The 102,558-nt window shown below is 37.1% G+C and overlaps 7 protein-coding genes and 4 pseudogenes across 10 annotated transcripts; 5 read left to right on the top strand and 6 right to left on the bottom strand.

The window, feature by feature from the left end:
* Window positions 1–13,167: 13,167 nt before the first annotated feature.
* On the top strand, window positions 13,168–15,955 carry LOC125205208 (epi-neemfruitin B 7-O-acetyltransferse L7AT-like; annotated as a pseudogene).
* A 2,888-nt stretch (window positions 15,956–18,843) lies between these two features.
* LOC125207969 (casein kinase 1-like protein 2) lies at window positions 18,844–22,365 on the top strand. Its single transcript, XM_048107495.2, has 14 exons — window positions 18,844–18,997; window positions 19,084–19,124; window positions 19,697–19,766; window positions 19,860–20,008; window positions 20,086–20,181; window positions 20,274–20,341; window positions 20,443–20,504; window positions 20,620–20,683; window positions 20,767–20,851; window positions 20,943–21,069; window positions 21,156–21,238; window positions 21,310–21,361; window positions 21,531–21,628; window positions 21,710–22,365. The coding sequence occupies exons 1-14, from the start codon at window positions 18,922–18,924 to the stop codon at window positions 21,932–21,934; spliced, it is 1,296 nt and encodes a 431-aa protein (XP_047963452.1). The 5' UTR covers window positions 18,844–18,921; the 3' UTR covers window positions 21,935–22,365.
* Window positions 22,366–23,915: 1,550 nt separating this feature from the next.
* On the bottom strand, window positions 23,916–26,571 carry LOC125208360 (uncharacterized). The gene is made up of 4 exons (XM_048107953.2): window positions 26,095–26,571; window positions 25,521–25,670; window positions 24,954–25,274; window positions 23,916–24,453 (listed from the first exon to the last, which is right to left on the bottom strand). Exons 1-4 carry the CDS (start codon window positions 26,479–26,481, stop codon window positions 24,040–24,042), a joined length of 1,272 nt encoding a protein of 423 aa, XP_047963910.1. The 5' UTR covers window positions 26,482–26,571; the 3' UTR covers window positions 23,916–24,039.
* Window positions 26,572–29,942: 3,371 nt separating this feature from the next.
* LOC148923016 (PHD finger protein ALFIN-LIKE 4-like) lies at window positions 29,943–33,779 on the bottom strand. Of its 2 annotated transcripts, XM_089061197.1 has the most exons (6): window positions 33,441–33,779; window positions 33,328–33,360; window positions 33,013–33,172; window positions 31,866–32,094; window positions 31,325–31,457; window positions 29,943–30,533 (listed from the first exon to the last, which is right to left on the bottom strand). In XM_089061197.1, the coding sequence occupies exons 3-6, from the start codon at window positions 33,017–33,019 to the stop codon at window positions 30,285–30,287; spliced, it is 618 nt and encodes a 205-aa protein (XP_088917323.1). In that variant the 5' UTR covers window positions 33,020–33,172; window positions 33,328–33,360; window positions 33,441–33,779; the 3' UTR covers window positions 29,943–30,284. The 2 variants fall into 2 exon arrangements, with proteins under 2 accessions (XP_088917323.1, XP_088917322.1); XM_089061196.1 differs by lacking the exon at window positions 33,013–33,172 and having other exon boundaries at window positions 33,441–33,778.
* Window positions 33,780–34,728: 949 nt separating this feature from the next.
* On the bottom strand, window positions 34,729–40,089 carry LOC125189755 (developmentally-regulated G protein 1). Of its 2 annotated transcripts, none has more exons than XM_089061822.1 (12): window positions 39,949–40,089; window positions 39,622–39,709; window positions 39,434–39,501; window positions 39,207–39,283; window positions 38,885–39,065; window positions 38,691–38,747; window positions 37,902–37,976; window positions 37,476–37,595; window positions 36,004–36,174; window positions 35,739–35,852; window positions 35,478–35,648; window positions 34,729–35,181 (listed from the first exon to the last, which is right to left on the bottom strand). In XM_089061822.1, exons 2-12 carry the CDS (start codon window positions 39,689–39,691, stop codon window positions 35,086–35,088), a joined length of 1,200 nt encoding a protein of 399 aa, XP_088917948.1. In that variant the 5' UTR covers window positions 39,692–39,709; window positions 39,949–40,089; the 3' UTR covers window positions 34,729–35,085. The 2 variants fall into 2 exon arrangements, with proteins under 2 accessions (XP_088917948.1, XP_088917949.1); XM_089061823.1 differs by lacking the exon at window positions 39,949–40,089 and adding an exon at window positions 39,905–39,924.
* A 2,834-nt stretch (window positions 40,090–42,923) lies between these two features.
* LOC125187430 (NAD(P)-binding Rossmann-fold superfamily protein) lies at window positions 42,924–46,208 on the top strand. Of its 2 annotated transcripts, none has more exons than XM_048084023.2 (10): window positions 42,924–43,146; window positions 43,703–43,786; window positions 43,872–43,930; window positions 44,057–44,152; window positions 44,243–44,320; window positions 44,383–44,445; window positions 44,531–44,704; window positions 44,802–44,897; window positions 44,992–45,108; window positions 45,966–46,208. In XM_048084023.2, exons 1-9 carry the CDS (start codon window positions 42,981–42,983, stop codon window positions 45,061–45,063), a joined length of 888 nt encoding a protein of 295 aa, XP_047939980.1. In that variant the 5' UTR covers window positions 42,924–42,980; the 3' UTR covers window positions 45,064–45,108; window positions 45,966–46,208. The 2 variants fall into 2 exon arrangements, with proteins under 2 accessions (XP_047939980.1, XP_047939979.1); XM_048084022.2 differs by having other exon boundaries at window positions 42,925–43,146; window positions 46,007–46,208.
* Window positions 46,209–46,535: 327 nt separating this feature from the next.
* Window positions 46,536–48,167, bottom strand: LOC125190648 (limonoid 7-O-acetyltransferse-like). The gene has a single exon (XM_048087998.2). The coding sequence runs from the start codon at window positions 47,994–47,996 to the stop codon at window positions 46,683–46,685; it is 1,314 nt and encodes a 437-aa protein (XP_047943955.2). The 5' UTR covers window positions 47,997–48,167; the 3' UTR covers window positions 46,536–46,682.
* A 4,627-nt stretch (window positions 48,168–52,794) lies between these two features.
* On the top strand, window positions 52,795–53,724 carry LOC148923015 (uncharacterized). The gene is made up of 2 exons (XM_089060252.1): window positions 52,795–52,913; window positions 52,999–53,724. The coding sequence occupies exon 2, from the start codon at window positions 53,101–53,103 to the stop codon at window positions 53,590–53,592; it is 492 nt and encodes a 163-aa protein (XP_088916378.1). The 5' UTR covers window positions 52,795–52,913; window positions 52,999–53,100; the 3' UTR covers window positions 53,593–53,724.
* LOC148923014 (uncharacterized) lies at window positions 53,707–72,066 on the top strand (annotated as a pseudogene).
* Window positions 72,067–72,915: 849 nt separating this feature from the next.
* On the bottom strand, window positions 72,916–74,332 carry LOC125205207 (protein FAR1-RELATED SEQUENCE 5-like; annotated as a pseudogene).
* Window positions 74,333–83,549: 9,217 nt separating this feature from the next.
* Window positions 83,550–85,381, bottom strand: LOC125205206 (serpin-ZX pseudogene; annotated as a pseudogene).
* Between the last annotated feature and the right edge of the window lie 17,177 nt (window positions 85,382–102,558).

Below are 102,558 nucleotides of genomic sequence, written 5' to 3'. Positions count from 1 at the left end.
ACAGTTTAATCAACGTAAATCAGAACTCAATGCTACATCGAAAGTTTCAAAGAAAAGAAAAGAACCTTCAATTTCAATGAACGAAACGTACTTATGGCACCTTAGACTTGGTCATGCCAACGAAAGAAGGATTCATGCTATGGTTGATCAAGATCTTATCAAAGATCTTGAGAATGAGCCGTTTTCAAAATGTGAATCCTGTTTAGAAAGCAAGATGACTAAGAGACCTTTTAGGTCAAAGGATAATAGGGCCAAGGAAGTACTTGAGCTCGTTTATACTAATGTGTGTGGACCAATGTCAACCGAGGCAAGGGGCGGTTTTCGATACTTCATCACCTTCATTGATGACTTCTCGAAAATTGGATACGTCTATTTGATGCGCTAAAAGTCTGAAACTTTTGACAAGTTCAAGGAGTTTAAGGCTTGTGTAGAGACGCGTCATGACAAAAGTATCAAATGTATGCGATCTGATCGCGGAGGCGAGTACCTAAGTGCCGAGTTTTTGGACTACTTATCAGCGTCGGGAATTCAATCCCAAATGAATGCGCCGGGCACACCCCAGCAGAATGGCGTAGCTGAAAGAAGGAATAGGACCTTGTTAAATATGGTCCGATCGATGATGAGTTATGCACGGTTACCAATTTCGTTTTGGGGACATGGCTTGCTATCAGCAAGCCATATATTAGATAATTTACCTTCTAAATTAGTTCCTACTACCCCATATGGGTTGTGGACTGGGCGTAAGCCCAACTTAGAACATCTCAGAGTGTGGGGGTGTCCGGCTCATGTATTGGAAAAGGATCCAACTAAGCTGGAATCTAGGACGGAGGTATGTGTGTTTATAGGTTACCCAAGAGGATCGAAAGCTTATGAATTCTATAGTCTCTGTGATAAGAAAGTCATTGTGAGCACACATGCCACATTCTTAGAGGAAGACTTTGTAATGAATCATAAGTCCAACAGTGAGGTAGCTCTTGAAGAGCTAACTTCAGTCACAAGTTCCGTTAACGAAGAATAAGTACCTAGTGTAACAACAATTCCAGAAATTTCAACTACTGCTCCAAATGTTGTAGTGCCGCTTCGCAATGGGAGGGTCTCTCATGAGCCCGAAAGATACATTTGTTTGGGAGAGTGCATGGATCACTCCTCGGACAGTAATGTACTTGATCCTTGGAATCTTGCAGGGGCGCAGGCAGATGTCGATCATTGTGAATGGGTGAAAGCAATGGATTCGGAACTACAATCAATGGTAGAACAAGACGTCTATGATTTGTCCATCCTACCCGAAGGTTGTACTGCCATTGGGAGCAAGTGGATATACAAACGTAAACGTGGACCCGATGGACGAGTTAAAGTCTTTAAGGCAAGACTAGTGGCTAAGGGGTATACCCAAAGGGAAGGCATTGATTACGATGAGACCTTCTCCCCAGTAGCCATGCTCAAATCGATCCGTATCCTTTTGTCTATAGCAGCTTACATGGATAGGGAAGTATGGCAGATGGACGTTAAGACTGCGTTTTTAAACGGGAGTCTGGAGGAGACCATCTACATGGAACAACCCGAAGGCTATGTGGTAAAGGGCAAGGAACACATGGTTTGGAAGCTTAAGAAGGCCATTTATGGCCTCAAGCAAGCATCTAGATCATGGAACCAGTGTTTTGATCAAACTGTTCAAAAGTTTAGATTCGAAAAGTGCCCTAATGAAAGCTGCGTGTACAAGAAGGTTGAAACATGAAATGTTGTGTTCTTAGTTTTATATGTAGATGACATTCTTCTAATTGGAAACAATAAAAAGATGTTATCATCAGTACGAACTTGGTTATCCAGCCAGTTCGAGATGAAATATATGGGTGATGCGGGACACCTTCTCGTTATCCCAAGAATCTTACATCGATACAGTAGTTAGACGCTTTAGCATGCAAGATTCCAAGAAAGGTTTCTTACCTTTTGGACACGGCATCCATTTATCTCAAGAGATGTGTCCAAAGACAGCATCTGAGGTAGCAGAGATGAGAAGGATACCATATGCCTCGGCTGTTGGTAGTCTCATGTATGCTATGCTTTGTACTAGACCTGATATTTGCTTTGCTGTTGGCATGGTAGCAAGATATCAATCAAATCCGGGCCAAGGACATTGGACTGCGTAAAGAACATACTCAAGTATCTTAATCGGACTAAGGACTATGTTCTAGTTTACAATGCAGCCGAGCTCTGTCTTTTAGGATATACAGATTCAGACTTTCAAGCTGATGTAGATTCGAGAAAATCAAATTCCGGATATGTGTTTACCTTAGGAGGTGGAGCTGTAATTTGGAAGAGTGTAAAGCAGAAATGCATTGCAGACTCTACCATGAAAGCCGAATATGTGGCTGCTTCGGAGGCTGCAAAAGAGGTTGTATGGCTTAAGAACTTCCTTATGGACATAGGTGTGGCTACGAATAAGAGCATCACCATTTATTGTGACAATTCTGGTGCGATGGCGAATTCGAGGGAACCAAGGGCTCATAAAGCGAGCAAGCACATAGAGAGGAAGTATCATATCATTAGAGATATAGTGCAGAGAGGAGATATACAAATGGTCAAGATTGAGTCAGCAAACAACCTGGCAGATCCTTTCACGAATGCATTAGCGGTCAAACCGTTTGAGAGCCATGTTGAAGGAATGGGAGTTCGACTAATACAAGACCTCAATCCGCTTTCAGTATAAGTGGGAGAATTAGACGTTATCACAATTTTGTATACTCGAAAGTGTTTTGAGTATAAGTGGGAGATTGTTGGAGTTTGTATACTAGAAATCACGTTTCGATTGATTGAATACCTTAAAACTCTTATTTTATTTTCCAAGGTATAAAACAGATTATTTTTGTCATAATGTTGTTATGTTTTACATTTAATGAATGGTAATTGCATGTTTAAATATATAAGTTAACTTAACAAAGTCTAGATGAAATTAGACTATCCATCGTGAAAGGTTGCAATGTCAGTCTGCATATTTCTAAGTCTTACTGAAATAAGATGACATTGGTGTGGTAAAGCACTGAACGGATCTAACAGCAAGACTTGTCTTTATGCTGTCTATTGAAAGGCGAGGTCTTGATAAATATTTGTTTCTTAATCAATGTAGGTTAGCATTGAGCATACGGTATTGATTATGCATTACTTTGACTTATCAAATGGTACGGGTTTTTCGTAACCCAAAAATCCTGATATATTGGGTAGTGGTGATTAATATCTAGCGGTGCTAGGGTTGCTATTATATTCAATCGTGCACGAGGTGAGTCTCGTTTGATAATGTTCTCAAGAGGAGCGCGAAACTAGGTTTTATTATTCGAAACCTAGCTAGTAGGAGTTTGATCACTCTATGAATAATAAATAAGCGTTTCATGCTAAGTCCACTCTTGGAATTAATAAGAAATTAATTAATTAAGTCCATAGCAGACATTAATTAATTAATGGTCATTTTTATCTTAAGCGCGGGAAATGAAAGTTAAAACGGAAACCCGGATTACTTATAATTTCGGATTTGGATGGGGAGAGTTCAATATTACTTCTGTAGTGGCTGCTCGTAATATTCCAATTAAAGCTTATATTAAATTGTGGGTTCAATTTAATTAGTAAAAAGTAAATTGGATGAGCCCATATCCAAAACCTTCCATAGATCCTTGTCTGGGCCCAAAAGGAACTTAATATAAATAGGAGAATAAAGGAGACAGAAAAGAACAATTTATTTTTTACTAAAATTTTCATCCCTCCCCTCCCCCCCCCCCCCGTATTGGAGTTGGACGATTTTTCCAAACTGATATTGGAGTACAGTTCGGGAACCAGAGAGAAGATCTGTGGTCTAGTATTCAAAGCGTCACGTGGAGAAGTCGCTAGCCATCGTCAATTATTTGGAGAATTAATAAGGTTTCTGCTCCGTAGAAAAGCATGTTTTAGGTTTCATTATACTTAAAGCATGATCAATTCAAGTTATGAGCATGATACATGTGAGAATTACGCGAATAGATTTTGTCTAAATAATCTGCTAAATAGATCTGATTATTATGTGATTTATTTGTTCGATTAATTATTAAATTATGAATTCGAATTCGCTTCCGCTGCCAGTTCCTTCAGGAACTCCCTTATCTTCTTGTGTTGGACTCCTTTATACAGGGAGGCGTAGGGCTCTGATACCTAGGGTACCACCTTCCCGAAATGACAATGTTATCCTTCACACTCATAGGTGGGGTTTCTTGCTTTCTTTTCCACTGCAGAACTCTGGCTGGCTCCGGTAAAATTTTGACTCGATCAGCTTATTGTCGTCGTTTTCTCCTCATTTCCTTGATTCTTGCCTTCGCCCTTCTGATTTGTGCGATCTCCTGATTTTGGCGAATTTCACACACAACTGGCTCAAAAAGGTTTGTTAGTTTACGGATTTAGGTGCAGTTTTACTATGGAACACATGCATGAAACCAGTCTCATCAAAAAGTTAGTGGAATATGGATCTTATTTATATATACTCCCTCCGTCCACAAACAATATGCACTTTAGGTTCGGCACGAGTTTTAATGTAAAATTAGTAAAGTAAGAGAGAGGTAGAGGAGGAAAAGTAATTAAAGTATTGTTAGTAGAGAATGGTTCCCACCTTAATAGAGGAAAAAAGGTTTCTAAAATTGGAAAGTGCATACTTGTAGAACGGATTAAAAAAAAAAGAGTGCATATTCTTGTGGGACGGAGGGAGTATTAGTTTTAAATGAAATGTGAGTGGAATGAGTTAGTGGAATGTGAGACTCTATTATCATTTATTGTAAAAATGAACCGGGACTGCTATTCGTCGACAGACTAAAATAAAAAAACGGAACTCCTATTCGCAGACGGATGGGAGTAATAGATAAATCTTGCATTTATGTTATGAGTAACATTAATCTTGTTGTATATATTATGCATACATTAGATGCCAATACATCATACTAAATCTAATACAATGTGTCTATCATTCTTTATTGGCTTCTTCGATCACCATTGTGGCATGATCGACTGTCCAATGACGACTCGTTATGATATTACTCCCTCCGACCCTGAAAATTTGTCACCTATTTTCTTTTTTGTCCGTTCCTAAAAATTTGTCATCTTTCACTTTTATTATTTTTAGTAGTGGACCCTACATTTCATTAATTCATTAGCACTCACATTTTATTTTAAAACTAATATATAAAAGTAGGACCCACATGTCACTAACTTTTTCAACTCACCTTCTATTATATTTCTTAAAATCTGTGCCCGATTAAATGATGTTAAATTTTAAGGGACGGAGTATGATAGAAGTTTGTCATATGCAGTAGTTTACGCTCTCTCTCTCTCTACATTGATGAGAGCTCACAGCCTCACACTCGAACATCATCCCTCAAAGCATATATATTTGTTTAATTCGCCAAAACATGATCACTTTGTTTGATAGAAAGAAGGGCATGAGGGGTCCTTGGGAGTTGGGGCCCGGGCCTTTTGAGATATACCGATAGTACTAAGTATTCATAAAATACTTAACAAATATATATGTAGCGTAGTTGATTTCGAGTTAGGATTGCTAACCTGGAGAGAGTAGGTTCGAACCCTGTCGTGTGACATTTTCAATTCATTTATGTGTTTTTTATTTACTCACATTACTAAAATTTTCCATAACCAGGATTAATTCATTTTTCCAATTCTCATAGTTAATTCATTAGCTTGTAATTAATGTATTTAATTTGCAATTGATCGATTTGAATTTTGCGGATATCAATTTTGTGAATCGCAATTGATCGATTTCAATTTTACGAATTGCGAGTGATTGATTTCAATTTTGCGAATTGCACTAGAACTGGTTTGTTGAGTTAGAGCATCTCCAACAGTACTGCAAAACCTAAAATGCAGTAGGATAATCTCTCCAACAGTACTGCAAAACCAATCTCATTATAGGTTTTTGAAGAAAAAATACCTATTTTTAGGTTTGCACTAAAAGTATACCAAAAACACTTTTCATAGTTTGAGTAATTGCATTCAAGTCCAAATCAATTCATATTTAACAAAATAGAAGAAGAGAAGGATAGAAGAAGATAAGGAAGAGAAATTAAAATACAGAGAAAAAAAAAATTTACAGATTGCAGAAAGTGACGTGGTGAAGATGAAAATGTGAATTAACCTAATTTAATCTTATTAATATTTGATTTAGTTATTAAATGGGTTGGCTCATATTAATATTATATTATTCAATATATTGGAAAAAAACCATCTATTATTTATGTAAGAGCCGTCCCTTTTTTCCTACGGAACCCAATTTTATTATATAGTTTAATTACTAACGGTACATATAGTATGAAAATAATAATTTTATTAGTTAATTAAATACCATACGGACATTAATATATTCAAATAAAATATGCTATCAAATATAACAAAAATAGTTAAACATTAGTAATTAAAACAATACATAAAATAAAAATAGAAGACTAATAATTAAAATTGCAACAACTAATAAAAACATAATCTAATAATAACCCGGTAAATCTTATATTATACTATTATTTAATTTAATTTAAGATATTGACAAAGTGTCATGGGGTTAGTGTGTAATTTAGATAAAATATATAGCTATGATTGAAAAGTTTAAAAAGTTAGTGGGTGAAGAATATTTTTTTGGATTTGAGTTTAGTGTAAATGGTTGGAGCAAAATCAATATTTAGTGTGAGATTTACACTAAAATAGGTTTGCGTAGGAATGATTGGAGATGGTCTTAATTGAGTGGATTCGCGGTGAAATGCAGGCTTATCCTTCTAGGTATGACAGTTCCGACTATAGCTCGAGCTGTGTCAAGAAGCTCTGCCGCTGCCACCGCTCCCTGCGGCGGTGGATTGGGGGGTTAATGCGTCGATGCATTCATTTTGCAATGTGTTATGTGATCAGAAAGGGGCAGAAGCTTGAATATCATGGACCTCTCTTCCATCAAATTTACATCTCCAACCATCCCCAAAAACCCAAATTTGCAGTTCAAAACACCTCCAACCATGCTGCAAATCGCATCCCAAATCGTCCTTTTTTGCATTTTTTGAATAGTGATACGCCAAAGATGCAGTAGCACTGTAGCTACTGCATTTCACTTTTTGAAGTTCCTGGAAATTGCACTTGGCTCCTTCATCCTTTGTATTTTCGAATGGAAGTAACGACCATGGAGAATTGTAGATGGTTGAAGAAGTTAGAAGTTGTGAAGGAAATTTTGAGATGCAGAGAAGAGAAAACGAAAAATCAGAGAAGGGGAAGAAGATAGCGGCTCTCGGAGAGAGAAAAAATTAAGTTTAGAATATCTTTAATGGCATGGGCTAATTAAACCACCTCCAATTAAACATATGTGGAGTATTTATTTTTGGATTTGAGAATCGAAGATAGGCTAATTAATTATTAATTATATGTATAATGTAATGATGTATAATATTTATTTGTTTTAGGACGGTATTATTTTCAAAAAGTTAATTGATATTTAGTTTATTTTATATAAATTATTAGTATTAATTATTTATTTTGTGTGATTTGTGAAATTATATTAAATATAATTTGTTAAATAATTTATTGAGTATTAGTTATTATAATTTGAAGTTAGTGTATATTTTATTGAATGCATAATATATTTAATATAAATATATTATTATAAATAATTGTATCAAATATTTAATTATATTTTGAAAAAATATTGACAAAGTGGGGTGAACGTGTAATTTAAATAAATATGTAGTTAAGATTGAAAAGGCAAAAAAAAGTAGGTGAATATGGAATATCTTTTGGGTTTTGGGTTTGGTGTAAATGGTTGGAGTAGAATTATTATTTGATGTGACAGAACTGAAAAAATGAATTTGAATTTGGTGTAAATGGTTGGAGATGGCCTAGTCAATCATGGAAAGGAAATCCATTAAACAGATTATTGCTTTCATAATATGTAAACAAAGTGATTAAAATGATTAATTTGGTCAAAATTCGATTTAAACACGTTGACTGTTAATATTTGATAGATCCATTAGTTTTGGACTGATTATGATCCAAGTTGAAATGTTTGGGATGCACCAATTCAAAACATAATGTCTAAGACCAAAATCGTATAAAGACCATATAGTTTAGGACCAATTTTGGCATTTACTCTTGTAACAATAACTCCTATGCACCATCAAACTTGCAGCAAAATAATATAAACCAACAATACAATAATATTCATGTGGGACTAGTTTATGTTGGCAATTCTTTTTTTTAAAAAAATGAGTTCTAATATTTAGCAATTTTTTTGGCTAAAACAAATATTCAATGGAATTTCCAATTCTAATAGATCTTGTTGTGACGTTTTGGTTTAAAACGGAACAAATAAAATATAATTCACAGATAGGTTAAAATCGTATAGTAAGTTAAATGAGTTGTTACATCAAATTTGTTATAAAGTTAAATGTCAATCATATGAAAGTTATATAAGCTCTTTTGGAAATGAAAAAAAAAACTTATGATATCCTACTATAGTGGTTAGTTCATCAACATTGGATCGGGGAAATAATTGTCGATTCAAAGCATCACGGTCTAAACATTTTAAATACTTCAGAAAACATAATTCGCAAATTTAACACGGTTTAAATCTAAATATTACTCAATGTTTCAAAATTAATTCAATACTAAGAAAATAAAATTGAATTGTATTCCAGTTCCCGGTTAGGAACCGGAACCGGTTTTGTTTAAAAAAATAGTCTGATACTAAAACTGGAACTAGTTTTTCGGTTCCTGGTTCCTGTCAACCAAGAACGGAAGAACCGTTTAAGTACCCCTATCATTCCTCTTAATTTGTTGCACTATGTTGCACTGTCTCTCTGATTTGTTGGACAGCTACTGGCGTGCTGATGTGGAGTTATTCCCACGCGTGATTTGTGTTTCTCTTTTATTCCCTGTGCGCTTGGTGCATGTTCTGCTGATCCTACATTTTTGTGATCGTATCAACAGAAGAGAGAATAATAGAGAAGAATCGTTGATGTTTCTGTAGTTTGGAGAAGAAACTCCTATCTATCTTGTTTTTATTAAATATGTGATGGTTGGAGAAGAAACTCCTATCTATCTTGTTTTTTATTAAAAATGTGATAGGTTGGGTTGCAATAATTAGCTTAATAAGGGGAGTAAATGTGTAATTTTGATGCCATGGTTTTGTTGCCACCACATAAAATTTATAAAATCAATGACAAAATTACATTGAAAAATTAAATGATACAAAATGCATTCAAATTAAAGTTTGATAACCAATTTGAAAAAGGTACCAACAAATTATTTGCAATTATTTCTTGGTGCTAAAGTTTTGGTGATATAAACATTAAGTTGAAGATCATTATTGGTTCTTCCCCCTCACAGCGTCGTTTTCTTCATTTTCAACTTTATTTATTTTGATGTGATTGTAAATAATGATTTTATTTTGAATAACCTCTTCTGTGATTGTAAATAATGATTTAAATATTTTGGTGTCAAATGGTTCAGAAATATAAAATTTTGAGTTACCGTACTTGATGACGCCTCTTTTATGACATCACATATTCAGCTGACAGATGGTCAGGTAGATGGTTTTACATTGTTATTAATGCTTCATGTCACATACCAAACACTATGATTACCAATTCAAAAGAATGGACATCACTATGACTATATTAGTCATGTAATAAATGAGAAGAAGTTGAAATCTCAAAATGGAGATCACTATGACTTATAAATTTGTTACATTCCAAACACTATGATTACCTATTCATAAAAATGGACATCCCTATGACTATTAGTTATATAATAACTCCCTTCATCCGCAAAAAATATTCTTATTTTGCCATTTTGGGATATTGACAAAAAAAATAGTTTTATTCAAAAAATGAAAAGTTTCTCTTATAGTTTTGAATTTTTTTTTTATGAAATCCCTAATGCTAAAAAATGGGTTTTGTTTTTTTTCTTTTTCTTCCAATCCAAGAATATTTTTCTTTTTTCTCAAATTTGAATATGTAATATCATAATAATCATGGTATAATTTTCATTCTTTTTTGTTATTCTATGCAAAATCCTGTGACGTTAATGAGACTAAATGACAGAATTCCGTTTCCATGACTGTTTTTCTGATTTCTTACTCTTTCTTTTCTATGTTACTTTATCTACTTTTTTCATAATTTATTACACATATTATAGTTTGGTTTCAAATTAATTTTTAAAATATAATACTATTTCATATTTTAGTAAATATTAACTTTATTATATAAGTAATATGGACATTTGGTATTTTAAAATGGAATTATATCATTAAGGATGTGTATATCTAGGGGTGGGTAGGTACGGTATACCTTACCGAAACCACCATACCATATACCTTACCGTAAATACGGTATGCGAAAAAGTCATACCTTTACCTTACCAAAGTTTTCGTTATACCGAACTTCGGTATACCTTATTTTCGGTATGACGAATTTGTTGGAACAGATATACTAAAAAGCATTTTTCGAGTTTATTTTGAATTTGATAAATTGCTTGTATATTGTAAACACTCTTCATTTAGTGAGAATAATAAATGTTTTCTTCATACTGTGTATTTTACTTTAATGGGTATTGACCGTATTTAATTATATATTAAATTATATAATTAAAACGCCGGAAAGTAAAATCAGTCTAAGTCTTCTATATTGAAGGTTGGGTCGTGGAACAGGTCATCACAGTAGGTGGCCCAACCGGTACCTTGTAGAAGTAAAACTTTTTCACAACCTAGATAGGCTTTGGCTACCTATCGTGAAAGGTTGCAGTGTCCATCCGAAAGTCGTCTTTACCTTGAGAATGACTAGTGACACTGGTGTGGTATAGCATTGAATGGATCTAAAGTATAGACACGTCTTTGTTGCTATCTACTGTAAGACGATCTCTTGGAGATTTAATATTTCCTAATCTTTGTAAAAGTATAGGACACACGTTATTTAATCATACGCTGCTTTGACTTATCAATAGGTGCGGGTTTTTCGTAACCCAATATTCATGATATCTTGGGTAGTGGTAATTAATAACTAGTATGGTGTCAGTTTTATTATTACATTGAATCGTGTGCCTGTGTGGTTTGACTATATCCCCAAGAGGTGTTCAAGAGAAGTTCTATTATTCGGAAACCCGGCCGGTTTGGATTTAATCCAAGAATAAATAGAAAAGGAAAAGTATATTTTGATATACATCTCGTACTAGACAAACTCTTGGAAATAAAAAGATATTAATTAATTTAAAGTCTATAGCAGACTACAAATTAATTAATGGATATAGAAAGTCTTAGACACGGGAAATAATATATTAAAGAGGTTAACCCGGATTGCTTGTAATCACGGATTGGATGGGCGGTCAGTATTTCTTCGATAGTGGCACAAGAAATATTTCATTAGCCTTATATTGAATTATGGGTTATAATTTAATTAGTAAAGAAGGTCCAATTGGGGAGGCCCAATCCAAGCCCCATAGATCCCTAACCTAGCCCATCATAAACTCTATAAATAAGGATGTAAGGAGAGGAGACAAAAATAACACAAAACCCTAGCCTCCACACTTGGAATTTTCGGTCCTCTCTCTCTAATAGAGGAACTCGAAATTCCTCTTTGTGTGTTCTTGGTTTTTCTTGTCTTCTCCTTCAAGATCCTTATAATTTCTAAAAGATTCCTCCCACAAGGAATTTAGATCTATAGAGTTAATGGTCATAGGTTAGAAGATCTTTGGTCTTGCATTCACAATCAAGCTTCAAGATCCACACGTGGAGAAGTAGCAAGCCACTTCGATTATTTGGAGAATCATTATTGTAAGTATTCAACATCATAATTTAATTTAAACTATGTGATTAATTGCGCAATTATATGTCTCTACATGTTCAAGCATGAAATTGAATCGATCTACATAATCTCCTAAATAGATTCTTTTGTGGATTTATTTAATTTGCAATTTCCGTTGCGACTACCCCCAACAGAATTTCCATACCGATACCTTACCTCATTTTCGGTATATTGTACCGAAGTTCGGTATACCTGACTTTCAACATCATTTATAATAGAAAATTAGAGTTTTTAGAATATTATTTATATTTTATAATTTTAAAAATAAATTAAATATAAATTTATTCATAATTATATTTATATTTCAAAATATATTTTATAATTTAAAAATATATAAAATATATTTTATATATAATTGTGTTTATATTTTTTGTGGTATATACCTTAGTTTACGGTATATACCTTAGTTTACGGTATATACCTTAATTTACGGTATATACCGAATTTCGGTATGCAGCGGTATATTGCGGTATTTGAAAATTCATACCGTTACCTTACCGGAATCTTTCACCGAAAGTCACGATATACCGAGAATTCGGTATTTTCGGTTCGATAAGGCCGGTATTTCGATATTTCGGTATTTTTCCCCATCCCTATGTATGTCAGTAGGAAATTGATGTTTCGTTTGTTTAATTATGGGAAAATTCAGATTTAATCTTATCGACTATCGTATATTGTCACAATTTAATCATAACTAATTTTTATTTATGGTTAGTTCAGATAGATTTCAAATTTCTATTGAATTTTAAGTTTAACATGAATTATATTAATAGTCCTACTCTGTTCAATATCAGAAATTATACCATAAACATGTCAAAAATTAAACCCTATTATTTTAATCACCATTCATATTAATATTTTATCAAATTTCTATTGAATTTAATATTTACATTAATTGCATTAATAGTCCTATTCTGCTATTCAATATCAGAAATCATACAATAAATTAATATGTCAAAAATTAAAGCTTACCATTTTAATCACCATTCATATTAATATTTTATCACAAATTCTATACACCTGATACTGATATAATGTATGTGGGCATCCTTATCTTGTCTTCAATATCGCATATAAAACTCAATAATAAAATGTTGATTAATTACTCTATTCTTTGTGCAAATATTTGGATACAATAGTGAACATCTGCTGGGCCAATAAAATATTAAGTAGTCCTAACTAATCTTCAGTAGCAATTTATGATATACCAAGAAATTAAATTCCCTATTCCTAGAGCTTACAAAACTTATTATAAAAAGAAAATTAAAAATCAAGGTAATCAGTAACCAAAAATAGTACTAGAAAAAAGAAAATCAGAATGAAAATTAGCAATATTATTTCAGTAGAGAAAATAAAACCCTCTTCTTCACCAACACCTCCTCACCTTAGAGTTTACAACATTTCTTTGCTAGATCAAATTGTGCTTGCTATATACGTCCCCGTAGTTTTATACTACTTGGGAAACGACAGGAGTGACAAAATACAACATCTAAAGGAGTCACTATCTCAAACTCTGGTCACCTTCTATCCCTTTGCCGGAATTATCAGAGATGCTCTCTCTGCAGACTGCAACGACCAAGGCCTTCCATTCTCTGTCGCCAAAGTAAAGGCCCGATTGAGCGATTTTCTACAAAACCCTAATGTTGAATTGACGAAAAAGTTCTTTCCTAGAGAGGAGAAATCACCAGGTTCGGGTGATACCGTAATGCTGATTCAGTTGAACTGTTTCGATTGCGGTAGCATAACCTTGTGTATCAAGTTTCATCATATAATTGCAGACATGGGTTCAGCCTCGACATTTCTCCAACGTTGGGCAGCCAATGCACAGGGATTAGGGTTTGCTCCCTTGAATCGTATAGCTCAATCTTCCTTTCCACAGAAGCCCTCACTGCCAAACAACTTATTGTTGGGGTTTGTATACTAAAAGATGCTTCGAGCGTACATGCTTTTGTACAGTCAGCTTGTGCATGTATACGAGAAACGCCACGTCCACTTGTTTACCTAATTATGAGAATAAATAATATAATATAATGGTTTATTATTGAAATATGATAAACAAGTCTACGACTTTTTACTAAGAAGGTCAAGTAGAGAAATTCGATGAATCTCCTCATGAGTTTTCCAGTAGGATACTTGGCCAGATCTAGTAAGAAGAAAAACGTATTCACAACCTAGATAGGCTTTGGCTACCTATTGGTACGGTTGCGGTGTTTGTGATAATTCTCTCTTACCTAAGACGAGATTAGTAACACCGGTGTGGTAAAGCACTGAAAGGATCTAATATGAAATGTATTCTTTATTGCTATCTACTGTAAAAATATATTCAGAAATTTTAGTATTTTCTAGTCTATGGAATTAATATCAATATTGTTTATTCAGTCATATGCCACTTTGACTTATCAATATGTGAGAGTTTGTATTTAACTCAAGTTCATGATATCTTGGGTGGTAGTAATTGAATAACATGAAGGTATTGGAATATTATTTCATAGAATTCGCGTGCCCAGTGTGGTCCCTAAGGGGTGATCCCCAAGAGGTGTTTGAAAAAGGAATTTATTATTCAGAAAACTGCGCAGTTGGAATTTATTCCACGAATAATAAATAAAGTTTCAAACTAGAAAAACTCTTTGGAGAATTAATTTAATACTAGTCACATAGCAGACAAAAGAATTAAATTGACGGATCAAGATAATCTTAAACATGAGAAATATTATAAAATAAAATGGACCCAAATTATTTGTAATTTGGTGATTTAAGTGGGAGTGCAATATTATTATTTAGTGGAACAAAATAATATTTCATTGATAATATATTAAATCATGGGTCATTTGATTTAATTAGTAATTTATCTAATGGGTGAGCCCAATACTTAAATCATTCCATGGATCCCCTTACTAGCCCATTAAGTCTATTATAAATAGTGAGGAGTATGGAAAACCCTAGCACACCACACAATACACAACACACACTAAACCCTAACCCTAGCCGCCATTCTTGGCATCTCTCTCTCTCCGTCTTGGCTCGATTTCGTGCCTAGCACGTGGGATATTTAGGGTTCTTGTTTTATTCTTGATCTATCCTAATTCATAGGATTAGATCGAGACAATCTCGTGTTTTTTGTTTGGTTTTCCTAGATCTCTTCAAAGCTATTTGTTGATTATCCAAGATCCGCCCACACGGATGGATGATCAAGGACAAGGGAATAATACGGAAGATTCGTGGTCGATAAACCAAGAATCTCCGGGTGGTGTAGCTAGCAACGTCAATCCAATGTCGGATTATGAGGTAACATTTAATTCACGTCGAATATGCATGTTTATGTGAATATTTGATGTGTGTTCTATAGATCTATGTTTATTGCATGAAATTGGAATCGAATGCATAATCATCACCTAAATAGATCCGTTATGGACCTTTTTATTTTCCGTGTCTTCCGCTACGGTAGTCCCAACACTTATTACCATCCAACTTGCTAGGAAAATACTTGAGCGCCGAGAAGTTTGCGGTGAGAAGGTACATTTTTTATGCCTCTGTCCTATCCATTCTCAAGGCCCAAACGAGCAGCTCCCGAGTGAATGTGGTGACCGCTGTGATGTTGAAATGCTTCATGGAGGCCGTGGCCGCCGAGAAGGATGTGAAACCTATAGTGATTAGTCAAGCGGTCAACCTTCGGAGAAAGGCGTCGCCCCCATTTCCAGATGATAGTTTTGGTAATTTAGCGTGGCAAGCCGTGGGCTTGTGGAGCAATCCTATAGAAAAGGAGTTGACGGAGTTGGTGAGGGAGGTGAAAAAAGGGATAGCAAAAATAGATGGTGAGTTTGTGAGACGATTGGGGAGCGATGGTGTGTATGAAATTTTGGAGGCAATTAAGAATGAGATGCCTCAAGAAGCTACTTGGCTTGGTTTCAGCAGCTGGGAAAATATAGGTCTTTTCGAGGTTGATTTTGGGTGGGGGGAACCTATGTGGATGTCATGTTTCATTCCGCAATACTCTGAATCTGAAACTATGGTTGGGGTAATATTGTCACCTTATTGGATTCCAATTGCGGAGGAATAGAAGCTTGGGCAATTCTTAATAAAAAAAATATATAACAGAGTTTAGAAAAATGATCATATTCGAAAATATGCTCATTTTAACCCTAGTGTTATTTGAAATGGTTTTACCATACCATGACTAAGTTAATGTTGTAATCTTGTAAGTCCGATAGGAAAAAGTTTCTCCACTTTTGTTGTAAAACCAAGCTAATATGTAAAGAAAATTTTATTTAATCCCACTTGAGATTATATATGTCACATCAATATCAATATAGATTCATGTAGCACCAAAACAACACGAAAGAGCTTATCAATGGCCAGAAAGCCCGCATGAGAAACATTATACAAAATCTAAAAGTTTGTGATTTAAATTTTAATTAAAAGAGTAAAAAAATTATATAAGTTCAAGATATGAGTGGCTATACTTTAATACTCCTCACGTCTTACTCAAGATGTCTACTTTTTATATTTGTAAATAAATTTACTCTCCTCTCTCCTTATTAAAATATTAAACTAATTTTTTCTCTATACTTGTTCCACCTAATAATTTCTCTTAAAAACGCGTGCCATTAAAAATTGTGTACATCTTGAGTGGGCGGAAGGAGCATTTTTTATCCAATAATTTACAACTGTAAAACCAAATAAGAAGAAAGAATAACAAGAAAAATGATGTAATAAGAAAGAATTAAGAATCAAAATAGAAAATTTACGATAATTGAAATTTAAAAAAGGATAACCCAATGAAAAATTGAAAATCATTTCACTTGCCCCTAAATGGTGCATATTAATGAATATGGTCAATGAACAAAAATACCCTTCAGACAAAAATTTTAAAATTTGCATACATGTTAAAAAATGCAAAAGGATCTCTAATATGACTACCCCTTATATCCATAGTCAATTCATGGTGATATAATTCGTCGGGGGTTGTCAAGTGTCTATTTTTTCCATTCGCTCTTACTTATATCATATTTTTACTTCTTAGTTAAAATTAATTTTTTATATTTATACTTGTTTTATTTATTTTAAAATACTTAATTTTTTTCATTAGTAAATATTTATTTGATATAAAACTATTTATTATTTTGATGATGCTTTAAAAGTTCCATTCTTATCAAAAAATAGTGTAATGACTATAGTCTATTTAATACTAATAAATTATATATTTACCGTTTATATAATTATCTTTAAAAAATAATCGTATAAGACTTGTTGCTAACTTTGATTCTCACTTAGACTTAGATTTGTTGCTAACTTTGATTCTCATTAGGTTATACTCCCTTTGTCCGTAAATAAGAGTCACATTTCTTCACGATACGAGCTTTAAGAAATGTAAAGAAAAGTGAGTAGAAATGTAAAGGTAATATTTGATGGATCTGTTAGTTTTGGACTGATTGTGATCCGAGTTGAAATGTTTGGAATGCAAAAATTTAAAATATAATCTCTGGGACCAAAATCATAAAATGACCGACCGAATGTTCAAAATCAATTTTGACCTTTACTGTTGTAACAATAACTCCTATGTACCATCATACCAACAATACAATAATATTCATGTGGTACTAGTTTATGTTGGTAATTCTTTTTTAAAAAAAATATGAGTTTTAATATTTGGCAATTTCTTTTGAATCTTGTTGTGACTTTTTGGTTTAAAATATAATAAATAAAAAAATAATTCACAAACGGGTTAAAATCGTACAGTATGTTAAAATGAATTGTTACATCAAATTTGTTATAAAGTTAAATGTCAATCATATGAAAGTTGTATAAGCTCTTTTGGAGATGAAAAAAACAAACTTATGATGTCCTACTATAGTGGTTAGTTCATCAAAAAAACAAACTTCAGAAAACATAGTTCTCAAATTTAACACGGTTTAAATCTAAATATTACTCAGTGTTTCAAATTATTTTAATTTGATTCATTATTAATTCAATACTAAGAAAATAAAATTGAATTGTATTCCGGTCCCGGTTAGGAACTGGAACCGGTTTTGTTTAAAAAAAATAGTCCGATACTGGAACCGGATCAGTTTTTCGGTTTCTGGTTACTCAATTAACTGGCGGTTTTGGTACCAGTTAACCAAGAACTGGAGAACCATTTAAGTACCCCTAAACACTACCACATGATCATATACCTCTGAATTGGTTGAAGAACACAACACAGACAATTCAAGAGCTCGTCGCATACGGAAGAAGCCAATCCGTGTCCAAGATTATGTTGCTCGTTAGATGTTTAGTAGTAGTATTTTCTTTTGCTCTTTAATAAGGAGCCGAGCGTATTTATAGGCTATATCTCGGGTTTTCTTTATGGTTCTTTCCCGAGAGATGGAAGGTCGAACCGCCCTATAGAGTCCTAGAATTAAAAAGGGAACTTGTCAATGTTAATGAATAATAAGTTTATTCCGACAATTATTGTTTTCTCTCATTTCTCAAAAACTGACATACTGCCTGCCGGATAATCACGATGACCATAACTCTCAAGCTAACACACTATTCTTTGTGCGCTTGCTCCCTACTCCCGGTGCATGCTCCGCTGATCCTACACCCGGTGCATGCTCCGCTTGACTAATTTGTGATCGTATCAACAGAAGAGAAAGAATAATACAGAAGAATCATTGATGTTTAAGAAACTCCTATCTATCTTGTTTTTATTAAATGTGTGATGGTTGGAGAAGAAACTCCTATCTATCTTGTTTTTATTAAAAATGTGATGGTTGGGTTGCAATGAATTAACTTAATAAGGGAAGTAAATGTGTAATTTTGATGCCATGGTTTTGTTGCCACCACATAAAATTTATAAAATCAATGACAAAATTACATTGAAAAATTAAATGATACAAAATGCATTCAAATTAAAGTTTGATAACCAATTTGAAAAAGGAAAGCAATACCAACAAATTATTTGCAATTATTTCTTGGTGCTAAAGTTTTGGTGATATAAACATTAAGTTGAAGATCATTATTGGTTCTTCCCCCTCTCAGCGTCGTTTTCTCCATTTTCAACTTTATTTATTTTGATGTGATTGGGGGATTCTAAATGGAGCAGCGTGTGGGGAATAGGTTTCGGTTGGGGCGAAAAATTGGGAATGGCTCATTTGGAGAGATTTACTTAGGCATGTTGTTCATCATTTTCTTTGATTTGATTGTTAATATTCGACACCTTTTTGGATTAATTGGTTTATCTTTTTGTTGTTTGCAGGCACTAATATCCAGACGAATGAGGATGTTGCTATCAAGCTTGTAAGTAGTTCCAATTTTTTTATCTGTTCTTCCATGTATATTTGTTTTGGTCCATCTTTAATATTTGATCATGTTTTTTTGTAAATCTTTGATGGATTGATCATTGATGACTGAATGTTTTGCTTCCTGTAAAAAATGACATTGAAAAAATTGAGTTTCTTTGTCTTAGGCATGGCTTAAAGATTAGTTTTCTGTTCTTGTCTTCCATCGTCAGTGTTTGCAGAGCTCATGATCGAGCTACCCGTTTATTCGTTATTTTTACTGAGTTGGAATGAGCTACGATTTAAAATAAGGTGGCGAAACTATAATATTATACAAAAAAAATAGTATAACGTACTTGGCAATCGCCAAAGGACACCCGGGGCTTGTCTCTGTCTAGTTGAGCGAACACAAGCTATGTAGAAGGAAGGGGTTCATCATTGTAACTTTTTCCCAAAATGTTTATTAAATATTTCTCATGCTCTTGGATATTTATCGTAAGTAATGTATTTATACAATTATCTTGGTAGATTCTCCTAGTGTCTTCTGTTTTGGTCTATGATTGATAGGAACGTAATTCGTCCGTGTTTCAGGAAAATGCGAGGACTAGACATCCCCAACTGCTTTATGAGTCGAAACTGTACAGATTACTCCAAGGAGGAAGTAATATCCTCTTTTGCTGCTGATGTTTGTTTCCTTTTTTTACATGGTTATGTTATTAGTATCCTCATTTTTGGCATTTCTCGATTTTGACAGCCGGAATCCCAAATACTAAATGGTATGGGGTTGAAGGAGACTATAATGTTCTCGTGATGGACTTATTGGGGGCGAGCCTTGAGGACATGTTCACCTTTTGTAGTAGGAAGTTGTCGTTGAAGACTGTTCTCATGCTTGCAGATCAGATGGTAATGCAATCTGTTTGGTTAGGATTCTGAACAATTTAATGGTTCACTTATCATGGAAATCTCTGCTTCTCTTTCAGCTTAATCGCCTCGAGTTTGTTCACTCTAAGTCATTTCTGCATCGAGATCTTAAGCCTGACAACTTTCTCATGGGCTTGGGAAGGCGTGCGAATCAGGTCTTCTGCTTTCCTCCTTCATTCCTTATTTTTAAGTTTTCTCAATTTTTTTTAATGGTTTGCAGATGATAACTCCATTTATTCACCTCTAGGTTTATGTCATTGACTTTGGGCTCGCCAAGAAATATAGAGATTCTAATCATCAACATATTCCATATAGGTATGCTGCGTTCTGTATAACTGAAGTTGAATCTGATTTAGTTCAATATTCTCTTCAATACCCGTTAAGGTAGTTCAGCAACACTTTACTCTATCATGCAGAGAAAATAAGAATTTGACGGGAACAGCCAGATTCGCAAGCATAAATACACATCTTGGCATCGGTACGTATTTGACATGCCATATCTTTTATTCATTTGACCTTACAGGTGTAGTAGAAAGCTGATTTTTTGTTGCTTTCGTGTTTAATTCTGCTCCACTGCGATAACCTATGGATAGAACAAGGCCGGAGGGATGACCTAGAATCACTCGGATACGTTCTTATGTACTTCTTAAGAGGAAGGTTGTTCTTGAATCTTGTCCTGTTAGTTCTCTCTATTGTTAGTTCTTTTGGGACATTGACTCTTATCTAGAAAAAAAATGTAGCCTTCCCTGGCAGGGACTGCAAGCTGGAAACAAGAAACAAAAGTACGACAGAATTAGCGAGAAAAAGGTTCAAACACCAATAGAGGTGGGTGATTAAACTTTTTGTAGCCGCTGGACCGAAGTATGTTCCCTGCCTTGCAAGAAGAGATGGGTTTAACTTGATCTTTTCGTTGCAGTCTTTATGCCGTGGATATCCAACAGAATTTGCTTCTTACTTCCATTATTGCCGTTCACTTAGATTTGAGGACAAACCAGATTATGGTTATTTGAAAAGAATTTTCCGTGATCTTTTTATTCGTGAAGGTGATAGCATCTGCCATACCCTCCCAACATCTTGTGCTGATTATATTAGTGCCTCCTCAATTTATGCTTGCGTTTCTCTTTATCAGGTTTTCAATTCGATTACGTATTTGATTGGACTATTTTGAAGTATCAGCAGTCGCAGCTTGCTAATCCTCCATCTCGTTCTCTAGTAAGTACCTCAATTTAGGCTAGCCTGCTCTTGCCTCCCTCCGAGTTACAACCTGATGAATTTTCGTACAGGGTGCTGGAACAAGTTCAATGCTGCCAAATGCTAATAATGACAGAGACTCAGGTGATTCTTGATCATTTATTTGAGTTCCTGGATAGAGTTGTTGCTTCCAAAATCGCATACCCCCCAGTTATTTTCATACAAACTCGCTCGTTTGTTAGCCATCTCGTTCTTTTCGGAAGATGTCATTCTAAATACTTGAATTTGATGGATTTTCTACAACTTTGTGCAGGTTTGGATGAAGGCAAGCCACCTGTGCGTGGAAGAAACGCTTTAAATTCGTCTAAAATGAAAGATCCATGTGCAAGTGATACTGCTGCACCAAAGGAGGTAAGACTACTAGCTACCACCTCTGTCTATCCTCTAACGTTCAATGCATCGAATGCATATCCTCTAAAATGGTTTCTGCAGATATCCACTTCAAACGGCCAGAAAGCCGGAACATCCAAGCAACCTGCAATTTCTAGTAATCGGGATCCAGAGATCCCCAGGAATGGTGATGATCCTGTCAATGGAGATCACGGTGCTGCACAAAAAAGTCACCCCACAACGTCACCCAATAATGACCCCTCGAACACAAAACCTGTCGACTCCACCCTCAAGGGACTGGAGAGAATGCATATTGGCAATGACTAGATTATGAAGTATTTATCAGGGACTTGTAGCTACGAATTTCCCCTCATTCCCTCTGTATATATAAGCGGGCCCCTACCTATTTAACACTCGGGGAATCTGTTGTTTCTCCCCTCAATCGAAGCTGCTGAAGGAAATCCAAACCAGTAAACTTCTGAGATGAGGTGAAGTGAGAGATCAGTAAACTTGACAGTTGACACGATGAAACCACTTTATCACTAGGCCAACTCGAACGAAGCCTTTTAGTTTTAGGCCAGAGATTGGGTGTAATACCACCTCAGGTAACACAGATTCATTTATTTTTCTTACCTATCTAATGTTGTAAATACCCATTCTTTTGATTTGTCGTTTTCATGGCATGTAGTTTTGATATTTCATGCCCAATTATTGATAGTTTAATAAATTCATGTGATGTTTATGCCAAATATGGCTTATACGCCTTGCTTTCACCATATTATCGCATTTTAATCAATTAGGTGGAAGCATTTTAATTGGAATAGTTTTTTTAAAATATTCAAATGACGATATTCTAATCGTTTTAGACATGAAACTTATTTCGTTATACTTTTAAAAAGAGCATATTAAATAAATTATGCTGAAAAATATTGGAATGTTGAACTTTCGAATATTTTGTATATTGAATTGCAAGATTTTAAAATCCATGCATAGTAGGATAAATTATTCAGGACTTTAACGGTAAGTTTTCTCACAGTCCAATCTCTTCTCTACTTCTCTACATAATGTGATAAAAAAATAGTAAAAATTACAAAGGTGTTTTAATTCGGTTGTATTGTTGGCATTTTGGATAGGTAAAGAAATATGGCTAAAATATACTACTACTACCCACAATTCCAATCACAAGAAAATTTTAGTCCGTTTTGATTTTTTAACTCCTTTAGTTTTTCTTTTTCCTGTCATCCTTTCCAGTACTACTTTTTTTTCTTGTGCATCCTTCTTCTATGCAGATCTATTTTTTTCTTTTTCAAATTACAGATATTATGCATTTTTCACATTTAGGCAGAACTACTATTATTTTCTTCTTTATCTCTACAACTCTTTTTCACATAGTATTGATAAGCAAAACACAAGAATTGTAAGTGACTTATTCTCAATGTTTGGCCATCCAAAGATATACTTAAAAACTCAAAATGGCTAGCTAGGAAAATTTGAGAAATAAGACTAAATTTAAGTTAAAAATAAGTAAAAGAATTGTCTAACAATTCATCTTTTATCAATCTTATATTCTTATCTGTGTACGTGAAGCATTATGAATGCTAGTCATTATTTCCTAAATTCCTCGAATTGTGTTTTTCATCCTATCATTTACTACTCACTGGATAACTAGAAATTATACATTTACTGCTCAATAGATAACCCGAAATTATATTTTGTCCCTTAAAAATAGAATTTATTTCCTTTTTGGTTGTCCCTTAAAGATAAAAACTTTCTATTTTAGAAAATTCATCTCTTTTTAATGAATGAAGACTCATTTTCGATTAACGCACTTTTCTTTCTATCAATCTTACTTTAGCAATTTTACATTAAAACAACTCATATCATTTCAAAAGTTCTTATTTTTAGGGTACAAAAGGGAGTATATCATTTCTATATTGAACTTTCTAAGGCAGCAAGAAATATATTCCCTCCGTCCCAAGGAAGATTACCCCTTCCTTGGACGGCACGAGTTTTTATGCATCTTTATTTTGTGTGTTAAGTGGAGAGAGGAAAGTAGGAAAGAAGGATAAAGTAGAAAATATGTTTCCAATTTTAATAATTGGTCATCTTAATTGGGACAAACTAAAAAGGAAAGTGTGTCATCTTTAACGGGACGGAGGGAATACGTCCTCACAATTTCACTTTAGCTAGATATTACTTCATGCTCATGGCTGTCTAAAGTACTTTATAGCCATGAGATCATCGACACTACCGAGGAATATTTAGTGTATAAAGTTAAAAAGTTCATAGTATAAATCAAAAGGGAAGCAAGTCGAAACTGAGAGTTAGTTATAAAAAATACCGTTTAAACTGTAAATTTGCACCGTCTAAGAGTAATTTCACAGACAAACAAACACAGCAAGAATGGTTTTGCTTAGAATGTGATCATATATCTACTTTTGCCTTTTCCTCTTGATCTTGATCGTCTGGAAGGTCAGCGGGAGAGGGAGGGTCGCGACCAGAGACATGTTTTCACGAACAAACTTGCAGCCCAAGGACTCGTAGTGAGTTCTCAGTGTCAAAGGGTTCATCCGGAGATCCCTGGCGATGTCTGAAGGGTCAGACCGAAAATCATCAGCAAAGAGGGAGAGCACCAGAACGTAGCTTATAAGCAGATCCTGTTTATCTTGAGGAAGTCGTTTATCCGTAGTGGAAGCGAACATGGTGGAGAATTTCTGAGATAAGATGCTAGGCAATCTGTGAAACTTTGCAGACGACACCCCATCCATAGAGTGTCGGTCCTTGAATCGTATGAGATGAGTGATGTATGACAAAATTCCAGCCATCCTCCTTCTACTTGACTCATTCTACAAATTTCAGAGGCAGAAGCAAAATAGCTCAGACTCAACACACTGAAGTCCACGATAACATGTTGAGATATCTTATAAGCTAGAGAAAAAGGATTGTGACCATGTCAATTAACACAGCAGAACTAGCAGTCAAAAGCATGGTACATTAATCAGCAGATACAGGAATGAGCAAGAACCTCGGGTTGTTGGTATCACAAATTGGAATCACGAGGAATAATGACTAACAAGTTGTATTCATGAGGAAATAATCATGAAACAAAACCCTTTATTTAAATATCAAAGTTTCATATAAACAGGTAACTGACATGGTTTTCAAGTTTATATAGAATGCCAACAGTTTTTAGCAAATGAACAAAAACTCGAGAATTTAAAGTAATAAGCTGATAGTCATGTAGGCAGTTAACCATGAGAAGGAATAATACCATGTTGAAGGAAAATCAATTGCAGCACAGCCAAACAATAAAACAGGGAACTTCAATCATCTTATGAATTCTAACCTTAATCTTTTGCAATGACTGAGCTCGATTGAGAACAAAACTTGGGTAAACATCTTGGGCCAATTCTGATCCACCATGCAACTTGTCAAAAATGTCTTGAAGGTAATCCCACTCCCCTTTTAGAATGATCTTGTCAAGTGGATAGGCCATCTCTACCTCATTGGCATCCAAATTATGTGGAGGGATATTACGAGCATTAGCAGTTGAAGGGACTGCTTCCACCAGTGCCTCCATGTTCACTTTGATCCCCTCCAATTTTTGTTCCATACCTTCTTGCGCTCCTACATCTTCTGTTCTACGTAAGGTTACGCGTTTCTCATCCTGAGAGTAAAGGAGTGCTACATATTAGAAGTGAACTAAATCAAAGACTGCACCCCGTTTCCCACTATTTTTGTGATTGATTCTCTTTCAGGAAATAAAAGAAAAGGATGCACGTAATTCTCAAGTTAGGCCAGCCCTGTATAGCATATGTAAAAAGCTTTACCTACAAACTACTAACACAGACGTGGACTGAGATTTCATAAACACATCCATATTATCCAACTTCCACCCAAAAAAAATGCATACCCTTCTTATATTTTTCTTCGTTGAATACATGCGTGTGGCATTCATGAATTTCTCGGACCTCTCTTCATATGTATCTGCTTCCTTTTCCGCATCTCGTGATTCATTTTCAGGCTGCTCCACCCCATGGACCTTTGGTTCCAACCTGAATATCTGCAGTCACACAATAAAAGGCTTCAATATATTGATTCCAGAGACAAATAAAACAGCCTCTGCAGTTTTTCCTCTTTGCACTCAAACATCACCAAAAGAAACAACATATTCAAAATGGAATCAGAAATCAATATCAAGGGGCATCAAAATCGTGAATAATTCGTTCATTCACTTAAAAACCAAGTCGAAAAACATCAAATTTAAGAAGAATCAGAACCTTCAACTACAAGGGCAAAAAAAAACAGGAGTTCGATTTTTTTGTTGTAAAGCCACAAATTGAAAAAAAAAAATCAACAAATAAAACAGATATTCCACCACAAACACGCACAAGCTGAAAAAAAAAAAACACCAAATTGGAATAAGAAATTCTAATAACAAAATCAGCGAAAACTGAGTTGGTTTCAGCCACGCACAAACACAATACCTTATTAGCAGCAATAGGAACCATCTTCAGCACTCCGGTGTTCTTGTCCAACACGCCAAGAGCATAATTGCAGATCTGCGGTGTCCTAGCTTCGCCGGAATAGCTCGTTCCTACAAAATTGACAGCGGAACCGCCGACTCCTACCACCACCTCCAATCTAGGGTTTTTGGGATTTCGTTTGGCATTCTTGTACACCTTCACGCTAGAGACTCTGGATTGCGAGTTGGATTCCTCCGAATTCTTCAACGGGTCAAATCCGGAAGGAAAATATCCGATTACTGGCGAGATTTTCTTCTCTGGGTTTTCGGGAATTTCCTTGATTTTCACATTCATAGTTTCCAATTGCTTTCCGATTTCTTCGCTCACCTTCTTCTCTTTCTTCCCCATGATTCGACCAGCGATTTTCAGGACTTGTGCTAAACCCTAATTTAACACCGTGGCAGATTTAGGGGTTTTGAGGCTTTATATTGTCCATCTCCAAACCACATTTTTTTCACAATTAAATACTCATGCGAAGCTTACTATCCGATATAATAATAATAATAATAATAATAATAATAATAATAATAATAAATAATGTAGAAAATAACTAGTTTTTTAATAATTAAATTAATTGAATATATGAATAAGGCCGGTATTCCAAAAAGTAGCACATACCACTAGGGCACACCACAAGGGCAATTAAACTAGGATCAGTGCAAAAGGCAAAAGCTTAAGAGATATATCGAAACCGTGTCAGGATAATGCTACTCACAAACCCAAAGAGGAAACGGTCGGACTTCGTTAAAACCTTTTAGAACAAAAACCCAAAGAGAAAAAAGATCCCAAAGAGAAAAAAGAGTACTCAGGTGAGTAGCATTATTGAACTTGCAAAGATTCTAAAACTGACATTAAGAATCCAATGTTGCTTCCATCATTCCTTCTAACTTCTCCAGCAAACGTCGTAAGACTAGATCATGGGGATAACGTGAGTGGAGTAAGCTATACGTGGTGGATTTAACTTGAAAGACAAGTCTAGCCACGTCAAAAGGCTTCCCATCATAGATAAGAGCAATCCATCTTGCTTTCTGCACGATGGCAGATCCATCTTTATCTCTTGCCATCCACTTAATAGCACTCTTGATAGTAGTGGCTCGCTCTTGATGGCAGATCCATCTCGCTTTCTGCATGATGGCAGATCCATCTTTATCTCTTGCCATCCACTTGATAACACCCTTGATAGTAGTGGCTCGCTCTTCGACGCAGGCCAATCTGAAATCTGACCTCCTCCCAAACTTTCTTCGTTTCATGACACTTGAAGAAGAGATGCTCAACCCATTCCTCCTTGCAATGCACGAATTGCACATGTTTGATCGATGGATACCTTGTTGATAGTATCATTATTCTTCCTTGGAGAGCAAGCTAGGAAGTGAACGAATGCCTCGGCAGGATGAGGTATTTACACAAAAATTTCGACCAAAGTCGTCGTTCACCCTCTGGTTTAAACTAGTTATATGCTTCTTGTGTTCCATTTGGTCGACAGATTAACGACTTATTCTTTTGAACACTTTAGCAGCATATCATCATAACATGTTTACTGTTTCACACTAGGTCTTCATTCCCTAAAATATAAACTATTGAAACGACAAGAGTCGTAATACACATTTGATAAGTAAGTGAGATTTAAAAAAAAAAAGGATAAAGTAAGAGAGATGAAGAGAACAAACAGTGGAAATAGTGTTTGTGTGGATTGTGGGGTTCACATCCTAAAATAGAAAGTTTAGAAAGTTTCTATTTTAAGGGACGACCCAAAATGAAAATAATTTCTATTTTTAAGGGACGGAAGTAGTAATAATATCTATATGGAGTAAATAACGCGTTACTTAGAAGGTTGAATATTTTATTGCAAAAACTTTATTTTCTTTTTACTACTCCATATTTAATTTTTTTTTTCTTTCTTTATTCTTTTTCATTTAACTTCAAAACATTTACTTCCTCTGTTTCTAAAAATAATTTTTTTTTCCTTTTATGTCTGTTTCTTAAAAATAGAAACTTTCCATTTTAGAAATTAATTCCATAATCCACTAATATTAATTTTGCTATCTTTATTCTTCATCTCTTTTACTTTATCCATATTCTCTTTTTTTTTTTCTTATTTTACCAATCTTGCATTAAAAAAACATGTGTCATCTCAAAAGGTTCCTGTATTTTTTAAGAAACAGAATATTTCTTAATCTTTGCACCAAAAAGAACTACTCCAACCAGGGGCGGAGGGAGGGTGGGGCCAGGGGGGCCCATGGTCCCCCCACTAATTTTTTAAAAAACCTAGGGGTATTTTAGTAATTTCACATTAATTATAATTTATAATATATATAATATTAAAGATAGATTTCAGCAAAATTATACTCCCCCTGTCCACGAATATAAGTCTCGTTTTTTCTATTTTAGTCCGTCGGCGAATAGGAGTCCCGGTTCATTTTTACCTGGTAATAGGGTCTCACCTTCCACTAACTCATTCCTCTCACATTTCATTTAAAACTAATATATACAAGTGAGACCCTTATTCCACTAACTTTTTTCCACCACTTTTCTTAACATTTCTTAAAACCCATGCCACCCATAAATATGACTCCTAATGGCGGACGGAGGGAGTACTCTATAAATCGTTTCCTTTTAATTAGTTTTCTCCTTCTGCCGCCATTCTACTCCTTCTTTAGTGTAATCTGAAATCTAGTTATATAAAACTAGGTATATTTTAAAACTCAAATATAATTCAATTGATTTTTCCGCATGTGTTGTTTTTTGTTTGGCTGCAACAGTTATATAAATTGAAACCTAAATAATCATATTCAAGCTCTAAATTGGTACACATAAAATTCAAATAGGAAGAAAGAAGATAGGTTATGTAATTCAATGGCTACGGCGGTTCTGTGTTGGAATTCTTTAACCCCTATTTTTAATTTGATGTGTATGTATTAATAGTTTTATATTATTTGATTTGTGACAGCAACATTTTAGATTTGAGCATATTGTATATTTTGTTTACTCTTTATTCTTTTAGTTGTAAAGCATAAAATGAACTTTATTTTTTTTTTGTATGATTTATATTTTGCAAACTTAATCAGTGTTGACTATTTTTGTAGGTATATGGATCGTTATTTCAAGAAACTTACTTCCGTTAATTCTTCATCAGTTGAATGATTGCTTAGTTCCTTATATGGAAAAGGATGTGTTTGTTAAAGTTACCAATGAAACTATTATGCAGCAATTTCAGAAGATGAAAAATAGAAGACAAAAATGTATGATGTAATTGCATTTAACTTTACATTTTGAACCTTATAATTTAATTTATGTAATTTTTTTAAAATTTAATTTTGGACCCCCCGTCATGAAATTTCTGGCTACGCCTATGACTCCAACTAAGATGCAACAGAGAAATTAGAATTTTTCAATAATACCAAATTTAAATAAAATTTCAGTATAACATTTCAATACTAATATTACACCGATTTTCAATAGGTTGTACTGAAACCCGTACTTTTTACAGCCTATAGAATTTCACTACGGTATATCGAATATCATATACCGAAATCTTATTTCATATAGCAATATATAATTGGTAAGATATGAAAATTCGACATATACTGTATAATTAATACATAAGGGCAATAAAAATCAATGTATACCACTATACCTTCAAGGAAGACCACTGTTTCATTAAAACTTTGTCTTCCCAACTAATTCGACGTATTTACATGACATGTCACATCATTAGCTACACAACACGAGCCTACGGTGCGACTGAAATTAACTTAGATGTGCATTTAAATTACCTACTATGGTTGACTAAAATATCCGAGATTCGAAAATCCAATCCGAATCAAATCAAAATATAAATTTCAATTCGAATTTTCTGTTCGGTTCGATCCTTTTACATTATAACTTATTTTCACAGCAAACATTTAAAAGCCATATCAAGCCCAAGAAAAGCTAATAAAATCCCATTAAAGAGAAGCATGATAATCCAACAAAATCAGGGGAGGGGACTACAGCTGAATCTAACAATAGATAATACTATTTCAAGAGAGAACCAGCAGCCACAAAGTCTGCATTGACATTCACAGGTTAAAGCACCAAATGTAATACTTGAATTCGAACCTAGGCGGTAGCCGGAATTCTTAGAAGTCGAGTTGAGAGATCAGCATTCCATCTCAAGGCCGGGGTCTCTTGTTGCTGCATGATGGGCACTTGTATTGCTTGATTTGCTCGGCTTTGGCAGGAGTAATCTTGACACACTTGCCATGAAACCACTTCTCACATATGTCGCAGCATATCCAGAACTCGTCTGATGCATAGTTATCCCCACAGGCGCCGCACAATGTCTCCCCATGTTCATCATCTTCTTCCTCATCCAGTTCCTCCTCCTCCTCGTCTTTTGGCTGTGGCTTTGAAACTTTAACCTGAGAGTAGGTTATACTTTTCATCAGCATGAGCAAATCGATACCATCAAGAATTTCAACGATAGAAATAGGGGAATCAAGCCCATATGTACTTGCATTTAGTGGTACTTTCTCCGTTCCATAGTAGTTGAGCCATTTCTTTCCAACATGGAGATTAAGAAAAAGGTGTGTAATGTATTAAATAAAAAGATAATAAAGTAGGGGAGAGGAAAAAGTAGAGATAATAAAGTAGGGGAGAGGGAAAAGTAAGAGTGGGAAAATGTGTTACTTTTTACTAAAAAAACGAAATGACTCTACTACTATGGAACGCCCAAAATAGAAAAATGATTCTACAACTATGGAACCGAGGGAGTGTCATTTATCATTTAAGTCTAGAACTATGCCATTGTCCACCTCCACAAACTAGAGACCTCATTTTTACAGATGAAAGTTCAGCGATCCAATTCACCAAAAAGAAAGTAGTAAAGATTTTAGAGACCTAAAATGTACTTCATTCTGAAAAAAGAAACGTTCTTGGGAAGGTGTATTGCAGTAGAAGAATGTGATTTCTAAACTGCCAAGTTAAGACTACCTGAGGAGCAAGTCTATAAAAATATTGCTCATTCACATAAGGAGCATATAAAAATGGATATGCATAGAAAAACTAATAGGGCCTATCAGATTATGGTGAATTTTGGATTGATAATATGTAAATAATCTTTTGCTTTCCTTTCCCTCTATGGTGCCCTCTATGGTGGTGCCAGGGATGAGGAAAAAGAACAGAAGTAGAAACCAAGAATCATAGACAGTACCGGCTTAGAATTTGACTTGGATTTGCTGCTGCTGTTTGAGACTGGAGATTTCTCTTTCTGTAGTTTTTTGGCTGCCCCCGTCACAACTTCAAATACAGTAGGAAGTTCATTGATCATGCTGAATAGCCGCTTCCTGCACAAATGACAAGCATTATATAAGCTTAATGTCTGATGGAAGCTTAAGCTAGCTATATTGAAAAACTACACATCATAAAATAGAACAGACAATTGGTATACAAGCTGGGAGTTACCATCTAGAACATTATGTCCTAATTCCAAACCAATCGGAAACCTAAACGTATAATAAAGCCAGGAAAATGCAGAGGAGAACCAGAACCAGTTACTCCCAATGATCAAAGTTTTGCATAAACTAAGTCATGATGCTATGTAAAGGCTATTTACTAAGCAGGAAATTGCATGCTAAGTTGCTAATATTGAAAATAAGCCACTGCTGCTGTTTGTCTTAAGATTAGACATTGCTAAGCATTGGTTAGTAAGTCTTAAGCAAGAAATGAAAAGGCAGAAAGAGCATTAGGTGTACCTGTCAGCTTTATCAATGCTAAATCTAGCACCAAAATAAAAGGCAACCGAGAGCAGCCAGGAGTCGCTGTGGACGGCAATAAGAGCTAGCCAGTCTTTTTCTTGCATCCCATCTCTAGCAAAGTTGATGCCCAGAGCAGGCTCGGGTAGTTCAGGAGGTACCTCTTCAACAGGCAAATTGACCTCCCACTCCCCATGAGGATGTCCATATAGGCATAAATTCTCCCTCTCTGTGAAGCAAGCAACGGGCAGAATCAATACAGGCAGCAGCGAGCAAAACTAAATAAGATATTGTTAAAACTAACCATGCCTAGAATACGTAAAAGAGCATTCTAAGATGGGCATATTTGGAAACTACCATGCTTCGTATAAACAGAAACAACCATACCTAGAATAAGTAAAAGAACATTCTAAGATAGGCATATTTGGAAATTCCCATGCTTCCTATAAACAGAAACAACCTAATCATTTACAGGTAACCGGCCCTCATTTGTAGACAAAATTAAATGAGACCTGTGGCTATAGTAGTTATTACATGATGGGCAAGACATTTTCAAAAGACCTATACAATGATCTATCTGATACAATACAAGAATTACTCAGATAACATTTTACTACTTTAATAGCACCAATCAGAGGTTTACAGAAAAGATAAAAGGCATCGAAGTTAAAAGTAAAACAAAAGTAAATTGCGAGAGAAAGAATCATGTGACTGTGTGACACCAAAGAAGTTTCTTGACATGAACCAATATATTTCAGATACAATGAACATATCAGACCAAAATCAAGCAACTCAATTTAGCAGAATACAATTGCATCCTACAAATACAAAAATCAAAACCTAGAATACACAGGGAAGACATTAAAAAAGTAATTTTCAGTTCAATCCAACAATAGGGTAATGAGGAGCAACACGAGAAATCCTGCAACAACCAACATATATACAAATCAGAACAAGACAAATGTCTAGCCAAAACTGGTGCCACTTATTAAAATATGCCCATGTCGAAAACAGCTGAAGACAAAAGTAATAGCATACAAATGCAATCAGATTACATAACACATCAGAAAACAGCTGAAGACAATTCTTGTAGTAAAAAATATTTATCCAATAGACATACATCAAACAAATTGTAAAAAAAACAAACCTAGCATATATACTTTCCAAAACACACCAACTGCAACCTTAAGCCTACGATGGAAGCCATGATGACAGAAATTCCCAATGCTAATAACAAAATTCCAGTCTCAACAGATTATAAACAGATGCCACAGTAAAAGTAACATCTTTAGTTACACAAGCAGTTCCTGAAATTCCGCAAGACCAGAAACACAACAATCATTAATGCTAAGCATCCACAATTTTTTAATTTAAAAAAATAAAAAAAACACTTCGCAGTAAAATACAAAATTAGGAAACAATAGAAACCGAGCAGCGCTAGAATTTAAAATGTCGAGACTACCAGGATCACACTGCTGGTAAAATTCTTCAACATCTGCAGAAACAACAGACAAACCGAGAAATTAGCAGCCAAATTAAAAGGGGTGAAAAAGTAAACAAATTACAATCGCACACCTGTCGTAAGGGCTTTAACAAGCGCAACTCTTCGACCCTTGAAATCCTTGAAAACTTCCTCAACAGATCGAGGATACAACCTTGCCGCCATTTATAACCTTTTTGGTCTTACTGAACTCAAATTTAAGGTAAACAAAATCCGATTATTGCGCTGAATAAAGTCTACTGGATCGAGAAATCGAAGTAGAGAGGGTGCTTGCTTTGTAGAGCTCGAATTAACGAGGGATCAAAGTGATTGGATTTGCAGGGTTTCACTCTACCAGATCGAAAATTGGAAGCTTCATTTCTAGAGAGAGAAAGAAACGGACTTCAACTAACGAAGTTGAATGGCTGATGTGTCCGACAATCTTCGTATTTATTTCCCTTTGCATTTTATATATATTTTTTAATTAATTGACTTCGAGTCCTATTTTTTAAATTTTAAATATTTCCACAATGATGAGTATATAAAAACGAAATATGTACTACAACAATTTTTCAGTATTCTTCGGATTTGATTCAATATTTTGGTAGTCCATGACCCTAACCAAAGGTCAAACAACCTCTTACCAATATTTGAAGCAAGGAATCATTTCATGCCAAATTCAAATAAGTTGAGAAGAAAAAGTGAGTATTTTATCACAGGAGAATCTTTTAAAAAAAAATTATAGGAGAACGAAGATAATTTTATATTTGTGCGTTCTTACAAATATTACATTAGCATTTTAAGTTAATTTTCTCAAAATACAATATTCGATTTTGAAGATAAATTTTAAAATTCTTCTTAGAATGTCGTTCGAACTTTTCATTTTTCACATAAATCTTAATTTTCATTAGCAGCATTGATTTGAATTGTAATCAAAATTCAACTGGATTCTAGAATTCATAAATGATAAAACTCAATAAATATGAAATGAAGGGAAGAAATTGTCTCAAAATTAGGGCACGGGTAGCTTTTCTGTCTGTGGACAACCATAGACCTTGCTAATCCCAAATAGAGAAGATTCAGAATTTGGTATTTTAAATTGGACGACCTCTTGGATTTAAATTCTGTATTTCAGAATATAGAATCGAGGCACGCGAACTCTTTGTTTTAGGAGATTTTTACATTTTTTATACTACTATTAAACAGTAAATATATTCCCACTAAACAGAGATTTTTACATTTTTTATACTACTATTAAACAGTAAATATATTCCCACTAAACAGAGATTTTTACATTTTTTATACTACTATTAAACAGTAAATATATTCCCACTAAACAACATTTATCGACATATCAATGACGATCAAATTATAACAACACAATAACACAAGAGGACTTCGGCTCATATTACTAAAATTCATCCAAGTATGAAGCTCAATATGTATCTATAACACCGAAAGGAAACAACATAAACCTAAATATAAAGATAAACTCGTACAACATATTGTCACCTTAGGTCTTGTACATTATAGCAGACATCAACACAAAAGTCACAATTATCGAAGTCTTGAGCGATGACGAATGGCTATTTTGATTCACAGGTGGAGAAAATCGCAATCTAGATTTAGCTTCACCGGGGCATTGCAAGAAAGTCTTTGGGATTCCCTCCAATATGTATACAATCATCTGCCTCCGACATAGGTAGAAGGGATTTGTAGAGGTTACTCACCGGTACCACTTCATGTCTTCAAAGGAGCCTTTTTTTCTCGGTCAGAAATACGAGCAGGACCTGTCGTGTGTGATTTAAATCGCCCTCTACCTCCATCTTCTTTCTCCTGCATTAGGCAGTCGGTGTTCCATGTGTTGGTTCAGAAACAGAAGGTCGAGACCAGCATTACAATTAATAAAAGGGATGATACCGAACAATGAACAAACCAACATCTACTACATATATATGTTTACAAGTTATTGTGGATTACTCCAGGTTTGATGAAAAATGCTATTTTAATTTTTAACTGCCCAACAAAATTTTATCTTTCGTCTATTATCTTACCAATAATTGAGGATAACACATTATGATCGTGTTCATCAAGAACAGCGAGAAGAGGCAAGAATGGAAAAGCTCAAGTACCTTTTTCTTAACCACTTGTACTACATCTTCATCATTAAGAACGTGACTTAGGCCACAATGCTGAGGGTAGTGTCTTGCACTTGTGCCCCACACCAACACATACTTCACTTCCTTTACCAGGCTCCGATGAAGGTAATTACAAAAATCTTCAACAGTGCAGCCACCTCTACCCTGAAATAAAAATCCAATCGTTGTGGGAAAACATAAACAAAAAAACTAGCAGCCAAAAATCAGAACTGTAAAAGATACTAAGAGACATACAGCAGAAAGGACACATGGGTCTGTAAAATCTGGTTGCTGGCCTTGAGGCTTTGTATATATTCTAACAAGACCCATCTCTTCCCACATTCTTGCAAGCAGTCTATCTAGATTGAGCTGTTGGAACATAACCACACATCGTTTAGCAAGCAAAAAGAAAATTATTTGAGGCCACGTGCTAGTGTTTATCAGTGCCCCATCAAATTCTTTTACAGAAAAATATGAATGGTAGATGGAATTGGACAGGTATACAGGAACAAACAAATACCTTCAGATTGCAACTAATGACAATTGAATTGGGTTGTCGAGCTAATCTGTCCACGTCATCAATACCAATGACGTCTATTTTGTTGTAGACATAAACACACTTTATGTACTTGCGGTTGCCCTCAATGACATCTATCAAATCATCCACAGTTGCATCTTCACGAAACAAAACCTTGTGAAATTGAAGTAGAAAAGAATTGTCAACATTTCTCAGCCCTATTACATATAGTTCAACCGTCAACCCGTCAACCGTTATCATTTTTCATACTTCCTCCGTCCCATAAAAATAGGGACTTTGGCAATGGCACGGATTTTAATGCAAAATTGGTGAAGTATGAGAGAGAGAGAAAGAAAAAGTGATTGGAGTTTTCTTAGTGGAGAGTGGGGTCCACCTCATAAGAGAGAAAAAACTTGCCAAAAATGGAAGTGGGCTAATTTTGCGGGTCACCCCAAAATGGAAAAAGAAGACTATTTTTGTGGGCTGAAGGGAGTATATCATAAGTCATAACACAAAACCAAAACAGAGCTAGCAATATGAGACAGCTCGCAGCTGAAACACAAACCATGAAGAGGAGATTCTCCTACAAGGATATTCCAGCCGAGTTCTTGTGGTTCATGTTTAAGCAGTTCTAATCTGTGTTTACTAATTGGTGGTCATGTGCTAAGGCATTATTTGTATTATATTTATCTTTTCCATATGACAATTCTGTGCTATCACAAGTCAAGTTGTACTCATAGTCCTAGCTAATAGAAGCTAAAAGAAAATCAGCGCTTTTAGAAGAGCAAATTCACAGATTTTCGATGAAATAAAATGTAAATTTATCTACAAGCTAAGGTCTCTCCAATAGATAAAGTAACTTGTAATGTGATAATACATCACGCAGATGTACAAAACAAAATTATATTTGCTCTAAACTAAGAAAACAATGACATTCAGGCATGCATATCTCCACGTAAACCGTCATTGAATGTGAAAGGAAAATAAAGCTCTAATTAATCCACAGACAAAGAAACTTTTCAGTTTGTTAGAGGGTGAGAAAGAGAGAGAAATTAGGGCATGTTGGTTTCTGGCAATGTTATCAAATAGCGGATATGGCGGCGCCATGGCGCTATGGCATGGCGTTCGGTGGTGGAAACGCCATAGGACCATGGCGCTACCATAGCACCGCCATATCCGCCATTTGACAACATTGCGTGTGTACTGCATTTAGGAATGGGGCAGTATGCAAGAAACATGGATGTTAGAGTTGTATTTTATGCTTTATTAATTGTTTTAAGAGTTTTAGATGATATTTTGTATTATTTTCTAATTTTTGAATTATATATAAGTACTATTATTTTATTAATTTAATTATTGACCGCCATATCCGATATAATAATACGCCATATCCCTGTGGCGGTTTTTAGGCGAACCGCCATAAGCCGCCGTACGAGATTGATAACATTGGTTTCTGGTTGGGGAGTAGTAGTTACCTCAGCATTGTGAATCTTGTACTCATGTAATATTTGATAGCAGAGCTTCTCATCAACATGAGTCAAGGGTAATGTACTATTGAAAGAAATTCCTCCAGTCTTCTTCTTTTTGAAGTAGATCTGTCATCAAGAAGTACCACAAACATCACTTATGAGACAAGCTAGAAGTCAAAACATTGAGGAAATGCCTCACTCTTCTTCCAAGAAAAGATTTATTCAATTACAGTTCTTGTCTGGATAGAGGCTAGTCATTTAGCAAGACTAGGTAGTCTAGAATCATGGCTATGAGTACAGAATGTTAAAGCTTTATCCTTCCCTAAAGGATCGGCGGACAAGGCCTAAAAGTGTACGGATAAGATCTAAGTAGTGCTTGCAAATAAATGCTAGAACCAGAGATACAAAGGAGAAAGCTCGAAAATACATTACTTGCGGTGGAGTTTTGTTTAAACGCAGGCCAACTGCTTCCAATTCCTTTGTTAGGATTTGCCGATGCCCTTCACTCTAGATTTTGAAGGACAAAAGAAGAAATTAGATCCAAAGATAGATGAATGATATCTTATATAACTACTAATTACTCACAACAAAATCAAATTACCACAAAGTCTTCAATTTCAGTATTTCACCAAGCCAGAAATGCTAAACAAAAGTGCAAAACACGATCGTAAATTAAGAAAAGGAGCAAGTTCAGACAAAATATACAGGCTACTAGCAATGCCAGAAAAAAATTATCTTTTTTCTATACACCAAAGAAATATAGGACGCACAATGTATGTAAGCCACTAAGCCCCCGAAGATAGAGGGTTCAATAGTGTTACAAAAACCAAGCAAGCAAATAATTATGTCAATAATTTACTTTGTAGAATCATATAATGCAGAAACCTGAAAAGCCATCAACAGCAGTCATTAAATATCAGCATGGAATTAATACTGCTTTAATGACATTTTTCTTATCCATATACTCCATGTATTTTGTGTCTAAATTAATCATCAAGCTATGCAATGTGTTCAAAATATTATAAGACTATAAGAGATCACAATAAATGATCGATTGAAGGTGGGAAAACTCCATTATTGAGGGCAAGCAAACAATTATTTTAACAGTGAAAGCATCACACAAAAATTTCAATGCAGACGACTCTGAGATAAGTGCAGTTAAAAAATTTCATAGAAAAATATAGAACTATCCAAGGAGCAGTTGATACAGCTAGGACTTACTTTAGAGGCATCGAGAACCATCAATACAAGATCTGATGATTTAGCGACCGCAATAACCTGACAAACAAGAAGTTTATCGTCATTTTTACAGAACCCGATAAATCTCCCTCTTCCACAGGAAAAGTGCACCACATGCATGTCCCATTCTGTCTCACTAGGCATCAAATAACAGAGTTCACTGTATATATCATTACCTGCCTACCACGACCCTTTCCTTCAGATGCACCTTCGATAATTCCAGGAAGATCAAGCAGCTGAATTTTTGTGTCGTTATAGTGAATAATACCCGGAATACAGGTAAGCGTGGTGAACTCATACGATGCAGCTTCTGAATGTGTTCCCGTCAACATAGTCAAAAGTGTGGATTTACCAACACTAAACAAGAAAAAATAAATAAATTAAGCATGTCCTTTAAAATTAAAAATGTATGGAAGTTAAAAGGGATAATTTAAGATAACCTAACAATAAAAAAGAATGACATGGCAGTTAATCTTAATTCTTCAATGCATAACCAACCTGGGAAAACCTATCAGTGCAACACGGCCATGACCGTATTTTGAAACTTCAAACCCCTCACCACCTCCACTAGCTCCCTGACCCACCACCGAAGAATTATCAGAATACAAGTGACTAGCAAAAGGCATAGTAACACTTAGAAAATAGCAGTTGGTATAAAAATACATGCAAATGAAACAATGGTATGATTCCTTTTATTTTTTCACCCCCACAAAAAAAAATCATACTTTTGGAGGCTCCAACAGTTGTGTCCTCAGCTTTGCTATCTTAGCCTTGAGCTGGCCCAAATGATATTCTGAGAAAATCAGTTGCACACAGAATGTCAGCATCAAAATTAAATAGAGAACAAAACCAACTCAGCTCCTTGCACAAAGCTTAGTTACATATTCAGAGAAGGATCAGGTATGTAATTCACCTGTGGCTTTATTTTTCTGAGTCCGAGCCATCTCGAATTCAATTTCCTTAATCTTTTCTATGATCCCCATCTTTCCTTGATTAATTACCTGAAAACAATTAACATCATCAACAACATTCTCGCAATCAGTTGAGTATTGCTGCATCAATAAACTAATACCTAATTGGAGGATTTCAAGTATAAATGAGCACAAACAAACACTGTCCGAAATGCTTAAGCTCAGATTAGTTGTTCGATGCAAAAATAAACAACCTATTGGAATCTAGAATTCTCCTCGATATACCTGATATATCAATCCAACTCACAAATAGATAATCAAAATGTTACCTAGAGAGAAATGGGAGAGGGAGAGGACGGCTGTAGGGCTTAACCGGAGTGAAGAGAGGAATTCGCAGGTGGTTTACTCAATATCGTAGCCTTGATAAAAGCGAGAGATGCAGTTAACTTAATGTGGGCTACAAAAGGCCCATATATGTGGCCCATGTTCTGAAACCAGGACTATCCAACCATTCGTCGTCCGCCATTAATTATATAAGTGGTTTCGGTACGAATTTTAAAAAATACTCGCATACTAGCACTCTTTTATTTTTAGTCGGTTTCATAAAAGCATATAGTTTTTAGAGTAAAGACTAAAACTGGTCCTGAACATATGATCATTTTACGAATTTAGTCATAAACTTTATCTTTTTTTATTTTTTGGTCCTGCACATTTCAAATCGGATCACAATTGGTCCTCCGTCAATAGTTCCGTTAATTTTATAACAGTCAACGGATTTAACCCAATTTTGACCAAATTAGACTTTTAATTCTGATTTTTCACTCCCTAATTAATTCCTAATTACTTCTAAAACTCAGATATTCCTCTGCGATGTTGTCGCTGTCGAATTGATGCTCGGAGGCTGCGGCAGCGGAGGCTTTGTAAATGGCGGATTGAAACACTTCAAACAACAAGGCATAAATGGCCCCGACTACAGCCCGATCTTCGGGAACACGGCGGCGGTGCGGCGGTGGCTAATTGTCGTGGCGGAGTAGGCGCCGATCCCCCGCATCACACACGACATTTGCCATCGCGTTATGCCGCATTACTGGAAGTGGTCAACTCTCTACGGGAAGAATTCCGTGTATTGGTTTGGGTGGAGACCTAGATTAGCAGTGGGCAATCCCAAATTGATCAAAGAGATTTTGATGAATAGCAACGGCGGTTTTCAAAATTAGGGAATAATTAGAAACATAGAAACATCTGAAATCAGAAAATCAGGCTCTACTTGCTGATGTGACGAAGAGTGAGTGTGATTCTTCTTCTATTCTGGCCAAAAAAAATAGGGAATAATTAGGGAGTAAAAAATCAGAATTAAATATCTAATTTGGTCAAAATTGGATTAAACCTGTTGACTGTTATAAAATTAACGGAACTATTAACGGATGACCAATTGTGATCCGATTTGAAATGTGCATGACAAAAAAATCAAAAAGATAAAGTTTAGGACCAAAATCGTAAAACGACCATATGTTCAGGACCAGTTTTGGCCTTTACTCTAGTTTTTAATTTCGAATACTTTTTTCTTTCTAATGAGTTGAAACTCATTCTGCATTTATTTTAATTACTTTTCCTTTTTACACCTTTCTTACTCTACCAATTACTCCTTCCGTCCTAATAAATATGCAACATTTGGTTTCCAGCACATGATTTTATACAGTGGTGTTTTGTGAGTTAATGAAGAGAGAAGAAAAAGTAGAGAGAGCGTTTTTCCCATTCTACGAAACATTTCATTTTTACTGGAACAACATAAAGAGGAAAACGTTTCATTTCTAATGGGATAGAGGGAGTATAAAATACATGCTCAATTTTGTGGGATGGAAGGAGTAAGAAACAAAGTAGATGAAATATGAATTCTTCTTATGTATACTCACTCTATCCAGCATAAGTGAACTGTATTATTTTATGGGATAAGTGGAATATTTCCTTCGTAACGATAATTAACTATCTTGTCTCTATTACTTTATCCTCTTATATCTCGTACTTTATTTATCCTTTTACTTTATTATCTTTCTTTTCCTATTTATTATCTTTCTTACTTTAGTACAATTCAGAATATTACATACTACTCCCTACCTCATTCAAGATATCCATATTCTTGAGCGACAGTACGAGTTATTAGGTGGAGTAAGTAGAGAGAAATATATACTCCCTTCGTCCGCTATTAGGAGTTCCGGTTGAATATTTTAATCAGTCCATCATTAGAAATTCTGGATCAAACGTAGGCTGACTCCACCTTCCAATAACTCATCGTTCTCATCTTTTATTATAAATTTATATAAAAATTTGATCTCATATTCCAGTTATCTTTCCCATCCACTCTAAACTAACGCCTAATTAGAGCATCCGCAATGGTGCGGATGTCCCTCCGCCCTTCCCGTCGGACTTCCCAAATATACCTCTTGCCACGTCATAAGGACTTCCCACTGCACAATCCGAACTTCCCATAACCCTTCCCGCGTGGACTTTCCGCAATAAAAAAAATTCACAAATATGCAATTTACGTTACGGAATTAAAGTTTCGACACGAATACGGACGGGGAAAATACAACAACTTCATTAAAAAAAATACTCCCTCCGTCCCATAAAAGTTGAGTCGTATTCCTTTTTAGTCCGTCCCAACAAAGTTGAGTCATTTCCTTTTTTAACAAAAGACATAACATCTAATCACTCTTACTTTATTCCATCATTTACTTTACTCTCTCTTATCTTTCCTACTTTTTTCATCTTTCCTATTTATTTAATATAAATTCTTAATCTCCGTGCCCAAAAGTTTTGTCTCAACTTTTATGGGTCGGAGGGAGTACATAATTAAATAAAATTATGAAAGTTCTTATCGTTCTCCATTTATTATCTTCAACAGAAATGAAATTTATAGAGAGAAACTAATTAACACAAATGGTGCGAGTGAAATGAAGTTCAACGAGCCGTATGTATAGAGTTTAAAAAAAATTGAAAAAATCAGGAAGTCCTCGCAGGAAGTTCGCGACTCGCCATAATGGCGGACGTCCCGTCGCCCTTCCACATGACCTTCCGCCGATGACCGCGCCCCTCCTGTGTCCTTAAGGGACGTTCGCGTCCGTCCCTCGCCGCTCCAATGGCGGACGTCCCGCACGCCCTTCCCAGAAGCCTCTCCGATGTCCGACTAGAAGGCGCCATTGCGGATGCAATTATGACTTAGCAGTTTTGACATTGGAAAAATTCTATAAACAATCGATCGTAAAGCGGGCCCCACTCTACACTCCAAAATTAGAACGAATGGACGGAACGCAGATAAGTGGGAAAGTGCAAAGCAATCAAACAGCTGAATTGAATTCCATCAATGGCGGGTTCAGCTTCAGTTCTCTCTCTCTCACCCCTCTACTGCAACCGCGCTTTCCATAATGCCAAACCCTCTTCCTCTTCCCAAAATCGCCTATTATCATTTACCTGCTTCTCGTCCAAGAAGAAGCTCGGCTTCACGGACCAGATTCTCGATTACATTGAAGGTTATTACCTTTTTTGCCTTGTGTTTTTTTCATTATAAGAATTCGACTCTATTTCACTTATTTGATTCATTCAATTCCAAAATTCATTTGCTGAAAATGTAATATATTGTGTGGCTGAACTCTGAAGGGTTTCGTTTCTATTGATTTTGTGAAAGCCTATATGAAAAATAAATCAAGCTTGGTGTTGATATTTGATTAAATTCAACTAATTTGGTAAATAACGATGAAAGTTAGCTTAAATGGCAGTGTTTCTTGCTAGATTTGGTCATATGCGGTATTTTAGAGGGTTTTTTGTAAGCTAATTTGATTGGTAATGAACCAAGTACCAGCATAGTTTGAAACTGTGACGAGCGTTGAATCAAGCTTGAATTGATAGTTTATTGATCGAATAACCAGTTTATTGATTCTTCTTGATTCGGAATCTAATCGAACAGGCTCAGACATAATTGTTAAAGACTGATAAAAGTTCAAACGAGCTTGAAATGGTAGCGTGCGCAAACGAATGATTCGTTTACAACCCTACCCGCTGAGTGAGAAGTGTTTGTTTCACATGTAGGTGGACCAAAGTTGAGGAAATGGTATGGGGCACCTGATATTCTTGAGAAAGATGGAGATGAACCAAATGAAGATGAGGCTTCAGGTCTTATATATTTAACATATTTATTGATTTTGTTAATCTTTTGTTGTTGATTAGTGTGTTAAATCATTTTCTTATCTCGAAACAGAGGAAAATGAAGTTAGAGATGCTGTGTTAGTAACTGATGGGGACAATGAGATTGGTCAGGTGATGGTTTTATATATATGATCAGAATTTAGTAGTCTCGCTTGCATCAGGATTATGAACGTGAGCAACAGTGTACTGCTGTCATGTTTTGAAACCTTGTTGTCTGATCTATTGCTTCTGCCACAGATGATTATACTTCAGCTAATCGTCAAAAGACTTCGAGTAAAAGCACTTGTGAAGGACAAGCGTGTTGCCATGGAAGCATTTGGCGCTTATGTTGAGGTAAAAAGTGTTCTCCTTACAAATTACTCGTTGGTCAGTCGTTTAATTCACTTTGCTGTCGAAATCTGATACACAAAGCTTGGTTTGAAGTCTTTGGCTGGAGATCCAAAGGAGAAGATCTTCCTCAAGAAGGCCTTAAGAGGCGTTCGTGCAGTTATATGCCCAGTTGTACGTACGTCTCCCACATCGTGTTTTACTTCTTCAATGCATTTATTGATATAAATTTATAGGAAGGAAGCTTGTACAACATTGATGGCTGGAAAGGCGTGCAGAATGTGATCTTGTTGTCTAAGGTATCACAAATTTCGGACATGAATCTAGCTCTGCAACCTCAACAAACTCACATTGCTGATGTTGTGAGTGTGTGAAGGTTTTCAGTTGTCCGTTTATAGGGAGTTGAGCGGCATTCAAGCGATCATGAACAGCAACGCCAGGAAACTAGCTAAGGAAGATGAGGATACGGTGAAGGCCTCTGGTGTCCCCTATACCATCATCAGAACTGGGGTCCTGAAAAATACACCTGGGGGGCAACAAGGTTTCTGCTTTGATGAGGTATTTCGATTTCGTTAGGGTCTTGCACGCATAATCGTCAAAGCATGTATACGAATTCATTGGAATTTTCTGGATTGACGAGAAAATATGGAGACAGGGTTGTGCATCAAAGGGAAGTCTTAGCAAAGAAGATGCTGCCTTTATTTGTGTAGAGGCATTAGACAATGCCCCTCAGAATGGATTGCTATTTGAGGTTTGGAAATACAACTAATCCTCTCTCTTATCCTATTTTCATTACTCCTGTTGTTCTTTTGTTCTAAATCGGAGTTTGTTTGGTCATGCATCAGGTTGTTAACGGCGACGAGAAGGTTTCCGACTGGAAAAAATGTTTTGCTGATTTGATAGAAAGATCAACATAGGAGCTCGAAATCCAAATCCAACGGTTCGAGACTGGTCGACACCAGGTTCTAATCCGACCTTATTTGACTGCGTTTGTGCTATTATTTGTACGAGTTTAAAATATATGTCCAATTTTTAAAATAGAGAATTACCCTCCAATCGATTCAAACTGTATGATCAAAATCCATCATTAAAGAATCTAGTGAATGGGTATACCTCTTAAATCAAATGAACATTAGCTTTTTATCCAAGATTCTATTTCGTATGCTTCTGTCTGCAAAACAATAAAGTTAAGACACATCAACTAGGACAAAACACTAGTCAATAGTCTAATACAGTTCTTCACAATCAAGTTGTAGTTTATTGTGCGAACAATTGCAGTCAACCAACATCGATCCAAATTAGCGTGACAAAACATCACAATATACTATTTCACATGCTTCTTAAAACATCCACAACAATGTCACTAAAAATTTAGTACAACTAACCACAATATCACTAAAAATTGTCTCCTCCCTTAACTATTCACGAGTCCCACATTTTTATTTTATTTTCATTTCTTTTATATTGGTTATCACAATTTAATTTAAAAGTGATTTTAATTAAACTTTAAAATTACACTCCATCTGTCCTGTTAAAAATGAAACGTTTTTCTTTTTAGTTGTTCCACTAAAAATGAAACGTTTCTAAAAATAGAAAAAATACTCTCTCTACTTTTTTTTCTCTTTGTTACTTTATTCTCTCTTCATTAACTCACAAAACAACACTACATAAAATCTCGTGTCAAAAATCAAATGTTTCATATTTAATGGGACGGAAAGAGTATTTTACTAGAAATCAGAATGTGCATTATTCAAATCCTAAACCTACATTTTACTGGAAGGGAAAATAACATAATCTAAAGTTTAATTACTCTATGTAGCGACCAAAGTTTGCTCAAATGTTTTCGACTGGATCGTGTAGGAGTACCATGTGAGTGGCGGCGTTACGAGATGACTACCGACGATATAGATGTTCTCGGAATGGTGTCAGCGACACCATGTATTTGTGTAAAGATACTTAGGGTTGATGTGAAGCATTAACTGTATTGACTCTACATCAACAACTGTAAAATATAAGCATTAATTGTTACTCCTCTGTCTCATTATAAGTGATACGTTTTTCATTTTGGAATGTTTCACTCTAAATGACACATTTCTTAAAATAGAAATATCACTATGTCTACTTTATTCTCTCTCCACTTAACTCACAAAACAACACTACATAAAATATAATGTCAAATAAGAAATGCTCAACTTAGAATATGACAGATGGAGTATAATTTTTGTTCGAGTTGCATGCCGATGTGATCATGTGAGACTGAGATCGTGATTTGTTCGAACATCTATAAATTTGGCATTTCATATAGTATAGTAATTTTACACGTGAGCATAAATCTGACTATAATTTGGCAAATGGACAAAACTTGCCTACATTCAATAAAGTCTACATCTTAAAAATAAAACAACCTTAAATTTTTGGGTCAATTATGTAAACTTTCGAGTTGTATACATATCAACATGAGTAATAGTCACTGGGTCTACCGGTGAATCCCTTAGTCTAACAACCAAGAAAACAAAATCAAAGAAAAAGTCTTGAATTAGAGGGGGCTTGGATTCAATGAGGCAAAACTTGTGAACTCTTGATCATGCTCCAAGGCAGCCATTTCTTGCTCCTCCAGTGTCACCCAAGCTTCCATTCCATCACCACTTCTCATGTCAATCAAAACAACAAGATTCATAAAATACGACCCGCTTGTATCAATGCTACTAACCCAAACCGGCTTCCCCCACCCAAAATCGACATCATAGAACCCTAATTTGCACCAGCTCGAAAACCCTAAATGGTGCACATTCTCACTTCCCACTTGTTCAATCTCTTTTATGCACTCGAGAATCATTTTCGATCCCTTTTCACCTCCTAACTTCTTCACACACTCTCCATCCACAACGGATATCGACCTCCTCACTTTATCCACCAGCGCAGGAAGCCCCAAATCACCCCCACCTCCACACATTGCACTTGCTATCCACATCAAGTTGCCAAGAGACTCTTGTGAGAAATTTGGGACTGCCCTTTTCCTTAGATTAACCAAATGTGTGAGTAGAGAAGGCTCATTCTTGGCACCACATCTCTCAGCATACGCAGCCATTGCATGTTTCCATATGAAGCCAGAGACGGCCTCCACCCGTGTAGGACTACTGCCACCCACGCCAGTCGCTCTATGCTTGAGCAAGGCCAACGACGCGCTACCAAACACAAATCTACTAGTAACAAACTTCCCCTTCTTAAACAAAGAACCCCACATCATCATTGATGCATCCCTGAGCCACGAGCCATCGACATGGAAGAGGCGAGAGGCGGAGAAATCAGGAGAGAACGAGTGTTTCTCGTTAGCAGCAGGAGCATTAGCCCAACACTTGAGGAAGAAACTCAACGCAGCTCCATCAACAACTCTATGAGATATACACACACCAAGAGCAATCCCACCACACTCGAATTCAGTGGCTTGCACGTTGGTCGTGGAGAGCCCCGCGTTGGTCAGCCCGCACGGGAGGAACTGCGCTATCTGTTTGAGATCAGGGCGCTTGAGAAAATCATTCAAACTGCAGTTTGCTCTTGCTTTGGTGAAGCAAGCACCTTGATCATCGCAGTCGATGGAGAGCTCGTCTGCTTTGATCGTTCCTGCAAGTGGGAAGAAGCGCGTTAATGTTTCCGAGAGCGATTTCTTGAGCAGATCGACTTGAAAAGAGGTGGCGATGCCGTCGTGATTTGGGAAGAAGATGACAATGGGAGCATAGGCAGCTGGAATGAGCTGATCCAACAGGTTGAGTTTGTAGTTTCTGAGGTGGTTTGGAGTTGGAGAAGAAGGCTTGATCATCTCCATGGATATAATCTCGACGTTCATGATCATGATTGATTGATGGAAATTTCAATGTAAAGGATAACTTCTCTATGTGTAAATGAGCAAGTGCTAGATTTCTTTTTAAGAAGAAGTGATCAAAGAAAAAGAAGCTTCACAACTTGTCTGTTATCATGAAAGAATCACTTCTTGAGAAATATGGAATCGGCCGACTTGATCAGCTTGACTTTTCCTTTGGACTACGGTTGATATTATTATTATTATTGATAATCTTAGTTTCTTGCGATTTAGTGTGGTGGTCCCATTTAATCCAACTTTGGAAAAAAATGGACAATATCTATCTTAGTCATATTGTCGATAAGATCCAAGTTTTGTGTCGTATTGTATGTGTGGGGGAAAAGTCAAGAGGTTCTAGATAAAGCCAAATCGTTTACTACCTTATTTGAGTGGGAATATGCTAACTCAATTTGATTTTATTTAATTTGATTTAGGCTTATCCTTTTCTAGATTGATTAGTCATTAAGTTTGGTTTTCACACGCTACTCCAAACGTCACGGTGAAATAATTAGCTAAGAGCATTCTTATTCGTGCTCTTAGTTAAGAGCATGGAAGTGGACTCGAACTCATTTTTACTCCTTATCCTTAGTTAAGAGCACAACACCCACATCCGTGCTCTTAGTTAAGGACAAGCTCAAGGGTCCCATCATTCTATTATTCAATTTAAACACTCCAATTATTAAAAACATTTATACATTATAAAAATACATTAAAAAATAAAAATTACATAATTAAAATCCTAAAAAATACATAATTAAAATCCTAGAAAATAAAAAAATACACAATTAAAATCCTAGAAAATAAAAAAATACATAATTAAAATCCTACAAATTAAAAATTACACACGTGGAAGACTAGTCCTCTAACCCCAATTGCCTCTTGAGACCCCGGATCATTTGCTCATGTGTCGCAAGTTGCTCCGAAGTCATCTTAGATGTATCGTTCATATAGAGTTAACCCAAGAGGGTCCACAACGTGTTGTTCGGGGGTGGAGGAGGCACAAAGGGAGCGGGAACGGGAGCGGGGGCGGGGATGGAGTCGGGGCGCGACGGCAGGTGGCCGTCGCCTTCTTCCTTCCTTGTGGTCCGCGGGAACTGCTCGGGCCAGCGTTGGGGCTATCCAAGTTAGTTCCGGCAAGCTGGGTAGCCACATCATCGGGGGCGCCGTCGGATAGGGCTACCGACCTCGACCGTTTGCTGGAGGAGCTGGAGGAGGATGCTACTATGTCGCCCTTATACTTCGGATGTAGGCGCCCCTCCTGCCAATAATCGAGGTACTTGAACGCCTTGAACTCCATGCGTTGGTAGGTCGCCAAGGCGGCAGTGATGATGTCGAGCTCGCTTGTGCCGCTCCCCGCCGACCGCTCTTCTTGGAGGTAATACCCCTGGAACTTCCCGATTGCCTCATTGCATCTAAAGAGGCAATTGCGCACCATACTATCATTGCGATAGATGGTTCCCCCCGGTCGGATTTCATTGTAAAGACGAGTGATGCGCCACCAATACGTTTCCCCGGTTTGGTTCGTGCCAGTCCTCGGATCTTCGAAGACTGCCAAGTAGGCTTTGAACATCGCCATCATCTCACCCGGAGTGTACAGGGTGCGAGTGCCACGAACAAGATTAGTAGGAGTAGGAACAGAAGTAGGATTAGGAGTATAGCTGTTGTTCCCTCCCGATTCGGGTTCGGGTGCCCACCCAAATCCGGCGGCATTTTGGTCGTCCGCCGGGTAAGGACGGTAGCCACCCGGAGCTTGCGAACCTTAGGTTTGAGGAGGGGCCGTAAATTGCATTTCCGGACTAGGGAATTCACCTGAGTCGAACCAATCGTGGTTCCAACCGCGATTGCCGTAGGGGTGAACGCCGGAGCCGGACATTGTGTAGTGTGGTGGGAATTTAGATGAGAGAATATGAGAAAAAAGATGAGAGAATGTAGATGATAGAATAGATGAGAATGTGATTTTTTTGTGTTGAAGTGGGGGTATTTATAGATGAAAATGTGAATTTTGGGGAAAAAAAAAGTTGAAAAAAAAATTAAAAGTGGGTAGAAAACGGATATAATTTTTTGGGAAGTGGGAAAATATTTTTTTTTTATTTAAAAACATTTTTTTAAATAAAGGGTTCATAATAATCTATAAATATGAAGTATATGTTTACTGTTTTGTACTTCCTCCGTTCCATAGTAATAGAGTCATTTTGCTATTTTGGTACGTTCACAGTAATAGAGTCATTTCTCTTTTAAGTAAAAGTCAACACATTTTTCCACACCTACTTTACCCTCTCTTACTTTTTTCTCTCTTTATCTCTCTACCTTTTTCATTTTCCACTTTATTCTCCTTTTACTTAACTCACCTAACACAATTTTTCTTAATCTCCGTGTCGAAAAGAAACGCCTCCATTACTATGGAACGGAAGGAGTATGAGTTTAGGATTTATAATTAAAATTAACTGCTGCATTGTTTGCACATTCAAATGAACCACATATTTTATGTGATGAGGTAATGCAACTGATCTGTTTTCCTATTAACTATAATCTAGTTGTTGTGAAGTATTGAATTCATATAATGAAGAAATAAGTTATGATAATGAAGTAATATAAAGTGAAAAATTATATTAAATGAGGTAACAAAGTATTCAAAATGAACTATCTATACTTGTGGATGATATATTGTATATTAGTTGTTGTGAAGTATTGAATTCATATAATGAAGTAATAAGTTATACAGTAGGTTTTATTACCAAAATGAAGTAATAAAATATTATAATGAAGTAAATGACTCTAAAAATGAAGTATATGTTAACTGTTTTGTATGAGTTTAGGATTTAGAAATAAAATTAACTGCTGCATTGTTTGCATATTCAAATGAACTACATATTTTATGTGATGAGGTAATGCAACTGATCTGTTTTCCTATTAACTATAATCTAGTTGTTGTGAAGTATTGAATTCATATAATGAAGTAATAAGTTATGATAATGAAGTAATATAAAGTGAAAAATTATATTAAATGAGGTAACAGAGTATTCCAAGTGAACTATCTCTAATTGTGGATGATATGTTGTATATTAGTTGTTGTGAAGTATTGAATCCATATAATGAAGTAATAAGTTATACAGTAGGTTTTATTACCAAAATGAAGTAATAAAACATTATAATGAAGTAAATGACTCTAAAAATGAAGTATATGTTAACTGTTTTGTATGAGTGTAGGATTTAGAATTAAAATTAACTGCTGCATTGTTTGCATATTAAAATGAACTACATATTTTATGTGATGAGGTCATGCAACTGATCTGTTTTCCTATTAACTATAATCTAGTTGTTGTGAAGTATTGAATTCATATAATGAAGTAATAAGTTATGATAATGAAGTAATATAAAGTGAAAAATTATATTAAATGAGGTAACAGAGTATTCCAAGTGAACTATCTCTAATTGTGGATGATATGTTGTATATTAGTTATTGTGAAGTATTGAATTCATATAATGAAGTAATAAGTTATACAGTAAGGTTTATTACCAAAATGAAGTAATAAAACATGATAATGAGGTAATAATCTATAAATATGAAGTATATGTTTACTGTTTTGTATGAGTTTAGGACTTAGAATTAAAATTAACTGCTGCATTGTTTGCACATTCAAATGAACTACATATTTTATGTGATGAGGTAATGCAACTGATCTGTTTTCCTATTAACTATAATCTAGTTGTTGTGAAGTATTGAATTCATATAATGAAGTAATAAGTTATGATAATGAAGTAATATAAAGTGAAAAATCATATTAAATGAGGTAACAAAGTATTCCAAGTGAACTATCTATAATTGTGGATGATATGTTGTATATTAATTCCGTGTTTGTTATGTATAGGTAAAACTTTTTCTCCAACTAGGAAGAAAGCAAGTAGTTCTCCTCAAATCCCTGCTACAAAAGGTTGAAAAATGAATTGATATTTAATGTGTACTTAATGAATTAACATAGTATTCCAAGTGAACTATCTATAATTGTGGATGATATGTTGTATATTAGTTGTTGTGAAGCATTGAATTCATATAATGAAGTAATAAGTTATACAGTAGGTTTTATTACTAAAATGAAGTAATAAAACATTATAATGAAGTAACATCTTTAACTGATGTGTTGTTTGCACATTAAAATAAACTACATATTCTTTTTGATGAAGTATAATGAAGTTAGTTGTGTCTTTAATGAAGTAATATAAAGTGAAAATCACATTTAATGAAGTAGCATAGTATTCTAAGTGAACTATCTATAATTATATATGAAGTAGTAAATTGATATAATGAAGTTAGTTGTGTCTTATGTATTCACACACTTTATTCTAAGTGAACTATCTATAATTATATATGATATGTTGTAAATTTATTCTGTACTCTTATGTATAGGTGAAAATTCTTCTAGAAAGAAGATGAATTCGAGGATTTCTTTGGAAATCCTCTCAAATTACTTAAGCAAGTACTTCATTCATACACTTTATTACTTCATTCATGTTCCCTGTTACGGACTCTAATGAAGTAATAGAACATTATAATGAAGTAACAAACTCTAATTATGAACTACCTATTTACTGTATTGAAGTAATATAAATGCTATGTTTATACAATAGGGTTTATTACTAAAATGAAGTAACATAACATTATAATGAAGTAACAGACCCTAAAAATGAAGTAATATAATGTGAAAATCATAATAATGAGGTAACATAGTATTCCAAGTGAATTATCTATAATTGTGGATGATATGTTGTATATAAATTATGTGTTTGTTATGTATTGATAAAAATTCCTCTGCAACTAGGAAGAATGCAAGTAGTTCTGAAATCTCTGCTACCAAAAGTAACTGGGCTTGAAACAAGGACACACCATTCACTGGCCCAATTTCAAATCTGGTGGTATGTTTTAAATTCAAAAATTTATTAACCTTGAATAAATATGTTTTAAATATGAACTTTACTAATGATAGCTTTCATTTTGTAGCCATGTTATGTGGATAGGATTGTGCTTCGATCGAGGCCTGTTACCCGAACATTCCGAACCATCAAGGGCTGGACAAGCACGTTAATCCACCGACGCCAGAAAATGGAGCTTGAGCCCGGGCCATTCGGTAGAGGCATTGAGGAGCCAATCTTTGACACCCGAAGAAGCTACCTGTTTGAAGAAGCTGTCAAGGTGAATATTGCGTCCTCCTCTGGGGCAAAGCCCAAAGATATCTCTAAGACAACCCAACGTAGAACTACCGTTGTCACACTTATGGGAAAGGCTGCCGATGTCCTCGGGGAACTGATAAAGGAGTTGGAAGATGGTGCAGATGATCTAAAGAATGATGGGTGCTCTAAAATTGCAGCCAAATGCTCAATGAAGATGATGGGGTTGCATGAGATGGAGCCGGAAGAAGATGCCAATGATGTCCAGGCCATGTCTCAAGCAATGGAAGAAGATGACCTAGACAATCCAGAGTTTCTTGATGCTGTAGAAAAAGTAATGAGGGTTGTTGAACAAAGAAAGAAATGGCAAACAGAAGGGCCATCATTTGATCTAGGATTGGACTTTCATGAAAGAAACGTAAGTTGATGATGCTCTGCGTCGTGATGTTGTGCTTGGAGTTTTGTGTTATTGGGATGTAATTTATAAAACACATTAGTATGATATGTATTTGGGATGAACTAAACTTCTTTGTTGCATTATATGGTTTTTGTAACTAACTAGCTTTCTCCATTTTAGGGTTTTAAAATGAAGATTACTTGTTCATTGAGTTTTGTTTGTATTGCTGTTTATTATATACAGGTTAATACTACACCAACAAGGGACATAGATCCCGGAAACTACATGTTTGAGGCTGTGCAATTCATGCATGTCCAAGATTTGGACAAGGTAAGAAGTTGTTCTTGCCTATTATTCATTCTGGATGAAGTAATATTTAGTTGTGATGAAGTAAAGATCTCACTGAATGAACTATCTGATTATATAATATTACTGGCAAAATATTTCACCATCAATCTTCCATGTTGATGCTGGACTTAGGGGAAACTTAGAAGCTAATCTAGTGGCAGAAGTAATATTACAATAGTTAGAAGTATGACTCCTATATGATGAAGTAAATAGTCCTTGAAATGAATTGTTTTTTGAATGGTCGTATTGCCACTACCGGGATTTAAATACGTTATGTGTAGTTCAACATGGAGCAAATATGAGATCGCATACCGATGATGGAGCAAAGGTATAAATCTAAATTACATGAACAAAATTCTTCATCCTACAACAACACACAACATACAACCATGTGACATGATTCCTTTTCTTTTTCAATCCATGATTACAATTGTCAAACCCAGCATGCTATGAATAATTATTCATTCTAGATGAAGTAATATTTAATTGTGATGAAGTAAACATCTCACTGAATGAGCTATATGATTATATAATACTACTGGCAGGACATTCCACCATCAATCTTCAATGTTGATGCTGGACTTAGGGTAAACTTAGAAGTTAATCTAGTGGCAGAGGTAATATTACAATAGCTAGAAGTATGCCTCCTATATGATGAAGTAAATAGTCCTTGAAATGAATCATTTTTTGAATAGACGTATTGCCAATACCAGGATTTAAATACGCCGTGTGTAGTTCAACATGGAGCAAATATGAGATTGCATACAGATAATGGAGCAAAGGTATAAATCTAAATTACACAAACAACACACAACATACAACCATGTGACATGATTCCTTTTCTTTTTTAATCCATGATTACAATTGTCAAACCCAGCATGCTATGCATAATTATTTATTCTGGATGAAGTAATAATTAGTTGCGATGAAGTAAACATCTTACTGAATGAACTATCTGATTATGTAATACTACTGGCAGGATATTAATATACCAATGGCAGACATTATTCCATCATCAAACTTCAATGTTGATGCTGGACTTTGGGGAAACTTAGAAGCTAATCTAGTGGCAGAGGTAATATGACTATAGCTACAAGTATACCTCCTATATGATTAAGTAAATTGTCCTTCAAATGACTCATTTTTTGAATGGACGTATTGCCACTACCAGGATTTTAATACGCCGTGTGTAGTTCGACATGGAGCAAATATGAGATCGCATACAGATAATGAGCCAAAAGATGATGGAGAAAAGGTATAAATTTATTCTGGATGAAGTAATATTTAATTGTGAAGAAGTAAAAATATCACGGAATGAACTATCTAATTATATAATACTTCATTATTAATGTGATTGCTACCGAATTACTTCATTATTAATATGATACACTACATCATGGAAAAACTTATATCTATATTTTGGTGAATAGAATGCTAATGTCGCTGCGGAAATACAGTCAGTTATTGATGCTTACAAGGATATAGACATTGATGATGATTTCATGGATAGTGGTCTTCTAGTTGGTAAGCCGGTGGGGACTGAGATCATTGTTTACAATGCTAACAAGGTAATCATGTGCAAATTAAGAATCTAATAATATATAATCTGAAGTTTATATTGTGGTTAATATATAATGTGTTACAAGTGATTTATTTATTGCAAACAATAGATCAAAACTTTGAAGGGTCGAATGGAGGTACGTACTAGAACAGAGAAAACTGTTTCTCATGCATTGCGATCTCCATTCGTTGACAGACCAGTTAAGATTACAAACAAGCTCAGTAAAGATGAGAAAGAATCATATTACTGGATTCTTGTAACACACGAAAGAGATGAGTATGATTTCTAATATTGTTTTCTAATAGTATATCACACCATTAACATATCCAACAATAGAATGTGAAATTCCAACATGTATTATATAATGTGCAGATTTGTACTTGTTTATGACGACGATGTTGTGAAAGTTACAAAGATGGAAATGTGTTCTTTGATACCTCGGCAATTGATTGTGGTTGGCGTTATAGATGCATGGGCTTCTTATCTTAACAACATGGAAGAAATCAGATCACCGTACTCATCAAGGCGGCTATTCTTCACCACTTATCCATGTGTAAATACAAATTATTGAAATATAATAAGATTTTATGTTATGAAGATTGATAAGGCTAATTTCATGCATCGGTAATGTGCAAAAAAATGTTATAAATTGCTGGGTCTAACACGTTTCCTAAGCCAGGTGTGTGAAGAAAATCGCTAGATCAAGGAAGCAAGGAAGGAGATGGTCTAGCGAAAGAAAAGGACGAAATGAGCAGGATTTACAAGGAAAATTGGCGTGACGGAGGAGTTTACAGCTGAGGGCAACAAAGTCATTATCAATACCTCGCTGGACCCACTAAAACGCCTATAAATAGAGAGGAGCATGCAGCGTAATGGGAAGTTTTTTTACTCTTCTTAGCTCATACATTTTACACACACTTGGGAAACATTCTGGGGGATAATCGTAATAGGGGGGGGGGGCACTTTCTAGAGATCTCAAGTTTGGTAACACCGTCCCAGTGAGGGCGAAGATACATTTGTTTTAATTTCAGCTGTTTTTGCTAGTTTTCACCGTCGAACTTCACTTTTGGGAGTCGACTTTGATGTTGATTATGTTTAACTGTTTATCGCTCATGGATCTGAGTTTAGCTTTTAATTTCAAGTTACTTTTGCTTAGATCTCTCTACTGTTAGCGTAATTCTTAAATTGCTATGTCGATCTCTGTTTATTTCGTTATTGAGGTGTTTGATGTGGAATTGGGTGACAGATCTGTGGTTGATTGAGTGTTCGGAGCTTAAATTTGTAAATCTGACGTGATGGAGAATTTCTTCTGCTTGGAGTCCGTGTCGGACGCTTGGATCCGGAGTGGATTTAGCGTCCAAAGTTGGTTTTAGCGTGTGAAAGAACAGTAGTGGATAGACTTGTTTTATTTCCTTTGTTTTCTATTTCCCTTCGTCTAGGTATGCAGATCTGTAAGTTCTTCGTGATTTATGCTTAGATTTGATTCCAAGTTAGTAGCTCTGTTTTTGATTTGCTCATGTGTTTTTCTCAAGAAGTTTTATGCGAATTTGGTTGTAGAAGACGATGTCACTGTCAATTAGTACTAGAGTTAGTTATTCTGCCACTTTCCAGTCGTACTCTGCTTTTTCTTAGAGGTGGTCCCATCGTAGAATTATTTCCTAGGTCTAGCTGTTAGGTTAAGTGTCTTTCTAATATTCCCAAGTCAAGTTAATTTTAATTTTTCCTCAACCCAAGAAAATGCGTGGCAGCAGCCAACACCAAAAATACTCCCAAATCCTTGATTACGATTCTTATGCATCCTTCTCTGTGGGATCGATCCCTATTTCCCTATACTAGGTTTAGTAAAGTGGTTGAGGGTTTTTGAAGCGGGGAAGTACTTGTGTGTCCGACGACCGGGATTCCACGCAACCTGCGAGTTCCTAGACCAAGTGATCTAGTGGACTTGCTGGATCTGGGGAACCTGCCTTATTTGAACATCGCAACACTGCACACACACCACACTTGTACTGTCTCAACCAAGAAACGTTGGTAGCTTCAAATGGCGCCGTTGCCGGGGATGGATGGCGTTTGCTGTTATTAAGGATTTGTTGTAAATATTCTAATTTTTGTTATTTTCTTTCTCCCTGACAGTTTATGAAAGCGGGCTTCCAATCTGGAAGTTGGGCAAGTTCATCTGGAGCAGGGAGTGGCCAGTACGAGTGGCGAATCAAGCAATCTACATTTACCATCACTACTAGATCAGGATTGAGAACGGAAGATCCATTCCCGTTCGAGTAAGAAAGTGAAAAGGAGTGGAATTCATCGACAGAGAAAAATCCAGGAAAATCAACAGAACCAGAGCAATCCGAGACCGAGGAGGAGAAGGACCCACATATGGCTCATCTACTAGACCCCGATCCGGAAATAGGGTCGCTCACCGCACATCTTGACGGTGAACCCACTCATGCTATAGTTTCGAATCCACGACGGAGGTCGATCGACATCAAAACAAATGTGCTTGGAGTTCTACCTACTTTCTCTGGGCGTAGGAATGAATGCCCTTATGAATTTCTGAACGAGTTCAGTAAACTATGCAACATTCAGAAGCGACCCAACGAGGCAACAGAGGAGGACTACCGTCTTCGAGCAATTCCTTTTGCTCTCAAAGGGGAGGCGAACACTTGGCTGCTGAGGCTTCCACCGGATTCGATCAACACGTGGAAGGATTTTAAACTGGAATTTTTGGATTACTTTTTTCCATCTAACAAGACGAATGCCTTGAAGAAGGAGATTCAGGAGTGCAAACAGGAATACGATGAGTCCCTAAGTTCCTATTGGTCCCGCTTCAAGGGGCTGCTGGATGCTTGTCCAAACCACAGGATGATAGAAGCGGAGACTTACTATTTGTTCTATGAAGGTGCAAACCCTGAATCAAAGGACTTGATGAACTCCTCGAGCGGGGGAAATTTTACTAAGAACAAAGCAAGTGAAGCCAGGGAAACGCTGGGGAGATTGATTGAGGCAAAGAAGGCCTATGATAACCCGCGAAGCATATTGAGGAGAGGATCAGCTAATGCAGTGATGGATCAAGAAGACAAGAAGGTGGAAGATAGGATCGATAAACTGGAGAAGGCCTTGCTAAGTGTGATCGAGAAATGCAATCCGCATGCCCCAGTGGAAAGTGAGAAATCCCTTGGTCAAGAGGAAAGGCAATTGCAACAATACTACAACCAACCCTACGAAGGAGAATGCCACGCTCAAGCAAGTTCGATGGGAAGTTGGAATCCCGATGGAAGTTGGAATCAAGGGAGACAGAGGGACGCTCCATGGAGGACTCACCCAAACTTCAGATGGACTGACCATGATCAAAGCTAGCCACCTCCCTTGCAGCTCACGAATTTTGCACACCCTCCGGAGAGGCAGTCCAATTGGCCAGGGAAGGGACAAGAAGGACAATTGCAGCTAGGATACATGAATCAGGATCAAGCTAATTGGGGAAACAAAAATCAAAACAACCCAGGAAACTCCTATGTGCCACCCCACCAAAGGAATAACCAAGGCAATTTTCAGAATTCCCAACAGAACCATCAAGGGAATCAAGGGTCGAGTAACCAATACAACAATCATCAAGGAAATTTTCGACAGAACCAAGGTCAAGGACAAAATTTTGGTCAACCCAACTTCAGACCACAACGGAGTTTGGATGACCTGGTCCATGATTTGGTAAATTCATAGCAGTTCATGCAAGGTAACCTACATTTCAACAATGACATGGTGCACATGTTACAAGATGCTCAGTCAGAGCAAAAAGCCGCCATTGACATGATGGCAAAACAACTTTCCCAGATCGCAGTATCTTTGAACGAGATGCGAGGGAATGAAGGTAAACTTCCTGCTACCGTCAAACTGCCAGATCGGGCAAATATTAGTCAAATTACTTTGAGATCTGGGCGAGGTTATGAAGGGCCAACATTGGAAGCCGATGAGGAAGCGCCTATGCAAGCAAAAGAAGGGAAACAAAGTCAGAAACAGCATGAAGGAGGCGCTGAACTAAGGGAGATCATTGTTCAGAGAGACCCCCAGAAGGAAGATTTAGGGGGATCTCTACCTCGACCAAGGGACCCATTCTTCCTAGACCTCGAACCTGAGGAAGTAAGCAAGGAAGGAAACAAGGGAGTTGATGAAACCCAGGCTGGGACATCCACAAATGCAGTAAAGCGAGCAAAACCATTTCCATATCGTGGGGAGGCGAAGAAGAAAAATGATGATACAGAGGATCTCATGGAGATTTTCAGCAAGTTGGAAATCAACTTGCCATTCTTGCAAGCCTTGAAAATGCCCACCTTCAGTAAGTTCATCAAGGAATTTATTGCAGGGAAAACCAAACTAGATGGGAAGATTGTGATTGGAGAAACTGTGTCTGCTGTGATACAAAAAAGAAGGATGCCCTCAAAATGCACGGACCCAGGTATGTTTACATTACCCATTTCTTTAGGGGATATCAAGGTTGAGCATGCCATGTGTGATTTAGGGGCGTCAATAAATGTTTTGCCTCTTTCAATTTATAAAAGGTTAACTGGGGTAAGAATGGTTGATACCAAAGTAGTAATCCAGCTAGCCGATAGAACTTGCATTTGCTCTGAGGGAGTGTTGGAAAATATTATAGTCAGGGTGCATGAGTTTCTATATCCGGCTGATTTTTACGTGATTAAGATGAATGATAATGAGTCTGCTGAGTCCAGTGGGGTACTTTTGGGGAGGCCATTTTTGCGTACTAAGACCATTATCGATGTGTTTGATGGAACAATTTGCTTGGACTATAATGGAGAAAAATACACCTTTAGCATAGATGAGGGGATGAAAAGACCTTTGGATGTTGAGAATATCTATGCTATTGATGTTATTAACCCTTTAGTCCAAGAATATCTTGAGACAGAATTGATACAGGAACAGATTGATAATTCGGAGTTGAGCCATTCGATTGACAAAGAAGTTGTGGGATGGTGTGCAGCAGTGAACACAGAGGAATTAACAGATAAAGAGCTCATGGAGGCCATAATGGAATTCTGCAGGAACCCGGAATCAGCTAGGTCCAAGGGATCGGCTTATGTGGCCAGTTTGGAAAAATCCCCTGGGTTAGGGAAAGGGACTTCACCGGAAAATTCAGAAAAAAATCCCTTGCCCCAGGAGACAAATGGGACGAAAAAAGAGCTGAAAACACTTCCACCAGGCCTTAAGTACGCTTACTTGGAGAAGGACGAGACATTTCCAGTAATAGTCAACAGCAACTTGACCAAGGAACAGGAGAAGGAGTTGCTAGAGGTAATTAAAAGGAACAAGAAGGCAATAGGATGGACTCTCTCAGATTTGGTGGGGATAAGTCCAGATCTTTGCATGCACCACATCCGTTTGGAAGAAAGTGCAAAGGCTCATCGAGACGCACAACGGAAACTGAACCCAAACATGCGAGAGGAAGTCTTGAAGGAAGTATTGAAGTTGCTTGCTCTAGGAATCATTTATTCCATACCTGACAGTGAGTGGGTCAGTCCTGTCCATATGGTGCCAAAGAAGTCTGGGATACAAGTCATCAAAAATGAGAAGAATGAATTGGTACCCACCAGATTAGTGACAGGGTGGAGGATGTGCATCGACTACAGGAAGTTGAATGAAGCCACAAAGAAGGATCATTTTCCTTTGCCTTTCATTGATCAGATGCTGGAAAGATTGGCAGGCAAACAGTATTTTTGTTTCCTTGACGGATACAGCGGATATTTCCAAATCTACGTTAATCCGGAGGATCAAGAGAAGACCACTTTTACGTGCCCTTTTGGTACATATGCATACCGAAGAATGCCGTTTGGATTGTGTAATGCACCGGGAACTTTTCAACGATGTATGATGAGCATTTTTTCGGATATGTTGGAAGTATGCATTGAGATATTCATGGACGATTTCACCGTCTATGGGAACTCATTTGATGCTTGTTTAGCCAGCCTAGATCTAGTGTTGCAGAGATGTCAGGAAAAGCATTTAGTGTTGAACTTCGAGAAGTGCCACTTCATGGTAACTGAAGGCATTGTCCTAGGTCACGTGGTTTCTGAGAGGGGTATCCAGGTAGACAAGGCAAAGGTGGATGTGATATCAAAATTACCATACCCTACGAATCAAAAGGAGGTGAGAGGTTTCCTAGGCCATGCAGGGTTCTATAGGAGGTTCATAAGGGATTTTGCAAAAATCGCACAACCACTCACTCGGTTGTTACAGAATGATGTTGAATTCGTCTTTGACGAAGGATGTGAGAGGGCATTCCAGCTGCTTAAGGACAGGTTAGTATCAGCACCAATAATCAGGGCACCAGATTGGAATCATCCTTTCGAGATAATGTGTGATGCGAGCGATTTCACTGTGGGAGCTGTCTTAGGACAAAAAATTGATGGAAAAAGCTATGTGATCTTCTATGCTTCCAAAACACTAAATCAAGCTCAGAAGAATTATGACACCACAGAGAAAGAAATGTTAGCCATCGTGTATGCTTTTGAAAAATTCCGACCCTACCTTCTTGGGTCAAGGGTTATAGTCTTCACGGATCACGCAGCAATAAAATACTTACTGGCTAAGAAGGAGTCGAAGCCAAGGTTAATCCGTTGGGTGTTACTTCTACAAGAATTCGATTGGGAAGTACGAGATAAAAGAGGAACGGAGAATAGGGTAGCAGATCATTTGAGCTGAATCTTCCAAGGAGAGACAGAAGAGGCTATACTCGATGCCTTTCCCGAGGAACATTTGTATCTTTTGGAGAAATTTCCTAGACCACCTAACTGGGAAGCAGTTTTGGCTTTGACCGGTCTAGGGGAATCAGATAAAGGGAAGCGCACGCTGAATGCAGAACCATGGTTTGCTGATCTAGCCAATTACTTGGTCACAGGAGAAATGCCGGTTTCAGAGGAAGTTTCCCAGGCCCAGAGGATGAAGATTAGAAGCGAATCCAAATTTTATTTTTGGGATGATCCTTACCTGTGGAAGATGTGCTCAGATCAAGTGATTAGGCGCTGCATTCCCGAATGGGAACAAAGGGATGTATTAAATCATTGCCACGCGTTAGCATGTGGAGGCCACTTTGGGCCAAGGAAAACAGCGAGGAATGTTCTAGACAGCGGATTTTATTGGCCAACATTGAATAAGGATGCTTTCGAATTCTGCCAGTGTTGTGAGAGATGCCAACAGACAGGGGGAATTTCAAGGAGAGATGAGATGCCTCTGAGCCCAGTGATTGTGTGCGAAATTTTTGATGTATGGGGAATGGACTTTATGGGACCGTTTCCGTCATCGTGTGGGAATACCTACATATTGGTTGCAGTGGATTATGTATCTAAGTGGATAGAAGCCAAGGCCACCACAACTTGCGAATCAAAGGAGGTGGCGAAATTTCTCAAGGATAACATTTTCAACAGATACGGGGTTCCTAGAGCAATCATCTTAGACCAAGGAACACATTTCTGTAATCGCACAATCGAGGCTTTGATGAAGAAATATGATGTACACCATCGAGTGTCAACTCCTTACCATCCTCAGTCTAATGGCCAGACAGAGATTTCTAATCGCGAGATCAAGGCGATATTGGAGAAAACAGTTAATCCGTCAAGGAAAGACTGGAACAAAAGACTCGGGGACGCATTGTGGGCCTACAGAACTGCTTTTAAAACACCTATTGGGATGTCACCCTACAGGCTTGTGTTTGGCAAGATGTGTCACTTGCCTGTAGGAATTGAACACAGGGCATACTGGGCAGTGAAGGAAATGAACATGAAGCCGATAGCATGCGAAGAAGAGAGGAAGTTGCAATTGCAAGAGTTGGAGGAACTTCGGCTGGAGTCGTTTGAATCTGCCATGTGGTACAAAGAAAGAACGAAATTATGGCACGATAAAAACCTTCGGGTCAAGGAACTTCATGTGGGACAGAAAGTGCTCCTTTTTCAGTCTCGGCTTAAGCTCATGCCAGGGAAACTGAAGTCTAAATGGATTGGCCCATACACCATCGTTGGCATCCGAGCAAATGGAGCAGTAGAGATCCAGGGAAGTGCTCCAAACTCTGTTCCTTTCCTTGTAAATGGTCATAGAGTGAAGGTCTATAGGGATAATTCTGAGTTGTGTGTTGTGGACGAGATTCCACTACACACACTCCCTATTATTGCCTAAAAAGGACGAGGGTAAATTCCGATGATATTCCTGGGTCAAGGGATAAGTTAATAATTTTGGGAATTCACAACTGACCCAGGGAATCTCGGAAATACAACATGTAAATAGTTTAAACATTATCTAAAAAAAAAAAATGTGTGTATGTAATTTCGAAGCACCAGACTCCTAGGGGAACTCGTATTGTATGTCCTAACCTAAGACCCAGGGGTCTGGAATCTTCAAATTTTATTTTTGCAGGGCATGGTCGAGGGGATTCGCCAGGAGAGACCCTGAAGGAAGGAGTCAAGGAGGGAAAGGATATTTTGAATTTCAAATTCTGGCCGATAATTATGGGAGATGTACGGTTGCTTACATCACGCCTGCAACCGCACCATCTTTTCACCAGAAAAGGCAACCGTCGTCCTTCTCTCTCCATCATTCCTCACTAGAAAAAATTTTTAGTTTGCTCTTCCTTCTCTCTTCATTTACTTTTCTCTCTAACAGACAGACGAAACCCTAACAACAAATTGCCCAGTTCTTTTCGTTTTCTTTTTTTTCGTTTTCTTTTTCAGATCTAAACCGATGGATTCTACCAAGGGAACTGAGTATGACCCCACTTTGTTGGCCGAATTGACACAGAAGGTGGGAAGCGTAGAGAAAGCGAAAGAGGTGTACGCCCTATTCGCCGCCAGTCTGATGTCGTCTGCGCCGACTGTACCGCCACTGCCAATTCCAGCGGTTTCGGCCGCGACACCGGTAAGTCTCTCTGAAACAGAATCGCAAGTCGCAGAACCGCCGCATGCAAAGGCCGTTTCGCAAGTAGCGGAGAAGGGGGAGGCTTTACACCGGCAATCGGAGGACGGTGAACAGACGCTTGCCGAGACCTTGGAGGAGACAAAAGGTAAAGTACCGGAGAACCCTAATTTTGTGGGTAGGGAAATGTTTGAGGGGGAAACCCCTATTGCTGTGGAAATATATGAGGGGGAAGCCCCTATTGTGTCTGAAGTTCGTGAGGGGGAAACCCCGGTTTCTGTTGATATTGCTGAGGGGGAGACCCCTGTGTTTGAGAAGGCTGCTGAGGGGGAGACCCCTATGTTTGAAACAATTACTGAGGGGGAAACCCCTACTTTGGAGAGAATTGCTGAGGGGGAAACCCCTATTCCAAGAAATGTCAGGGGGGAGAACCCCATCTATATCGAGGGGGCAACCCCGATGTTGATCGGAGAAGGGGAAACCCCAGAAAACCTGTTGGCGGAGTCGGATCTACATTCGACGGAGGTACCGGAGCCCGAGGAAGGGCTGAATTTGATCGTAGACCTGGTTGATGACCAGGAAACAAGTGAGCCCAAGATTGATGAAAGGGCCGAAAGGAGGCGCACCAGGAGAAGCCTCCTTGACGAAGTTGATGACTTCATACCTGAGGCGACAGAGACAGAGGCGCGCTTGGCCAAGGAAAGAGCAAGAAAAGGAAAGGCGCCGGCGACTGCATCTACCCGGTCAAGGAAAGCTCCCTCCGTCCAGGAGGTCGAGGAGACCCTTTCCCCTGAGACCGAGGAAACCCTTGTCGACGAGCACGAGGAGCCCATCCCTGAGCCAAGCTATAACTCTGAGGAGGTTGAGGAAGAGCCAATTCCCGGTCGCCCCGTGATTTGGCTGACCAAGAGCTTGCTGGAGGAAATGAGGCAGTTTGATGACCAGAAAAGAATCGCAGTGTACAAGGAACGATGCAGCGCAGGAAAAATGGCCAAGTCAGGAAAACAGTATAGCAAGAGGGAGCTCAAGATGATTGCATGTGACAAAGAATTTCGCGCCTATATCCAGGCAATAGGGTTTGAGTGGCTATTGCAGCACAGCCAAGAGAGGGTACCAGTGGATCTGGCAAGGGAGTTTTTCTCCACTTTTCGTTTGAAGAATACCTCAGACCTGGACGTGGATTCCATCACATTCAGACTCTTCAATCAGGAACATGAGTTGAGCATTAGGGAGTGGTCCCTACGGATGGGGTTATTCACTAAGGAAGAAGACGAAGAAGGGGCTTGGAACGACAGGATGGTGGGGATGCCTAAGAACACACCTGGGTTCAAAGTCCAGACAGCATGGGAACTGGTCACGTACTCTAAATCAGGGGCGTTCAAATCCAGCTACTCCAAGGCCTCCCACATCGAAGATCGGATCCTCCGTTTTGCTCAAACATTTATCAGTTACAATTTGATGGGCAGTGCGAATTCAGCCCTCACTACTACCGATCTCTACTTCACTTGGTGCATGGCAGAGGGTGTTAAGGTGCACCTCGAATATTGGATGGCTCAGGCGTGCCATCAGATGACAAGCAACCCAGGACGTCATATGTACACCTGCCACCTCATCGGCGCTTACCTCCAGAGGAATATAGAGATGAGAATTGCCAAGGCTGCTCCACTTGTAGTCATGTGCAACCCCCCAGAGGTGTTCAGTGTTGATTATTTCTTCAACAAGGGGTTGCTGCAGACTCAAGGCACCAAAACTCTCTTCTATTCTTTAGGAGACAAGGTGAAGGCGGAGCCAGAGGAAGCAGAAAAGGCCATACCAAGTGAAGAGGTCGAGGAGCTGCGAAAGGAAGTCCAGGACATGAAAAAGGAGATGCAGATAATGCGGAAGGATATGATGAAGGAACTCGGTGAGATAAGGAACGAATTAATGGGGAATCGGGAAGCAGTGCAGACCCTGAGGGGCAATATTGCTGATTTGGCAGTAAAATGTGCCAAACAGAATGATAGGATGACGGAAGCGGTGGAGCTTTCAATGAAAATGTTGAAGTGGATGCAGCAGACGCTCCCCTTGACCCAGTTGAGGACAACTCCTGGGTCCAGCAGTGAAGTCAGGCAGACCACCCATAGCAGTCCCTCCGTCAAGCGACCACAGCAGTCGCTTCAGATGATCTCCCCGACCATTCCCGTGCAAGTTCCAGCCCCACCAAAATCAAAATTGATCGTGAGAAAGTCAGTACCGGAAGTCCCAGAACAAAAGGAAGAAGAGCTGGAGCAGCCAGCTAGGAAGAAGGTGAAAGTGACCCGCCCCGGAGTCCCACCCCAGTCTGGTTCCCGAGGGAGCCAGCCCCAGAAATGATCGAACATCTCTTGACCAAGTAACTTTTATTTTTTTTCGTTCTTTTCGTTTTTTTTTATTTTATTATCCACCTGTTATATATGTGTTTAACATTTATTATATCTTCTCCCACTTAGCCCACTGTGTGGTCTAAGTGTGAGAAGTTCGTGTTTTCTGTTGTTTTAATTGTTTTTTTTTTATGTTTTTCTGTGTCTTTCTCCCACTTAGCCCATTGCTTGGTCTAAGTGTGAGAAGTTTTATGATTTTACGTTTTGCATTGATCTCTCTGTTCCCCCCTTCACGACGATGGCTTGGGGACAAGCTTGAGTGAAGTGGGAGGGGGAGAGGAGTCAATGCATTACCCGTTTACATGTTAAGAGTTGTTAGTTTTAAGTTTTGTCACATGAGCCAGTGGATTTAATATGGCATGATTCCCTTAGTGAAAGTAATTGAAGATAGGAGGCATTTCAACTTAGAAGCTTTTTCCTTAAATGAGCCTAGTTAATTTGAATGAAGCAAGAATGACGGAGAATGCCTCTACTTATTTAGTTGTGAAACCCTACTATATAGTGAGTTATAAACCTCAGATAACTTTGAGCTAACAAATGTTTAAGGGCCACCACTGAATGCTTAGGGAAGAAGAGCTATGAAAGAGAAAAAAAAAAAAAAAAGAGGGGGAATTGGGTTATGAAGGCATAGCTGGACGAAGTCCAGGGTAAGGCGGTATAAGCTGGACGAAATCCAGGAGGAAAAATGGAGGAACAAGCTGGACAAAGTCCAGATAAAAAAAAAAGGGAGGAGGAATAAGCTGGACGAAGTCCAGAGGGGGGAATGGTCTAAAACAGGAATAATGATAGCCTGCACCAGAAAGGAGACAACTCTCATAACCCAACGCTTCAGTGGTGTAGCATTAACTTGAGGGAGAATCGATCCTAACATCCCTGGTGAGGAATGAGTGATCGAGTGAACCTAACAATTGGGTAAGTAGAGAGCTATCTTGACAAACTGACAGATTGACTAGGCAAAGGAAGGGAAATGGCCTATTTGGAGGAGTGCAAACTTTTGGAATAACCTTAATCTTGTGGGGACAGATGCCTAAAATTGAAACTAGCTCATGTATATATGTGTTTTGCATGTTTGTGTGATTTTCTTATATTTCTTAGTTTTTTTTTTTTAGTCTAGGTCTAGGAGTCGGTCAAGAGATAACCTCGCTTGAAATTTGCCTTATTCTTTTTCTCTTCTTGTCTTTATACTTGAGGACAAGTATGGTTTAAGTGTGAGCAGTTTGATAAGGCTAATTTCATGCATCGGTAATGTGCAAAAAAATGTTATAAATTGCTGGGTCTAACACGTTTCCTAAGCCAGGTGTGTGAAGAAAATCGCTAGATCAAGGAAGCAAGGAAGGAGATGGTCTAGCGAAAGAAAAGGACGAAATGAGCAGGATTTACAAGGAAAATTGGCGTGACGGAGGAGTTTACAGCTGAGGGCAACAAAGTCATTATCAATACCTCGCTGGACCCACTAAAACGCCTATAAATAGAGAGGAGCATGCAGCGTAATGGGAAGTTTTTTCACTCTTCTTAGCTCATACATTTTACACACACTTGGGAAACATTCTGGGGGATAATCGTAATAGGGGGGGCACTTTCTAGAGATCTCAAGTTTGGTAACACCGTCCCAGTGAGGGCGAAGATACATTTGTTTTAATTTCAGCTGTTTTTGCTAGTTTTCACCGTCGAACTTCACTTTTGGGAGACGACTTTGATGTTGATTATGTTTAACTGTTTATCGCTCATGGATCTGAGTTTAGCTTTTAATTTCAAGTTACTTTTGCTTAGATCTCTCTACTGTTAGCGTAATTCTTAAATTGCTATGTCGATCTCTGTTTATTTCGTTATTGAGGTGTTTGATGTGGAATTGGGTGACAGATCTGTGGTTGATTGAGTGTTCGGAGCTTAAATTTGTAAATCTGACGTGATGGAGAATATCTTCTGCTTGGAGTCCGTGTCGGACGCTTGGATCCGGAGTGGATTTAGCGTCCAAAGTTGGTTTTGGCGTGTGAAAGAACAGTAGTGGATAGACTTGTTTTATTTCCTTTGTTTTCTATTTCCCTTCGTCTAGGTATGCAGATCTGTAAGTTCTTCGTGATTTATGCTTAGATTTGATTCCAAGTTAGTAGCTCTGTTTTTTATTTGCTCATGTGTTTTTCTCAAGAAGTTTTATGCGAATTTGGTTGTAGAAGACGATGTCACTGTCAGTTAGTACTAGAGTTAGTTATTCTGCCACTTTCCAGTCGTACTCTGCTTTTTCTTAGAGGTGGTCCCATCGTAGAATTATTTCCTAGGTCTAGCTGTTAGGTTAAGTGTCTTTCTAATATTCCCAAGTCAAGTTAATTTTAATTTTTCCTCAACCCAAGAAAATGCGTGGCAGCAGCCAACACCAAAAATACTCCCAAATCCTTGATTACGATTCTTATGCATCCTTCTCTGTGGGATCGATCCCTACTTCCCTATACTAGGTTTAGTAAAGTGGTTGAGGGTTTTTGAAGCGGGGAAGTACTTGTGTGTCCGATGACTGGGATTCCACGCAACCTGCGAGTTCCTAGACCAAGTGATCTAGTGGACTTGCTGGATCTGGGGAACCTGCCTTATTTGAACATCGCAACACTGCACACACACCACACTTGTACTGTCTCAACCAAGAAACATTGGTAGCTTCAAATGGCGCCGTTGCCGGGGATGGATGGCGTTTGCTGTTATTAAGGATTTGTTGTAAATATTCTAATTTTTGTTATTTTCTTTCTCCCTGACAGTTTATGAAAGCGGGCTTCCAATCTGGAAGTTGGGCAAGTTCATCTGGAGCAGGGAGTGGCCAGTACGAGTGGCGAATCAAGCAATCTACATTTACCATCACTACTAGATCAGGATTGAGAACGGAAGATCCATTCCCGTTCGAGTAAGAAAGTGAAAAGGAGTGGAATTCATCGACAGAGGAAAATCCAGGAAAATCAACAGAACCAGAGCAATCCGAGACCGAGGAGGAGAAGGACCCACATATGGCTCATCTACTAGACCCCGATCCGGAAATAGGGTCGCTCACCGCACATCTTGACGGTGAACCCACTCATGCTATAGTTTCGAATCCACGACGGAGGTCGATCGACATCAAAACAAATGTGCTTGGAGTTCTACCTACTTTCTCTGGGCGTAGGAATGAATGCCCTTATGAATTTCTGAACGAGTTCAGTAAACTATGCAACATTCAGAAGCGACCCAACGAGGCAACAGAGGAGGACTACCGTCTTCGAGCAATTCCTTTTGCTCTCAAAGGGGAGGCGAACACTTGGCTGCTGAGGCTTCCACCGGATTCGATCAACACGTGGAAGGATTTTAAACTGGAATTTTTGGATTACTTTTTTCCATCTAACAAGACGAATGCCTTGAAGAAGGAGATTCAGGAGTGCAAACAGGAATACGATGAGTCCCTAAGTTCCTATTGGTCCCGCTTCAAGGGGCTGCTGGATGCTTGTCCAAACCACAGGATGATAGAAGCGGAGACTTACTATTTGTTCTATGAAGGTGCAAACCCTGAATCAAAGGACTTGATGAACTCCTCGAGCGGGGGAAATTTTACTAAGAACAAAGCAAGTGAAGCCAGGGAAACGCTGGGGAGATTGATTGAGGCAAAGAAGGCCTATGATAACCCGCGAAGCATATTGAGGAGAGGATCAGCTAATGCAGTGATGGATCAAGAAGACAAGAAGGTGGAAGATAGGATCGATAAACTGGAGAAGGCCTTGCTAAGTGCGATCGAGAAATGCAATCCGCATGCCCCAGTGGAAAGTGAGAAATCCCTTGGTCAAGAGGAAAGGCAATTGCAACAATACTACAACCAACCCTACGAAGGAGAATGCCACGCTCAAGCAAGTTCGATGGGAAGTTGGAATCCCGATGGAAGTTGGAATCAAGGGAGACAGAGGGACGCTCCATGGAGGACTCACCCAAACTTCAGATGGACTGACCATGATCAAAGCCAGCCACCTCCCTTGCAGCTCACGAATTTTGCACACCCTCCGGAGAGGCAGTCCAATTGGCCAGGGAAGGGACAAGAAGGACAATTGCAGCTAGGATACAGGAATCAGGATCAAGCTAATTGGGGAAACAAAAATCAAAACAACCCAGGAAACTCCTATGTGCCACCCCACCAAAGGAATAACCAAGGCAATTTTCAGAATTCCCAACAGAACCATCAAGGGAATCAAGGGTCGAGTAACCAATACAACAATCATCAAGGAAATTTTCAACAGAACCAAGGTCAAGGACAAAATTTTGGTCAACCCAACTTCAGACCACTACGGAGTTTGGATGACCTGGTCCATGATTTGGTAAATTCACAGCAGTTCATGCAAGGTAACCTACATTCCAACAATGACATGGTGCACAAGTTACAAGATGCTCAGTCAGAGCAAAAAGCCGCCATGGACATGATGGCAAAACAACTTTCCCAGATCGCAGTATCTTTGAACGAGATGCGAGGGAATGAAGGTAAACTTCCTGCTACCGTCAAACCGCCAGATCGGGCAAATATTAGTCAAATTACTTTGAGATCTGGGCGAGGTCATAGTACTTTATACACTTTATTACTTCATTCATTTTTCATGTTACTTCATTTTTCAGATTGGTCATAGTACTTCATTCGTATACTTTATTACTTCATTCATATTGGTTGTTACTTCATTCAATAGGTCTACTTCCCCATATGTGCAAATCAGCATTATTATGTTGTTTGTTTTTGCTTCAAGAGAAATGCTATTGCTATAATAGACAATTCTTCAAACGGGGATGACAACGACCTCACAATAAATTATGGTCACATTCCAGAAACATTGGTTCGTATTCTTCTCTTATGATTGAATTTTATAGCACATACATATGAATACACACAACTACAAATGACATGTATTTGTTTTGTACATGCAAAGATCATATTTTTGTCACTTCCTCACCAAGAATGGTCTCCACGCATATTGCAAGATCGTTTCCAACGCCAAAATGGAGAGATTGAAAATGCCATGGAGAAAAGTTGATAACGTTGAAGACTGTGGAGTATTTCTGATGCGGCATATGGAAACGTACAAGGGTGAGCGTGAAGGTTGCAGGAATTGCAGCTTGAAGAAATCAAGTTCAGGTGTGTTTCAGAGCTTGAGGGCCAAATATTGTTCGGCACTGCTGTTAGCCGAAAACAACCACGAAAGCTTCAACAACAAAATTGTTACATCAGCGTATTACGAAGAGGAAAGCAAACACATTGAAATTGATGTTGAGAAAATGATTGCAACATATTTAAAGAAGAAATAATGAATCAAATTTTGTATTTGACATACATCTGTTATGAGCAATTTTGAATAAAATACCACACTTTGTAATGTTGTTCATTATTAGCCTATAATACTGCATTGGGTAACAGATTTAGTTCATTTTAGAAATCTTAGTTCATTTCAAAGATCTATTGACAAACGGAAAATATAAAGTAAGATTAATAATCTACTCCTACTATATATTTTGCCTATACTCTTTAAGATTAATAAGACATTATATAAACACTTCAGTCTATTCTCTTTAAGCTTGCAAAAAGTCTAAACAAGTTCAAATTCAAAAATGTAAATGAAGTAAGGAACTACATGATTGAAGTACAGAAGTAAGGGAATGAAGAACAGAAATATCCAAATAAAGTAACATTTGGAAGAGAGCTACTGGAACAAATAGAACAACCAGCCTCAACATTGGTTTTTCCTCTTTAAATGTTGTTCAGTGTTAGCCTGAAATACTACATTGGGTACCATATTTAGTTCATTTCTGAGATCTATTGATTATTGATAAGTGACTGAAAAATGAAAAATATATCAAAGTAAGATTAAGAAAAACGTCATAATAAAGAATAAATAAGCCATTATAAAAACACTTCAGTCCATTCTCTTTTAGCTTGCAAAAAGTTTAAACAAATTCAAATTCAATATGTAAATGAAGAAACTACAAGACTGAAGTACAGAACTAAAGGAATGAAGAACAGAAATATCCGAATGAAGTAATAAATTTTGGAACAGAACTATTGGAACAGAACAAAACAACCAACTTCAACATTGGTTTCTTCTCTTTTTCTTGATTTTCTCCTCCTAAAACCAAAGTGAACTATTTCTTTTTAAATCCTCACTGCCTCTGTTTTGTCTTCTCATTCACCTTTTTGCAGTTCCTCGAATCATGGTGTCCAATCACATGACAATTTCCACACTTTCGGCCTGGTTTCATTGATAACTTGATTGCTGCCTCCTTCTTTGATTTCCTCCTACTTCCACTTCCCTTTGTACTGAAAACATTAGGAGGATGAACTTCAATAAAGTTTAAAACTTATGAGCCATAGAAGTTTTCAATCAATGCTCTCTTCTCTGTTGAAGACAGAACAACACCTTCTCAAGAAGTTGCTTCTTACCATCTTCAATAATTACAGTAAATGCATTGATTTGGTCAATGGTCCCTTCAATACTTTGTGCTATTTCAAAGAATAATGCATACATGTTTTTAAATGCAATCTTCTTCTCGTCTACAACAGAGAATATTTCATGATCATCACAAAAACCTCCATGTATTGGCTTCACAAACTGTGACTTCAACCATCTCCATCCATGCAACTTCTCGGGTATCAACTTAACAAACTTATATTTCAACACACAAAATATATGGCTGCACAATAGACCAAGTCTCTCAAACTTTTTACATCCACACAAATAGGTGTCATCGCCAATGGAATAAGTCAATGTCCATGAGTTTGAATCCTTGTCATTTATGTTATATACTTCATTCTCACTATTGGTAGACACTCCTAGAGTTGCACAAGACAAAGAGAAACATGCATAAACTATCTCCTCTTGAATTGCATTAAAAGCACTACCACTATATATCATTGATGCATGTTTCTCGATTTCCAATTCTGTTCGCAAAATAGACACTTTTGTTGAATCATAGTATTCAAGCTTTGCGCTATTACTTCTTTGAGCCTCCAAAGCATGGTTATAGTTCATATAAAATAGCATAAGGTTAGCCCGACACTTTGAGTACCTTTTAAAGAAGCTATTTGTGATTCGGACAAAGATGTTGTCTTTATCAACGAGCTCATCGGAAAATCACGGAAAAAAGCTGGAACCCAAAACTTTCTAGATGCAAACATTGATGAAAACCAGTCATTATTGGCCAGCCCATATCTTTCCATTATAGCATGCCAAGATTCTTCATATGCATCGGGCTCTATCAACTCTGACCAAACACATACATTCAATTCCTTCTTTAGTTCTTCACTACCAAGCATGTTCTTTGGAAATTTGTCAGCAACTTTATTCATTATATGCCACATGCACCACCTGTGTCTTGTATTAAGAAGAACCTCTGCAATAGCAACTTTCATTCCTAAGTCTTGCTCGGTTACGATTAGCTTGGGAGCCACACCCATACATTTCACAAATTGTTTAAATGACCATGAAAAGGAGTCGGCATTTTCCTTGGACAAAGGGTCAGCAGCAAATGTCACAGGGCGACCATGATTATCCTTGCCCGTAAAAGGAGCAAATATCATGCAGTACCTACATGTTAAAATCACTATAAGACATGCAGAACACTTCACTTTAAGAACGAAATACTTCATTCTAAGCATGTTTTACTTCACTGAAATGGAAAAACTAAGCACTTTAAGCATGGATCACAAACACTTCACTCTAACACTATAATACTTTAGTCTAAGCATATTTTACTTCACTGAAATGATAAATTAGTGCACATAAGCATGGATCACAAGCACTTCGCTCTAACCAAGGAATACTTCACTATAAGCACATTTTAGTTCACTAAAACGAAAAAATAGAGCAATATAAGCATGCTCAATACACTTCACTGTAAGCATATTGTAGTTCACTAGATGCTCAATATACTTCACTAAAATGAATAAAAACAGTACAATATAAGCCATGCTCAATATACTTCATTGTAAGCTTATTAGAGTTCACTAAATGCTCAATATACTTCACTGGATTGAAAAACAATACACTATAAGCATGCAGAAATAAACAATACACTATAATCATATTCTAGGTCACTATATGAACAATATATATCATTATACGCTCAATATACTTCACTGAAGTGAAAGACAGTAAACTATAAGGCATATGAATGGAATTAGTGTGCATGTACCTATTTGTTGAGTATGTCGTATCAAAGAAACAATATCACCATACAAATGATAATTTCTCTTGGCAGTTGGATCATACCAAAACAAACGTGTCAGTCTATCCTTTGAGTTGACCTCAAATTCATAGGTAAATGCTGCACAAAGTTCCTTCTTCCTGCGCATCTCATTTAATAGCATTTGTGCATCAGCTCCTTCCACGTATGCTCTAAGGTCGCGTCTGTAGTTTCGCACTTCTAAAACAGTACACCCTACATAATCTAATCCACCAAGAACTTCCTTGAGTAAAATTTTTGAGATGTGAAAATTTTGCATTTAATGCTATGAAATATGTGGATGAAATTATGAGTAATTTATTGCATGATTCCTTGTGACCTAATTGCGATTTGGAGTTGAGATGGAGTTGAATAGTCAAACTTGTTGAATATATGACGTGGCTATCGAATAGTCAAGATTGTGGAAATATGACGTGGCCGTGGAATGGTCAAAGTCGTTAAAAATGTGACGTGGCGGTGAAATTTGAATGGTGGATTTGTGATGTGAATATGTGAATATTTTGATGCGGGGTGAAATAATATTGTGGTGAATTATTTCCCTAAGGGATGAGTGAGAATTTAATAGGAGCATTATTTATTTAATTGGAATTTTCGACCCTCCTATTTATTGGAAAGAAATCCTATTTTTCTTGGATTTAATTATTGCTTGGGTTAATTATTTAAATTAAATCCAAAGTCCGATCATTCCTTATTTTCTCCATGAAAATTTCGATCCCTATGTTTATCTAAGGAGATTTTCGAAAATCTCTTATTATGGGAGAAGGGATTATTTTATTATATTATTTGATCCCTTATTTATTCTCTTTCATAAATAAATTCAAATATCCTAGCATATCTTGCCATATCTAAGGAGATTTTGCCATATCTTATTTTAAATAATATTTGAAATTGATTCCTTGTAGAGAATCAATATTAACGCCTATTCCTAATTATTTGGGGAGGTTTATTATTTTATTCTGCTCCGTGATATTTTATCCTACTCCGTGAAATATTCAAATTAAACCATAGGCTAAATAAATAGCCTAAAAATTCGAATTCCCTATTTTCCTCTTCAAATTTTCGCCAACTATAACCACCATATCTATTCCAAATCTTCTATTTATTTAATTATGGGATTATATCTTGCACTCTATAAATAAGAGTGAAAACCTAAACCCTAGATCAAAGAAAACCGCCCTCCCCCCTCTCACTCACGTCGATCTCTCTCTCTCCCACTCTCTCAAAACTTTCTTCTACTTTTCTCCATTATTTCTTCATCTTTTGGAGAAGATTTGAAGTTGAAATTCAAGAATCTTTGAAGAATCAAGGCTATTACTTTGTTTTTACCATTCATTCTATCGGAAAAGGTATTTTCTATATTAATCTTTCTTCATCTACCGATTAATCGGTTTTCTTGAGTTCACATGCATTTAGATTGAGTGAAAGGGGAAAACAATTGATGAATTTGGGATGCATAGGTGTGTGTGTGTGAAACCGTGTGTGTGTGTGTGACCGTGTGTGTGTGTGTGTGCATGCCTCGGTATGTGTGTTGTGTGTGTGTGTGTTTTGTGTGAAAAACACTCATGCGTGACACGATTTGATAATAAATCTGGAGTTGTTGTGCGAATAAAAGCGATATGATAATCGTACTGTGATTTTGAATGGTGATATTAAAACTAATCGATGGGAAAAAGGGAAAACGTGGGAACATGCATGATTTTGATCAATGATTGAGACTTACTTGTAATACATAAATTAAAGGTGATAACTCGCGCTCACGGAGTGATAGCAAGAAGAAGAACATACTCGTGATCTAGGAATCGAGGTGGACTTTATTCTTAAACTCATTTATGTTGCTCAAAAGATGAATAGATATCATAACTATGCTCAAAGGTCAAGGGTTTAATGTAAATCCAACAAAAACGCATTATGTCACGATATTCTAAGCAATAATGAAATAGTTCAAAAACGATGATACTAAGTTTCATGTTTAGCGGAAGCAACCAAGAGAAAAGTGAAGAACATGTATGAAGACACAACTCCACTTGATGTTTCAAACGATCATATCATTATTCAATTTATTAGCTCAACACCGCCACCCGCTCGTCATTGCTCAACCTGCACATAGGGAAAACACATGCATGGCTGAGTATTTTAAACATACTCAGTGGACTCATGCCAAAACGTTTTAATAGTTATGCCACCCTTACCATAGTGAACTCGAGTTTTTGCATTTATTTAAATAATATCATCGAGTATCACCAAATAATTTCATGGACTGGCCAGTCAAACAATACCTCCCATTTTCTCATTAATCAACAATTTCATGGTGCGACGAAACTGTGGCCACACTTCGCCCACGAGACCGGCCGACTAGCAAGGACGACTCCCAATCTCCCGTGTACACTAGCCTGATAGGGTTTGCGGCCCTACTCAGACCCGAATTCGTTTATATAGCCCTATAGCCTAATGGAGCGCACTGGCAAACTAGGCATCAGACGCACACAATATCCAAAACAATCACAGGCATGGCATAACAGTTTAATCCACCCTTAGTTCTCCACTTTCATAAATTTGCAACATAAAAGAGTTTAAGAATAAAGCCCACCTCGATTCCTTAGATCACAAGTATGTTCTTCTTCTTGCTATGACTCCGTGAGCGTGAGTTAACACCTTTAATTTATGTGTATCATAAGTAAGTCTCAATCATTGATCAAAACCATGCATGTTCCCAACGTTTCCCTTTTCCCATTAATTCATTTTAATATCACCATTCAAAATCAAAGTATGATTATCATGTCACTTTTATTCGCACCACAACTCCCGATCTATCATCAAAATATGTCACGCATGAGTGTTCTAAAACACACCCACACGCACACACACAAACACACACGCACCAACACACACACACACGGTTTCACACACACACACACATGTGCATCCCATTCATCAATTAATTTCCCCTTCACTCAATCTAAATGCATGTGGACTCAAGAACACCGATTAATCAGTAGATGAAGAAAATATCAAAATAGAAATACCTTTTGTCGATAGAATGAACGGTAGAAACAAAGTAGTAGCCTTGATTCTTCAAAGATTCTTGAATTTCAACTTCAATTCTTCTCCAAAAGATGAAGAAATATTGGAGAAAGTAGAAGAAAATTTTGAGAGAGTGGGGAGAGAGAGTGAACGACGTGAGGGAGAGGGGGGGGGGCGGTTTTCTTTGATCTAGGGCTTAGGTTTTAACTCTTATTTATAGAGTGCAAGATATAATCCCATAATTAAATAAATAAAAGATTTGGAAGAGATTTGAGAGAGGAATGGCGTTAATATTGGTGAGAAATATGGAGATTTCGAATTCCTATGCTGTTTATTAGCATATGATTTAATTTGGATATTTCACGGAGTAGAATAAAATATCACGGAGCAGAATAAAAATAATAAACCTCCCCAAATAATTAGGAATAGGCGTTAATATTGATTCTCTACAAGTAATCAATTTCAAATATTATTTAAAATAAGATATGGCAAGATCTCCTTAGATATGGCAAGATATGCTAGGATATTTGAATTTATTTATGGAAGAGAATAAACAAGGGATCAAATAATATAATAAAATAATCCCTTCTCCCATAAATAGGAGATTTTCGAAAATCTCCTTGAAATATTCATAGGGGCCGAAAATTTCATGAAATAAATAAGGAATAATCAGACTTTGGATTTAATTTAAATAATTATCCCAAGCAATAATTAAATCCAAGAAAAATAGGATTTCTTTCCAATAAATAGGAGGGTCGAAAATTCCAATTAAATAAATAATGCTCCTATTAAATTCTCACTCATCCCTTAGGGAAATAATTCGCCACAATATTATTTCACCCCGCATCAAAATATTCACATCACAAAATCCACCATTCAAATTTCCCCGCCACGTCACATTTTCAACGACTTTGACCATTCCACGGCCACGTCATATTTTCCACAATATTGACTATTCGATAGCCACGTCATATATTCAACAAGTTTGACTATTCAAATCCATCTCAACTCCAAATCGCAATTAGGTCACAAGAAATCACGCAATAAATTACTCATAATTTCATCCACATATTTCATAGCATTAAAAGCATTTAATACGGAAATTTTCATGTCTCAAAAATTAGAGTTCGAAAAAGTGGGATGTTACATACATAGCCCTAAGTTATATTCAATAGCTCATATATATGAAATAAAAAGGTCAGTAGTTGATGATATCACAAAAAATTAATTTATCTATTCTTAGAGCTTTCAAAACTCAGTCTATAAAAGGGGAATTAAAAATCAAAGCTGATCAGTAAAAAAAAATGAAACAGAAAAAAGAAATCTTAATGGAAATTAGCAATATTATTTCAATAGAGAAAATAAAACCCTCTTCACCAACACCTCTTCACCTTAGAGTTTACAACATTTCTTTGCTTGATCGAATTATGGATGCTATATACATCCCCGTAGTTTTATACTACTTGGGCAACGACTGCAATGACAAAATACAACATCTAAAGGAGTCACTTTCTCGAACTCTGATCACCTTCTATCCCTTTGCCGGAATTATCAGAGATGCTCTCTCGAACTCTAGTATCAATTTGGTAAATTTGAGTACATATCTATAGCCTCTTCTACCGTCTTTGCTATACTAACAATCCGAGTCATGCCCTCTATCGGGCTAATCCTCTCTCCCTTAAATCATAAGCGCGTAACAACAATTCAATTATGGAAGAAAATTATAGGAGTAGTATCAATTTGGTAAATTTGAGTATATATCTATAGCCTCTTCTACCGTCTTTGCTATACTAACAATCCGAGTCATGCTCTCTATCGGGCTAATCCTCTCTCCCTTAAATCATAAGCGCGTAACAACAATTCAATTATGGAAGAAAATAATAGCATCAATTTGGTAAATTTGAGTATAAATCTAATTACACACTCTATATTGATCATTGAGAGCTAATAATATCATGTATATGCCTAATTTTATTATATAGATGATAACAATCATATATGTACATGAAAACAATGGAATCGAGGCATTTTTTTGGAACGGAGTTTAAGAAAAAAAAAATATATTGTATTAAACTGATGGAGATAAAAGTAAGAAAGAGGAAAAAGTAAAGAGAATTAAATATGAAAGTTGAATAATATAGAAAGAATAAAGAAAGAAAGAATAAAATAGAAAAGAAAAAATGAGTTAAGTATTACTATTATCTAAGGAAATGACACCGCTATAAAGAACTTCCCAAAACGGACAAACGACTAAACTATGATGGAAAGAGGGGAGTATAACTAAAATGGTCCAATAAATCTTCAGTTAGATGCCCTATATTTCCCAATATGAATTGCATTACATTACTGAGAATATTGCATTGCATTGCATTGAATCAGTAAATTTATTTATGAAAACACTTATTTAATAATAAATGAAAATCTTTAAAATTAAGGTGCCATATAAAATTATAATGCAATATATTGATGTATTTAATGCATAATTAGTTTATAAGTAACGTAAAATTATAGATTGTCGTGATATAAATATTATTATGAGTTCATATTCATTTTATTTTCGTTTCAAGTAAATTGATACATTTCCCTTTTTTTTTTTTTTTATCAAAGTCGAACTCTGTCAATAAGTTGGAGACCAAGTCGGTAACACACCATGTATTATTCATGAATACATATAGTAAATGATGTGTGGGATATTAATGGATCATATCATATTTACTTGTGTGGGCTAAATTCTGTCAAGGCCCAATGACAATTAAATTGAACGGCCCATGCCCATCAGCCCGTGTTTGTGTTTGTTGTGTGAGTGACTATCCTCACTCATTTATTCACACTATTCATTCTCTCTCTCGGCGATTTAGGGTTTTCTGAGATTTCTCTCTAATCTTCTTCTTCAATTACTAGCAGAGGCAACCACTTAATTTTGGTTTCCTTGCGAAGTCCGGCGCTAGGTTGGACTGTTCAGATCCGATTTGGTTTACTTAGGACCTTGGCCTCGTTTATAGACTTATTGGACGCATCCAGAATTGCATGACTTTATTGATCTATGTTCAATTCAATCCTTTTGTATTGTGTTTGTTAGAGCCATCTCATAATTAAATGGAGAAAGAAAGAAATCAGAAAAAAGGAAAGGTAAATTACTGGAAACAAAAAATACATCTTCAGGAATTGGAAGTCATTAGAAGTGTTGAAATTTGCATACTATTGAGGCTTCACCCCAAGTACATATCATTGATTGTATAACTAGTCAAACCAAATGAGAATTTCATGCCCTTGGTTAAAATTTAATTCGCCATACATAACATATGTATATTGACCACGATCCACTGCCCATCTATAACTAGTGTTTTTCATTTGTTTCTTCAATGCATCAACCTGACCTAATATAATATCCTCAATAATCTCACTATCGACCCTTCTAACTGCTGCATATTTATATTTAGGTAGTTTCACTTGCTTTATTTCGGATTTCAGAGGTTTAGGAAGACCATCATTTTGACACTTTTCAGGTACGTAATAGAACATTGTGTCAGTCGAATTTAAGACAGTAGAATTTGAAACATCCATCATCAGGAATGGGCGTATATAAGAATTATCAAAGATCAACACTCCTTGGTCATTACCCCAAAGCATAGTAATCCAATAAACTGAAGAAATAACACAATCAATTAGAAAATTTGAGAAAATGGATCAAAACTTAATGCGATTTAAAAATCTACTAGATGAATTGAATTGAACTTGTTGCCACAGAATTTAAATATGAATTACCTACTATTGTAGAATAACAAAAAATAGTTGCAATTGAGAAAAAACTTACACTTCTCCAGCTTTTGCAAGACCACCCGTGATTGAGTGTTGTATGAGACTCGGAGCTCACCCATAAAGATTAACTATACTTTCTTATTTCAAATTCTTTTTTACTGTGAATAACAGTAAATGTTCGACATTGAACTTTTTTATACGGCAACGAAGGACCATCTCCTCCATATCCTTTTGTTTTAGGACCTTTGCATTCTTGTACAACAATGCATGAAAATATTACCAATAGACAAAATGTCTTTCTTAATGAAGACATTATATTGGAATAACTTGATTTGATAATGTTTTCCTTTGCTCGACTTGAGAGGTGTATATAGTCACACAAAAAATCATAACGTAATTATCATTAATTAGTCATCACTCTTGAATAAAACCTTGTGTTGTGCTTCTAGAATTGGAGTTTAGAAAATCGCTGACTACTATAAAATACAATCGAGATTTTTGTATAGTTTATTATTGATTCTTGAATTTATGTAATGTATATGCATTGATCACTGGCGTTAAATAATTATTAATGGTTTTTATTTTAATTGTTATTCTTTTATTTTCTATTTCTGTAATTCTATCCAATCCAATGCAGTTGCAGATTACTCTGAAGCACATAATATATACTCTTTCTATGTAAATATCTGTTGTATTTTTAAAATTTACATAGTAAAGAAAAAGTAAATTGTAAAAATGAGAGAGGGACAGCTGACTAAAATATGCATACTTGAACTTTTTCTATACTTTTTTTATCTCTCTCCTACTCTGATATGGTGTTCTTGAGAGTTTTCTACGGTGTGAAGGTATGAACGTGTGTTGAGAAGGCTACGTCTGGAAGTAATTGATGAGATCTTAGGTGATCTTTTGTTTTGTCGGTCTCACGGTGCTCCCTTGTATGAATCGTGTGATTGAGGAGGTCATTGGCCCTTGTGTATTCGCGTTGCGACCTTAGACAAACTCTCAATCTTCTGACTTTTCATCCTTGTAGGCTTGTACTACTTGTTTGGATCCGAAAGGATCTTGTTTACTAATCTATGTACTTAGTGTGCAGGTGACAAAAATTGACTAGTTTGAGACCGAATGGGTGACACACCATGCACTCTCTCCGTACTAAAAAAAATAGACTAATTTTACCATTTTAGCGTCCCACAAAATTAGATCAAGTCTAAATATAGAAAGTTATCAAAAACAATAATTCTACGCATAATTTATAATGTGGGCCCCACAATCTACGAACACCCATTCCACTATCTTTTTCCTCTCTCTCTTAATTTACTAATTGTACATTAAAACTCGTGTCATTTTCAATTTTTTCTATTTTAGAACGGAGGGAGTATTATTTAGGGGGTACGAGGAGGGGGAATGGGCCCTTTACGCTCCTATGTAGGTCATCTGCTCCTTTGCATAGTAGGTTCTCAATGGGTGATAGACTAAACATTTTTTTTAAAAGGATTATTTGCATGTAAATACAAACTTTCAAAAAATTTTATTTTTTTCCTAAACTTTATTTTTAGAATACAAATACATGAACTTTAATCCTTTCTAATTTTTCCCTTAAATTAAAAATCAAAGCTGATGTATAATGGATTAATGGTTAAAAAATCAGTAAATAACACTTAGTAAATCCGGAAAAACTGACTTACAACATACTTCTAAGACCAAAGACCAAAATGGTTAAAAAAAACAATATAATTGTCATTGGATTGAAAGTACTAATATAATTTGTGAGCCTAATCTTGAGATGAAGCATTAGCAAGCGGATCAAGTAGCTGGCCGACGAAGAGCACAACCCCACTTATATCCTCTCTTATAGTAAAGAGAAAAGGATGGTCAGCCACGAACCGCTTCGGCGGCGGCCTATACCTCGAGCACCCCGACACTATATCTGCTTCTGTCACAGCCGCCGCCTCTGTGCCCTCCTCGTTCACCTCCACAAACGCCTTATGCTGTATTTTGTTAACCATCAGAGCCTCTTCATCCTCCACCATCTCAGTCAGACCACCCATCTCGAAAAGATCCACCACTCCCAATTCCTTCATAACGCTTGAAGCCTCAATCTCGAAACCTATCTTAAACTTAGGTATGCGGAATTCATCAAGAGTCTCGGCATAGGAAGGGCGATGGCTTTCTATGAACCCGGGCTCGGAGCAGATTCTCTCGGTCAGAGATGGCAGGCCGTCTTTGGCGTCTGGAAGATAGATGTACATAGAGAATCTGCGCGTGTCGCTACCTTGCTGGTAAGACAGCTTCAAAACTTTGAAGCCATCAAAAGCGCGGAAGAACTGGTTATCCCAGCTGGTCATGAAGGGGGCGCGAACAGAGCTCTCGTTTAACATGTAGAAGACGCCATCTGTTGTTAGACTCGCATCGAATGTGTTGGTCCATTTACCTTTGAAGTAGACTGCGTTTGCCAGGATGAGTCTGCTGTCGGGCTTGACTGAATCTGGTGGGAGTATTTCTTTGATGAGGCCTTTTGTTTCCTTTTCGCACCATGCATTCACTTCTTTTCTAGCCTCTTCCGGCTTCAAAAATATGTAAGATAGCAAAAATTAATTGACAAGCTATATAAAAACAAATATTTTATCAGTTCTTGATGCAACACAACCCATTTTCCCCAAATCTTGACACAATAACAAATTTTTAACCTTTTAGGCCATTAACATTCACTATAAATAATAGCAAAGCTCGGTCAATATTTGTCAAAGTTGATTTAACAATCAGAAACCCTAGACCTCCATGGAAGCAAAAAAAACACTAACAAAACAACCTATGCTCAAATCTAAGTATTGTAACTATCCTACCAAACATGTGGTCCGCATACCATATTTACACTCACAAACAAGCATAATAAGAATTTAATTTCATGACTTCCCATCAAAACATATTTCTTAATTTATCAATTATGCATTAAAACTCGTACCGTTTCACAAGTTTCTAATTTTTAAGGACGGAGGTAGTAGTAATCAAGTAATGTTTTCCACAGAATTAAGAAAAAATAGCATAGTACATTGTCACTTAGCTCCAAAATTCTGCTAAGATAACAAACCTAGAAGACATCTATCTAGAAAAATATGTTAGAATTCCCCATACTGCAAACAAATTGGCGTCAAACCCTTATTTCTTTCTTGTGTTATTATAAATTTACATTAAAAGTTAGAGAAAACCTACTTGATTCTGAAAATCAACAAGTTGGGCAACAGCCTTATAAGAATTGTGGACAATATCTTGAAAAGTGGGTTTGAAAGTGAGGCTCTGATCGACCCAGAGGCCGTTATTGGTGGACAAGAGGGGCCCACCGGCGTGGCTGCCGTGCGAGAACTGTGGCGGCAATATGCGAGTACATAGAATGGAGGTGTTCGACGCGCTCTGATTTGAGATAAGTGAGAAGCTGGTCGCGTGTAGAGCTGCTTGAGCCTGCGGTAGTCATGGAAAGCACCATATGGATTGAGAGAGGCGAGAGAATGAGGTTTTTGCCTTGGTTGCCGGCGGCGATCACGTGCTTCGCCAGCTGAAGATAACTATCGCTTTCTTTTTTGATGGGATAGTTGTTGAGGGGAGACATTGCCGCAAGAATGATGAGAAATATTCTTGTTGTTTTAACCAACAAAAACATTATTATAAGGCCACTATTTGTAGAGAGTATATACCAAGCTAGGGTTTGTTGTATCATTTCTAATTTTGGGTGAGATGTATTTCAAATAGGAAATAATTTTGTAAACAAATTATGATAACAATTGAAGTATAGGAGAAAATAATACTCAAATTTGATAAATTTGAGAATGAGTCTAACATACTCTATATCGATAGGTGTAAAAATTCCATAGTCTTGACATACCAAGTGGCAATATGATTTGGTATGTCCAACTAATAACATTTTGACAAATGGAATTATGAAAGTATCACGTGGATTATAAACTAATTAGTGTAAATATAAATAGATTCTTTATTTTTAATGAAAACTTCTCCCAAAATCGCCGGGTCTTCCTTATACAATTTTTGTATTGATATGCAATTATACACTCTTAATTTGGGATCTTATGTGTACCTTTATTTTTTTATTGTGTTATATATATATATGAACAAAAAATACATGTGGCCATAACTTGAAATATTATGTACAAGTTTTTTTTTTTTGTTTTTTGTTTTTTTTTTAAAATATTACGTACTCCAACAAGTTATCAAACCATCTCATCATTATCAATCAAATAAATTATTTGTATATTCTAGCTATTCCACTATAAAGACTTTATGAATATTCCATGACTTCGATCATTTTATTTTCTTGTTTTGAATATTTTTTGAATTTTTGACCTGCTACTGAAAATGTATTAAAAAAGTCAAACAGTGAAATTAATTAATAAATATTAAATACTATAAAATTTAATTTACGGTCATATTTTATTAATTGTGTAGATTTTTAGATTATATGGAGTATATATAATGTGTAGAGGAGGATATTATTATATGCATGTATATGAGGAAGGTTTAGAAAATCTTGGAGAAATTTCCATAATTTAAAACAATAGCTCTAATTAGCTTCACACCCAATACTTACCATATGCACATGAAATATAACATTTTTAGAGTTCAAGTTGTCAAAATATTATTAGTAAGACATATCAAGTCATATTGTCACTTGGTATGTCAAGACTAGGGAATTTTTGCTCATATCGATAGTTGTGAGATAGGTAATAATTTATATATGGACTAATTTTATTATACAGAATCACATATAGTACTCCATCCGTCCCCTATTAGGAGTCACTCTTTGACCGGGCACGGGTTTTAAGAAAGGTAAAAAAAAGTTGGTTGAAAAAGTTAGTGGAATGTGGGACCCATTTTTTTATATTTGTTTTATAATAAAATGTGAATGAATTGAGTTAGTGGAATGTGGGACCTACTTACTATTTATGGTAAAAATGAAGTGTGACTCTTAATTGGGGACGGGCCGAAATGGAAAAGTGTGACTCTTAATGGGGGACGGAGGGAGTAATAATCATATACTTCCTCCGTCCATGAAATATTGTCCAAGTTTAATTCGGCATGAGTTTTAAAAAATGTGAAGAAAAATGAGTTGAAAAAGTTAGTGGAATGAGTTAGTGAAAAGTAGGATCCATTTACCAAAAATAGAAAAAAGCAAAATGTACAACTTTTTACGAACATACCAAAATGGCGAAACTAGATAACATTTCACGGACGTAGGGAATATAGAGTTTTCAAATTGAATGACAGAGATGCTGTGTATAATGTTGAAACCTAGTAGAAGAATGCAAAATGTAAATCGCCACTAGAATTATTCAATCAAGCCAACACGTACAATTAATAAAATCAATGTATTATGGTATTTACACTACACATAATTTAATGTTCATTGAAATAGCGAAATCAATTAATCCCAAACCATTTAATGTTTTAATTAGTGTAAAAATTTCTAGTTACATGCAGTATTATCTAGGACTTTAGGGTTTAGAAAAATCTTACCCCCAAATAATCTATCCATTCCACGATAAGAATCACATTTCACTTTTACTATAAATGGTATATAAGTCTCATATTTCACTAGTTCACTTAACTCACATTTTATTATAAAACTAAAACTAATATAAAAATATGGACATCATTTCCACTAACTTTTCCAGTCCACTATTCTTTAAATTTCTTAAAACTCGTGCTTACATTAAATGTGACTCATATTATGGGACGAAAAAAGTAATAATCATGTGTAATATTAACACTAGTTCCTGAATGCAAAAAGTGAGTATTCTCTGACACTTTTTGTCATTAGCCATAGACACTAAAGTATTTTCAACAGGTTTGAACTCAGAAAACACATATTTGAAGGGAGAGATGTGATAGGTGCATCCTGAATCAATTAGCCAATCATTCATGGAAAAAGAACAGCCAAGAGAGGAGTTAACAGACATAATATCATGAGTCATGAAGCAGACACCTTCAGAATCATTATTCTTAGCCAGGTTAGCAATTGAATCCAGTTGATTATTATTGTTTTTCTGCTTTTTAGGATTAGGGCACTCCTTTTTATAGTGACCAACCTCACCACAGTTAAAACACTTTCTATTAGCCTTAGGATTCTTGCTCTTAGACCTGGATCTACTCTTGCCCTTCTATTTACCATTTTCATTAGAGTTACTGTCCTCATTACCCCCTCTTATTTTAGATCTGCCCCTAACATTTAAAGCTTTGGACTAAGTAGATTTAAAAACCTGATTTTCTTTAATTTAAATTTTCTTAGATTTTAAAGAACTAATGATCAAATCAAGAGGGACACTATCAGTGCCATACTTTATAGCAGCTTTAACATCATTATATGAATCAGGGATAACATTCATTAGAGCAATGCTAGTCTTATCAATGGTTTTTTCACCAGACCTTTTAATATCTTAAACAAGTTTTTGAAAAACATCAATGTTATTCTCAATATCCTTTGAAAGATCAAGCTTGAACTTAAAAAGTTTTTCCAACAAATACATCCTTGAAGACATTGAAGTTTCAATATACAGAGTATCTAGTTTTTCCCATAACTTAGAAGCAAACTCAATGGCCCCAACCTTTCTGATCACATAATCAGAAAGGTTGAGGATTATAGTAGACATGGCTAATTCATTCATTTCTGCAACTTTATCTTCAGATTCAGTATCAACGATAGTTCCCTCTACTAACTTAAAAACTTTTTGCTGAATCAAAATACATTTTATTTTCTGTTTCAAGATAACAAAATCATTTTGTCCATTGAAGGGAACAATACCAACTGGCTGAGACATTTTGAGAAAGATTTTAACATGCATAAAAGAACCAGCAACACGGAAGGCACAACAAGCAACCCTACTAGCACAGTAAGTGGACTTAAACACAAAACAATTAGAGAGTCCACTTAGAACAGTTATGCAGGGATTTTTCATGCAAGAATCACATATGCAAACTTACAACAAGGCACACACACATGAGACAGTTCAAAGTGATCCCAGACACGGGAATCAAGTCTAAATGAGTTCCTCCCTATCTGTCACGTGTACCCCGGCAAGAGGATTTCCCAATTCACAATCACCCAATGAATGGGGCACAGGGGGTCACTCAAGTCGGTTAAGGCACAGGGTGGATAGACAATTCACTCAAGACACAGAAAACTAAGTTTTGGAATACACACTTTGAACACAAGCAAGCACAAGAAAGCTGTAAAACACCAAGAAACAGGCAGAAGACAAGAGCACAGAAAACCTAAGCCACGGCAAGTGGCAACTACCAGCGACAACTGCTGATGCACTATTTTTTAGCACTATAAATACCTGCAAGTATACAAAGTAGGAATAATATAGCAAAAGGTCAGTACCAGAATATCGAACACGGGAAATATAATTGCAATTGGCTATTATGTACTAAGCGTCAAATACTATCTAGAGTAAAATATGAGAGATAAGAGAATTCCATGGATGTGCGTTCACAGTTTTTTTTTTTTTTTTTTTTTTTAAATCAACTCCTATATGAAGGAGGATATTATATATAAACTCCTAGAAATGAGGAAATTACAACCGAGGTCAAGAGGGCTCGAACTCAGCACCTCATACATTGATGTCTAAGCTCTTTGTCGCTAGTGGTTATACAAATTCCAAACTACAATACCCTAACACAATTTATACTTTGAAAGGACGAGTCACCTAGCTTATGCTCATGCGATGCAAACGTTGATTACAAGATTAGGGTTGTTAATCCTAGCACATAATTCCATAAAGCTCCTAAGACCCTTGAAAAGACCTCACTCTCAATTAACAATGCCGTGTTTAGGGAAGCTAACTGTAGCGTCTACTAAGTGGATCTAACTCGCTAGAACTCTCTCACAGTTATGCTGCATGATTGAGTGACACAATCGTGTATGATTTAATATAGCTTGCTTCATAACTGTGACAGAGTTGTAGCGAGTTAGATCCACTTAGTAGACGCTACAGTTAGCTTCCCTTAAAACGGCTCTGTTAATTGAGAGTGAGGACTTTGCAAGGGTCATAGGAGCCTTTTGGAGTTACGTGTTAGGATTGACAACCCTAACTTTGTAATCAACGTTTGTATCGCATGAGCATAAGCTAGGTGACTCGTCCTTTCAAAGTATAAACTGTGCTAGAGTATTGTAGTTGGAATTTTGTATAACTATAACTGTGAACGCACATCTCTGGGATTCCCTTATCTCTATCATCTTTCTCCGTGTTTTATTTGCTCTTAGTTGTTCTATGCTTTTATTGTTTTTAGTTTTCAAAAGTTTTCCACAATCTTTTTGTTTTTCCAGATAGTAATTGAGTCTTAGTAGAGGATAGACACTTTGTGTTTGCCTTCCCCGTGTTCGATATCCGGTACTAACCTTTAGCTATACTATATATACTATGTATACTTGCAGGTTTATTTAGTGCTAATAAATAGTGCATCAAGTTTTTTGGCGCCGTTGCCGGGGAAGACAATTCACTTTGGAGTGATATCGTCAAACGGATAATTTTACTACTTTGGATTTTAATCGCTTTTATTTTATTTTTATTTTAATTTTAATTTTGTTATGGATTTTCCTGCAGGGATGGAGGATACATATGGCTATGAGCAGCAGTGGGGATTTACGATGAGTACTATAACTCCGACCATGGGGGATCATACTACGACCCAAACTGCTGTGATTTCTCCTACGATGCACAAGATTACTGTTCTGATAATTCTTCTGAAATATGTGCAGGTATGGAGGATCAACCCCGCTCCAATTGGGAGAATCTGCGGGAAATCTGCATCGTAGAAGTTTTCGAACATAGAAAGGTGACGAACCAGCGGTTGGAAAATCTAGAAAGAAATACAAACGCCTTGGAAAGAGGGTTGGCAACCCTAGTTACTCAAGTCGAGATGCTGGAATTTAATCTTGGGATCCTAGCCACGACCATAGGAAGCAGGCACACCCCAGGTACACTTCCCAGCCTGCCAGAGGTTAACCCGAAAGGAAAGTGCCAAGATGTGCAGCTGCGTAGCGGAACTATATATCAACCTCCGGAGGCAGGAGACCTAGGCAGGGGAAGAAGGGAGGCAGAGAAGTCGCTTGGCAACACGTCTGCCGAAGAAGTGCGGCGGTCCGCCGCACCTCAACACGGCGACCCGCCACCTACACCCCAGCAGATCGAGGTGGACTCTGGACTGGCCACTGGTGAAAGTCCGGCGGCCGCCACACCCCATTGTGGCGGTCCGCCGGCTGGGCAGCAGCAGCCAGACAGACCCCCACAAAGCAGTGTTGCCATCCCGTATCCTGAACGATTGAAGAGCAAGAAGCTTGACGCTCAGTTTGCCAAATTCTTGGAGGCAATGAGTAAAGTCCACATCAACATTCCACTAGTAGAGGCCCTGCAACAAATGCCCAATTACGCCAAATTTTTGAAAGATGTGGTGGCGAGAAAAAGGAAGTGGGGGAAGTACGAAACAGTAGGCTTAACAGAGAATTGCAGTGTTATCATCCAAAAGGGATTACCCACTAAACACAAAGATCTAGGGAGTTTTACTCTATCTTGTGTTTTTGGGGAATGATGTGAAGGGTAGAGCGTTATGTGATCTAGGATCTAGTATTAACTTGATGCCTTTATCTTTTTACAGGAAACTTGACGTTGATAGCATCCGCCACACCTCAATCACGTTGCAAATGGCAGATCGGAGCTACGGGGACCGCCTAAGGTAGAGCTAAAACCTCTCTCCGAACATCTCAGGTACGCATTCCTAGGACCGGAGAACACTTACCCGGTTGTTGTGTCCGCTGCCTTGAGTGAGAAAGAGTGTGAGAAGCTTTTGTGTGTTTTGAACAAGTATAGGTTTGCCATAGGATGGTCTATTAGTGATTTGAAAGGAATTAGCCCAACCACATGCATGCATAGAATTTTACTTGAGGAAGGGCATAAACCTCGTGTGCAGAATCAACGTAGACTTAACTCTAGCATGCAAGATGTAGTTAGAAAAGAGGTGATAAAGTTACTAGATGCAGGGATTATCTGTGCAATATCTGATAGTGAATGGGTAAGTCCTACGCAAGTAGTAGCTAAAAAAGGGGGGATGAAGGTAGTGCCCGACCAGGATGGAGAGATGATAGCCACTAGGGTAGCCACAGGTTGGAGAGTATGCATTGATTATAGGATGTTAAATGCAGCCGCTAGAAAGGATCATTTCCCTTTGCCTTTTATTGATCAAATGCTTGATAGACTAGGGGGATATGATTACTACTGTTTTCTTGATGACTATTCTGGGTATAATCAAATTGCAATTGCTCCCAAAGACCAACATAAGTCTGCTTTCACATGTCCTTATGGTATTTATGCTTATAGGAAGATGTCTTTTGGTTTATGTAATGCTCCTGCTACTTTTCAGAGATGTATGATGGTCATATTTCATGATTTGATTGAAAAAGTGATGGAAGTTTTTATGGATGATATTTCTGTGTTTGGTAAATCTTATGATCATTGTCTTGACAATCTAGCTAAGGTTTTGCATAGATGCGTAGAAACTAACCTTGTTCTCAATTGGGAAAAATGTCACTTTATGGTGAAAGAAGGTATAGTTCTAGGGCATAAAGTGTCTTCTGCAGGGATAGAAGTCGACAAGGCAAAGATTGCAGCCATTGAGAAACTTCCACCTCCATCCAACGAAAAAGGAGTAAGAAGTTTTCTAGGACATGCAGGCTTCTACTGGAGATTCATCAAGGATTTTTCTAAGATCTCTAAACCTCTTTGTAAATTGCTTGAGAATGATGTGAAATTTGATTTTACTTCCGATTGCTTGCAGACTTTTGAGACCTTGAAGAAAACTCTAGTAAGCGCTCCTGTCCTCATCACACCTGATTGGAGTCAACCGTTTGAGATCATGTGCAATGCAAGTGATATTGCAGTTGGCTCAGCTTTGGGGCAGAAGAGGGGCAAGATTTTTAGAGTCATCTATTATGCTAGTAGAACTTTAGATCCTGCTCAAGCTAATTATACGACTACTGAAAGGGAGATGCTTGCTATTGTTTATTCTTTTGATAAATTTAGGGCCTATCTTGTTGGAACTAAGACTATTGTTTATACTGACTATGCATCTATTAGGCATTTGTTTGCAAAGAAGGATGCGAAACCCTGACTTATCCGATGGATCTTGCTACTCCAAGAGTTTGATGTGGAAATGAAGGACAGAAAGGGGTGCGAGAATGTGGTAGCGGACCATTTGTCAAGGTTGGAGCACCCGGTGGAAGGAGAAGATTTATCTCAAGAAATCAACGAGGACTTCCCAGATGAGCATATGTTCTTCACTCAAGCCACTTTTCCATGGTACACCGATATTGTAAATCATTTGGCGGCAAAGGTACATCCTCCAGATCTTACTCCTTATCAGAAAAAGAAATTTTATAGAGATGTACGTATCTTAGTTTTGGGATGAGCCCTACTTGTTCAAAAGATGTGCAGATACTATACTTAGGAGATGTGTCCCTCAAGACGATTGGGCGGCTATAGTTGAAAAGTGTCATTCGTCTCCAACTGGAGGCCACTTTGGTGTGCAAAGAACCGTGATAAAAGTCTTGCAGAGTGGATTCTATTGGCCTACCATTTTTCGCGACTCCGCTAGTTTTGTTCTCCAATGCAATGAATGCCAACGGACGGGTGGAATTTCTAAGAAGAAGGAAATGCCTATGAATACCATCATTGAGGTAGAATTGTTTGATGTGTGGGGGATAGATTTTATGGGACCATTCCCAAAATCAGGAGAATACCAATATATCTTACTTGCAGTAGTATATGTTTTTAGTTGGGTGGAAGCAATTCCAACCAGAACCAACGATTCTAAAGTTGTCATTGCTTTTGTTAGAAAAAACATATTTTGCAGATTTGGTACGCCACGCTCTTATTAGTGATGGAGGATCTCACTTCAACAATAGATGGTTGGACAGCGTGTTGGACAAATACGGAGTCAAGCATAGAGTAACTTCGCCCTATCATCCTCAGGCAAACTGAGTTAGCAAAAAGGGAAATCAAGTCGGTTATTCAAAAGACGCTGAGCGTGAACTGTAAGGATTGGGCACTTCGGTTAGATGACGCATTACAAAGGCCCCATAGGTATGTCTCCTTATCAACTTGTGTTTGGTAAGTCTTGTCATTTGCCTCTTGAGATGGAATACAAGTCATATTGGGCAATCAAGAAGTTGAACCATGACTTTCGCAAGGCCGGTGAAGAAAGACATCTTTTTCTTAATGAGATGGACGAATTTCGGATAGAGGCTTACGACAGTTCATCCAATTATAAGGAACGAATGAAGGCTTACCATAACGTCGAACTCATGACTTTAAAAGAGCGCTTGTTGGGAGGCAATCCAATCTTGTTTTTTGATAATTTTTGCTTTAATTTTAAGTATTATTGGTTTTAGTTTAATTTTTGTGCGTTGAAAATTTTTCGCAGGTTCTGACCTCTTCGTGGCGGCCGCCGCATGTGCTGCGGCGGTCCGCCACCTGCTCGCTGGAACATTTTGTTTTTGCGCGTCGACCGCCGGACATGCCGCGGCGGGCCGCCACCTGGGCGCAATTTCCAGCGCGATTTTTTCGAAAATTTTCGAATTTTCGCCCAGTCAAGCCTTGACGCGAAATTTTTCAAGGTACGTTTTTTTTTCAGTAGTTAACTCACGTCCCTACCAACTCTACAAACTTATTTTACACTTTGTTGTAAATAATTTTGGGGGGATGAAGTGGTGGACCGTGAGTTTAGGTTTGTGTTTTAAAGTTTTTGTTTTTGTTTTCAAAACCCCGTAGGTGAATTTTGTGTTCTCAAGCAATTTTCTTGAATCCATGTCATGAACCTGAAGAACTTAGAAACACACATCTTAGGGACACACTTTAGACCGAGTTACCAATGATATTACATTCCATCTATGTTTAAGTGTGGCTTAACGTTTTGATTTGATGGTTTGGTGGAAAGGTGCATAATTAGTGAATTGCTTGTTCGCCTTGAATCATGCTTTATACCTTGTGAGGATTTGAGCCTAATTTCTTTCTTGTGTGATTTATCTGCATTCATGTATATGTTTCTAGAATTTGCTCCTAGTCTTGCCTAAGTCTACATAGTGTTTAAGTTGATTTAGGAGGATGATCGGCCATCTTTTCTAGCCTACTTTTATCCAAAAGTTTTGACCCTCTCAAAAATTTTAAATAATTTTTCCTTTTGGAGCCAATTTTGAGCCTTTACTATCTTAATAAAGGAATTGGAGAGATAAGGTGAAAGTATAAAAAGTAGTGTGCTTAATGCAAAGAAAGTACAAGTTGTGAAATCGAGAAAAGGTCCAAATTTGTGCTTGATTGTAGAAAAGAAAAAGAAAAGAAAAAAAAGAAGAAGAAGAAAAAAATGTGAAAGGTTGTGAAAATAAAAGAAAATAAAAGGTTTGAAAAGTGGGATGAAGGAGAAAAATAGATAAAGTGTTAAAAGTGTCTTGGGTTTAGAAAAGTGGAGTTATCTTTACTCTACTTGGGATATTTTTTCTATTTTAGTCACTTTTTAGCCAAATATTCCTCACCTACCAAAGAGCCTACATTACAACCAAAGATAAGGACCTTTCGGACTTTTGAAGCTTAATCACATTTAGTAGAGGAGGGATTAGACTTTGAGCAAGCTTATGGCAAACTTTGCATGATGCATGATTTGAGTGCTTATATACACATTATCTTTATACACTTTGAGAGTGAGAGAATACTTCCCATCTTTGGAAGTTTACCACATATGAGGGCTTGAATTCAAGGTGTTCCACAAGTTAGTAATGAAAGTGCACTAATAAGCCTTGCTTGATTTGATTGAGTTAATACATGTTTAACCTATTCTTTCATCTTCTGAGGCAATTATGACGTCTAGTCCTTATGCAATCCGTGCGCCTATTGTTGTGTCTTTATTGTTTTGTTCGAGGACAAACAAAAATGTAAGTTTGGGGGAGTTGATACACTCGGATTTTGCACTATTTTAAGGTCATTATTTGGTCCGTTTTTTATGTGAAAGTCACTCTACACGTCCATTATTTGCATATTTTGTCTATTTTGGTATTTTGGCGTGTTTTGTGAGAAAAACGTGCATAATTGAGCCGAAAAAGGGAACTAAAACGCAAAATCTGGAAATTTGGAGTCAGACGGCGACCGGCGACCGCCGCGGATGTGTGCGGCGACCGTCGGCGCCTGGCGGGCAGATCAATGCAACGGTCCGCCTCGAAAAAATACGCTTAGAAGAGAAGTCTCGTCCAGCGACCGACGAAAGTGGTGCGGCGGTCCGCCGCCGAGGGAACAGACTCTCTGGAGTCCAACGCGGCGACCGTCGGCCAAGGTGCGGCAGCCCGCCGGAGAAAGGCGGCGAATCCGAGAAGCCCTAGATTTGCGTCCAGATTTACCATATTTTGGTCATCTTTTCCTTCTACAACAAGGATTGGCTTTTCCCTATAAATAAGACCTCAAGCTTCATCAAAAAGAGAGAGTTTCTACTTGCAAAATACTTCATAGAGATCAAGAGCATAGAGTACTTCACTTGTGCAAGGAGTTGGAGAAGGATTTCAAGAACATCAAGAACGACAAGGATTCAACCTACGGGTTTTATTTGCTTTAGTTTTATGTTCAAATTGTTTTCCCTTCAATCTATGTTTTTAGCTTATTCAATTATGTGTAACTAAACTTATAGGATTCCAGGGATGTGTTAGTAACGACTTTGGTTATACAAATTTCTTTTTCTATTTAATATCCGTTTTGTTATTACTTTGTTTCTTTCCTAAGTAGTTGTGATGCTGCATGATTGAGTGACACAATCGTGTATGATTTAATATAGCTTGCTTCATAACTGTGACAGAGTTGTAGTGAGTTAGATCCACTTAGTAGACGCTACAGTTAGCTTCCCTTAAAACGGCACTGTTAGTTGAGAGTGAGGACTTTTCAAGGGTCTTAGGAGCCTTTTGGAGTTACGTGTTAGGATTGACAACCCTAACTTTGTAATCAACGTTTGTATCGCATGAGCATAAGCTAGGTGACTCGTCCTTTCAAAGTATAAACTGTGCTAGAGTATTGTAGTTGGAATTTTGTATAACTATAACCGTGAACGCACATCTCTGGGATTCCCTTATCTCTATCGTCTTTCTCCGTGTTTTATTTGCTCTTAGTTGTTCTATGCTTTTATTATTTTTAGCTTTCAAAAGTTTTCCACAATCTTTTTGTTTTTCCAGATAGTAATTGAGTCTTAGTAGAGGATAGACACTTTGTGATTGTCTTCCCCGTGTTCGATATCCGGTACTAACCTTTAGCTATACTATATACTCTGTATACTTGCAGGTTTATTTAGTGCTAATAAATAGTGCATCACTAACACATCCAAAGAATCCTATGAATTTAGTTAGACATAATTGAATAAGCTAAAAACATAGATTGGAGTGAAAACAATTGGAACATAAAACTAAAGCAAATAAAACACGTAGGTTGAATCCTTGTCGTTCTTGATGTTCTTGCTTCTTTCTCCAACCCCTTGCACAATGAAGAACTCTCAAATTTATGCTATGGAAGTAATTGGCAAAAAGAAGATCAAAGATTAGGGTTGGAGGAGGAGCTATGAAAGCTCCCCTTTTTGGGGGCAATGGAAGGGTTGAATTCTATGAATGAGGTTATGGGTTATATATAGGCTTGAGAAGGATTTAAATTTGGTAATAAGTTTCCTCCATGCATTAGGAAAGATGTAATTTTCGTTCCTCATAGTAGAAGGAAAAGATTTGGCTTCACAAGGTAATATCTTCTTTCCTTCTTCAAATTTCCGCCTAGACTGCAGCTGGCAGCTTTGCGCGATTTTGGTAGAACGGCCATAACTCTCTCCACAGAACTCCGATTGAGGTGATTCTTATACCATCTTGAACATATTTTAAAGACGAAGAGAATGGAGTGTAGAACTCCCTGATCGGACTTCAGGATCGCCGGAATGTTGAGTTTGAAGACAGCTACCGCGTGCCGCATTTTTGTGGCGGGCCGCCGCACCTTGGCCGGCGGTCGCCGCGCACAGTCCAGAAGCTTCTGACTCTTTGTGGCGGTCGCCACGCACTTCCCGGCGGTCGACGGGCGTGTCTTTGTCACCGCTGAGCGCCAGCGGTCGCCGGTAGTGTTGCGGCGGTCGCCGGAGAAGCTCCAGATTTCTTACTTCGCGTTATTACTCCCTTTTTAGGCTCAAATATGCACATTTCTCACAAAACATGTCAAAATACCAAAATAGATAAAATATGCAAATAATGGACATGTAATGCAACTTTGACATTAAAAACGGGCCAAATAATGGCCTTAAAACCGTGTAAAATCCGAGCGTATCAACTGCCCACCCCTAAAACTAGAAAGCTTGTAAAAGTTTTAGGGTTCAAGCCAATTTACTAGAGCGGATACCCTTCTTTAAGGTGTATCCGTCTTACCTCAGGGCCTATACCGGATGCCGAGCTTTACTCTGAAGAGCCCGCCTTCTTTTAATTTGCGACCCGGCGTGCCCAAGTGATCCCCTCGTGGCTCTGATACCACTGTAGGGATCAGATCACTCTAGATTCATTAATTACCGAGACCTCTTTTGTATTAGGTCACCACTAAGATGGCTAATCTAATAGGAACAAGCCAAAGAAAACAAAAGATGTTACACAAGTATTCTGACTAAGTACAAACTAAGATTACAATCAAGAACTATAGCTAAATGCAGATCCTTGACCGGATCATAACTCCAAGTTTACACCGATTGTACATCTTGCACACTTAGTAACGAAGTCAATAATACAAGAAAGAGATCCTTTCGGATCTAAATCAGAAAATAACAAAAAGGGAAAAGGAACAAAAGATTATGATATGGCTCAGGTCGCACGCACGACTGCACAGGGCCAAGGACCTCCTCAATCTTCACCAACAAGTCTCAAGGGAGCACAGTGAAACAATCGGACCCCCAAAACCATAGGGATACTCCGATTACTACAACACAAAAGCCACCTCAACACACAACCACCACACATCTCACAATCACTACCGAAAGGAACTGATTCGAACACAAGCGTTCGAACTCAAAGAAAATCTCCAAATCAACACAGGATTTGAGAGATTAACACTCAGTTCTCACAAAAACAGAGAAGAGAGTCACCGGAGAAGAAGATCGGAGCACATTTATTTAGAGAGAGAGAGAGAGAGAGGAGAGTTCTAGAGAGAGGTCAGAGCATTTAGCAAAGAGAGAGAGTGAGAGAATAGGAATCAAATGAGGCGGATAGAGAATAGGGGTGAGTTTATCTTTCCCAAATAAACACACCCTAGATCCGACGGTCCAAACCAACGATCCGCGTGAGATGGCCACGTGGCAGCCATCGGAGCATCCCACTTAAGTTATTGGGCCAAACTGCATTTGGTCACCAATAATAGAACGGGCCATACAATTAAATCAGTCTAGCTGATTAATAACAAGCCCAAACAATTTGGAATCCATAATATCTCACAGTAACATTATCTTAAAATATAATTATATAGAACTTGTTGCTAAATTTGATTCTCATCAGTAACATTAACCTCAACGTTGTTGCATATATTATGTACTACCTCCGTCCCACTCAAGATGTCCACATTCTTGAGTGATCAGGGATTTTAGGCTGAGTTATTAGGTGGAGTAAGTAGAGAAAAAAATGTACGTAGTTGAAAGCTCTCAGACTCTTGCATGGTTCTCCTTTCTCGTTGTGGATTGCTCAAGAGTATTGTCAAACTGACCCAGCTGGCCAAATGTATGTGATCTACCTACAAATGTCGGTAAATCTGTCCAGAGGAAATTCAGACTGATCAACTTCACTTAAATCAGACTTGAGTGAGATGAATGGAGGAGCTCAAAAGTGTTTCAAAACCTTAACCCACAATACTATTAACTAGTATAGGGAAGTAAGGATCGATCCCACATAGATGATGTGTTTTACATTTGTTGTGGACAAAATGGGAATGGGTGCGGCCACGCTTTCCAAGGATGGATTAAGTTAAACTACTTGACTTGAGAGACTAAACTAACTAAACTGATCCACTTGCTAAACGGACTAAAATCTACTTAATCAAGTCATCCTAAAACTTTCCTGAAATGTACAAACAAAATAAAGTGGACGACTGTCAGTCTCCTGCAAAATGTACAATAAAGTAAAACTTTTCTAACAACTTCATCTTCTTCACGGAAACAACATGAAAAACAGAGCATAAACAGATCTGAACATTTACGAACAACGAAACTATCATAACAACTTGTAAATTTAAATCTACCCCTAAGAACTAAATGCACCTACGTAAACAAGAAACTAACCCATGATCATGCAGAAATCACAAATAAACCTAGATCTGAACATCCTAAACACTTCATCCATAATTTCCTTCGCAACTAGACAAAAACTTAAATCGAAAGATCGGATCCAACCAAATCAAACCGTAACAAAACACTTGAGCTAAAACATGCATCCTAAATCAGAAATCGGAAGCAGATCAGAGAATTCATGCATGGTAAACTGAACATTTCAACGAGAATCGAAATCATAATTCTAAATTTACTAAATCAGAACATCAATAGTCTACAACACCAAGCATAACCTGAAAATAGACAAAAACAAAGGTAGAAATTGTTTCATCGCCCCTTTTCGGAGCGGAAGTACAGAACCAAACGATTAAAGTGATCAAAACCAACACCAAACCATCACTGAGCTAAACTAAACATGAACCTAGCGTGTGTGTTAACGGAAATCAGAAGTTTGGAGTGTTGGGATCCCCCATTTCAGCCCTAGAAGAGAGCTGAAATCTACTGAGTGTCAAGAACTGGAAGCTCATCCTTCTTCCTTCTCAATTTTCATTCATAGGAAGGCGTGAGGCCTAGATCTTGAAGGGGTTGGCAGCGGAAGCGCTCATATAAATCAATTACATAACAATTCTGATCTATTTAGCATATTATTTAGACAAATTCTATTCGCACAATTATCACATGTATCATGCTCATAACTCAAATAAATCATGCTTTAAATTAATTAAAACCTAAAACATGCTTTTCTACGGTTTAGCTATTTTACCTTGATGATTCTCCAAAGAATCGAAGATAGCTAGTGCCTTCTCCACGTGAAGATCTTGAGTAGTAAACCACAGATCTTCTGTCTGGTTCCCGGACTGTAAACTGATATCAGGGTGGGCTGATCTCACCAGTATACTAGGACTTAAATAAAGAAGACGGAAAACCAATCCCTCGAAGAAGAGGAAAAATCGTCCTCTTGCTAGAAAGAGAGAGGGACGAAATTTTGGAAAAAAATAATGTGTATTTTCTGTCTCATTTATTCTCCTATTTATAATAAGTCACATATTAGGCCCAGACAGGGATCTATGAAAGGTTTTGGATATGGGCTCCTCCACTTAGCTTTTTACTAATTAAATTAAACCCAATTTAATATAAACTTATAATTGGAATATTACGAGCAGCCACTACAGAAGTAATATTGCACTCCCCATCCAAATCTGAAATTATAAGTACTTCGGGTTTCCAATACTTGATGTTTATTTCTCGTGCTCAAGATAGAAACATCCATTAATTAATTATTGTCTGTTATGGACTTAATTAATTAATATCTTATTCATTCCAAGAGAGGACTCAGCGAGAAAATCTCATTTATTATTCACAAAGTAATTAAACTCCAACTAGCTAGGTTCCGAATAATAAAACCTTATTTCAAGCTTCTCTTGAGGATGTTATCAAACGAGACTCACCTCGCGCACGATTCAACATAATAGCAATCCTAGCACCGCTAGATATTAATCACCACTACCCAATATACCAGGCTTATTGGGTTGCGAAAAACCCGCACCATTTGGTAAGTCAAAGTAGTGCGTAATCAATATCGTATGCTCAATGCTAACGTACATTGATTAAGAAATAATAATTTACAAGACCTTGTCTTTCAGTAGATAGCATAAAGACTGTCTCGCTGTTAGATCCATTCAATGCTATACCACACCAACGTCATCTTATTTCAGTAAGGCTTAGAAATAATCGGACTGACATTGTAACCTTTCACGATAGGTAGTCTAAGCCTATCTAGGTTGTGAAATTCTTCTTTTTCTTTGTTCAGAACTGACTGTGTTACCTTAAAGTGAACGACGCCCACAACCGGTCTACTAAAACAAAGACTTAGACTTTGTTAAGTTACTTATACATTTAAACATGTAATAAACATCCATTAAATGTAAAACATAACAACATTATGACAAAAATAATCTGTTTAGTCATTTGGAAAATAAAACAAGAGTTTTAACAGTATTCAATTACTCGAAAGGTGATTTCTAGTATACAAGGTTATTTTAAAGTATTTGTTAGTGGGGCATGGGTTCCACCTCATTAGAGAGAAAAGAGTTTCTAAAGTGTATATCCTTGTGGGACGGACTAAAAAGGAAAGAGTGCATATTCTTGTTGAATGGAGGGAGTACTATTTATTTATTTCATTTCCCAACACACATATTTATGATCTCTAGGGTGAAGATTACATTGTTTTATAGACAAGAATGATTGTTTATAGTGGCGGTTACACTTAGGGGCATGGGAGGTCCTTGGGATCCCAACCATATGAGATATACTTGTATACTATGGATTATTCATACAATACTTAGGGCTCGTTCGATCATAGGTAATTAGAAATGCAAGATTCATCTCTTGACTTAAATAAATATGGGCGGTCCCACACACCCTTCA

This window comes from Salvia hispanica, chromosome 6 (genome assembly GCF_029641045.1).
Source record: "Salvia hispanica isolate PSC_SH4W2 chromosome 6, Shi_PSC_v1, whole genome shotgun sequence".
In the NCBI taxonomy this organism is placed as follows: Eukaryota; Viridiplantae; Streptophyta; class Magnoliopsida; order Lamiales; family Lamiaceae; genus Salvia; species Salvia hispanica.
Note: the sequence above shows the minus strand (reverse complement) of the source record. Positions and strands in the feature narration are given on the sequence as shown.

Bases quoted from the DNA above. Each gene is read 5' to 3' on its own strand.
- LOC125189755 (XM_089061822.1), bottom strand. From the start codon at position 39,691: ATGGGGATCATAGAAAAGATTAAGGAAATTGAATTCGAGATGGCTCGG. The intron at 39,066-39,206 runs GTTGGTTATGCA...TTTCTTGTTTAG, and splicing joins GCACTGATAGGTTTTCCCAG to TGTTGGTAAATCCACACTTT. The intron at 37,977-38,690 runs GTAAGTCCTAGC...TTCAAAATCTAG, and splicing joins TGGTTCTCGATGCCTCTAAA to AGTGAAGGGCATCGGCAAAT.
- LOC148923015 (XM_089060252.1), top strand. From the start codon at position 53,101: ATGGAGCTTGAGCCCGGGCCATTCGGTAGAGGCATTGAGGAGCCAATC.
- LOC125190648 (XM_048087998.2), bottom strand. From the start codon at position 47,996: ATGATCATGAACGTCGAGATTATATCCATGGAGATGATCAAGCCTTCT.
- LOC125187430 (XM_048084023.2), top strand. From the start codon at position 42,981: ATGGCGGGTTCAGCTTCAGTTCTCTCTCTCTCACCCCTCTACTGCAAC. The intron at 44,446-44,530 runs GTATCACAAATT...GAAGGTTTTCAG, and splicing joins ATGTGATCTTGTTGTCTAAG to TTGTCCGTTTATAGGGAGTT. The intron at 44,898-44,991 runs GTTTGGAAATAC...GTCATGCATCAG, and splicing joins AGAATGGATTGCTATTTGAG to GTTGTTAACGGCGACGAGAA.
- LOC125208360 (XM_048107953.2), bottom strand. From the start codon at position 26,481: ATGGGGAAGAAAGAGAAGAAGGTGAGCGAAGAAATCGGAAAGCAATTG. The intron at 25,671-26,094 runs GTATTGTGTTTG...GTGTGACTGCAG, and splicing joins TTCCTATTGCTGCTAATAAG to ATATTCAGGTTGGAACCAAA. The intron at 25,275-25,520 runs GTATGCATTTTT...CTTTACTCTCAG, and splicing joins CGAAGAAAAATATAAGAAGG to GATGAGAAACGCGTAACCTT.
- LOC148923016 (XM_089061196.1), bottom strand. From the start codon at position 33,531: ATGGCGGCAAGGTTGTATCCTCGATCTGTTGAGGAAGTTTTCAAGGAT. The intron at 33,361-33,440 runs GTGTGCGATTGT...TTGTTTCTGCAG, and splicing joins TGTTAAAGCCCTTACGACAG to ATGTTGAAGAATTTTACCAG. The intron at 30,534-31,324 runs GTACTGTCTATG...ACCTACTCTCAG, and splicing joins CCAAGTCAAATTCTAAGCCG to GTTAAAGTTTCAAAGCCACA.
- LOC125207969 (XM_048107495.2), top strand. From the start codon at position 18,922: ATGGAGCAGCGTGTGGGGAATAGGTTTCGGTTGGGGCGAAAAATTGGG. The intron at 20,342-20,442 runs GTATGCTGCGTT...TCTATCATGCAG, and splicing joins CATCAACATATTCCATATAG to AGAAAATAAGAATTTGACGG. The intron at 21,070-21,155 runs GTGATAGCATCT...TCTCTTTATCAG, and splicing joins TGATCTTTTTATTCGTGAAG to GTTTTCAATTCGATTACGTA.